We start from the raw sequence: 144179 nt of genomic DNA, 5'->3' as shown, positions 1-144179 counted from the left end.
ATAAAAGAACCAGGAAATAATAAAAAATAATGTTAGGCAGCAAATTCTTTTATCATGGAGTTGCAGGTTGAAGTAAGAAGATTCAATAGAGCTGAATGTGGAACTATTTTGAGATCTCATTGAAACAGCCAATAGGCCTGAGAATTTGTTTTGGAAGTTGTGCCCTGTTGTCCAGGTTTTTGCAGAGCATTGACATATCTGGAATTCTATAGCTCAGGCAATGTATGTGGTCATCTTTGAAAACATTTTTGAAGCAACGGTCCAGGATATGTCTGTTCAAAGCTTTAAGTGAACTTTATTTTCTTATTTTAATAACGTTAATTGTGATTGTAAGGGCTTCATTTCCGGTTCAGAAAATACACCCAATTGATAGGGTTTGAAGTTTCCCAACACAAACAAAATATTTGGAATGTATTTGAAGGTTGATTAACAAAACTAGCAAAATGCTATTTGTAATTTCAGTGCACAAACAAGAGATAATCTGCAGATACTGGAAATCTGAGCAACACACAAAATGCCGGAGGAACTCGGCAGGCCTGAAACATTGACTGTACTTTGATTGTGATGCTGTAATTTCAGTTTAGCTATTTAGCAGAAATGATTTTTTTTATATATCTAAGATATACTTTATTTATAATAATATCAAGAAATGCATCTCATTCATAATGTTTCCCTATATTTATTAGAAACATAGAAACATAGAAAATAGGTGCAGGAGTAGGCCTTTCGGCCCTTCGAGCCTGCACCGCCAAACATTACGATCATGGCTGATCATCCAACTCAGAACCCTATACCTGCCTTCTCTCCATACCCCCGATCCCTTTAGCCACAAGGGCCTTATCTAACTCCCTCTTAAATATAGCCAATGAACTGGCCTCAACTGTTTCCTGTGGCAGAAAATTCCACAGATTCACCACTGTCTGTGTGAAGAAGTTTTTCCTCATCTTGGTCCTAAAAGGCTTCCCCTTTATCCTCAGACTGTGACCCCTCATTCTGGACTTCCCCAACATCGGGAACAATCTTTCTGCATCTAGCCTGTCCCATCCCTTTAGAATTTTATATGTTTCAATCAGATCCCCCCTCAATCTTCTAAATTCCAAAGAGTATAAGCCTAGTTGATCCAGTCTTTCATCATATGAATGTCCTGCCATCCCAGGAATCAATCTGGTGAACCTTCTTTGTACCCCCTCTATGGCAAGAATGTCTTTCCTCAGATTAGGGGACCAAAACTGCACACAATACTCTAAGTGTGGTCTCACCAAGGCCTTGTACAACTGCAGTAGAACCTCCCTGCTCCTGTACTCGAATCCTCTTGCTATGAATGCCAGCATACCATTCGCCTTTTTCACCGCCTGCTGTACCTGCATGCCCACTTACAATGACACCCAGGTCTCGTTGCACCTCCCCTTTTCCTAATTAGCCACCATTCAGATAATAATCTGTTTTCCTGTTCTTGCCACCAAAGTGGATAACCTCACATTTATCCACATTAAATTGCATCTGCTATGAATTTGCCCACTCACCTAACCTATCCAAGTCACCCTGCATCCTCTTAGCATCCTCCTCACAGCTAACACTGCCACCCAGCTTCGTGTCATCCGCAAACTTGGAGATGCTTCATTTAATTCCCTCGTCTAAGTCATTAATATATATTGTAAACAACTGGGGTCCCAGCACTGAGCCTTGCGGTACCCCACTAGTCACTGCCTGCCATTCTGAAAAGGTTCCGTTTATTCCCACTCTTTGCTTCCTGTCTGCCAACCAATTCTCTATCCACATCAATACCTTACCCCCAATACCGTGTGCTTTAAATTTGCACATTAATCTCCTGTGTGGGACCTTGTCAAAAGCCTTTTGAAAATCCAAATATACCACATTCACTGGTTCTCCCCTATCCACTCTACTAGTTACATCCTCAAAAAATTCTATGAAATTCATCAGACATGATTTTCCTTTCACAAATCCATGCTGACTTTGTCCGATGATTTCACCACTTTCCAAATGTGCTGTTATCACATCTTTGATAACTGACTCTAGCATTTTCCCCACCACCGATGTCAGGCTCACCGGTCTATAATTCCCCAGTTTCTCTCTCCCTCCTTTTTTTAAAAAGTGGGGTTACATTAGCCACCCTCCAATCCTCAGGAACTAATCCAGAATCTAAAGAGTTTTGAAAAATTATCACTAATGCATCCACTATTTCTTGGGCAACTTCCTTAAGCACTTTGGGATGCAGACCACCTGGCCCTGAGGATTTATCTGCCTTCAATCCCTTCAATTTACCTAACACCACTTTCCTACTAATGTGTATTTCCCTCAGTTCCTCCATCTCACTCGACCTTCGGTTCCCTACTATTTCCAGAAGATTATTTATGTCCTCCTTAGTGAAGACAGAACCAAAGTAGTTATTCAATTGGTCTGCCATGTCCTTGTTCCCCATGATCAATTCACCTGTTTCTGTCTGTAGGGGACCTACATTTGTCTTAACCAATCTTTTTCTTTTCACATGTAGCATTATATCCAAATTCTCTAAGTGGCTCAACATTACTAAAACCAAAGTGTGTCTTTCACTGAGTAGTTGATCTTCTGGAATTAACTGATATTTGTCTCGGATTGTGTACCTGGGAACATCCGTAACTCTCAGACACCACTGTTACAAGACTGCTTGAACAAATATCAACAAGTCCCATCGCTTCGTTTCCTACTTTGTGGGAAACAGAATCCACAAAGGGGTGGATGATCTGATCCTGTTCAGGAAACATATGACTCTAACTGCCATTCAGTAGAGGACTTGGTGTTTGTTTCTGCTTGGAAAGTTGTCCCACAGGGCTTGCAGAATGTCCCTGATGGACTCGTAGTCAGAATTAGAATTGGGTTTATTATGTCATGAAATGTGTTGTTTTGTGGCAGCAGTATGGTGCAAGACATAAAAAAATTACCATAAGTTGCAATAAGAAGTAAATAAATAGCACAAAAGAGGAATAGTGCAGTAGTGTTCACAGGTTCATGAACCATTCGGAAATCTGATCGTGGAGGAGAAAAAGCTGCTTCTAAAATGCTGTATGTGCATTTTCAGGCTCCTGCATCACCTCTGTGATGTAGTAATGAGAAGACATTAAAGTGTTCCTCTGCAAAAAAAATATTTACATAGGTGGGAAATGCAATACAGTCTGTACATATGTTTCTTTACATTAATTTTTCCATCAAACTGTTGTAAGTATTTAAAAATCAGGCAAAACAGGGCTTGATGGTGATATTTTAAGGAGTATGAGAAGGGGTTTAAAATAGTGTCTGGAAGCTACATTGGTGAAGGAGTTTGCACATAAAAGTATTGGGCCCCAGACATATGCAGACTAGGCAGATTATAATGTTAATTAACATCATCATTTTGATGCTCAAAATGCCAGCAAAGTCCCTCCCTTAGATACTCAAAAACATGAAAGGCTTTTGGTTTGTTTATTTTTGAGATTTCTGTGGATCTACATGAGTTTCTTGAGATATTTCAAGTTACAAAGGTTCAGAGGGGAAAGCGTGCCAGATAATGTAAAGACCTGTTGTTCTTTGATTTTTTTTTGGACGAATCAACTGCTGCTAGACATGAGTGCCTTAATAAGCATTTGCTACTGCCTCCTTTGAGACTCCTGTTTCTACAGGAGAACAAGAAGACGGGCATTTGGACAATTAATTTCACCATCAAGCTGCTGATGCCGGAGAATACTGAGGAACGAAAGAGATTATGCAGGTTGAAAGTCGTGAAGATTTTCTTTGCCTCTCCGGTTCACAGGTGGGAAGCAGCCAAGAGGAACATCAAGGGGTTCTCCATCATTAAAAGTATTCAGAAAGCAAGACCGAGTCAGAAGGATTGGACCCACACCTCGCCGACAATCAACACTGGTGCTTAGCCCACTGCTCTACTCCGTCTACACCCATGGCTGTGTGGCTAGGCACAGCTCAAATGCCATCTACAAATTTGCTGATGATTCAACCATTGTTGGCAGAATCTCAGATGGAGATGAGAGAGTGTACAACAGCGAGATGAGTGGCCTTGCAGCAATAGCCTTGCGCTCAACGTCAGTAAGAACCAAAGAGCTGATTGTGGCCTTCGGAATGGGTAGGGTGAGAGAACACACACCAGTCCTCGTAGAGGGATCAGACGTGGAAAGAATAAGCAATTTCAAGTTTCCGGGTGTCCATATCGCTGAGGACTTAACCTGGACCTAACATATTTATGCAGCTGTAAGAAAGGCAAGACAACGGCTATATTTCATTAGGAGTTTGACGAGATTTGGTATGTCACCAAAACCACTCGCAAATTTCTACCGATGTACTGTGGGGAGTATTATATCTGGCTGTGTCACTGTCTGGTATGGTCTGGGAGGGGCTACTGCTCAGGATCGAAGTAAGCTGCAGAGAGTTGCAAATTAGCCAGCTCCATGCGCACTAGCATCTGTAGTAACCAGGACACCGTCAAGGAGCGGTGTCTCAGAAAGGCAGCGTCCATCATTAAGGACCCCCGCCATCCAGGATGAGCCCTCATCTCATTGCTACCACCAGGAAAGGGGTACAGAAGCTTTAAGGCACACACTCAGTAATTCAGGTACGGGTTCTTTCCCTCTGCCATCTGATTTCTAAATGGACATTGAACCTATGAACACTTCCTAACTACTTTCGTTTTATTTCCTATTTTTAGCACTACTTAATTTAAACATTACATATATTTCCTGAAATTCCCTGTTTTTTTCTCTATTATTATGTATAGCATTGTACTGCTGCCGCAAAGTTAACAAATATCACGACATATGCCAGTGATATTAAACCTGATTCTGATTCTGACAACACAATTTTCTGGAATTTTCTCTCCGCTATCATGGAGTTGCTGGATGACAATAAGCAGGAGACTCTGGATCGGCCACTGTTGCATGTGGACTATGAGATCCTGTCCAAAGCCATTGCCAGCTCTTCAAGCCTGCTCTGGGACAGGAGATCCACTCAGGCTGAACTTGTGCTGTTACCGACAGCAAAATCTCTTATAGACTTGCACTTCCTGGGATACCATTGCCTACATACAGGACACAGGAATGTATTCCTGCATAGTCAGCATGGACCATGAGAATGCCTTTGAATGGAGATCACATACATACATGGAACATTTAATAGTGTAGGCTCTTCAGCCCACAATGTTGTGCTGACCTTTCAAACTACTCCAAGAGCACTCTAACCCTTCCTCCCCCATAGTCCTCAATTTTTCTTTCTAAGAGTCTCTTAAATGTCCCTAATGTATCTGTTCCATGCATCTACCACTCTCTGTGTAAACATCTACTTCTGACATACTCTTATACTTCCCTTCAATCACCATAAAGTTATGCCCCCTTGTATTAGCCATTTCCACTCTGGAAATAAGTCTCGGGCTATCCTCTCTATCACTGCCTCTTTATCATCTTGTGCACCTCTCTTAAAGCTACCTCTCATCCTCCTTTGCTCCAAACAGAATGACCATAGCTTGTTCAACCTCTATTCATAAGATGTTCTCTGTAAACCAGGCAACATCTTGGTAAATCTCTTTCACATCCTTCCTATAATGAGATGACCAGAACTGAACACAATACTCCAGGTGGGGTGTAATCAGAATTTTGTAAAGCTGCAACATTACCACATAGCTCTTGACCTCAATCCCCCAAACACTCCATACACTCCATACACCTTCCAAACTAAAGAGGTGGATGAAGAGGAACACAGGAGAGATCTGCAGAATGAGATTGGGTACAGTAGCACCCCGGCTTCAATCAACCTAGCTATAGAGCCTCAATGCAGCCTTAAATGGGCTGATGAGTTAAACCAATTCTTCAGTAGGTCTGACAATTGCCCTCCTGTTCACCCGCCCCCCCCAGAACACCAGCCCAGGTGCTGAGGCACCTAGTACTTCCTCAGTACTAACACTTCCCCTCCTCCAGTTCAACACAGGCTACCACTGTCTACATCCCGTCCATTTGGTCTGCCTAAAACTTGTTGATCCAGCACAGCAAGATGTCTGTGAGGGGATTCTGCAGACTTGCACAGTCCCGGCTGCAGGAATACATGCTGAGTGATGGGCTGAAACTCGGGCGGGGGGGGGGGGGTGTCTTCAACGCTGAGGCTGTGGGAAAGGACCACAGTCTTGTAGTATGTGCCGAACCATTTAAACTGCCTCCTCCAATCAACATAGCCCTCAATACCCCTACCATCCATGTACCTATCCAAACTGCTCTTAAACGCTGAAATCGAGTTTGCTTGTACCACTTGTGCAGGCAGCTCATTCCACACTCTCATGACCCTCTGAGTGAAGAAGGTTCCCCTTAAACTTTTCACCTTTCACCCTTAACTGGTAACCTCCAATTGTAGTCCCACGTAACCTCAGAAGAAGAAGCCTGCTTGCACTTACCCTATCTATACCCCTCATAATTTTGAATACCTCTATCAAATCTCCTCTCAATCCTCTATGTTCCAAGGAATAAAGTCCTAACCTATTCAATCATTGTAACTCAGGTCCTCCAGATCCTTGTAAATTTTCTCAGTACTCTTTCAACCTTGTTTACATCTTTCCTGCAAAACTGCCCAGAATACTCCAAATTAGGCCTCGCCAATGTCTTATACAACTTCAACATAACATCCCATCTCTTGTACTCAATGCATTGATCTATGAAGGCCAATATGCCAAAAGCTTCCTTTATGAACCTATCTACCTGTGACATCACTTCCAACAAATTATAGACCTGTATTCCCAGATCTGTTTGTTCTACCACACTTCTCAGACCCCGGCCGTTCACTGTGTAAGCATACCCTGGTTGGTCCTACTGAAATGCAACACCTCATATTTGTCTGCATTAAATTCCATCTGCCATTTTTCAGTCCGTTCTTCCAGCATGTCCAGATCCCACTGCACCCCATGATGGCCTTCCTCTCTGTCCACTACACCCACAATCTTGGTGTCATCTGCAAATTTGCTGATCCAGTTTACCACATTATTATCCAGTTGTTGATATAGATGAAGACAAAGGACCCGGCACCAATCCCTGCGGCACACCACTAGTCACAGGCCTCCAGTCATTGGCCTCTCCCACAAAGCCAATGTCTAGTCCAATTTACTACCTCATCCTGAATGCCGAGCGACTGAACCTTCTTGACCGACCTCCCACATGGGCCCTTGGCAAATGCCTTACTAAAGTCCATGTAGAAGACATCCACTGCCTTGTCTTCATTAACTTTCCTGGTAACTTCCTCGAAAAACTTCATAAGATTGGTTAGACATGACCTACCATATATGAAGTCATGCTGACTATCCTTAATCAGTCTATGTCTGTCCAAATACTTAGATATGTGGTCTGTCAGAATACCTTCCAATAACTTCCCCTACCGATGTCAGGTTCACCAGACAATAATTTACTGGCTTATATTTAGAGCCTTTCTTGGACAGTGGAACAATATTGGCTATCCTCCAATCCTGTAGTAGCTGTCGCTAAAGATGATTTAAATATCTCTGCTGGGGTCCTGGCAATTTCTGCAATTGCCTCCTGCAGGGTCTAAGGGAACACCTTGCCAGGCCCTGAGGGTTTATTGAACCTATTTTGGCTCTAGACAGCAATCACCTCCTCCTCTGTAATCTGTACAGGGTTTAAGAAGTTGATGCCGCTTTGCATCACTTGTATAGACTCTGTGTCCATCTGCTGAGTAAATAGAAATGCAAAGAAATTATTTAAGATCTCCCCCATCTCTTTTGGCATCACACATGGATTACCATTCTGATCTTCCAGAGGACCAATTTTGTCCCTTGCTATCTTTTTACTCTTAACATACCTGTAGAATCTGGTGGTGGTGGTGGTGGTATTATTATTATTATTATTATTATTATTATTATTATTTTCTGACAGGCACATACAAGCTTTAACTTTCAAAATTTCACTTTTGTAGGTCTCTCACTTACCAAGTACACTTTTGCCTGAAACCAGCTTGTCCCAATTCGAAGAAGGAAGTCTGAGAATCCGAGCAGGAGTGCGGAGGAAGCCATTTTTGAATTTCTCGGTTTTTTTTTTCCATTGGCGTTGAGAGAGGTGGGACTGCGCAGGCATGTGACGTCGGGCAGTGAAGCGCGGAAGATTTAAAAGGAACAGAGCCTCATACAGCGGGCAGCGGAGTGAGCCGGGAGCAGAGTGAAAGCTTAAGGGCTTCGGCTCAACGGGCTTAGGTGGAAACAGGTGAGGCGAGGAAGTTTTGGTATTCATATTTTGTTGTTATTTGAGGAGAGGGGCAGTATGAGTGTGAGGGCAGTTTGTTGTTCTCAGTGCTAGATGTGGGAGGCCCTGGAGTCTCCAAGCCTCCTGGACGTCCACATCTGCGCCAGGTGCGCCAAGATGCAGCTCCAAAGGGACCGCGTTACGGAACTGGAGCTGCAGCTCGATGACCTTCGTCTGGTCAGGGAGAGTGAGGAATTACAGGCAGGTGGTCACACCAGGGCCACGGAGGCAGACAAGTGGGTCACGGTTAAGAGGGGGAAGGGGAAGAGTCAGATAATAGAGAGTACACCGGTGGCTGTGCCCCTTGACAATAGGTACTCCTGTTTGAGTACTGTTGGGGGGGACAGCTTACCTGGGGGAAGCGACAGTGGCCGTGCCTCCGGCACAGAGTCCGGCCCTGTAGCTCAGAAGGGTAGGGAAAGGAAGAGGAGGGCAGTTGTAATAGGGGACTCGATAGTAAGGGGGTCAGATAGGCGATTCTGTGGACGCAGTCCAGAGACCTGGATGATAGTTTGCCTCCCTGGTGCCAGGGTCCGGGATATTTCTGATCGTGTCCATGATATCCTGAAGTGGGAGGGTGAGGAGCCAGAGGTCGTGGTACATATAGGTACCAATGACATATGTAGGAAAAGGGAAGAGGTCCTGAAAGGAGAATATAGGGAGTTAGGAAGGGAGTTGAGAAAAAGGACCACAAAGGTAGTAATCTCGGGATTACTGCCTGTGCCACGCGACAGTGAGAGTAGGAATGCAGTGAGGTGGAGGATAAATGCGTGGCTGAGGGATTGGAGCAGGGGGCAGGGATTCAAATTTTTGGATCATTGGGACCTCTTTTGGCGCAGGTGTGACCTGTACAAAAAGTACAGGTTACACTTGAACCCTAGGGGGACCAATATCCTGGCGGTGAGATTTGCGAGGGCTACTGAGGTGACTTTAAACTAGAATGGTTGGGGGTGGGAATCAAATGAAAGAAACTAGGAGAGAGGAGGTTAGTTCACAACAGGGGGATTGGAACCAGTGCAGAGAAACAGAGGGGTGTAAAATGAGGATAGAAGCAAAAAGTAGTAAGGTGAAAAGTAAAAGTGGCAGGCCGGCAAATCCAGGGCAAGCATCAAAAAGGGCCACTTTTCAACATAATTGTATAAGGGCTAAGAGTGTTGTAAAAGAGCGCCTGAAGGCTTTGTGTGTCAATGCGAGGAGCATTCGTAACAAGGTGGATGAATTAAAAGTGCAGATTGTTATTAATGAATATGATATAGTTGGGATCACAGAGACATGGCTCCAGGGTGACCAAGGATGGGAGCTCAACATTCAGGGATATTCAATATTCAGGAGGGATAGACATGAAAGAAAAGGAGGTGGGGTAGCATTGCTGTTAAAGAGGAGATTAACGCAATAGAAAGGAAGGACATTAGCCAGGACGATGTGGAATCGATATGGGTAGAGCTGCATAACACTAAGGGGCAGAAAACGCTGGTGGGAGTTGTGTACAGGCCACCTAACAGTAGTAGTGAGTTTGGGGATGGCACTAAACAGGAAATTAGAAATGCGTGCAATAAAGGAACAGCAGTTATAATGGGTGACTTCAATCTACATATAGATTGGTGAATCAAATTGGTAAGGGTGCTGAGGAAGAGGATATCTTGGAATGTATGCGGGATGGTTTTTTGAACCAACATGTCGAGGAACCAACTAGAGAGCAGGCTATTCTAGACTGGGTATTGAGCAATGAGGAAGGGTTAATTAGCAATCTTGTCGTGAGAGGCCCCTTGGGTAAGAGTGACCATAATATGGTGGAATTCTTCATTAAGATGGAGAGTGACATAGTTAATTCAAAAACAAAGGTTCTGAACTTAAAGAACGGTAACTTTGAAGGTATGAGACGTGAATTAGCTAAGATAGACTGGCAAATGACACTTAAAGGATTGACGGTGGATATGCAATGGCAAGCATTTAAAGGTTGCATGGATGAACTACAACAATTGTTCATCCCAGTTTGGCAAAAGAATAAACCAGGGAAGGTGGTGCACCCGTGGCTGACAAGGGAAATTAGGGATAGTATGAATTCCAAAGAAGAAGCATACAAATTAGCCAGAATAAATGGCTCACCTGAGGACTGAGAGAAATTCAGAGTCCAGCAGAGGAGGACAAAGGGCTTAATTAGGAAGGGGAAAAAAGATTATGAGAGAAAACTGGCAGGGAACATAAAAACTGACTGTAAAAGTTTTTATAGATATGTGAAAAGAAAAAGATTGGTTAAGACAAATGTAGGTCCCCTACAGACAGAAACAGGTGAATTGATTATGGGGAACAAGGACATGGCAGACCAATTGAATAACTACTTTGACTCTGTCTTCACGAAGGAGGACATAAATAATCTTCCGGAAATAGTAGAGGACAGAGGGTCCAGTGAGATGGAGGAACTGAGGGAAATACATGTTAGTAGGGAAGTGGTGTTAGGTAAATTGAAGGGATTAAAGGCAGATAAATCCTCAGGGCCAGATGGTCTGCATCCCAGAGTGCTTAAGGAAGTAGCCCAAGAAAAAGTGGATGCATTAGTGATAATTTTTCAAAACTCTTTAGATTCTGGACTTGTTCCTGAGGATTGGAGGGTGGCTAATGTAACCCCACTGTTTAAAAAAGGAGGGAGAGAGAAACCGGGGAATTATAGACCGGTTAGCCTAACATCGGTGGTGGGGAAAATGCTAGAGTCAGTTATCAAAGACAGCACATTTGGAAAGCAATGAAATCATCGGACAAAGTCAGCATGGATTTGTGAAAGGAAAATCATGTCTGACGAATCTCATAGAATTTTTTGAGGATGTAACTAGTAGAGTGGATAGGGGAGAACCAGTGGATGTGGTATATTTGGATTTTCAAAAGGCTTTTGACAAGGTCCCACACAGGAGATTAGCGTGCAAACTTAAAGCACACGATATTGGGGGTATGGTATTGATGTGGATAGAGAATTGGTTGGCAGACAGGAAACAAAGAGTGGGAATAAATGGGACCTTTTCAGAATGGCAGGCAGTGACTAGTGGGGTACTGCAAGGCTCAGTGCTGGGACCCCAGTTGTTTACAATATATATTAATGACAGACGAGAGAATTAAATGCAGCATCTCCAAGTCTGCGGATGACACGAAGCTGGGTGGCAGTGTTAGCTGTGAAGAGGATGCTAAGTGGATGCAGGGTGACTTGGATAGATTAGGTGAGTGGGCAAATTCATGGCAGATGCAATTTAATGTGGATAAATGTGAGGTTATCCACTTTGGTGGCAAAAACAGGAAAACAGATTATTATCTGAATAGTGACCGATTAGGAAAAGGGGAGGTGCAACGAGACCTGGGTGTCATTATACACCAGTCATTGAAAGTGGGCATGCAGGTACAGCAGGCGGTGAAAAAGGCGAATGGTATGCTGGCATTCATAGCAAGGGGATTCGAGTACAGGAGCAGGGAGGTACTACTGCAGTTGTACAAGGCCTTGGTGAGACCACACCTGGAATATTGTGTGCAGTTTTGTTCCCCTAATCTGAGGAAAGACATCCTTGCCATAGAGGGAGTACAAAGAAGGTTCACCAGATTGATTCCTGGGATGGCAGGACTTTCATATGATGAAAGACTGGATCAACTAGGCTTACACTCGTTGGAATTTAGAAGATTGAGGGGGGATCTTATTGAAACGCATAAAATCCTAAAGAGATTGGACAGGCTAGATGCAGGAAGATTGTTCCCGATGTTGGGGAAGTCCAGAACGAGGGGTCACATATTGAGCATAAAGGGAAAGCCTTTTAGGACCGAAAAACTTCTTCACACAGAGCGTGGTGAATCTGTGGAATTCTCTGCCACAGGAAACAGTTGAGGCCAGTTCATTGGCTATATTTAAGAGGGAGTTAGATATGGCCCTTGTGGCTAAAGGGATCAGGGGGTATGGAGGGACGGCTGGTACAGGCTTCTGAGTTGGATGATCAGCCATGATCATACTGAATGGCGGTGCAAGCTCAAAGGGCCGAATGGCCTACTCCTGCACCTATTTTCTATGTTTCTATGTTTCAATCTGCACTTGCCATATCACTTCTGATGCAATCAAAATTGGCCTTCCTCCAATTTAGAACCCCAGCCTACAGATCAGACCTATCTTTTTGCACGCCTATTTTGAAACTAATGACATTGTGATCACTGGGTGCAAAGTGTTTTCCTACACAAACTTCTGTCACCTGCCCTGTCTCATTCCTTAATAGCAGGTCAAGCATCGCAAACATTCTTGTTGGGACTTCTACGTACTGATTAAGGAAACTTTCCTGAACACATTTGACAAACTCTATCCCATCTAGTCTTTTTACAGTAAGGGAATATCAGTTAATATGTGGAAAGTTAAAATCACCTTCTGGAACAACTTTAGGTTTCTTACACCAGTCTGCAATCTTTCTGCAAAATTGTTCCTCTAAATCCCTAGCACTGCTGGGTGGTCTGTAATATAGCCCCATTAACGTGGTCATACCTTTCTTATTTCTCAGTTCCACCCATAACGCCTCACTAGACGAGTTCCTCAGTCTGTCCTGACGGAACACTGTCGTGCCATTTTTGCTGACTAGTAATGCCACCCCTCCTCCTTTAATTCCTGATCTGTTGTGTCTAAAATAACAACACCGGAACATTGAGCTGCCAGTCCTGCCCCTCCTGCAACCAGGTCTCACTAATGGCTACCATATCATAGTTCCAAGTGTTGATTCATGCCCTGAGCTCATCTGCCTTTCCTACGATACTTCTGGTATTGAAATATATGCTGCTCAGGACCATGCTCAACCTTTTGTTTCCTGACTTTGTCTGCGGTCTTAACAACATGTCTCCACAACCTCTGCACTAACTGTCCTGGCACTCTGATTCCCATTCCCCATCAAGTCTAGTTTAAACTCCAGCACTGACAAACCTTCCCACTAACAAATCAATCCCCCTCCAGTTCAGGTACAAACTTCCTCTTCTGTACAGGTCCCACCTTCCCCAGAAAAGAGCCCAGTGATCTAAAAATCTTATGCTCCCCCCACACCAACTCCTTAGCCAAGTGTTAAACTGTATAATCTTTCTATTTCTGGCCTCACTAGCAACTGGCACAGGTAGCAATCCTGAGATCACAACCCTGGAGGCCCTGCCCTTTAACTTAGCACCTAACTCCCTGAACTCCCTTTGCGGAACCTCATGACTCTTCCTATTGAAGTCATGGATCACGACCTCTGGCTCTTCACCCTCCCACTTAAGAATGCTGAGGACTTGATCCGAGATGTCTCACCCCAGAACCCAGGAGACACCATAGCATCTGGGAATCTTGTTCTTGTCCACAGAACCGCCTTTCATTTGTCCTAATTAACAAATCCCCTATCACCAGAGCTCACTTCTTCTTCCCCCTTTCCTTCTGAGTCTGAGTCAGAGCTAGAATTAGTGCCAGAGATCTGACCACTGTCATTTTCCACTGCTAGGTCACTACCCCCAACAATTTTCAAATTAATATACCTGTTGTTGAGGGGCATGGCCACAGGGGTACTCTACACTGGCTGTTTAACTCATTTCTCCTTCCTGACTGTCACCCAGTTTCCTGTGTCCTGTACCTTGGGTGTAGTTATCTCTTTATATGTCCTGTCTATCACCCCCTTAGTCTTCCGAGCGATCTGGAGTTTCAGCTCCAACTCCTTAACATGGTGAGCTAGAAGCTGCAGCTGGATGCATTTCTTGTAGATGAATTCATCAGGGACATGGGAGATCTCCCTGCTTTCCCACGTCCCACAAGAGGAACATTCAACTATCCTGCCCAGCATCCCTACTGTTCTAACCGAGCAAATATCAAGAAGAACAATAAAACTGTGGGCAGCAGGGAGCCCTGTCTATACAGTCGTCCCTCGGTATCTGCTGGGGATTGGTTCCAGGACACCTCGCAGATGCTCAAGTCCCTTATGTAAAATGCATTTGCATATAACCTACGCATATCCTCCCGGATACTTTAAATTATCTCTAGATTACTTATTTCTAATACAATGTAAATGCTATGTAAGTAGTTGTTATACTGTATTTTTTAGGAAATAATGACAAAAGAAGTCCGTATGTGTTCAGTACAGACACAACCATTGTAGCTCTTCTGGAAACGCTGATGCTGCTGATTCTCCCGTGACCTTTAAGTTCTTGAAGCTGTAGCGCTTTACATAGCCAGCCAGTCATCCCTTACTAGCCTTAAACTCCTTCCTCTCACTCACAACACAAGTAGCAAACGAACGAACAAACGAGACGCCAGATGAACAATGCTCAAACAACAAGTGCTGGAGAGAGACTGAGGATCTGTGAAATGGCGGGAGGCTACAGCAGGGTATGCCTACACATCACTTCATTCGCATGGATTCAGCGTAGTGCTCGGCGCATGGCAAATTTAAGTTTTGGTTTTTGGAACTTACTGGAATTTTTTTTGAATATTTTCGATCCTCGGTTGGTTGAATCCGCGGATGCGGAACCCGCGGATACGGAGGGCCAACTGTAGTTTTATTGCCTTCTCTGACTGAAGCCTCTCCTCGATGAGGCCTTGAAGGGCTAAAGCCTCAAAATCCTCTGTCCGCTCCAACAATGGCCAGTCTTGCCAATCAATCCCGAACGCTGATTGGGCACTGCTCAAAGCTCCAAACTGCTGCGAGTGGCTATCTTTTCTAATCAATCGGTGAACTTCGTCTTCTCAGGCTTCCGATCTTGCTGATTGGGCACCGCTCAAAGTGAAAAATTCATCATCAAAGAGAAAATTCAACTCAATTATCCTTCTGACCCTGAGGCAACTTTTACATCAGGACCACATTGGTGATGTAATTTCTCGTGCACTATGACTTTGGAGCATTGTGGATTAAATTTGACCTTTTTACCTCAGACACTCTGATGCAATACCGTTTTAAAACTGGGATCCAAATCCAAATCAAATACTTACCTACTTCCTCGGGAACTCTGAAAGCCATTGATCTTCGGTCCTTTCCACTGATCCCACAAATTTGCATATGATCTTATGGCTTCCAGTGCTTCAGTCTTCCTCTGATTCTTGGCTTCTGTTTTCTCTCCTCTGCCAAACCAGTCATATACAAGGCAAAAAAAAGTCATTGTTTCTCTCCTGACCCTCGGACCCCTTCCCATCTCTCAACCCCACTCAAAGATGCAATTTTGGTCATTTTCACAAGAAATTTACAGATGAGAAAAATCAATCAATACCCAAACCTAGTTACAGAAACCAGATTTTTCTGCACGATGTCCATGTTTTCCATGTACATCCTTTGTGCCTTTCCACCTTAGCTGGTAGCAGTGACAGACGGAACTTAAGCCAGACAAGTGTGAGGTAATGCAGTTTGGGAGATTGAATTTGGGCAGAATGTACAGAATAAATGGTAGGAACCTTAAGAGCATTGATGTATGGAATGACTTTAAGGTTACTTCCTGAAAATGGTGACACAGGCGGATAAAGCAGCAGAAAAGACATTTGGTATTTTTGCTTTCATGCCAAGGCATTGAATACAAGAGCTGGCATGTTAGATTGTATATAACATTGGTTAGACAGCACTTAGAGTATTGTGTATATTCCTGCACATATTGCTACAAGAAGGTAGAAATAGGGTGTGTGAAGAAGATATTCAACTGGTTGTTGCCTGGAATGGAGGGATGTAGCTATAACAAGAGATGGGATGGGCTGGTTTTATTCTTACTGGAATGTGGGATTCTGAGGGGGTAACCTTAGAAAGGTTTATAAAAAATGATGAATGACGTGGAGAGGACAGAAGATCAGAATCTTTTCCCAGGCCGGGGGAAGACTAGAGGGCATAGATTTAAGGTGAGGGGAGAAAATTTTAAAGGAGGTTTGAAGGGCAGGTTTCTCGCACAGAGACTGGTGACAATCTGAAATGAGCTGCCAGAGGATGTGGTAAAGACAGATATTGTTACAAAGTTTAAAAGATGTTTGGGCAGGTATTCGTAAAGGAAAGTAGGCATATGTCACCAAAGTGGGAAAATGGGGTTAGTGTAAATTGGCATCATGGTCACTATAGATGAGGTAAGGGCCTGTTTCTGTGCTGTACGTTGGTTCCACAACCCTATCATAAAAGCCTGCTTCTGCCCATGTTAAAGAGTTACACTGTTGGCTCAGCTCCCAATCACGCACAAAGCACCCCTCCCCAACAATGTCCCTTCTCACCCATGTGCCATGCTGGCTTCTAGGGACCTCAGCTGGGCCTCCCTTAACTTAGCCATAGGCCTAGGGCCTTGAGGCACCTTATTAATTAAATGGGAGAAGTAGGAGAGGGAAATTTCAGTTTGCAAACTAAAGTTATGTATCTGAAGTTAAATCAATTTGTCTAGTTAAAATTGGATTTCAATATTGTATTTGAAACTTTCTTGGATCAGATTAAGTTTGATTTTAAAGCAGACATCCCACCTCTCCTGGAAGTTCCGGGAGTCTCCCGCATATGAATAGTGGCTCCCTGATGCCCGCAAATTATATACAATATCACAGAAATCAATTTTTTTGAGAGTGAGTGAGTGAGAGAGCGCGAGAGAGAGCAAGCAAGCAAGAGCGCGCGAGCGAGAGAGAAAGCAAAAGAGAAAGTGCGAGAGCGACCATGAGAGAGAGAGAGAGAGCGAGCGAGAGCGCGCCGTGGCAGAGTGTTCCAAAAAAAGAAAATATAAAACGTATGTCACCCCAGACTCCACTAAAGTGTACCCCTGCCTAATAGGGGTCAAAAATAATGACAGTATTGCTCGCTGCACTGTTTGCAACAGTGACTTTTCTATTGCCCATGGTGGGTTAAAATGTAAAAGACATGTTGAGGTGAGTTTAACATGTGTCATTCCTTCATTAGCATAGCTAACATTATTTAAACTAGCTGGCTAGCTGCTAAGGAGCTACTCTATTACTCCCGGAAGTCTCCTGCAATTGATGGTGCTACCTCCCTGAAATGAGTTTTTGCAGGGTGGGATGTCTGTTAAAGACAGAGGAGATGCAGAGTGCTGGAAAATGCACTGACAAATGTTACTTCAGAAATGAAATCTTGTCATCAGCATCCTCATCCTCTTTGACTGACCTCTAAACATTTATATAACAATCTATTTGCTTTGCGTCATTTTATGAGTATTGAGGAGACTTAGAGTTTAGATTATTAACCATCAGTTTAGTTATCTTTCTGCGTTTCAATCATAATCCCCCTCTACGTTACATTTTCGAGAGGCTGTCAGTCTGCTTTTACTTGGTGCTTAACATTTTCATAATAAGATTCTCACAGATTTAAAACCTTTTGTTCTCTCAACAAGGATAAGTATTTCAGTTCTGAACGTTAGACCAAACTGTGCTTCCCTGATGTTACTACGCATGTGAACCCATCGACATTAATGGTCTTCTCCAATCTGTGAAGATATATTTTATAGCGAGGATTAACTGATAAGCACATAGCAATATGCTGGTAGATTGCTACTCAGCATGGGCACCAGAGAACTTCAGGAGATAATTGATGTTTAGTCTATTTAGAGACTCCTTTGATGCTGGATTTGAAGGAATGAATGTTTAAAGACTGTTCAGCTATCCAATGTAAACATGCCAACCCAACTGAAATCCTGAAATGACATTAAGGGTAGATCTCATGTGAAAAGGTTCATTGTTGCTCAATGTTAGGGGTGGAGTTTTACAGGTTGCCTTGAGAAGTCTGAAGATCATTATACCGTATTTGCACTTAGACATGTCAAGAGACAAAATGTTTGACAAGCTTCATTTATGATATTACCACAAATGTGGAAAAGGAAAGAAAAAGAGTGTAATCTATAGCCAGCCTGATCTTTATGTGCTATTTTGAATTCATTGGTGAAACCCATGCCCCTAAGGCTTCTCTTCAGTCGTTTGGCTGATAATCTAAACACGAGATTCTGCAGATGCTGGAAATGCAGAGTAACACACAAAGAAAATGCTGGAGTAGACCAGACTGCATCCATGGAAAGGAATGAACAGTCGACAGATAAGCAGGACTCATGATGAGGGGTCTCGGCCTGAAATGTCGACTGTTTATTCCTTTTCATAGATGCCACCTGAGCGGCTGAGCTCCTGCATTTTGTATGTAAAATTCTGGATGGTAATCTAGTCTGTATTACTGTGCGCCACGCAGTAAGAGAATGCTAGGCACCACTAGAGAAGAGTAGTGGTCTCACTGGGGCCCAGCTACATACAAATTGGTTGTAATATTACAACAGCAACAGCGCCGTTTAAGGACTTAAATGCTAATGTAATGCTTTAGAATATTCTGAAGTCACTAAATGCTATTTCTTAATGTTATCCTGGGAATGTGCAAGGGTGCTTTGGCGTTGTGAAGATCATCACAACTTCTTATAGGGACTGTTTTTGAAGCATCGAATGAGCTGCTTCCACTCATATTCCTTATGTTTCCTACATCCATAGAATCTAAAGGACGTTACAGGATTGAACAAAATTCCTGCTTGTTACTGGGTCATATTCCCTTTGAACAATGTTTCTCAGAATGGTACAGCTCAATAAACCAATGCTGCCAGCCATGATAATTCTAGATTAGAGAGATCTGGAAAATTAAACTCTGTGACTTCCTGTAAGTTGTTTTCAGTTAATTATTATCAAAACAAAGTTAATACATAAATAATAAGTCCACCCTCTGCTTTTCCCTATCCCAGTTTGACCCATGAATCAGCAAAAGATTGGACTACTGGTTCAATTTAGGCTTTGTCATCAGGTTTACTAATATGTGCCGAATTACCAATGCTTAAGGCATCATGGGCCATTGAAAGGTTATTAACTGGAGTTTAATTAAGGAACATATTTCCGAAGGCTTCAACATTATTATTATTTAATTGGAATAAATACTTTTAAGGGGTGGGTGTAGCAGGAGTGTAAATCCTGTCAACTGCATCGTATTATGAGAATTCTATAAAATTCTATTTTATTCTAGGATTTTCTTAAAATCCCCATTGGCTTGTGGAATCCGCTGGCTCACGACCCTTCAAAATCAAGAAGGAGCATTGAGGATGGAGTCAGAACTTTATCAGAGCACTCATCAGAGCATCTGAGCTGAGGATCTGAAAGCCCTGTGCAAACAGCAGAAGGAACTGAATTTGGCAAATGAAATTTTCTATTAAACTAATTGTCAAAATTTTTAGATAATAAAAGGAATCAGGGATATTAGATTATGAGGACATGCAGTCCTCTTTTATTGTCATTTAGTAATGCATGCATTAAGAAATGATACAATTTGTTCCTCCAGAATGATATCACAGAAACACAAGACAAACCAAGACTAAAAAAACTGACAAAAACCACATAATTATAACACATAGTTACAACAGTGCAAAGCAATACTGTAATTTGATGAAGAACAGACCATGGGCACGGTAAAAGAAAGTCTCAAAGTCTCTCGGAAGTCCCATCATCTCAAGCAGACAGTTGAAGGGAGAAACTCTCCCTGCCATGAGCTTCCAGTGCCGCAAACTTGCCGATGCAGCATCCTGGAAGCACCCGACCACAGTCCGACTCTCAGTCCGTCCGAAAACTTCGAGCCTCCGACCAACCCTCCGACACCGAGCACCATCTCTGTCGAGCGTTTCGACCCCAGCCCCGGCAACAGGCAATAGGCAAAGCTAAGGATTTGGGGCCTTCCCCTCCGGAGATTCTCGATCGCACTGTAGCAGCGGCAGCGAAGCGGGCATTTCAGAAGTTTCTCCAGATGTTCCTCCGTGCTTCTCACGTCTGTCTCCGTCAAATCAGAATTGTGCATGGCCCCTATTTAACAAATACGAAATCAATTCGGAGTGGTCGTGCCACCATCTTCTCCTCCCCTCCATGGGATTGATCCAGGAAAAGAGTGCTGAACTAAAAGATTGCTTTCACTTCCTTCGGAGTTTGCGAACATTCAGACTGATAACTAAAACTTCGACAAACTTCTCTAAATGTGTGGTGGAGAGTACATTGACTGACTGCATCATAGACTGGTATGGAAACACCAATGCCTTTGAAAGGAAAATCCTACAAAAATTAATGGATGTAGCCCAGTCCATCATTTGAAATACTGTCACAGGAAGGCAGCATCGATTGCCGTGGACCCCTGCCACCCAGGATGTGCTCTCTTCTCGCAGCTGCCATCAGGAGGAAGGTACAGGAGCCTCAGATCTCTCACCACCGGGTTCAGGAACAGTAATTACCCCTCAACCATCAGACTCTTGAACCAAAGGGGATAGCTTCACTCAACTTCACTTGCCCCTTCAGTGAGATGTTACCACAACCAACAGACCCACTTTCAAGGGTTCTTCATCTCATGTTCTCGATATTTATTGCTTATGTTGCTATTATTATTATTAGTTTTATTTTGTATTTGCACAGTTTGTTGTCTTTTGCACAATGGTTGAACACCTAAGTTGATGCAATCTTTCATTGATTCTGTTATGGTTATTATTCTATAGATTTATTGCATGTGCCCGCAAGAAAATGAAACTCTGGGTTGTATATGGTGACATATATGTACTTTGATAGTAATTTTTCTTCGAACTTTGATTGTCATGATCTTATTGAAGGGGAGGGGAAAGCGGTATATCCTGGATGGTCTACACTTCCTCCTTTTTTATATTTAATTGTACCCACTCCCTTTGTCAAGCAGCTCATGTAATAACTTGTGAATCACTCATCATTCACCTCAGAACCCAAAGGAAGGGAGTAGAAGAAACAAGTCATCCTCCGCTCCAGGGAAGTAGCTAAGCAGAGGAAGAAACCTACATGTGCTTTTTACATTTTGATCTTGGGTTTACCTGAGTAATGAGAGATTATTAGAATTTCCACCTCCCCCACCCCTCCCTTTAAACACAAAACAGGCCCCTAATGCCTTAATTAATTGTAGTTAACAGCTCAGCCCTAAAGCCTGGGGTTTTGTCACAGATAGTGCTTAAACCTTCCTCTTCACGTTTTCTTTATCACCTCCTCTTTTGAAAGCTTTTCTCTTCTTACTAGGGCTCCTGTTTATTCAACTGTGCTAAATTTCACACTGAATCCCCAGGGATACCAGTGCACAACAAGAATTATTCATGACCTCCTTTCTCTAAGATGTTATAAAATTCCAGTTCTGCAGCTCACAAAATCCAAACTAGTCAAAGGTTTGCTAGCAGAGAGAAAGGGCTCAGAGAGGCTTGCAGTTGAAAAGTAAGAATTTGTTCAGATTTTCCCTTGTTGAAAGGTGAGGATTTGTTCAGAATTTGGTAAGATTTGCTTGCAGTTATGGAAGTGGCTCTGTTGTCTGTTCAGAACATCTGCTACTATCCAGTGCAGGACCTCACACTCACCGAAATCAAACCAATCTGTGGAAATGAAGCCAGGTAAATTGCATTGATGTTCTCTTGAGAAGAAGGTCTTTGGGAGAAATGTTGGACCCACATTTCATTTTTATTTTCTAATTCTTCTTAAATATCCCCTATGAATGCAATTCAATTATAAAGCAGATTGCATGATCAGAACGTTTATATAATTGACTATATTACACTAGTTTACTTCGCTGGTTATATCATTCAACTGTTTTAATTTTGTTAAGTTTATCGATACTTTTATTTCGAACATTGTTCTTCAGCTGATGGAAGCCATATATTTAAAATGCTTATTTGCTGTTTTCAAATCTAACTTTGTCTGTCTTGTTGAAGTAATTGATTCCTTGTTGAGGTATGCTTCACATTTCCAACTCAAAGTGTAAGCCTAAACGAAAATCAGTTGCAGATTATTTGACCATGGTGGGAATCGCAACTCTGCCTGAATCTGTCTTTACTCAACATCTAGTTGTGGTTGTTGGATAATGATCAATAGTTCAAATCCTGGCAGGTATTACTTCCCAGGAAAAGTTACATTGGCCATATGATTTATCCTGCGGATGAACATTTGATCATATGGGAAATTTCTGGTCTGTGAAATCTGAACCAGATCAGGTGAAGAATTTGAAACTTTGTTCAAAGGATGTTATTACAAAGTTTATTTGTAGCATCACAAATTCTTAAAATCACAGTTTAAAGTAAATTGACAGCAGGTTTTAATTTTGTGCAATGGTGTAAAATCGCAGCCCACTTTACTGACTTTTTCCTTCCATTCACATGAACTGACCAGAAGAAATACAAGAAGGCAGAAAAGGCACCCATCTTATCTACCGCAGAAAATTTAAATATAAATCTGAATCTAACATTAATGTAAGAACAAAATATTACAGCTACGGGGAACTTGAAATAAAAGTAGAAAATGTTGATTAGATCTGTAACATCTGCAAGAAAAGAACAAAGTTGATATTACAATTAGAGATAATGTAAACTTTATTTGGGAATTTGGCATTGTCTGTTCAGCAGTCCGTATGGAGTTTGTACCTTCTCCCCATGACTGTGTGGGTTTATTCTGGGTGTTCCTCTTTCCTTCCACAGTCCAAAGATGTACCAGTTGGTAGGTTAATTGGTCATTATGAATTGTCCCATGATTAGGCTAGGACTAAGTTGGGGGTCGCTGGCCAGAAGGTCCTCTTACACACTGTACCTCAATAAATGAATATTACTGAGCTTGGCTACTAATGTGATGTGATGTGGTAACAGACTAAGTGAGTGATAGAGGTCTTTTTGAGAAAAACTATATTATTAGTTCAAGTATTCACTGATTTCTGTGTTTTTGAGAATGTGGCTTTTCCCCTACTGTCCCTTTATAATTCTCACTGTGAAATGCCACTCAAAACATATAGAGCATTTCTGTGCTATGAAGGCGAGATTTCCTCACTCTGTTGCTTTGATCCGATGATAGTGTAGACAGTGAGCTAAACCATCTGGTTTTACTCTTCCATTTGCTTTTAACACCAGTCCTGCCTTTAACTTTCTTACAGTTACTCACTTCCCTGGAGACCCTGGATAATGACATCCAGAGACTTGGAGAGGCAGAGGTGTAGAAGGCAAAGCCCAGTAAGTGACCATTTAGTTCACTGAGTGGGAATAATATTTATTTTGTATCAAAGCATGAAAGGTGCATGTCTTTGCACAGTGTGCATTGGAATTTAGTATCCATTGCCTGTAGGTTCCTTCCTAGCCTTCAACAGGCAATTGAACGGGGCAGAGAAAATAATTGTTGGGCCATTGAGGATGAGCCGGTGGGTGGCAATGAGGCTGAACTGGTACTGAGCCAGCATGGACATAATGGGCCAAATGGGCTCATTCTGTGCTATATATCAAAGAATAGTGCATTATGCCTTAAGAACTGTGGAGACTACACCTGTCTTCCAAGCAGAGGAGGGAGCTGTAACTGTGCAGACAGGTCCTAGCAGGAATGGAAATTGTAACTTTTAGGAAAGGTCCTGCAGGAATAGGAATTGTGACGACAAACGGAACATGGCAGTGGTGGCAGAGGAAAATCTGTCAGCTGAGTTTGGCGGGAAGAGGAATTGGAAAACTACTGGCATGTCCTGACAAAATTGTAAATTGTACTACTAAGCACACCTTTCCCTCTTCCCCCTCCCCCACCAACCCCACAGCTCTCCACTTTCCACAGGGGTCACTCCCTATGTGACTCCCTTGTCCACTTGTCTCTCCCCACTGGTCTCTCTCCTGACACTGATCCTTGCAAGCTGGACGAGGGCTACACCTGCCGCTACACCTCCTCCCTCATCAGGGCTCCATACAGTTCTTCCATGTGAGGTGAAACTTGGCTGTGAGTCTGTTGGGGTCATCTATTGTATCCTGTGTTCCTGGTGTAGCCTCTTTTATGTCGGAGACACTTGAAGTAGATTGTGGGACTGCTTCATATAGTACATTCAATCCATCTATCACAAAAGGTGAAATTTTCTGGTAGCCACTCATTTCAATTTGACTTCCCAAATCCCATTCCGACAAATTGGTCTCTGGTCTCCCTTACTGCAACGATGGGGCCACACTCAGCTTGGAGGATCAACTCCTCATATTCTGTCTGAATAGCCTCCAGCCCGATGGCATGACATTGATTTCTCTAATTTCTGGTAATTCCCTCCCCCACTCCCTACTGTCTTTTTCCATTTCCCATTCTGGTTCCCTTCTTACCCATTCTCTTCTCCTCACCCTGCCCAACACCTCCCACTGGTGCTCTCCTTCTTCCTTTTCTCCCATGGTCCACTGGCTTCTCCTATCAGATTCCTCCTTCTTCAGCCCTTTACCTTTTCCACCTATCACTTCCTAGCTTCTTACATCACCTCTCCCCCCCCACCCATCTTACCCCTCTCTTGGTTTCACCTATTACTTGCCAGCATATATTCCTTCCCCTTCCCTCACCACCTTATTCTTGCTTCTTTCCCCTTCCGTTCCAGTCCTGATGAAGGGTCTTGGCCCAAAATGTCAACTGTCTATTTCTCTTCATTGATGCTGCCTGTCCTGCTGAGTTCCTCCAGCGTTTTGTGTGTTTTACTCTGGATTTCTTGCATTTTCAGAATCTCTTGTGTTTATGATTTGCTACATTTACCTCAGTTTTGGTATTTTGATCTTTCAACATATTACTGAGAATTCCTAACCTTTGTAACATTACACCAACTACAAAAGTTCTCTAACTCTACAGACTGAGGTTGGCAAGATTTGGAATAGTAATTCTAGAGGTGAATCCTGAAGGGAATGGTAATTAGATGTCTGCAGGTGTCCTATCAGGATTGGGAATTGGATACATGGGTCGTGGCAGTTGTGATAATAGTAATTTTATGGACAGGTATGGGAAGAAATGGTCATTGTAACTCTACAAATGGATCCTGGTGAAGTGATTCTCTAGACAAGGTACTGGTTGAACTGTGGACACTTAACTTCATTAGCGTCAAAGAATTTGGGACTTGTCCACATAGTAGATTTCCAAGTTTGCTGGTCAAGGTCTCCTGGTGATTTTTACACATGGAGAATAATGTCAGACCATGTACTTGCTGTAACTCCCCAGTAGTTGCCCTGGGGAAACTACCTGTATTAATATACACCAAATATGTTGTAAACAAAGGAGATTAGTATAAAGTAACTTTCATTTTTTGGACTGAGTTACTTCCATTTTTTTTGTGTTTTAGTTTTTAATAATGCTCACATTTTTTTAAATTGAGGTGTTTGTTTTTGAATGTGTTCTGAATTTAAGAATATTGAAAATCTTTCAAAGTCTTCAGCTGGCAAAGCTGGAGGTATGGCTCAGTAAGCTGTGAAATGTACCTAATAGCAGTCTGAAGTGCCAGTTTGAGTTTCACAGTTAACATAGAAACATAGAAAACCTACAGCACAATACAGGCCCTTCGGCCCTCAAAGCTGTGCCGAACATGTCCTTACCTGAGAAATTACCTAGGGTTACCTGCAGCACTCTATTTTTCTGAGCTCCATGTACCTGTCCAGGAGTCTCTTAAAAGACCCTATTGTATCCACCTCCACCACCGTCGCCGGCAGCCCATTCCACGCACTCACCACTCTCTGCGTTTTTAAAAAAAACTTACCCCTGACATCTCCTCTGTACCTACTTCCAAGCATCTTAAAACTGTGCTCTCTCATGCTAGCCATTTCAGCCCTGGGAAAAAGCCTCTGACTATGCAGACAATCAATGCCTCTCATCATCTTGTACACCTCTGTCAAGTCACCTCTCATCCTTCGTCACTCCAAGGAAAAATGGCCGAGTTCACTCAACCTATTCTCATAGGGCACGCTCCCCAATCCAGGCAACATCCTTGTAAATCTCCTCTGCACCCTTAGAGTTCTTTCAGTGTTATCCAGTTTTTGTGCTTTCCTTTCACAAGTTTTAGTTTTCCAAAGTATCCTGCTTCAAGCCGGTCATTGTGAACTGTCCTTTGCTTTGACTAGGTTTAAATTGGTGGGTTGCTGGGAGATGCGGCTCATTGGGTTGGAAAGACCTGTTCCACACTGTATCTTAAAATAAAATAAAATTACACACATTGCCTTGGAAGGATTGCCAAGTTACTATGCAAGTGTCCTCCCATTATACCATGTGTAATTCTCCTGTACTGAGCAGTATTCTGTGTGTGACATTCCCAGTGCACTGAATTAAGGTTTGTTGTGCTGTTTCTCTTCTTTTGGATTCAGATTTATCTCCAGTTTTGATTGTGAATTGTGAGCAGATGTTTTTAGCACAACTCATACCGCTTGGCATTTTAGCACGGGCAGCGCTGTGCGTGCCTTATATTCCGGAAGACTGGCTGAGTAGGCAGATGGTGTTGTCAGCTGTCGTGTATTGTTGATTTCAAACCAGGTTTGATAAATTGACACAGGGTGACTTGTCAGTCATGCATTGGAAATCTGCGTTTTAGCAATGTAAGAACTCCCCCTTAATTTGTGCTCTTTAAGAGGATCTTTAATGATGTAGACTAGTTGGGAATTGAGAATTTCCTCTAAGGAAATGAGGACCACATGCCACAGACTGAACTGCAAATGTAGACTTTGGCCCACTCTACTCTGCAGTAAAAAGTATAACAGCCCTCATGTGTTCTGCCCTTGCTTTCTCTAGGCTGCAGGTGGAGTTATTATCACCAACTTCTAGTACGTATTGTATCAGAGACTCTGCTCAAGGTTCATCATCTTTTATCTCATTCCTAAGTCCAGTCAGGCATCTAAGAATCCTGCTATCATCTGGGAAGAAGCAAGCATCTTAATTGACATAGCATCCATTAGTCTGATGATTCACTTCCTCAGAGCCCCAGAGACCCAGGTTCAGTCCTGACCTTGGATGCTCTCTGTGTGGAGTTTGGTCATTCTCCCTGTGACCTTGTGCGTTTATCCCGGGCTCTGATTTCCTCCCACATCCCTACGAATTTGTAGGTTTATCGGTCATTGTAAATTGTCTTAAGTGTGTGGATAAGTGGTAGAATCTGGGAGGAGCAGAAGAGAAAGTGAGGAGGAAAGCAATACTGGATTAATGGATGATTAGTGTAGAATGGATGGTTGATGTGTGATGACTCTAGGGAGCTGATGGACATGGTTTCCATGTTGTGTCTCTCATGTCGATAGTTCTGTTTCTGCTGTAACAGAACTTAAGCCCTTGATCATCAATTAGGTGACTTTAGCTATAATTGTTGAAATGAACTTTTTATGCCAGTAAGAATGGACGAGGCTCCATTAATCCTTCTCAGATCCGGAGCTGGATTCCCATGTACTCTGATATTTTGTTTTGCAGAGACTTTCGGGCCGGCCTGAGAATTCACCAAACATTTCATTGTGAAAGCCCATCTGTAGGCTGTTCTGTTGGAGGCCCCACGTGAATAGTCCTTATGCTTTGATAAAGCCGAGGTAGACAATTGTGAGAACTTGCCAGAGTGACTAAACATGAGGTGGTGAGTGTAGATATTCAAATTGATGCCCACAAAATAAGGCTGTCATTAAAAAAAATGGAACTGAAAATTAAGCAATTTCTATTGTGCCAGTCTTATGAATATGGAAATCTGGTGCTTATCAACTTCTCTACTCAGATACTTCAGAACGTTGCACTGATCATGAATACAAATATTGAAATCTATCGATAGACATTTTCCATTCTACACACTGCCAGTAAATTGTATCAAAACGTTTTTATTTAGTGAAGATGTTTATTCCTTCAGTCCTGATCCTTGCTGAAGTGTTTCAAACTATGTCTACTAGAGACCATAAAGTGCTGGGATTAACACTGGAGAACAGATGGCTAAAGGGGCAGCTTGCCAGAGTCCGTTCACACTCTGAAGACCAGCCAGATTTCTGAAGTGAGGCCAACAAACCTCTCAAGATGTGTCTAACGTGGCAGCTGCACTGCCTTTTCAACTTTTTCCTGTGTCTGCCCCAAAGTTTGTAGCAGGCCTTCCGTAAACATACATTGGAAACTCCATCCTGCATATTCGCACCTTAGACAATTGTATGTATGCAGTGCACACTGATATTGTAATTTAATTGCAATGCCTTACACCAAGAGATTCTTTCTGTGGCTACTGATGGTCACACTGTTCTTCAATACAAAATGAACAAAGCAGAACCACACTAGGTTCTCTAAGGATGGATTTCCATTAGATTAGTCTAAAGATATTTATGTTAGGACTCAAACAGATAAGTGTTTTTAGATACACTCAGTCTCTCCTTTCCTTTCTATATGTATTTTGAAAATTTTAAAGAATCCCTTTCCTTCCGTACTGTGCATTAACATAAATTGTTGGTGTAATTTGCATCCTTAATTAAATTAAATACAAAGGATTCCGGTTAACTGGGACACTTTGGGACCAGTACATTTTGGCCCAATTAATTGGCTGCACTAATCAGCTGAAGTTTCATAGAAATAGTTGAAAAGTTATAAAAAAAAAGACAAATTGAATCACGGATTATGTATTTAAATGACATACAGACAAAATTAAAACACTACCAATAGTACGATAGTACTATAAACCTGTGTGCTGGTTCCTAAGTTTTCTGCAGAGGTACTGATCCAGTGTACGCTGTTGTGTTCTGATGATTGTAAGTGAACAAAAATGGTTCAGACACCTAATGTAGATAACGCACTGCCTTCATATAATCCTTTCATTACTGCATTCTCCAAATCTTCACTTTCATTGTAACATTCAAGATCATTGTCGATACCTTCAATTCTTTGTAGTTCCTAACTTGTTGAAGTAGTGAAATGGTTTCATTTATACCCCTGATCATTTTTGGCATCTCCCAAGTCTGGATGCTTGAAACCTCAGTGAGCAAAACAATCTGAATTGTCTATTGCATATTTCTCGCCGATAATAAGTGACAAAAATCATTGCTTTTTCAACACAAAACACGCAGCTGATGCTATTTAAAAGCTGCTCGCTTTAAGCACAGTGTAGCATTTAACAATCACACAAGTGCACGTGATTGATGCTAATTAGAACCTATTTGGCAACAGTCTCCTGCCCAGTCAAACGGCATAGTGTCCCAAGTAAATGAAGGGAATTCCATCAATTTTCTCGATTAATATTTGTTCTTTCAGAGTTGTCTCAAATAAGCAACTGCCCCGATCAACCAACGGCCCAACTAACAGGAATTCACTGTACCCAACTTACCTTTAACAGCCTCATGGTGTAATTTTCAGTGGATGAACCTAGATGAGCGTGGATTGATTTGTAAAATATTCTTCTGCTTTGTTAACATGGAGTGATATTTTGCACTCAAATTCCCCAAAGGGTTATTTATGAAGAGATTCTATTGTTGTAACAATTAATGTCAAGACTAATAAAGTAACATGATGTCTTTGTTTTAAATTTTTGTCTTGTTTTTAGGTTCTATTATCTCCCTCTCTGCCTGTGACCTATTCCTGTCCTATCGTATCTAGGCCTCTCATGCATCCTCAGCTTTCAGCCTTCAATGACCAAGCCTTTTCAGAATCTCTCCGCCTCTCCATCTTTCTTTTTTTGCCCTTTGAACCTTCTTAAAGTTTAACTTGTTCTCTAAACTTGTAATGTGACTCAGAGCTGCTATAAAAATATAGAAAATGTCTGAAGTACTCACCAGATCTGAAATGTTGAGGAGCTAACATTTTAGCGACTGTGAATTGTTTCCCTATTTCTCTCTCCATAGATGCTACGTTACTGGCTGAGTGTTTCCAGTTTTTCATTTTTATTTTCAGTATTTTGTTTTTGGGATAATGCTAAATTTTGTTTGATAATGCCCATGTAAGCAGTGTAATGTTTTATTATGTTAAACGGACTATTAACATACATTGATTGAGTAATTGGCTTTGTTCTTTTGTACTTTTATTGACTTGCCATTTTATTTTTATTTTTCTGCAATGAAATAAGGTAAAATGTTAAACAGGCTTTTAAAATTGATTTCGTGACATTTCTGAATATTTTTTCAATAGCCTCAATTAACACAAGCCAATGATGTGTTTATAGGAGAGACATTTTCTTCCTTATTTACTCATCCAGTCAGGTAAGACCAATCTCAGCGCTGCAAGCTTACTACCTGCTTTCAGTATTCCCTTGGATTTAGCAATGCCACTCAGCCTAATATGTGGTTCAGTCATCTGGCATTTGTGTCTGTAAACATTCAGCATGCAATAAGACTGCAACGTCATCCAAAACCGTAGTTACAATAATCCTTTATGATCTGAGCTGCACAGTGTGTTAGCTTCTTGCGCTCCCATAGTACCTTCTCCATTTAATTTCCACAAACTGTCAGAAACACTTGGTGAAATGAAGGCCACACGCAAATCCTTTAGACATTTTATTTTACAGATAGCAAATGAACACAAAGTAATAGAAAGTAGAAAATCTACTTGGGGAGGGGGACAAAAGTCGATGTATCTTTATAAAGAGGTTAATTGGTCATTATAAATTGTCCTGTGATTACGCTAGGTTTAAATAGGTGGATTACTGGGCAGTGCAGCTCATTGGCGTGCAAGGGCCTGTTCTGTGTTGTATATCTAAAGAAAGAAAGAAAGGAAGAAAACGGTTTGACAAATGTACAAACGTTTGTATGTTTAGTTTTCTGAAGGTCGCATAGGGATGCAATAATTAGTGCTGCAGACTCACAGCTCCAGTAGCTTGGTTTTAATACAGTATAGTTTGCATGTTCTCCCTGTGACTGTGTGGGTCTCCTCCAAGTGCTCTGGTTTCCTCCCACGTGTCAATGATGTGTGGGTTGGTTAAGACCATAAAATACAGGCGCAGAATTAGGACATTTGCTCCATCGAATCTGCTGTACCATTTCATCATGGCTGATTCATTTCCCCCAATCTCCTGCCTTCTGCCCATATCTTTTCAACACAATATAAGATCATAAGACCATTAACTAGTTAATGTAAATTACCCTTAGTGAGGTGGTAGAATTGTGGAGGAGCTCATAGGAAGAATAAAACAATAGGATTAGTGTAAATGTTGTTACAGGCTTGATAAGCCAAAGAGCTGTATGCTCTTTGTAGTTATCAAGGAAATAATAGAGGTATTTTTCATATATTTAGATATGTCGTATTACTGGATATGTAAATAATAACCATGTGCTTCATGTTAAAGTAGTATAGTTAAGAGGTATTTTTATGTAGCATAACAGTAAGTAAAAATTGTTATAAAATGCATATTTAGGTGTTATTGGCAAGTATTGCAATAGTTCACAGTAAAGGAGTGCAGGAATAAGAAGTTGAGGATGGTGAGTGAATGGATTAAAATGCCAGAGGAAGTGGTTGAGATGGGTAACATTTCAAGGCTAAAAAAAAATTGGACAGGTATATGGATAGAAAAGGTGTAGAGAAAGACAGGCAACTGAGACTAGCTCAGAAAGGCACCTTTGTTAGCATGGATGAGTTAGGACAAAGGGTCTGTTTCAGTGCTGTGTAACTGCGACTCTAAAAAAAGTTCTGGGAATAGTAATTCTGTTATTTCTGTTCCTTTCTTTCTTTCTTTCTTTTTAAATCTTTTTATTGAGTAAGTATACAAAAAAGGTAAGCCATATAAACATTAATACAATGTTAAAGTATAATAAAATTCCAAAAGATAACAATACCAAAAAGAAAATACTACAAACAATGTAATTTAAGCATAAGAAACCAAGATAACATAATAGTATACTAGATTTTATATATATCAATGGAAAAAAAAAGAAAAAAAAAAAAAACCCCAAAAAAAAAACCCACCGTGCAACTAACTAAAAGCAAAGCAAAGCAATGGGCTAACTTGAAACCAAACAGAGTTAAACTTAAAATCACGTCCTCAATCCCGACCTCCATTAAAACAGTGAAGAAAAAACAAGAAGGGTAAATATTACATTAAATGAAAATATCGAATAAAAGGTCCCCAAATCTGTTCAAATTTAAATGAAGAATCATAAAGGTTACTTCTAATTTTCTCCAGATTCAAACATAAAATCGTCTGAGAAAACCAAAAAAAGGTAGTTGGAGCATTAAGCTCTTTCCAATGTTGTAAAATACATCTTTTCGCCATTAAAGTAAGAAATGCAATCATTCTACGGGCTGAAGGGGAAAGATTACTAGAAATTTTAGGTAGTCCAAAGATAGCAGTAATAGGGTGAGGAGAGATATCTATATTTAATACCTTAGAAATAATATTGAAAATATCTCTCCAAAAAGTTTCCAAAGTAGGGCAAGACCAAAACATATGAGTTAAAGAGGCTATCTGCCCCGAACATCTATCACAGAAAGGATTAATATGCGAGTAAAAACGCGCTAACTTATCTTTGGACATATGTGCTCTATGAACCACTTTAAATTGAATTAGGGAATGTTTAGCACAAATAGAGGAAGTATTAACTAATTGTAAAATCTGCCCCCAATCATCCACAGAAATGGTAAGCCCCAATTCCTGTTCCCAATCTACCCTAATCTTATCAAATGGAGCTTTCCTAAGTTTCATAATAATATTATAAATCATAGCCGATGCACCTTTCTGACATGGATTAAGGTTAATTATCGAATCTAAAATATATATAGGAGGAAGCATTGGAAAGGAAGTAAGTATAGTACTTAGGAAATTTCTAACTTGTAAATATCTAAAAAAATGTATTCTTGATAAGTTATATTTATTAGATAATTGTTCAAAAGACATAAGGGAACCATCTAAAAATAAATCCAAAAACCGTAAAATACCCTTAGTCTTCCAAGTTTGAAAAGCGCGATCCGTAAAAGAGGGAGGAAAAAATATGTTACCTAAAATAGGAATCGCTAACCCGAATTGATTAAGATCAAAAAATTTTCTGAATTGAAACCAAATGCGCAAAGCATATTTAACTATCGGGTTAGAGACCTGCTTAAGACGTTTCGAATCAAAAGGAAGAGAGGAACCTAAAATAGAACCAAGTGTATAACCCTGAACAGATTGTAATTCCAATGCTACCCATTTAGGAATAAATAGTATGTCCCGGTCAAGTAACCAAAATTTCATATGTCGAATATTAATAGCCCAATAATAAAATCTAAAGTTAGGTAATGCTAAACCTCCATCTCTCTTAGCTTTCTGTAAATGTATTTTACCCAGTCTCGGATTCTTGTTCTGCCAAATAAATGAAGAAATTTTAGAGTCAACTTTATCAAAAAAAGATTTAGGAACGAAAATTGGTAATGCCTGAAACACATATAAAAATTTTGGCAAAAAAAACATCTTAACTGCATTAATACGACCAATCAAAGTTAAATATAAGGGAAACCATTTAGATGAAAGTTGAGTAATATGGTCTATTAATGGTAAAAAGTTAGTCTTAAATAAATCTTTATGTTTACAAGTAATTTTAATCCCAAGATATGAAAAGTAATTATTAATCAATTTAAATGGAAATTTATAATATAAGGGAAGATGTTTATTAATCGGAAAAAGTTCACTCTTACTAAGATTTAATTTATAACCTGAGAAAAGACCAAATTGTGCTAATAACTCTAAAACAGCAGGAATGGATCTCTCAGGATTAGAAATATATAAAAGTAAATCATCAGCATAGAGTGATAATTTATGGGACTTTAATCCCCGAGTTATCCCAGTAATATTTAAAGATTCTCGAATAGCAATTGCAAGAGGTTCTAATGCAATATCAAATAATAGGGGACTAAGAGGACAGCCTTGTCGAGTACCACGAAAGAGAGGAAAAAAAGGTGAGTTTAAGGAGTTAGTACGAACCGAGGCTACAGGGGAGTAATATAACAGTTTAATCCAGGATATAAATTTCAAGCTAAAATTAAACATTTCAAGCACCTTAAATAAATAAGGCCATTCTACTCTATCAAAAGCTTTCTCGGCATCTAAAGAAATAACACACTCAGGAACATTTTGTGAGGGAGTATAAACGATATTTAACAATGTACGAATATTATAAAAAGAGTAACGACCTTTAATAAAACCCGTTTGGTCTTCCGAAATAATAGAAGGAAGTACTTTTTCTAGTCTATTTGCTAATAACTTAGAAAAAACTTTAGAATCAACATTTAATAAAGATATTGGTCTATAAGATGCACATTGAGCAGGGTCTTTATCCTTCTTTAGTATTAAAGAAATTGATGCTCTATTAAAAGATTCCGGAAGTTTACCAAGTTTCAAAGAAGCCTCAAAAACCTTATAGAGCCAAGGAATCAATAAAGAAGCAAAACATTTATAAAATTCAACGGTAAACCCATCAGGGCCAGGAGCTTTCCCCAGATTCATAGAAAAAATAACATTCTTAATCTCATCCATTGTAATGGAAGTATCTAATAAAGAAGACATATCCTGTGAAATCAGAGGGAAGTCTAACTTATCTAAAAAATCATTCATATATTTAGAATCTCGAGGAGACTCTGATTGGTATAAAGAAGAATAAAAATCACAAAAGGTTTGATTAATCCCCACATGATCCAATATCAATCGATCATTTTGGTTATAAATCTGATTGATTTGAGATTTAACATAATTAGATTTCAATTGATTAGCCAGCAGCTTGCCAATTTTATCACTGTGAACATAAAAATCACTTCTTGTTTTCTTTAATTGGTTTACAATCGAGGACGAGAGTAGTAAACTGTGTTCCATTTGAAGTTCAGTTCTTTGTTTGTATAGCTCCTCAGAAGGAGCCATAACATATTTCTTATCAATTTCTTTAATCTTGTCCACAATTACCATCTCCTCCTGCTTCTGTTTCTTCCTCAAAGCAACGGAATACGAAATAATCTGACCCCGAATATAGGCTTTAAAAGTGTCCCAAAGAGTGTTAACCGAAATATCTTCTGTATGGTTAATTGTAAAAAAAAGCTCAATCTGTTCATTCATAAAATTAACAAAGTCCGAGTCCTGAAGCAACAGCGAATTAAAACGCCATTGTCTATTGTTTGGTATATTGGCCATAATTTTAATAGAAAGCTTAAGTGGAGCATGATCCGAAATGGTTATAGAATCATAATCACATTTAATCACTGAAGGAATGAGACGAGAATCAATGAAAAAATAATCAATTCTTGAATAGGAATGATGAACATGTGAAAAGAAGGAAAAATCTTTTTCCTGAGGATGCAGAAAACGCCAAATGTCCGTCGACCCAGAATCAGAAAGGAAAAAATTAATCAAATTTGCAGATTTATTAGGTAAAGTCCGTAAAGGAGCCGAACGGTCCAAAGCTGGAGATAAACAGGTATTAAGATCTCCGCCCCAAATCAATGAAAACTCGTTCAATTTCTGTTCCTTTCAATTTATAAATTGAAACAATGATAGAAAGCATGAAATTGTTAACTGAATTTCCAATGTTATTTATATGACATTATATAATTTTAAGAATGAAACAAATTATTTGGATTTCCTTGGTATTTTTGTATACAATGACTGAAAAATATTTTCCACACCTATGCCATTTTGCAATATACAGGCCAACCTTCACTAATCCAGCACCATTGGGACCTGAGGAGTGCCGGATTAGTGAAAATTCTGAATTACAGAAGGATCACATTAAACATAATCAGTGCCGGGTTATCGAAGGAACTGGATTACAGGTAGTCGGATTAGTGAAGGTCGACCTGTACTTGTAAACAGAGGAAAACCTCTTCCTTTTAATCAATTAAAAAGTTCTGCTCTTATTATCAACAATTTAATTGATTATAACGTAGGAACAAAGGACTTGCATTTTTATGCCATCTTTGGAGCAGGGATAAACTTGTTATTTTCTTAATTTTGCTGCAGGTTGATGTGGCCCAAGAACAAATGTTTTGACTATTTGTACAGTGCAGGGCAGGAACTTTTGACAGCATTCCCTGTTCAAGCTACGATCAGCTTCTATACTGAATCAGACAGCGAGGATGAAGATGAGGAATTTAATGAGGAAAATGAATTAGAAGAAGATCCAGTCACTGGGAAAGAGCACTGAGAAAAATCAGATAAAAAATATAAATTGAAACAGATGATAGACTGAGATATGTTGATATAATATATTAAATTACAAGACACTCTGTGTTTAATTGTAGAATGTTGTCTTTAATTTATCAATTTCTCAGTAAAGTGACCGAAATGCTTTTGTTTTGTCTGTACATACTGCAGAGATCTCTTTATTGTTAAAATATATTTTTACAGTTTTTGTATTAAAGAGTTATTTGTGCATTTGTGTAACAAAAGAACAAAATGATCAACGATGCTAAAGTATATTGCTCTGGCTAATATATGAAAGTGTAAAGAAATATGAGCTGAGGCTGGAGAAAGGAAAACAAGAAAAAAAGTGACTGATTTTGGATGAGGGAAAAAGTAGTTAAGAAATCCATTGTTAAGTACTGGATGAATAGAAGTGCTCTTTTGATTAGGCACCAAAAGCACGTGTGATAGATCCAGTGTAGGAGATGGCCACCGCCAATTGTTGGCTAAGTTTCAAGGTGGACATCAGTGAATAGGTTCTTGGTTCTGATTGTCTTTCTATCTTCTTTGGTTATGTTTGTGCCCCTGGCATGGAAGCATGCAGTGTGCAAAGAGATAGTTGAGTTCTTCTGTGATCTGTGGACGGTCAAGTGGCTGGGATTCTTTCAGTGGAACACATGTTGAGATTTGATTACTACTTTATTATATCATTTGTAATTTGAAGTTAATAGTGTTGCAAACTGGAACACTTTTGTCCATATATATTAACAGAATCAATATCTTAACTGTAGTCTATATAATATTCAATTAATTGCCAATTTACTTTATACTTTATTGTCGCCAAACAATTGATACTGGAACGTACAATCATCACAGCGATATTTGATTCTGTGCTTCCTGCTCCCTGGAGTACAAATCGATAGTAAATATTAAAAATTTAAATTATACATCATAAATAGAAAATAGAAAATGGAAAGTAAGGTAGTGCAAAAAAATACGAGAGGCAGGGCCAGATATTTGGTGGGTACGTCCCAGATCCGGGTCTGCCCGGATTTTGGGAACCTTGACACAAAATTTTATCCTTTGCTTTTCTATACTTTTATAAAAAGTGACATCTCTTCTCTTACTGGTGAATCTTCCATTGAATTCACCTTGTTGTTAAAATTAATATCTAAATGTGTTGAGAGCAGCTAAACATTTGTCGAAGGTGTATTATGAAATGTGTTGCCATTCTGCATGCCACAGTTCACTTGGAGATGCTGGATTGCATAGCTGGAGAGAGATTCCTAAAGAAGCAAGCAGGGGTAGTTAGGATATTCTGTGCACCACAGTTCACTTGGAGACATTGTATTGTGCATAATTAGGCACTTGGCAAGGGCCAATAAAAAGAAGTTTAGGTTTAAATGGAGTAGCCATTGTGGGAGGAGGCCAGTGCTAGAGTGGGGAGTTCAGACTTTGGTTCACAGAGGCTTCAGCGAGGAGAGGGAAAGTCGAATCCACTCAACAGCAGGTATACTGCTTTAGATATTGCTGTGGGGTGGGGTGGGGGGGGGGTTTGGAATGGACCTTGCAGAGGCAAGCCACAGCTGTCAGGTCTCTGGCATCGATCCTGGCTCTGTAGCTCAGAATGGGAGGGGGCAGGGAAAAGAGGCAAGCTGTAGTGATTGGGGATTCCTTGGTTAAGGGAATAGACAGGAGGTTCTGTGGATAAGAGCGAGATTCCTGGATAGTATGTTGCCTCCCGAGTGCCAGGGCCATCTTGGATCGAGTCTATAATACTCAAGTGGGAGAGCGAGCTGTTAGAGGTTGTGTTCCATGATGACATGGGTAGGAAGGTGGATGAGGTGCTAAGTTAAAGGGCAAGGCCTCCAGGGTTGTGATCTCAGGATTGTTACCCTTGCCACGTGCTAGCGAGGTCAGAGAAAAGAAAGATCACTCAGTTTAACACTTGGTTAAGTAGATGGTGTAGGAGGGAGGGTTTAAAATTTCTGGATCATTGGGCTCTCTTCTAGGGAAAGTGGAACCTGTTCAGATGGGATGGTATGCATCTGAACTGGTTGGGGATTAATATCCTTGTGGGAAACGCTTTAAATCTAGTGATCATAATGTCACAAGTTTCAAGGTAATCATGGAAAAGGTTCAGACTGGTCCTTGGGTTGAGATTCTTAATTGGAGAAAGGCTACTTTTGGTGGTATCAGAAAGGATCTGACAAGTGTGGATTGGGATAGGTTGTTTTCTGCCAAAGGTGTTCCTGGTAAGTGGGAGGCCTTCAAAAGTGGAAGTGTTTGTATGTTCCTGTCAGAATAAAAGGCAAGGATAACAGGTTTAGAGAGACACTGAAGCCCTGGTTTAAAAAAAGAAGTTTGCATAGTAGGTAGAGGCAGGATGGAAAATTGAGGTATTTGAAGAATCTAAGAAATGCAAAAGACCACCTAAGGAGGAAATCAGGAGGGCTACAAGAAGCAAGGGGTTGCTTTAGCAGACTAGGTGAAGGAGAATCCCAAGGGCTTCCACAAAGATATTAACAGCAAAAAAGTAGCAAAAGACAAAATTTGTCCTTTGGAAGATGAGAGTGGTCATCATTGCATGGAGCTGAAAGTGATGTTGGAGATCTTAAATGGTGTTTTTGCATCTGGGATGACAGACACTGAGTCTATAGAAGAGGCAAAGCAGCAGTGAGGTCATGGACCATGTACAGTTTCAGGGGTAGAGGTGTTTGCTGTCTTGAAGCAAATTATGGTGGATAAATGTTGCAAGGGGGTGCTGGTAGCGAACCTAAATGCAAGACACAATCACTGAAGTACTAGGAACTGGGCAATGAGCTTATCAAGAAAGCAAGGGAAGTTGGGAAGCAAGGATTGATCAGAGGGTAATCCAGGAGAGAGCAAAGCAGAAGCAGGAAGAAGCATAGCTGGACACAGACACAAGCACTGGACAAGTCTGGGACTCAGGGCCTGTGCTAGGACTTGGACTTGGAACACTGGACCCGGATGTGAAATTTGGAACTAGGAGCCTCGGAACTCGGAACCTTGGTCTTGACTGGGACCCAGAGCCTGGATCGGACTTGACACTCGACTAGGACTTGGATCGGACTTGACACTCGACTTTGACTGGACTCAGCTCTTGACTCAGACTAGACACAGGACACAAAACACTGAGCCGGGGGTCCTCCTTAGATACAGGACGTTGAGCCGGGACTCCTCTTAGACATGGAACACAGAGCCAGGACCCCTCCTTGGGTACAGGACATAGGGCCGGGACTCTTTCTATACACAGAGCACTGAACACGAAGAGACAGTTCTCCACTCAAGGTAGTGGCAACAGGCTGGACCTAACCAGCAAAGGCGAGGATACAAACAGACAGTTCCAAACAATGACAGACTGTACCTTATCTTGCCACGACAAGGGTCCGGTCTCACTCCAGCGGGTTACTTGATGGGGATTCTGACGAGGTTCCAGACAAGGTACCTCATGGGGTTCCGACGGAATTTTGACGGTACTGACAGGGAACTGCTGAGGTGACTACCGAGGGTTACTGACACCGAGCTCCCGATGACGAACCAGCAAAGAGCCGCTGTAACCCGGAGACTTTTATGTAGCCAGCCCCAAACGAGAATCAGGCGCCTCGATCAGGGAGCCCAACGGAACACAGGAAAAATGGAATAACCGGAGTACGGAATCCATGGATCGGACCGTGAACCGGAATGCGGATTTCACGGACTGGACCGTGACAATAAATTCCCGCAGCCTGACAAGGCGTTGTCTCGGATCCTGTGGGAGGCAAGTGCAGGTATTTCAGGGGCCCTAGCGGAGATATTCAAAAACATTCTTAGTGTTGGGTGAGGTGCTGAAGGATTGGAGGATAGGTTGTTCTGTTATTTAGGAAAGGGTCTAAAAATAATCCGAGAAATTATAGGCTGGTAAGCCTAACATCAATAATGGACTAGATATATAAGTGTCTGGGACAGACAGGGACTGATTAGGTTGTGTCTAATCAGTCTTAGACCATAAGGTATAGGAGCAGAGTTAGGTCATGTGTCCCACCGAGTCTGCTCCACCATTCAGTCATGACTGATCCTTTTTTCCCCTTCTCAGTCCCACTCCCCGACCTTCTCCCTGTAACCCTCGATGCCATGTCTGATCAAGAATCTATCACTCTCTGCCGTAAATACACCCAGCAACAAGACCTCCACAGCTGCCTGTGGTAACAAGCTCCATAAACTTGGCTAAAGAAAAATTTCCACATCTCTGTTTTAAATGGACGCCCCTCTATCCTGCAGCTGTGCCCTCTTGTCCTAGACTCCCCCACCATGGGACATATCCTTTCCACATCTACTCTGCATATCCTTTCCACATCTATGCCTTTCAACATTCAAAAGGTTTCAATGAGATCCCCCTCTTCCTTCTAAATTCCAGTGAGTACAGGTCCAGAGCCATCAAACATTCCTCGTATGATAACTCTTTCATTCCTGTAATCATCCTTGAAAACCTCCTCTGAACCTCTCCAATGCCAGCACATCTTTTCTAAGATGAGGAGTCCAAAGCTGTTCACAATACTCAAGGTGAGACCTCATCAGTGCCTTATAAAGCCTCAGCATCACATCCCTGTATTCTAGATCTCTTGAAATGAATGCTAACATTGCATTTGCCTTCCTCACCACCCCGACTGAACCTGCAAGTAAACCTTTAGGGTGTTCTGCTCAAGGACTCCCAAGTCCATTTGCATCTCAGACTTTTGGATTTTCATACCATTTAGAAAATAGTCTGCACATTTATTTTTATTACCAAAGTGCATGATGATGCATTTTCCTACATGGTATTTCATTTACCACTTTCTTGCCCATTCTCCTAATCTGTCTAAGTCCTTCTGCAGCCCACCTGTTTCTCAACACTACCTGCCCCTCCACCAATCTTCGTACCATCTGCAAACCTGGCAACAAAGCCATCTACTGTACTTCATTATCTAAATCATTGATATACAGCATAAGAAGAAGCGGTCCCAACACCAACCCCTGTGGAACACCACCAGTCACTCACTGCCTCCTACCAATTAGCTAATGCTCTAACCATGCCAGTAACTTTCCTGTAAAACCATGGGTTCTTAACTTGGTAAGCAGCCTCACGTATGGCACTTTGTCAAGGGCCTTCTTAAAGTCCAAATATACAACATCCACTGCATCCCCTTTATCCATCCTACTTGTAATCTCCTCAAAGAATTCCAACAGGTTCATCAGGCCATGCTGACTTTGCCCTATCTTGCCCTGTGTCACCAAGTACTCCAGAACCTCATTCTTAACAATTGACTCCAACATTTTCCCAACCACTGAGGTCAGGCTAACTGGTCTATAATTTCCTTTCTGCTACCTTCCTCCATTCTTAAAGAGGGGAGTGACATTAGCAATTTTCCAGCCCTCTGGCATCATGCCAGAGTCCAATGATTTTGAAAAATCATTACTAATGCCTCCACAATCTCTACTGCTATCTCTTTCAGAACCTGAGGGTGCAGTTCACCTGGACCGGGTGACTTATGTACCAGCTTTTTGATCTCTTTTACCATTGTAATAGTAACTGCACTCACTTCTCTTCCCTCACACCCTTCAACATCTGCACACTGCTAGTGTCTTACAGAGTTTTTCAGGGAGGTTACCAGGAACGCTGTTGAACACACGGTAGTGTATGTTGTCTACGTGGACTTTAGTAAGGCCTTTTACAAAGTCCTGCAATGGATGATGGTCAAAAAGTTTCAGTTGCTTGGCATTCAAGATGAGGTAGTAAGTTGGATTTGGCATTGGATTCATGGAAGAAACCAAAGAGTGGTAGTAGATGGTTGCCTCCCTGACGAGAGGCCTGTGCCTAGTTGCGTGCCTCAGAGAGTGGTTATGTGTCCATTGTTGTTTGTCATCTATATCAATGATCTATGTGATAATGGATGTTGGAGTCGATTGTTAAGGATGTGGTTTTGGGGTACTGGGAGGCATATGATAAAATAGGCCATAGTCAGCAGGGCTTCTTTGAAGGAAAATCTTGCCTGGCGAATATGTTGGAATTCTTTGAAGAAATAACATGCAAGATAGACAAAGGAGAATCGTTTGATGTTGTGTAGTGGATTTTCAGAAGCCCTTTGTCAAGGTGTCACATTTGAGGCTGCTTAACAAGATAAGAGCCTTATCTTACAGGAAAGATACTAGTATGGATAAAGCAGTGGCTGATTGGCAGGAGGTATAGTGTGGGAATAGAGACATTTTCTGGTTGGTTGCTAGTGAGTAGTGGTGTTCCAGAGGGGTCTGTGCTGGGACAGCTTTTTTTTACATTATATGTCAATGACTTGCATAACAGAATTGATGGCTTTGTACAAAGTATGCGGACGATTCAAAGGTAGGTGAAGGGGCAGGTAGTTTTGAGGAAATAGAGGGGCCACAGAAGGACTTAGATTAGGAGCATGGGCAGCTGGAATACAGTGTCAGGAAGTGTATGGTCATGCACATGTGTAGAAGAAATGAAAGGGTTGATTATTTTCTAAATGCAGAGAAAATTCAAAAATCTGAGGTGCAAAAGAACTTGAGAGTCCTTGTGCAGGATTCCCTAAAGGTTTTTTTGCAGTTTGAGTCTGTGGTGAGGAAGGCAAGTGTGATGTTAGTGTTCATTTAAAAAGGACTAGAACATAAAAACAAGGATGTAATGTTAAGGCTTGATAAAGCACTGGTGAGGCCTCACTTGGAGTATTGTGAGTTGTTTAGGGCCCCTTATCAAAGCAGGATGTGTGACATTGGAGAAGGTTTAAAGGAGGTTCACTAAAATGATTCTGGGATTGAAAGGCTTGTCATATGAAGAGTGTTTGATGAATGAAGTGTGATCTCATTGAAACCTATCAAACGTTGGAAGGCCTCTATAGAGTGGATTATTTGCAGAAAGGAAGAAGTATGTGTGTGAGGCCAGTTTTCTGTGCTCGGCATCAGATGTGGGAGGTCCTGGAGTCTCCCAGCCTCCCGGACGGCCATACCTGCACCAGGTATGTTGAGCTGCATCTCCTAAGGGACCGAGTTAGGGAACTGGAGATGCAGCTTGATGACCTTCGCCTGGTCAGGGAGAGCGATGAGGTGATAGAAAGGAGTTATAGGCAGGTGGTCACACAGGTGCTGCAGGAGACAGACAAGTGGGTCACAGTCAGGAGAGGGAAGGGGAAAAGTCAGGTATCAGAGAGTACACCTGTGGCTGTACCCTTTGACAATAAGTAGCCAGTTTGAGTACTGTGGAGGGGGAGGGAACAACCTACCTGGGGGAAGTGACAGTGGCCGTGCCTCTGGCACAGAGTCTGGTCCTGTGGCTCAGAAGGATGGGGAAAGGAAGAGGAAGGCAGTAGTGATAGGGGACTATATAGTTAGGGGGCCAGACAGGCGATTCTGTGGATACAGGAAAGAAACTCAGATGGTAGTTTGCCTCCCAGGTGCCAGGGTCTGGGATGTTTCAGATCATGTCCAAGATATCCTGCAGTGGGAGGGAGAATAGCCAGAGGTCGTGGTACATATTAGATTAGATTATGAGGACACTCAGTCCTCGTTTATTGTCATTTAGAAATGCATGCATTAAAAAATGATACAATGTTCCTCCAGAAAGATATCACAGAAACACAGGACAAACCAAGACTAAAACTGACAAAACCATATAATTATAACATATAGTTACAGTAGTGCAAAGCAATACCATAATTTGATAAAAAGCAGTCCATGGGCACGGTAAAAAAAAGTCTCAAGTCCCGATAGCCCCATCATCTCACGCAGACGCAGAAGGGAGAAACTCCCCCTGCCATAAACCTCCAGGCACCGACAACTGCCGATGCAGCACCCTGGAAGCACCTGACCACAGCTGATTCTGAGTCCGTCCGAAAACTTCGAGCCTCCGACCAGCCCTCCGACACCAAGCACCGAGCACCATCTCTGCCGAGCGCTTTGACCCCGGCCCCAGCCACCAAGCAACAAGCAAAGCCGAGGACTCGGGGCCTTCACCTCCGGAGATTCTGGTTCACACAGTAGCAGCGGCAACGAAAGAAGCATTTCAGAAGTTTCACCAGATGTTCCCCCGTGCTCTCACGTCTGTCTCCATCAAATCAGGATTGCGCATGGCACCCTACTTGACAGATAACAGATATCATTCACCGGAGTGGCCGCCGCAAGCTGTGTCGCGCCGCCATCTTCTCTTCCCGTATTGGTACCAATGACATTGGTAGGAAAAGGGAAAAGGTCCTGAAAACAGACTACAGGGAGTTAGAAAGGAAGTTGAGAAGCAGGACCGCGAAGGTAGTAATCTCAGGATTACTGCCTGTGCCACGCGACAGTGAGAATAGGAATAGAATGAGGTGGAGGATAAATGCGTGGCTGAGGGATTGGAGCAGGGGGCAGGGATTCAGATTTCTGGATCATTGGGACCTCTTTTGGGGCAGGTGTGACAATTGCAAAAAAGATGGGTTGCACTTGAATCCCAGGGGGACCAATATCCTAGCGGGGAGGTTTGCTAAGGCTACTGGCGAGAGTTTAAACTAGAATTGTTGAGGGGTGGGAACCGAACTGAAGAGACTGGGGAAGAGGAGGTTGGCTCACAAATAGAGAAAGCTTGTAGACAGTGTGAGAGGGGGAAAAGGCAGGTGATAGAGAAGGGACGCGCTCAGACCGAAGGTTTGAGATGTGTCTATTTTAATGCAAGGAGTGTTGTGAACAAAGCGGATGAGCTTAGAGCGTGGATCAGTACTTGGAGCTATGATGTGGTGGCCATTACAGAGACTTGGATGGCTCAGGGACAGGAATGGTTACTTCAAGTGCCAGGTTTTAGATGTTTCGGAAAGGACAGGGAGGGAGGCAAAAGAGGTGGGGGCATGGCACTGTTGATCAGAGATGGTGTCACGGCTGCAGAAAAGGAATGTCATGGAGGGAATTCTACAGAGTCTCTGTGGGTGGAGGTTAGGAACAGGAAGGGGTCAATAACTTTACTGGGTGTTTTTTTATAGGCCAACTAATAGTAACAGGGATATCGAGGAGCAGATAGGGAAACAGATCCTGGAAAGGTGTAATAATAACAGAGTTGTCGTGATGGGAGATTTTAATTTCCCAAATATCGATTGGCATCTCCCTAGAGCAAGGGGTTTAGAAGGGGTGGAGTTTGTTAGGTGTGTTCAGGAAGGTTTCTTGACACAACATGTAGATAAGCCTACAAGAGGAGAGGCTGTACTTGATTTGGTGTTGGGAAATGAACCTGGTCAGGTGTCAGATCTCTCAGTGGGAGAGCATTTTGGAGATAGTTATCATAATTCTATCTTCTTTACAATTGCATTGGAGAGAAATAGGAACAGACAAGTTAGAAAAGGGTTTGATTGAAGTAAGGGGAATTATGAGGCTATCAGACAGGAAACTGGAAGCTTAAATTGGAAACAGATGTTCTCAGGGAAAAGTATGGAAGAAATGTGGCAAATGTTCAGGGGATATTTGTGTGGGGTTCTGCATAGGTACGTTCCAATGAGACAGGGAAGTTATGGTAGGGTACAGGAACCGTGGTGTACAAAGGCTGTAATAAATCTAGTCAAGAAGAAAAGAAAAGTTTACAAAAGGTTCAGAGAGCTAGGAAATGTTAGAGATCCAGAAGATTATAAGGCTAATAGGAAGGAGCTTAAGAAGGAAATTAGGAGAGCCAGAAGGGGCCATGAGAAGGCCTTGGTGGGCAGGATTAAGGAAAACCCCAAGGCATTCTACAAGAATGTGAAGAGCAAGAGGATAAGTCATGAAAGAATAGGACCTATCAAGTGTGACAGTGGGAAAGTATGTATGGAACTGGAGGAAATAGCAGAGGTACTTAATGAATACTTTACTTCAGTATTCACTATGGAAAAGGACCTTGGTGATTGTAGTGATGACTTGAAGCAGACTGAAAAGCTTGAGCATGTAGGTATTAAGAAGGAGGATGTGCTGGAGCTTTTGGAAAGCATCAAGTTGGATAAATTGCCCAGGCCAGATGAGATGTACCCTAGGCTACTGTGGGAGGCGAGGGAGGAGATTGCTAAGCCTCTGGCGATGATCCTTGCATCATCAATGGGGACGGGAGAGGTTCTGGAGGATTGGAGGGTTGCGGATGTTGTTCCTTTATTCAAGAAAGGGAGTAGAGATAGCCCAGGAAATTATAGACCAGTGAGACTTACTTCAGTGGTTGGTAAGTAGATGGAGAAGATCCCGAGAGGCAGGATTTATGAACATTTGAAGAGGTATAATATAACTAGGAATAGTCAGCATGGCTTTGTCAAGGGCAGGTCGTGCCTTACGAGGCTGATTGAATTTTTTGAGGATGTGACTAAACACATTGATGAAGGAAGAGCAGTAGATGTTGTGTATATGGATTTCAGCAAGGCATTTGATAAGGTACCCCATGCAAGGTTTATTGAGAAAGTAAGGAGGCATGGGATCCAAGGAGTTATTGCTTTGTGGATCCAGAACTGGCTTGCCCACAGAAGGCAAAGAGTGGTTATAGACGGGTCATATTCTGCATGGAGGTCGGTCACCAGTGGTGTGCCTCAGGGATCTGTTCTGGGACCCTTACTCTTCGCAATTTTTATAAATGATCTGGATGAGGAAGTGGAAGGATGGGTTAGTAAGTTTGCTGATGACACAAAGGTTGGAGGAGTTGTGGATAGTGTGGAGGTCTGTCAGAGGTTACAGCGAGGATGCAAAACTGGGCTGAGAAGTGGCAGGTGGAGTTCAACCCAGATAAGTGTGAAGTGGTTCATTTTGGTGGGTCAAATATGATGGCAGAATATAGTATTAGTGGTAAGACTCTTGACAGTGTGGAGGATCAGAGGGGTACGAGTCCATAGGACGCTCAAAGCAACTGTGCAGGTTGACTCTGTGGTTAAGAAAGCATACGGTGCATTGGCCTTCATCAATCACGGGATTGAGTTTAGGAGCTGAGAGGTAATGTTGCAGCTATATAGGACCCTGGTCAGACCCCACTTGGAGTACTGTGCTCAGTTCTAGTCGCCTCACTACAGGAAGGATGTGGAAGCCATAGAAGGGGTGCAGAGGAGATTTACAAGGATGTTGCCTGGATTGAGGAGCATGCCTTATGAGAATAGGTTGAGTGAACTCGGCCTTTTCTCCTTGGCGTGACGGAGGATGAGAGGTGACCTGATAGAGGTGTATAAGATGATGAGAGGCATTGATCATATGGATAGTCAGAGGCTTTTTCCCAAGGCTGAAATGGTTGCCACAAGAGGACACAAGTTTAAGGTGCTGGGGGGTAGATACAGGGGAGATGTCAGGGGTACATTTTTTACTCAGAGTGTTGAGTGGGTGGAATGGGCTGCCGGCAACGGTGGAGGAGGCAGATACGATAGGGTCTTTTAAAAGACTTTTGGATAGGTACATGGAGCTTAGAAAAATAGAGGACTATAGATAAGGTTAGTAATTTCTAAGGTAGGGACATGTTCGGTAAAACTTTGTGGGCCGAAGGGCCTGTATTGTTCTGTACGTTTTCTATGTTTCTACGTTTCTATGGATGTGGAGAGGATGTTTTCTATGCTGGGCAAGTCTAGGACCAGAAAACACAGCCTCAGAATAGAAGGGTATCCTTTTGGAATGGTGACGAGAAATTTCTTTAGATAGGAAGTGGTGAATCTACAGAACTTTTTTGCCAGAGGCTGCTGTAGAGGCCAAGTCATTGGGTATATTTCAGGTAGAGGTTGATAGATTCTTGATTAGTCAGGGTATGAAGAGATACGGGGAGAAGGTAGGAGACCGGGGCTGAGAGGAAAATTGGATCAGCCATGATGAAATGGCAGAGCAGACTTGATGGGCCAAATGGCCTAATTCTTTTCCTATATCTTATGGTTTTATTATGTGGTAAAACTAGATCAACAAATTTGCAGATGACCCCAAGATTAGGGATGTAGTAGATAGTGAAGAAGACTATCAAAGCTTGCAGTGGGATCTGAAACAGCTGGAAAAATGTGTTGAAGAATGCCAGGTGGAGGTTAATGGAGACAAGTGTGAAGTGTTGCATCTTGGGAGTACAAACCAGGGTAAGACTTACACTGTTAGCAATAGGGCACTGAGAAGTGTGGTCAGACAGAAGCTTCAGGCAATACAGACCCATAATTCTTTGAAAGTGGTGTCATAAGTAGACAGGGTCGTAAAGAAAGATTTTGTCATATAGGCCTTCATAAATCAAAGTACAGAAGCTGGGATGATATGTCAAAGTTGTATAAGAGATTGGTGAGGCCTTACTTGGAGTATTGTGTACAGGTTTTGGTCGCCTACCTACAGTTAAAATGTCAATGAGATTGAAAAAGTGCAGAGAAAATTTACAAGGATGTTGCCAGGACTTAAGGACCTCAGTTATAGGGGAAGGTTGAATAGGTTAGGGCATTATTCCTCAGAGCATAGAAGGATGAATGGAGATTTGATAGAGGCATACAAAATTATGAGGGGTTTAGACAGGGTAAATGCAAGCAGGCTTTTTCTACTGATGTTGAGTGAGACTAGAAGTAAATGTTGTGGTTTAAGGGAAACATGTGGAGGAACTTCACTCATAGGCTGGTTAGAGTATGGAATGAGAGGGTGGATGCAGGTTTGATTTCAACATTTTGGGCAAGTACAAGGGTGGGAGGGTTATGTAGGGCTATGATCTAGTGCAGGTTGTTGGGACTAGGCAGATTAATATTTCAGCATGGACAAGATAGGCCGAAGGGCCTGTTTCTGTGCTGTAGTGTCTAGGACTAGGTTTCACCTTCACCAGAACTTCATAATGTTCTGTATTTCTGCAGGGCAGGAGTGGATTAACTCTGACACAGCTGTCGGCTCTCTATTAGAGTGTTTTCAAGCCATCAGCACAGTCCAGTTTGATGAATAAAGAAACCTTCTCTAGTTCTCTCTCTTCATTCTATTCTGAGGACATTATATTGATAATTGTATCTTCAACCAGAGCGCAGTGTCATCCAGCATTCACCTACCTTTCATGCCCTGACTAATCAAGAACCTATCAATATCTGACCCAGTGACGTGGTCTCCACAGCCTTCTGTAGCAATGAATTCCACAGATTCACTACACTCTGTCAAAGAAAGTCTTCTTCATCTCTGTTCTAAAAGGACACCGCTCTGTTCTGAGGTTGTGTCATCCTAGACTCTTCCACTATAGGAAACATCCTCTTCACGTCCACTCTCAGCATTCAACATTCAATAGGTTTCAATGACATCCTCCCTCGTTCTTCTGAAGACAACCATCGGTCCTCATATGGTAATACTTTCATTCCTAGATCATTTACGTGAACCTCCTTTGAGCCCTCTCCAGTGTCAACACGTCCTATCTTAGATAAGGAGTTCAAAACTTGTTCACAATACTCTAAGTGAGGCCTTACCTGTGTCTTTTAAAGCCTCAGCATTACATCCTTATTTTTATAGTCTAGCCCTCTTAAGGTGAATGCTAACATTGCCTTTGTCTTCCTCACCACAGACTCAACCTGCAAATTAAACTTTAGAGAAATCCTGCACGAGCACTCCCATGTCCCTTTGCACCTCAGATTTTTGAATGTTCTCTCTGTTTAGAAAATAGTTCACACTTTTATTCCTTCTATGACTATACACTTCCTGACACTTACACTTCCATCTGCATCTTTGCCCACTCTCCTAATCTGTCTAAGTCCTTCTGCAGCCTCCTTGCCTCCTCAACACAACTTGCCCCTTAACCTATCTTTGTATCATCCAATGTAAATAATCAGTCCCAACACAGAGCCGTGCAGAACACCACTAGTTACCAGCAACCAATCAGAAAAGGCTCCCTTTATTCCCAATCTTTGCCTCCTGGCAATTAGCCAACAGTCTATACATTCTAGTATTTTTCCTGCAATACCAAGAGGCTTTATTTTGCTTAGCAGCCTCATGAGCAGCACCGTGTCAAAACCCTTCCAAAAATCCAAGTATATAACATCAACCAATTCTCCTTTGCCTATCATGCTTGTTATTTTCTCAACGAATTGCAACAGATTTGTCAGGCAAAGTTTTTAGTTAAGGAAACCTTACAGAATTTGGCCTATTTTATCATGTGGCTCCAAGTACCCTGAGACCTCACCCTTAACAATCGACTCCGACATCTTTCCAAACATTGAAGTCAGGCTAACTGGTCTCTTAATTTCTTTCTTCTGCCTCTGTCCCTTCTTGAAGAGTGGAGTGACGTTTGCACTTTTTCAGTCCTCTGGAACCATTCCAGTATCAACTGATTCTTGAAAGATCATTACTAATGCTTCCAAGATCTCTTCAGCTACTTCTTTCAGAACTCTTGGTGTATTCCATCAGATCCAGGTGACTTATCTACCTTCAGACCTTTCAGCTTCCCAAGCACCTTCTCGCTAGTAATAGCAACTGCACTCACTTCTGCTCCCTGACACTCTCGAACCTCTAGCATACTGCTAGTGTCCTCCACAGTGAAGACTGATGCAAAATACTTCTTAGTTCATCTGTCAGTTCCTTGCCCCCACCCCCCCATTACAACCTCTCCTGTGTTATTTTCAAGTGGTCCAATATCTACTCACTCCCTCTTGTTTTCTTTATGTATCTTGATATAGTGGTCTCTTCTTTCTAAGAAAAATCCATTAATAAAAAAAGATTGAATACAAAGTAAACATTTGAGATCATAAGGCATTGGAAAAAGGATTTATTTATATAATTTTTTAAAAGCTGTACATTGAGTTGATTAATTAAAAAAAAAGTAATAATACAAAAGACGGTTTCCTTTCTTAGCTCTCCTTCCTGACGTTTTCTCCACACGTACAAGTAGCCGCAGAGGCAGGCAAAGGCTGTTAGAACTAAATGCAAATAAGGCATATTCCTTCTAATTAATGTTAAATTTTGACCAATGCAAGCACCAGCAAGTGACAGATCTCTTTTTATCCAAGTCGCATTTCAGACAGAAATGACCAGGTAGAGGTGGGTCAGTTTTGTAATGATGGTTTGAGTTCTGAAAGTTACTTATTAGTAATGAAGATAAATTAAGCATTAAAAATAAACTTTTCTTAAAAAAAGTGAATCTATTTTTCAGGTTGTACTTTAGAAAATTTTCAAATGGCCCATTCAAAAAGATGATTAAAACTACATGACCATTACTCCTAGAAGAAAACTGAAGACGTTTTTATTGGGAGAAATTAAATGTTTCAGAAAGGAATCACAGACAATCACAATCTTGGAAGAAAATGGCTATATGGCAAAGATGGCATGTGCTTATGTCAACTGCAGATATGAGCCCTTTCATTGGCTAGGAGGAGCCTTTGACAGTACCAGTATTAAACCAGTATCCACAGAAAATGGCCTGCCAGGATTATCACCATCACTCCATCTAAGTTGTGTGATGTGGTGGCCAACCAGGTAAACCAATTCACGGGAATTCCAAATATACTATGAGTTCTGAAAGGGGATGATTGGCAAATCTAATTGAAGTTAAAGGGCAGAAAACAAAGTGAGGAGGATAAGATGTGATTCACATGCAACAGAACTACAATGACATTTTAATCAGTAGTATTCACTGCTGAGGAAACCAAGGTTTAGTTGTATATAGTTGCATGAGTTGGTAGCTTTTCCATCCTAAATGCGTTTCATGCATGAGGTTTGAGATATTTGGGGTAGACATCTATCGCCCATTTTAGGATATTTCAGCTGGAACTGCAGTGGGATTGTTGAGGAAGGGTGAGAATTCAGTGGATTCTGCCCCTGTGAGGACAGGACCTCCATCCAGCTCCAGAAATGTTACTGCTGAAAGAGCAGACAGGGTTAGTGCCTGTCAACTCCTCCACACCAAGGCCTTCTGGTACCTGAGCATTGTAGAAGGGAGGTGAACCAGACTCTCAAAAGCTGAGTGTAACATATTTAGATTTTCTCACAAAAAGCCAGAGAGAAACAGTCGGTAGGGCACTGGGGATTAGGTATTCTCCTCATTAGGCCACACACTGTGGAAAGTCAACCACATTATTAGTGGCTCGACACATATGTAGTTGCTGTGGGAACTCATTCTTCACATTGTGATTTTGGTGCTTATACCAGATCATTCAAACTGTGGTTAGGTCAATGCTAGAGTGGATCCATCTCAACGCTTAAGCTGAGACCATCTTCTCACTGAAATTTGGCTCGTTGATTTAAATTGAAATTTGCTGAATAAGAAATATTTGTTAAATTATTAATGCTGACAAAAAGATATTAAATATTATTTTGAGGATCATTGAGTGAAATATCTCATATGTGGTAATTTCACAGCGTAAGAAAACATGTTCAAAGTTTGTTGAGCACAAATAATTACAATAGAAAAGGAAAAGAAATTGTTACGTTAATTGTTTCCTCATGTTCCTGGTCTTACAAGAAGAATAACACATTTTTGGCATTGCAATTTCCACATCTAAAGCCAATATTGCACACAATGTAAATTCATTGATATTCTATCTGTGGTGGAATCTCAGCCACACAGCTTTGGAAAATTCCTCACCAGCAAGTGATTTTTTTTTGTTTTGTAAGCAGCTCAAGTCAGAAAGGAGAGGTTTTATTCTGTCTGATTTCACATTTTCGGATTGAAAATGTTGCATAGCACTCAGGATATTTCAAACATGAATCATCTGGTAGATCATAGGTATCCTGAAAGTTATTGTGTGCTTAATTTTTATGTGTTTTACTTGAGGCTTTTACTGAAACACAATCACAGGCTTTTAGAAAAATTCCATCACATGGATACGTGTATAATAAAGATCCCAAGCACATATTAGCATTTTCATGTCATAATGTCCCAAGTGCAATTTCTAATCTTCCATCCTGTGACATCTCAAATCACATTTTAACATTGTCCCAGCGCCTTCTTAAGAACCTCTTAATCTTTCAAAATGTAACATCTCAAAGCTCCTTCTATTCTATTTTACATCCTACTGTGTACATAAAAACACTTTTAAACTTCAGCTTTATAGCATCTCAAAAAATATCTTTCAAACTTCAGTCCTACAGATTTTGAAAGACAGTCTGTAAACTCTGTGCTCGACGTTCAAACACCTTCAACCTCCCATCTCACAACGTACTAAAGAACAATTCAGTTTTATTTTTATTTTATAATTCTCAAAGCATAGGACCCTTCTAATATTCAGCCAAGATCAATCTGTTTAGTTTTATGATATGCCAAAAACTTATTTCAGTCTATCCTAACCTTTCAGTTTCAGAATATTTCAAAGCCACCTTCTGACCCTTGATATATCTTTGAGCTTGATTTTGCAATGTTCCAAATATAATTTCTATTTTTCCAAGGATAGCATCAAACTTTATTTGCTTTAACACTCCAGATTGCATCATTTGAAATATAATTCCATTTTATCCTGAAGAGGTCGTGACTATACTGTCAATTATGTTTAAGGAACATTTTTATCTGTTCTGCAAAAATCCAAAGACATCACTTAGGTCCACACATTACAAGATTCCAGAAGCTACTTTCTAATCTGTTTAATGCATAATCCCTTCTAAACTCCAAAGGTACATTATATCTTTAATTTTATATCTCCTAAAAACAACTCTGCCACATGATGTGCTTCCTTGAGATTGCTCTGCACCTTGTATTCGAAAGATAACATTCAATATTCTGTTACCAATTCAAGATCCAAAGGGAAAATTCTAATCTGTGGTACCATATTCAGCAGAAAGATGCCTTGAAATTTCTTTTCTCACTATACTCACAAATGCACTTTACTAATGTTGTTGCATCCCAAAGACACATCCTACCTTTCAAACTTAAGGATACTTTAATTCCCGAACACCAAGATCAATACTCTTTTTTTATGACCAGGTAAAAAGAAGTAGAAGCTCTCTTTTCTAAATACTGTAAGCTCAGTAATGAATTTAGGAGCTTGTTGCAATAAATTATTAAGTACATTTTCAAGTGTTGAAATTACAGTTAGTGTTCTTTTTCATATTTCATCCTTTGGAAATGAGATCTCACAACTAGAATGTATTCTTTTTGATACATTTAGAGTTTTATGAATATACTTTTAAACTGATGAATGAAATCTTTAACCTTTTATTGAAAGCCTTCTACAACTTTTCTCATCAAACCTGCTCTCAATTTAGATTCTGCCCTAGTCATTTAGACCATTAGACCATAAGACATAGGAACAGAGTTAGACAACCGGCCTGGTCAAATCTGTTCCTATGTCATTCCATCATGGCTGATTTATTATCCCTCTCAACCCCATTCTCCTGCCTTCTCCCTGTAATCTTTGATGTCCCAGCTAAGCAAGAACCCCATCAACTTCTGCTTTAATTATATCTATTAACTACCCCATTTGATGGTTTCCAGAACAGAAAATCCACTCAGGTACTTCTGCCAAAATCTTTACCTATGTTTATTCCCAGGTCAGATCTGAAATCTTATATATTGGACTAGATGCTTCACAAATGAATAGTAATTCTGTGAACATCAGGAAATACTAACTTCAACTTCAAACTGCATAATGAAAATTATTACACCTTTGTGTTCATACATCAAATTGTGAATCATAAATTCTAGATAAAATTGTCTAACTTATTCAATATCAACAACATATCCTGTTGCCTCACACATTTCCCCAAAATATTCCCTGTTCAACAATTCCTACTTGTACTGTTGAAATATTATCTCATTAGCAACTTCAACTATAAGGTCATGTTTATATTAGGACTGTAAGTGGCTTTTAGGTGACTCAAGAAATAAAAGACAATTATCTTTCTTTGCTTTGGTTGTCTCAGAGTTGGATGTTCTGGAATACTGGACTCAAATAGATTAGGTATTAATTGGATAATTGAGATACCATTAAATCCAAGTCCTCTGTATCTCCTTCAGAGCTTGCAGAACCAAAATGGTGAGACCCGGTACTGGGGCTATGCTTTAACATTTGAGGTTCTGTGAAGGTGAGCCAGTTCCAGCAAGGGATTCATTCAGATGCCTTCCATCATTTCTGTTTTTTCCTTAAGTGATTGGCAGATTCACCTGAAAGAAAAAATGGAAAAAAGGAAGGGAAGAGTAACAAATCTCTCTTGAAAATTTTGCTCTTATTGCCTCTTCTTTTGGATCTCCTTGGGAACTATATTGGAATAGTTTTGAATATCTCCAAAAATCATATTGAAGATGAAAAATATCACTCACATGATCTCGTCTCTCAAATATTTTTCAAAACCAAGTACAGGGCAACTTTGATATAATGCGCCGGATTCCTTTGCAGTTTACAAAACCTGAACAGTCAAATGGGCTGTAAAGTAGCAAATAACACTCACACTTCATAAGTGCAATGATCAACCCAAAGGGAAGATTCAAAGTACCTTTTTTCCCTCTGCTTATAATGGAGAAACCTAATGAGGCAATCTCTGAGCTTCTGGATGGCTTTGGACAGCTTAACTGGCAGAAGTTCAAGGAGGCCACCTCAAACGAAGAAGACTCAGACCTTGAGGAATATTCTCATCTGCGTTTGGTGACATCACTCAGTGTGTAGACGATGTTAGTGCTTCAAGAGCAGTCACCTCATGGCCCGACCAGAAGCCCTGGCTGAACACTGAATTGCGCTCCCTCCCTAATCCCGGGATGCTGCCTTCAGGTTTGGTGACACAACAGCTCTCAGAAGAGCCAGGAGAAACCGCATCTTGGACATGACTGCCTACACTCCAAATATTCAGGAACACCTGTCCGATAATGATCCCTGGCATATGTGGCTTGGTATCAAGGGCACAACTGACTGTGAAAGGAAGAACGGTGGCGAGCGTACCACTAATCCCTCTTCTCCCCGATGCGCTAAACAACTTCTATGCACGCTTCGAGGCATGCAACAGTGGTGGGTGCATGGAATGCACTGCCAGCAATGCTGGTAGAGGCGGAATCAATAGGGTCTTCCAAGCAACTCTTAGATAGGTACATGGAGGGCTATGCAGTAGGGAAACTCTAGGCAGCTTCTGGAGTAGTTACATGGTCAGCACAACATTGTGGGCCGAAGAGCATGTAATGTGCTGTCGATTTCTATGTTGTATGTTCTATAACGCTGGCCATGAAAGCCGCTCCCCTCCCAGGTGAGCAGTCACTGTCTGTAACAGCTGCAGACGTGAGGACTCTGCAGAGAGTCAATCCCCGAGGGGCAGCTGGGCGAGACAACGTCCCAGGCCGAGTACTCAGGATGTGTGCACATCAGCTCACTGGCGTCTTCATGGATATCTTCACACATTCAGGCTGCTGTCCCAGCATGCTTCAAAGCAGCCACCATCATTCCCTGTACCAAAGAACTCTACACCTTCAGAGCTAAACAACTACTGCCCAGTGACACTGATGCCAATCACCGTAAAGTGCTCTGAATGACACATATCACAAACTCCTTTCCTGCCACACTGGACACTCAGCAACATGCTTATCGACAGAACCGCTCTACAACAAGTGCCTTAGCACCTGACACACCTACTAAACAAGGTTACTGACGTCAGAATGCTGTTTCTGGCTTTCAGTTTGGCATTGGTATTTGGTGTTTGAGCCCCAGCTGTTCATCATCATCAACAATCTGGCAGCGGAGGTGAAGAGCCATAGTTGCAAGTTTGTGGATGGTACTAAATCAAGTGGGACTGTAATTACAGGAGGAAAAACCTTCAAGAAGCTATGGATAGGCTAAGTGAGTGGGTGAGAAATGGCAGGTGGAGCACAATTTGAAAAATATGAGCAACGTTCACAAAATACTGGAGGAAGTCGTCGGGTGGGACGGCCCTTGTGGAGTGGAATAAACAGTCATCATTTTGGGCGAAGACCCCTCATCATGACGGGCAGGGCAGGAAAGGAAGAAGAATCCAGAATAAGAAGGTGGGAGGAGGGGGAAGAGTACAAAACTGGCAGGTGACAGGTGAACCTGGGTGAGTGGGAAGGTGGGGGGGGTGGGTGAGGGAGGGGGAATGATGTAGCTGGGAAGTGATAGGTGCAAGAGGTAAAGGGCTGAAGAAAAAGAACAATCTAACAGGAGAGGACAGCAGACCATGGGAGAAAGGGAATGAGGAGGGGAACCGGAGGGAAGTGGTGGGCAAGTAAGGAGGGGGGAAGGGGAAACAGAACGAGGAATAGAAAAAGAGAGGTGGGGGGACAAATACTGGAAATGAGAGAAATTGATGTTCATGCTGTCAGGTTGAAGGCTACCCAGATGGAATGTTGCTCCTTTAACTTGAGCTTGGCCTCATCATGGTAGAGGAGGCCATAAACTGGCATCAACATGGGAATGGGAAGTGGAATTAAAATGGATAGTAATAGCTAGGTCCAGCCTTTTTCAGTGGACAGAGTACAGATGCTCAACAAAGCAGTCCCCCAATCTGTGTTGGGTTTAACCAATACAGAGGAGGTTGTATCAGAATACGGGAAACAATAGGTGAGTCCAGAAGGGTCATCACCTCACCTGGAAGGACAGTTTGGGGCTCTGAATGGTGGTGAGGAAGGAAGCGTACAGGAACAATGAGGTTTATGGCAGTGTATAGGAGATCTCTAAAGTCCGTGAGGTTGGTGATGGTGTGTGGGACAATGCCCTGGTTCTCCTTAGCAAGGAGTCCCTTCAAGGGGTAAGTCTGAGGAGACGTCTGACAGCTGCCATCTGGCACAGCAAGGTAGAAGTCAGTCTGGCAGATGACAACAGCACTATCCTTGTCAGCAGGTTTGATGGTGTAGTTGGCATTGGTGCAAGGAGAGGAGGGCAGTGCACTTTGTCTGTCCTTTTGTAGCCTCGCTACTTCCTCAAAACTACCTGCTCCTCCAGCTATCTTCATATCACCTGCAAACTTTACAAGCCATCAATTCCATCATTCAAATCGTTGACATATAATGTAAAAAAAATTGGTCCCAACACAGACTCCTGTGGAAAAACACTAGTCACTGGCAGACAGCCAGAAAAGGCTCCCACACTTTGTTTCCACACTTTGCCTCCTGCCAATAAGCCACTGATTTATCCATGCCAGAATCTTTCCTGTAATACCATGGGCTCGTAGCTTGTTAAGCAGCTTCATGTATGGCACCTTGTCAAAGGCTTCTGAAAATCCAAGTCAACTGATTCTTCTTTGTCTATCCTGCTTGTTATTTCTTCAAAGAATTCCAATGGCTTTGTCAGCCAAGATTTTCCTTTGAGGAAACCATGCTGACTATGGCCTGTTTTATCATGTGCCTCCAAGTACCCTGAAATCTCATCCCTAATAATGAACTCCAACATCTTCCCACCCTCTGAAGTCAGACTATCTTGTCTCCTTAGATAACCATCGTAAGCCGTTATGGCTCTCCTATAGCTTTGTACATGTCCCTCCTTTGTTAAATATATTTACGCAGAGGAGAGGAACTTACCTTTGGGGGAAGGAAATGAGTTTCTAAGCTTTTCCATTACATCTTCCAAATGCAACACCATATCTTGGGAAATACATTGACTGTCTGTTCCACCTATGAAAAAATAAACAGCACAGAGATGAAAACTGATTAGTTTCCTGGCAGGTGATGATAAATTTATCATCACAATAATTCTGGGCAATAGGAACTAGAATGATGAACAGATCTAGGACTTGAAAGAAGATCTGAGGTTTCTCCTGAAGGTCATTCACGCAGACTCACAGAAAATGCTTATCTTGTTTAGTTGATGGTGCTGGGATGAAAAGGCCACACAAAAAGTATCCGTGTTGCCATCAGCCTCTCTGATATTTCCCCAGGCATTAGTGTCCCACAGATTGGCTTACCTCTTCTAGTTCAGGGTGGGAGCTGATCAACAATGCTGCCCTTTTGGAGCTGGCAAAGAACAACAGACAGCACACAAAGCGCTGACGGAACTCGTCAGGTATCTCAACATCAATGAAGGGAAGGGACAGTTGATATTTTGAACTAAGGCTCCTGAAGCTCTCCACCCAAAATGTCAATTATTTATTTCACTCCATAGACACTGCCTGATATGCTGAGTTTCTCTGGCACTTTGCATGTTGCTCCAGATTCCAACATCTACCGTCCCTTGCATATCCAAGTACAACATGCATTTCAAAATAGCTGTGCAACAAGTTTCCTCCATTCTCTGTTGATAGCTACCACCAGGCTTATCTTAATTTGTTATGAATTAATTATGGAAATAAGGAGATTCAGATAAATCTTCATTCCAGAATGTAACACAATTTCTCCTCAAATCCAACCGATATCTTTAAAATGAAGATTCAATTGGTTAGATAAAGAGCTGTTTTCTCTGATAGGAGAAATCCACATGAAAGTGAAATGACCTTTCATATATTTTAAGATGTGAAATAAAGAACTTTTGTTCACTACAAATGGTGCAAATCTCTTCAGCAAAGTTTGTAGATGTTAGTTAAAATGCCATTTTGATACTGCTAGATTTATTTAAATTAAGGCATCAAAGGGTCTGGAGAAAGGTTGGGTGAATGGACCTGAGATTTACCATAGGTCTGCTACAGATCTAATTGAATAACAGACAAGACTCGAGGCTATGAATTCCTCTCTTTCTCCTTCTAGAACAAAGTACTTACTTATAATCAAATAGTTGCCTTACTATTTTTCTAATCTATTCTTGATTATCATGTAATAGAACAGATTTATAGGATTAGACATTATTGTTGGTGACTGTAGTGCCTGCAAGCTCTTTCGTATTGCTGCTTACACAAGGAAATAATAGAGGTCAAGACGTTAACATAACATTCGTTATTGAAGGCAGTAACTCTGAAGTAAACAGCAATGTCTGATACAAGAATGCATCAAAGTCACAGCATATGCTTCACTTCGTGTTTATTGGTGGACTTACACATACACATAACAGTGATGCTATGTAATCACTTAATATGATCAAGTTACATTTGTTATTCTGTTGTTTAGAATAGAACTAACCTATTATTTCTGAATTTTAAACAAGGATAGTGCATACAAGAAACCTAAAGAGAATAAAACAACAGACGCAAAAATAATTTCTTTCGTCCTGTAAGCAATACTGTTATATGGCAGTACAGTATTTTTCACACAATACTCTCACCTGTTCTCTCCGAATTTGGGCTGCTTCCATCACTTTTTTCTTGCTGGTTGGTATCAGGATTTTGGGAAACTGAGGAAGCAGAAGAGGTCGGTGATCCATTTTTCTCAGTTTCTTGTTGTGGCTACCAATGGATAAGAGACATACTGTCATCAAAAGATTCATTCCAATCATTCTGTAATTTGACTGTGTCAAGCAATTACTTGAATGTTGGCCAAAAGAGACAGAGGAAAGGATGGTTCATAACTCAGAGTATGAAACTAAAAAATTCTTTACCACTTACTGACATTCTACAACATAAACCTTAACAGAAAATTTGGACATGGTACACAAACAACTGAGTGAATATTATTATACAAACACTCAACATAATCATATGAAATAATTTCATCTGCCATTCATTGAAGGCATTAATTCACTTGTATATGCAAGTTGGCATACAGCTGGCAGCTTTTAGAGACAAGGGGATCAAGGGTATGCTTTTTGAAGAGAAACATAGAAACATAGAAACATAGAAAATAGGTGCAGGAGTAGGCCATTCGGCCCTTCGAGCCTGCACCGCCATTTATTATGATCATGGCTGATCCCCAACTCAGAACCCCGCCCCAGCCTTCCCTCCATACCCCCTGACTCCCATAACCACAAGGGCCATATCTAACTCCCTCTTAAATATAGCCAATGAACTGGCCTCAACTGTTTCCTGTGGCAGAGAATTCCACAGATTCACCACTCTCTGTGTGAAGAAGTTTTTCCTAATCTCGGTCCTAAAAGGCTTCCCCTCTATCCTCAAACTGTGGCCCCTCGTTCTGAACTTCCCCAACATCGGGAACAATCTTCCTGCATCTAGCCTGTCCAATCCCTTTAGGATCTTATACGTTTCAATCAGATCCCCCCTCAATCTTCTAAACTCCAATGAGTACAAGCCCAGTTCATCCAGTCTTTCTTCATATGAAGGTCCTGCCATCCCAGGAATCAATCTGGTGAACCTTCTTTGTACTCCCTCTATGGCAAGGATGTCTTTCCTCAGATTAGGGGACCAAAACTGCACACAATACTCCAGGTGTGGTCTCACCAAGGCCTTGTACAACTGCAGTAGTACCTCCCTGCTCCTGTACTCGAATCCTCTCGCTATAAATGCCAGCATACCATTCGCCTTTTTCACCGCCTGCTGTACCTGCATGCCCACTTTCAATGACTGGTGTATAATGACACCCAAGTCTCGTTGCACCTCCCCTTTTCCTAATCGGCCACCATTTAGATAATAATCTGTTTTCCTATTTTTGCCACCAAAGTGGATAACTTCACATTTATCCACATTAAATTGCATCTGCCATGAATTTGCCCACTCACCCAACCTATCCAAGTCACCCTGCATCCTCTTAGCATCCTCCTCATAGCTAACACTGCCACCCAGCTTCGTGTCATCCGCAGACTTGGAGATGCTGCATTTAATTCCCTCATCCAAGTCATTAATATATATTGTAAACAACTGGGGTCCCAGCACTGAGCCTTGCGGTACCCCACTAGTCACCGCCTGCCATTCTGAAAAGGTCCCGTTTATTCCCACTCTTTGCTTCCTGTCTGCTAACCAATTCTCCACCCACACCAATACCTTACCCCCAATACTGTGTGCTTTAAGTTTGCACACTAATCTCCTGTGTGGGACCTTGTCAAAAGCCTTTTGAAAATCCAAGAATACCACATCCACCGGTTCTCCCCTATCCACTCTACTAGTTACATCCTCAAAAAATTCTATGAGATTCGTCAGACATGATTTTCCTTTCACAAATCCATGCTGACTTTGTCCGATCATTTCACCGCTTTCCAAATGTGCTGTTATCACATCCTTGATAACTGACTCCAGCAGTTTCCCCACCACCGACGTTAGGCTAACCGGCCGATAATTCCCCGGTTTCTCTCTCCCTCCTTTTTTAAAAAGTGGAGTTACATTAGCCACCCTCCAATCCTCAGGAACTAGTCCAGAATCTAACGAGTTTTGAAAAATTATCACTAATGCATCCACTATTTCTTGGGCTACTTCCTTAAGCACTCTAGGATGCAGACCATCTGGCCCTGGGGATTTATCTGCCTTCAATTCCTTCAATTTACCTAACACCACTTCCCTACTAACATGTATTTCGCTCAGTTCCTCCATCTCACTGGACCCTCTGTCCCCTACTATTTCTGGAAGATTATTTATGTCCTCCTTAGTGAAGACAGAACCAAAGTAATTATTAAATTGGTCTGCCATGTCCTTGCTCCCCATAATCAATTCACCTGTTTCTGTCTGCAGGGGACCTACATTTGTCTTTACCAGTCTTTTCCTTTTTACATATCTATAAAAGCTTTTACTGTCCGTTTTTATGTTCCCTGCCAGTTTTCTCTCATAATTTTTTTCCCCTTCCTAATTAAGCCCTTTGTCCTCCTCTGCTGAACTCTGAATTTCTCCCAGTCCTCAGGTGAGCCACTTTCTCTGGCTAATTTGTATGCTTCTTCTTTGGAATTGATACTATCCCTAATTTCTCTTGTCAGCCACGGGTGCACTACCTTCCTTGATTTATTCTTTTGCCAAACTGGGATGAACAATTGTTGTAGTTCATCCATGCAACCTTTAAATGCTTGCCATTGCATATCCACCGTCAATCCTTTAAGTGTCATTTGCCAGTCTATCTTAGCTAATTCACGTCTCATACCTTCAAAGTTACCCCTCTTTAAGTTCAGAACCTTTGTTTCTGAATTAACTATGTCACTCTCCATCTTAATGAAGAATTCCACCATATTATGGTCACTCTTACCCAAGGGGCCTCTCACGACAAGATCGCTAATTAACCCTTCCTCATTGCTCAGAACCCAGTCCAGAATAGCCTGCTCTCTAGTTGGTTCCTCGACATGTTGGTTCAAAAAACCACCGCGCATACATTCCAAGAAATCCTCTTCCTCAGCACCTTTACCAATTTGGCTCACCCAATCTACATGTAGGTTGAAGTCACCCATTATAACTGCTGTTCCTTTATTGCACACATTTCTAATTTCCTGTTTAATACCATCTCCGACCTCACTACTACTGTTAGGTGACCTGTACACAACTCCCACCAGCGTCTTCTGCCCCTTAGTGTTACGCAGCTCTACCCATATCGATTCCACATCTTCCCGGCTTATGTCTTTCCTTTCTATTGCGTTAATCTCTTCTTTAACCAGCAATGCCACCCCACCTCCCCTTCCTTCATGTCTATCCCTCCTGAATATTGAATATCCCTGAACGTTGAACTCCCATCCCTGGTCACCCTGGAGCCATGTCTCTGTGATCCCAACTATATCATAATCATTAATAACAATCTGCACTTTCAATTCATCCACCTTATTACGAATGCTCCTTGCATTGACACACAAAGCCTTCAGGCGCTCTTTTACAACTCTCTTAGCCCTTATACAATTATGTTGAAAAGTGGCCCTTTTTAATGCTTGCCCTGGATTTGTCGGCCTGCCACTTTTACTTTTCTCCTTAGTACTTTTTGCTTCTACCCTCACTTTACACCCCTCTGTCTCTCTGCACTGGTTCCCATCCCCCTGTTGTGAACTAACCTCCTCACGCCTAGCCTCTTTAATTTGATTCCCACCCCCCAACCATTCTAGTTTAAAGTCACCTCAGTAGCCCCCGCTAATCTCCCTGCCAGGATATTGGTCCCCCTAGGGTTCAAGTGTAACCTGTACTTTTTGTACAGGTCACACCTGCGCCAAAAGAGGTCCCAATGATCCAAAAACTTGAATCCCTGCCCCCTGCTCCAATCCCTCAGCCACGCATTTATCCTCCACCTCATCGCATTCCTACTCTCACTGTCGCGTGGCACAGGCAGTAATCCCGAGATTACTACCTTTGCGGTCCTTTTTCTCAACTCCCTTCCTAGCTCCCTATATTCTATGAATATATGAGGGAGGTTGTTTGTACAAAATAAATAGAAGCAGGCAGGCCACTCAAGTCTGTCTAACATTTAATATGGTCATGGATGACCTTCACTGGCCATAGCTTCTGTGCCATTTCTCTATAACTCTTCGCTGTCAAACTTTGAAATATTTATCTCTCTGAAGTTTAAATATATATAATGCCGGCCTCCTCCACTCTCATGGGCAGGAAATTCCAGAGATACACCACACTCTGAGAGAAGAAATTTCTACATGCCTCATGCTCAAATGACTGGATCTTTATTTTGTAACTGTGGCCCTTTGTTTATCTCTCTCCCACTATGAAAAATATCTCAGCATCGACCTTGCCAGCATCCCTTAGGATCCAATATACTGTATTTGAATAAGGTCACTACTCATTCTTTCAAAGCCCAAGAAATAAGGCTTTAAATTGCCTGGCATATCTAGATACCATAACCCTTTTAGTCTACAAGTTAGCCTGGTGAATCTTGGACTGCCTCCAAAACTAATATGCACTTTGTTTATTAAGATACGGAGATCAATAGTGTGGGCAGTATCCCAGTTGTAGCCTGCACATCTGATACAACTGTAACCAAACCTTCTTATTCATAACCAGCCCCTTCATAAACAACGTCCAAAATGTCAGATCACGTGGAAACCAGGGTAAACAGCACTCAAGTAAGAAGGGTGTTAAGGAGGTGTTAAAAAAAGAACCCAGGACAGGAGGCCTTGCAAAGGCAGGACAGAAATACTAGTTCAGGATTGGGTGCTTAGGAAAAGGGGTGAGATGTTAGGGGTGTTCTTGGGAGTGGAATTGGTGGGGGAGGAAAGAAGCAGAGTCAATGGAACTGATGGGCAAAACCTTACTGATAAAGATTCACACATGTTCTTGCATACAGGAGTTGAGGGTGGAATGTTTTCACTTTGCTCCTGCTCACTGAAGCAACCCTTCGTTTTACATTATTCTTTAATTACGTTGAATATTCTCAGAGCCGGTATGAAAATGGGGCAACTGTTAGTGTATCCCAAAGCAGGAAAGGAAACTGCTTGTAACAAAGATGCAAAGCCAGTCTTTGGCAGATGTCCCTTAACCTCTAAGTTTCATGTCAAACAAAGTAGGCAACCACCAGAGGGCAGCAAACTACACACCCTAACAGAAGCTTTGGTACACAAGGAACATTCTGACACTGAGAGTGTTTTACCTTCAAGGGATATTGATGTGATTTGAAATGTTATTGGACAGAGCAAGGAGGCTGTAAAATACAAAATCCCCAGCCATGAGAAGAAGTTGAGCTTGATTAATCATAAGAGAATTGACAGGGAACATGAAGTTATTTAAATTTATTGGAGCAAAATTAAAGAATAAAAATGCAAATCCGGCTCTTGATTCATGCCAATTGGAATACTTTCTGAAAATCTGTATCTTACTTTCAAGATGCTTTTTGTGTATTGGAGTGAATTCAGTACACAGGAATGAACACAATTTTCAGATTTAGTAATAAGTTTAAAGAGTCATTTAAAAAAAAAGAGGTTTTTTCCTGTTGGAGAAAAGGGGATTACATTGTTGTGGCCTTAAGTGCTGAAGGACACTGATTAAGGTGCCGCTATTGGTACAATAGACCAAAAAAATTCAAATAAGTCAGGGGAAATGGAGCAGATTTTGTTGGAATGGGCAGTGTTCGAGTGGAGCTTTTGAGGATTTAGCTTCTTGGGTCTTCATTAGGGAGAGACTTGAGTGAGGGAAGGCAAAAAGCAGTTGGTGTATGTATATTTAAGTTCATTTGTTGTTTCCTTCTCTATAATTGCACAGTTAGAGCAGTAGGGATGCCAGGCAGGATAGTGGAAAGCTCCCTTTTTGGGACGTGGGAAGGCAGGTAGACCTCCAGTGTCCTTGACAACTTCACCTGTGAGAAGTGCATCCAGCTGCAGCTTCTAACACTCTCCATTAAGGAGCTGGAACTGGATGAATTCTGGATCATTCGTGAGGCTGAGGGTGTGATAGACAGGACATATAGCAAGGTAGTTACACCCAAGGTGCAGGACATAGGAAACTGGGTGACAGGGGTGACAGTCAGGAGGGTGAAAGTGGTTAAACAGCTCATTCAGAATACCCCTGTGGTCATCCCACTTTGGTATACCAGGTATACAACTTTGGATATTGTTGGTGGACTGACCTGGCAGAGGAAAGTCACAGATGGCACTGAGTCTGGCTCTGTGTCACTCAGATGGGAAGTGATTTGGGGAGGCGGGGGAAGAAAAGAGGCGAGCTGTGGTGATTGGGGATTTGTTAGTTTGGAAAACAGAAAGGAGGTTCTGAGGCCGAGAATGAGGTTCCCAGATGATATGTTGCCTCCTGGGTGCCAGGGTCCGACACATCTCGAATAGGGTCCTCACTATTCTTAAGTGGGAGAATGAGCAGTTAAAGGGTGTGGGCCATATACGTACCAATGACGTAGGCAGGAGGAGGGATGTGGTTCTGCAAAGAGAGTTCAGGGGGTTAGTCTTGCGAGACCATGGATCTGTGCCTGGAAAGTCTTCACCCTTCAGGGTGCAGGCCTGGGCAAGATTGTATGGAAGACCAGCAGTTGCCCATGCTGCAAGTCTCCCCTCTCCATGACACCACTGTTGTCCAAGGGAAGGGCATTAGGACCCATACAGCTTGGCACCAGTGTCGTCGCAGAGCAGTGTGTGATTAAGTGCCTTGCTCAAGGACAGAACACGTTCCCTCGGCTGGGGCTCGAACTCATGACCTTCAGGTCACTAGTCCAATGCATTAACCACTTGGCCACGTGGGAGTTAGGTGCTACGTTAAAGGACAGGACCTCCAGGTTTGTGATCTCAGGATTGCTCCCCATGCCACATGCTAATGAGGCTAGAAATAGGAAGATTATACAATTTAACACATGGCATAGGAGTTGGTGTAGTAGGGAGGGCGTCAGATTTTTGGATCATTGGGCTCTCTTCCAGCGTGATGGTTTACCAGTACTGCACGGGGGTATTTAAACTGGAGGAATGGAAACCAGGGTGCCAGAACAAATAGTAGAGTGGTTATGGTGACAGATGTTGTTAAGACCTCAGACAAAGTCGGGAAGCAATAGGTCGAGCACGGTGGGGCTAATGTTCTGAGTTGAATATATTTTAATGCAAGTAGTATTGCAGGAAAGACAGATGAGCTCAGGGCATGGATCAACATATGGAATTATGATATTGTAGCCATAAGTGAGTCTTGGTTGCAGGAGGACAGATCTGGCAGCTCAATATTCCGGGGTTCTGTTGTTTTTGACGTGATAGAGCAGGAGGGATTAAAGGAGGAGGGGTGACATTACTTGTCAGGAAAATGCCCATGGCAGTGCTCAGTCAGGAAAGACTGGAGAACTTGTCTAGTGAGACTTTATGAGTGGAACTGAGGAATAAAAAAGGTATGATCATGTTAATGGGGCTATATTATATACCACTCAATAGTCTGCGGGATCTAGAGGAACAAATTTGTAGAGAGATCACAGACTGTTGCAAGGAACATAAGGTTCTGATAGTAGATGATATTAACAGGGACTCCCAAACTGTAAAAAGGATTATGAAGGATAGAGTTTGTCAAAAGCATTCTGGAAAGGTTCCTTAACCTGTACATAATTGTCCCAATGAGAGAGTGTGCAATACTTGATCTCCTATTAGGAACCGAGACAGGACAGGTGACAGAAGTTTGTGTAGAGGAACAGTTTGCTTCTCATGATCATAATACCACTAATTATGGAAAAAGATAGGACTAGTCCTTGGGTTGAGTTTCTAAATTGCAGAAAGGCCAATTTTGGTGATATCGGAAACGATCTGGTAAGTGTGGACAGGGATAGACTGTTTTCTGGCAAAGATGTGGGAAGCCTATAAAAGTGAAATTTTGTGAGTACGAAGCTAATCTGTGTCTGTCAGAATAAAAGGCAAGGATAACAGGTTCAGGTGTCCTTGGCTTTCAAGAGATCTTGAGGCCCTGGCTAAGAAAAAAGGGAGGGGCAGAGCAAATAGAGGGAGGTACTTGAGGAGTATAAGAAATGCAAGAGAATACTTAAGAAATAAATCAGGAGGGCTAAGAGAAGGCATGGGGTTGCATTTGTAGACAAAATGAAAGAAAATCCTAAGGGCTTCTACAGATATGTTAAGACCAAAAGGATCACAATTGGTCCTCTGGAAGGTCAGAATAGTAACCTATGCATGCAGCCAAAACAAATGGTGGAGATCGTAAATGGATTTTTTACATTTGCATTTATTTGGGAGATGGACACTGAGTCTATGGAACCGAGGCAAAACAGCAGCACGTTCCTGGACCCTATACTGATTACAGAGGAGGAGGTGTTTGCTGTCTTGATGCAACTCAGGGTGGACAAATTCCCAGAGCCGGACAAGGAGTTCTCTTGAACCCTGTGGGAGACAAATGTAGAAAATGCTGGGGCCCTAGCTGAGATGTTTAAATCATCCTTAGCAGCAGGTGACGTACCGGAGGATTGAGGATACTAATGTTGTTCCGCTGTTTGAGAAAACCTCTAAGAATAAACTATGAATTTATAGGTTGGTGAGTAGTGGGAAAGTTATTGGAAGGTATGTTAAAGGACTGGATATATGAGTATTTGGATTGACAGGGGCTGATTAGGGACAATCAGCATGGTTTTGTGCATGGTTGTTATGTCTAATCAATCTTACAGATTCTTTTTGAGGATGTTACCAGGAAAGTTGATGAAGGCAAGGCAGTGAATGTTATCTACATGGACTTCAGCAAGGCATTTGACAATAGACAATAGGTGCAGAAGTAGACCATTTGACCCTTCGAATGATCCCACGTGGGAGGTTGGTCAAGAAGGTTCAGTCGTTTGGCATTGAAGATGAGGTAGTAAGTTGGGTAAGACATTAGCTTTGTGGGAGAAGCCAGAGAGTGATAGTAGATGGTTGCCTCACTGACTGGAGGACTATGACTAGTAAAGTGCCGTAGGGATTGGTGCTGGGTCTTTTGTTGTTTGTCATCTATATCAACAATTAGGATGATAATGTGGTAAACTAGATCAGCAAATTTTCAATGACACCAAGACTGGGGGTGTAGTGGACAGTGAGGAAGACTATCAGAGCTTGCAGTGGGATCTGGACCAGCTGGAAAAATGGGCTGAAAAATGGCAGATGGAATTTAATGCAGACAAGTGTGAGGTGTTGTACTTTGGGAGGGCCAACCAGAGCGGGTCTTACACAGTGAATGGTCAGGCACTAAGAAGGGTGGTAGAACATAGGGATCAGGGAATACAAGTCCAAAAATCATTGAAAGTGGTGTCACAGGTAGATAGGGTCGTAAAGAAAGCTTTTGGCACATTGGCTTTCATAGATTAAAGTATTAAGTACAGGAGTAGGGATGTTATTTTGAAGTTGTATAAGATGATGGCGAGGCCTAATTTGGAGTATTGTGTGCAGTTTTGGTCACCTACTTACAGGAAAGATATAAATAAGATTGAAAGAGTTTAGAGAAAATTTTCAAGGATGTTGCCTGGACTAGAGGACCTGAGTTATACGGAAAGATTGAATAGGTTTGAACTTTATTTCCCAGAATGTAGAAGCTTGGGAGATTTTATGGAGGTGTACAAAATTATATGGAGTATAGATGGGGTAATTCCAAACAAACTTTTTCCACTGAGGTTGGGTGAGACTACAACAAGAGATCATCGGTTAAGGGGTAAAGCTGAAATGCTTAAGGGAATCATGAGGGGAAACTTCTTCACTCATAGGATGGTGAGAGTTTGGAACGTGCTGCTTGTGCAAGTGGTGGATGCGATTTCGATTTCAATGTATAAGAGAAGATTGGATTGGTGTGAGGATCCCAGGGGAATGGAGGGCAATGTCCAGGTGTCGGTCGATGGAACTAGGCAGCTTACATGGTTCGGCATGGACTAGATGGGCCAAAGGGCTGTAGTTTTCTATGACTCTCCATATATAAATTAACTTGCAAATCCTTGAACATCAGCAAAGATTGTAAGCTTCCTCTAAATACTCTACTGCAATATCCAATCTCACCTTTGCATTTCAACACACTTCTGTTCAGCCTTCTATTTTCAGATTATAGTTGAAAAGGTATGTTACTGTTAGATATGAGGATGATCCAAACTTGTACTAATATGATGAAAGAATGTTATAATTTAGTTCTAATGCTTTAGAACAGTGGATCCTGACCTATTTGAATAAAAGCCCAATTGTGCACATTTGATAGAATACGCACTTTCATGTAAATCCCTGATTATGTCAAAGGATATCTAACCCTGACGAATCCATTTCTAAAATTATTTAATGAATTTGGAGGTTTTTTTCGGGATATAAAATAAATTTTAGTAAAAGTGAATTGTTTCCTTTAAATGATTCTGTCTCTATATATGATAATACTCCTTTTAAAGTTTCAGACTCTTTTAGATATTTAGGTATTATAATTACTAAAAAATATAAGGATCTTTATAAAGCTAATTTTGTTCCCTTAGTAGACTCTATGAAGTATTTATTTAGTAGATGGAGTCCACTTACATTTTCACTTGTTGGTCGTATTCATATAGTTAAAATGATGATTCTACCGAAATTTTTATATTTATTTCAGAATATTCCTGTTTTTTTGACTAGGAAGTTTTTTGATCGGATTGATTCTATTATTTTATCTTTTATTTGGAATAATAAAAGACCAAGAATTAGTAAGTGTCATTTACAAAAATTGAAAAAGGATGGAGGTCTTGCTTTGCCTGATTTTAGAATGTATTATTGGGCTGTTAATGTGCGATATATGTCTTTTTGGTTGTACTGGGTTGATAAGAGTGATCGGCCAATTTGGGTAGACCTGGAACTGAAAGTTGTAAAGCAGTTTTATTTAACCTCGTTATTGGGAGTTCCTTTACCTATGCAATTAGGTAAAGTTGTTAATTTAAACCTATATCTTGTGATTAAGTATTCTTTACAAATTTGGCTCCAGTTCCGCAATTTTTTTAATCTTAAAAAATTCAAACTTTGTAGTTTAATTTACTGAAATTACTTTTTTAAGCCTTCCTTGAGTGATCCAATTTTTTTACTTTGGAAAAATAAAGGTATTAATTCTTTTTTGGATTTATTTAAAGAAGATAGATTGATGTCTTTTGAACAATTAATTGATAAATATTCTCTTTCATACTCACACTTTCTGCAATACCTTCAAGTTAGATATTTTTTACAAAAATATTTATGAAATTTTCCTTACATATTGGAGGCTGACTTATTAGATACTATTATGATTATGTCAAAGGATCATCCTTTTAAGGAGTTGGGGTTGTCCTGAGTTTCCAAGAAATCTGGCTAGAATGCCAGGTACTTTTTCATTTATTTTTGCTTCTTTTGTGAATTTACCAACTGAACGTTCTCAATATTGTTAAAGTCTCCTTAACCCTTGCCCTGCCAAAAGATTGTGCATTCCAGGATTGGAAGCCCCATGTTTATGTAATACCTATTGAAATTTACATTTATTGATGGAACTCTGATGCATTGTATATGGCGCTGTGTTTAGGATTATCCTTCCATGATTCCAGATTTTAATGGACAGATAGAATAGCTGATAAGCTGCGGTGGGCAATAAAAGTGAGCCAAAATTAGCAGAAGACATGACCGCTCTCGCATCATGTATGTTGGAGATTGTAGCAAGATCAGGTGGGTCATTTATTTGGTTTAACCTCACATTTTGATGAAAAGTTATTAAGAACCCGTACAGACGAATGCAGCAATGCTGAAAAGGTCAGGAAAAAAAGATGAGGTAAAGGAAGAGTTAATGCTTAGAAAAAAGTAAGAGTCACAGGAGATCTGATATTCTGTGGTTTTGAAATGCTCTTGAGGAATAAGGAATATGCTAAAAGTATTGAATTCAACATAACCTGAATTCAGTGATTAAAAAAAGAGAACAGCATTGTTTGATGTAACAAAAGAAGACAGTTCAAGACAGCAATGAGAGTAATGTGAATTAAATATCATATACGCACACACGAGTCTACATGTGCATGTTTGTACGTATAGTTCTTTGTGTGTTCGAAATGCCTACTTGCCAGTAACACAACAACATTTATCTTGTGAATATTTTCTAAGAACACGAGGAATTATTTTTGTCTGAATGTCAAATGCAGATGTTTTTGTAGGAAATTTGTTTAGGGAATATTGTAAGGAATTTCATGTTCAGTTAAAATTACACAATAGTATAGATGTCCTTATTTAATAAGTGTAAGATAACAAGAATATTGAAATACTATCAGACATCGACCTCTGAGGAAGTAATCAGTGATTTTCTGATTACAGAAAACATTCCAAAATATCCACTGAAAAATTGTCACAGCATGGCAGGCTGATAATCTCATTTAGCATTAAGTATGACACTAAACAAACACGATTTTGTTTTATTTGCTATTCCTTGGTGGCTCAAGGCCTTGTAACTTCAGGTACCTTGTAACATAGAAATCCAATTTTAAGACTATTTACAATTTCTTCTTGATCTTACATCTAACTAAGAATGATTTAGCTGAGCCTCGGTAGAGTTAAGGGGCTAAAAATGACAAGATTTCCCAGTGTATTACACTACTCCAGATTTCTTTGTTTATACTCTACTTCAACAAACTGGATTTTGATTCAATGACCTTATTCTGAGGGGCCGTCATTGACAAATGAATCTTCATCTTCTCTGCGACCACAAGTCAGTGCACCTAACCTGGGGTCGGTTGACATGGTTCAGAGTAGAACAATGTTGCTTTACCTCACACTGACCCTATTCATTCTTCTGAAATCGGAATTATGGCTGGATTTTGATAATAATAAATGTTGTCCTGATATAAGAGATATGGGCCATATGGGGAGACAGTCTGTATAATTACAGTAGGGTGGATTGGAAGGGGGGGGGAAGTAGGCAAACACATGTATTTTATGAATTACACGGTTAAAATTTCAAGTGGAACCCTTTTAAATGTCACTCTAATGAAGATGTACCTTGTGCCTATTAGTCTAATTGTCACTGCATTGATCTTCCAGAACTAATTTGTTTTTTGAACGTTTATAGCAGAAGGCAGCCTTGGAACGTAATACTCAATAGCTTTGTGCTTTAAATAATGCATAGTCAAGGGAGAGAAGACGTATAATTTGAGAGCAGCACATTGAATCCAGAAATCCAGGATTCATATAGACACTTACAAAGATTCACACACACTACATTACATTTGTGAACTCATGGATTGCACAGAAGCTTCAACAGCAAGGAGAACTAAAAACCGGAGTTATCTCCTATACATAGATGGTATATAGCGCAGAAAGGCTCTGATGGAGTAAAACACAATGAGAGAGTCATAAGGGGCTTATGCTTACAATCTGAAAATATAAATTATTTATATGATTAATGAAGCAGTGTAGACTCTGGCACTCAATATATTGATCAGCAAAGTCACCAGTGATGCATGGGGCTGTTTTCCAATACTTGTTTGCCTAATGTTGATATTCTAATTAGTTACCTCAGTGAGGATTGATGGTGTGCAAACTAGATGGCCGGCTACTGCATTATAAACTAAGGTTGTTGCGGTATTGATTTTCCTCCACTCTATGTCATTAATATATCTATTAAACAGTGGGTAAATTTTATGATTCAGAGTCCCTGGTGAAAAGTTAAATCATGCTGATCACTGGTCTTGAAATTCTGATTAATGTTGCTGTCTTGTGAAACTTTGTGCTGAACTATTAATTACAAAGTCTCTCAATGGAGTTATGAAGTATGCTGAATACAAGTTACCGTATCTCCCTATTTGAATTCCTTTTTCATTCAAAAGTAATTTTTGGTTAGAAGTGGGTTTTAATTCTGTCATGGATTTTGTGGTTCTCCAGAGTAATTTCTTGATCCTACTCCAGGTCGCTCCAGCAGGACCTGATGAAGAGTCAGGCAAGGTGGGATTGATGTAAGATGCGGGAGTCAGTGTGACCCATGCCAGTATCACCACTGATCACTCTCATCTAACTTACAACCCAGAGAAGAAAAACCAAAGGTTATTTTCAGACTTCTGCAAATGTCATTCACTTACATTCACACAATCAAAGCCATCAAAATCGATTAGATTAAAAATTCGTCAAACTATTTCCTGCTCATTGTTGGGGAAGTAGTAGATTTATACTTTCTATGTCATTTTAACAGAGAGTTTTGCAGAACTCCAGGATTGGCTCCGCTCCTGTCAGTGCTCAGCTAATCAATATTCTGTGTTTTAGTGCTAAATTTAATTTTAAAATTAATTTTGAACGCTTCTGAGACAACTTCACAGATCTTCACTTTTGCTGCAGAGCTTTAATGAGAGAAGCTTTTAGAGGCTGCTCAGGCGTGCTGAGAATGCATTCAAATGCCTCTGCGGAGACACTGTGAGCTGATTCTTCATTGCAATACTGTGTGGTGCTGCACCTCAGCAGGTGCTGCGTATCAGGAGACGTGCTAAGAACAGGCCTTCATTACCCTGTCAAGTGGATGTTGAAGATTCCAGACTCTATTTTGGTGAAGAGCAGGGGTTATCCTGTTTTCTTAATTGGCATCTTGAAGGGCCAATTCATTTTGCTGCAATTACTAGGTGCATTCTATCTCTGAACTGGTCGCTGCTTTGTCCCAGTTACAAGAATGACAACACTTCAAAAGTAGTTGACTTTATAATAGTCTAATTCATTCTGAGAAAGACACTTAAGCCTTAGAAACCTCTTTGCTTCATTTCAAAGCAAACAGAGTTTTACAGTTAAAAATATGTCTAAACTTGGGGAAAAATGCAACCATTTCTGGGTGCCTCAGCACCTCTTCAGCTTCTGACGTTAGCATGATTTTCAGTGGCTTTCTCCCCAATGTAGAAGTTCTACTAATAGAAGAACCAGGGGAGCAACAAGAAAAGTACAGCAAAATTTTCAACCTTATTTGTCTGAAAAAGATCCTTATTTTGTCACAGAATATTCCAGTATCCCCTGAAAGCATATTATCTAAGAGGTCAATGGCCGAACTGCATTTTTTGTTATTCTGACCTCTGGAGACGAATGCAGCCTCATACATATATGCCTGAAGGGCTTTGTGTGTAGATTTCATTCTCATTTTTCTAGCCTTAGGATCATTGCAAGCTGCAGATCTCTGACACACTTCACAGGTTGCTGCTGCTCACTACATTAGAGAGGTCACTGAACCTTCATTCTCAAGCAGAGAAGACTTGGTCTCGTTTCATTTCACCCCACAGAAGCAAGCATTGCAGGGATGGGTACTTGTTCATGTGAAATTACTTTTTACAGGGATCTCCCTGTAAATGCTCTGCTGGAAGTATCTGCCTATAACATTTGGAGGTTTCTACTAATCCTTTGCAAAAGAACATGCCCCTGGAAGGCATTGTTTTTCACCAGTCCATCCAGGTCCATCTGACTTGCTGGGAGCAGTCATCCATCACCCCATCACAGCACCATCCATTCATTTAATGGCAATGGTCCAATATAGCTGGAAGAATGTCAGTTGTTTTATAACTTTCTAAGATCTGTCTGCAGAGAGCACAGCAAGGAGTCTAAGTTTTGCATTCGATCTATAGGGCTCCTGATATATAGCGAGAACTAATAATATTTCTCAAAATTCAATATTTATGGCACTTCCGCAAAGAGCATTAGGGTGACCCAAATTTTATTTTTAAGTCGTCGAAAGGTAACAAAATAATTCCCCTATTAAAATTGTTTTATAATCACAATCAAATATGTTGGCAGAATATAGCATTAATGGTAAGACTCTTGGCAGAGTGGAGGATCAGAGGGATCTTCGGGTCCGAGTCCATAGGACACTCAAAGCTGCTATGCAGGTTGACTCCGTGGTTAAGAAGGCATACAGTGCTTTGGGCTTCATCAATCGTGGGATTGAGTTTAAGAGCTGAGAGGTAATGTTGCAGCTATATAGACCCCACTTGGAGTACAGTGCTCAGTTCTGGTCGCCTCACTCCAGGAAGGACGTGGAAACCATAGAAAGGGTGCAGAGGAGATTTACAAGGATGTTGCCTTGATTGGGGAGCATACCTTATGAGAACAGGTTGAGTGAACTCGGCCTTTTCTCCTTGGAGTGATGGAGGATGAGAGGTGACCTGATAGAGATGTACAAGATAATGAGAGGCATTGATCATGTGGATAGTCAGAGGCTTTTCCCCAGAGCTGAAATGGCTGACATGAGAGGTCATAGTTGTAAGGTGCTTTTTTGTAGTAGGTACAGAGGAGATGTCGTGGTAAGTTTTTTAAGCAGAGAGTGGTGAGTGCATGGAATGGGCTGCCGGTGACGGTGGTGGAGGCGGAAACGATAGGGTCTTTTAAGAGACTCCTGGATGGCTAGATGGAGCTTAGAAGAATAGAGGGCTATGGATAAAGCCTGGGTAGTTCTAAGGTAGGGACATGTTCGGTACAGCTTTGTGGGCCGAAGGGCCTGAATTTTACTGTAGGTTTTCTATGTTTCTATGTTCCTAAATCTATCTTTTTTTTTTATAGATCTTCAATTCTAGGGAAACAAGGATAAGATCAAATACCTTATTATTACTTTTGGTTAGTGATAAAAAAAGATGCTCTTTGATAGAGTTTGCAATTTGGATTTTATATATGCACGGTTGGTCAAAATGATTTGTATCATTTTGACCTTTAGTGTCCAAAGTGCCAAGCTGCTCTTCGTTGAAGAGAAAACAAGACTGCAAAGATGCAAACAGAATATTCATTATCAGTCTGCAAAAAAGTGAAAGATGCTACAGTATCTATGAGTTACTTATTATATCCCATCCCAATAAAATAATTGCCCATTTGTGGGAAGGATCTTACTGTACAGTTGCACTGGTAAGTTTTGCACTTGCGATTTCCTACCTGTCTGGCTTCTCTTACCTGTAGTAACAGCTCCCGGAGTCTCCCGAGTTGAGATTCCAGTTGTTTATTGTGATCTTCCAAGATCTGCATCCTGGTCTCCAGTCGGGATTTATGCTGTCGGAGCAACCGTGCTTCAGCAAGAAGCTCGGTGTCCTGAGAGCTCAGAGGGGAGCTGGGTGACCTGTCCTGTACAGAGGAGGACAACGCTGCTTCTTCGTGCTTCCATTTCAGTCGCCTATATTCTTCCTGCAAAATTCTTGGGAGAATTTTTATTGAATTAACTCAATCTTTACATTGGATGCGATTCTTCTTTAATATTTGATGTAGGTAGTGACTGTTACAACACACAGGGGTCTGACCTTCCCTCTCTCCTTAAATGCAGTAGTTGTTGCGGGGCTGGGTTTGAAAATTCCACACAGTATTCTTTCTTACACTGATGGAACCACTTCATGGGGCAGGATATTGCCACATACATAACTTGTGTGTACCTATGGTTCTAAGTGGATGAAATATTGCACTCCAGAATTTAAGATGAATCTATACCAGGAACCTACTATGAGGACGCTTTCTCATTGTGTCAGCAACAACGACTGCCAGTTTAGATAATGGCTCCTTATTCTGTTCCATTACATACTGACAACTCTGCTGTATGAGATAAATCTCCTCATTCACTGTGCCATCAAGCTACGAGTGAGGTTGCTTATTTTTAATAGAGAATACTCATTTATGGTTATCTTTGTGGTATGGAACTGACTGTACTTGGAAAATAGTTGACTCAGCTGTAGCTGAAAAGAAACATTATCCTTTTATCTGATCGGTTTCTCTCGGACTGAGATCAACGACCCAAAGGTAAATCTACTCCATTTCCCAGCCCTTTTGTGGAGTTTTCTTTAATAGCATAGCTTGCATTTTAGGCTACATTTACAAGTCTACGGGATAGTTCATATTTTTGAATACATTGTATAAAAAAACAAGAAGCACACATATCAGAGGTTAAAAGAAGAAAAGAGGAAATCGTCTTCAGTCAGGCGACATCTATGAAGAGTGAAGCAGATAGATGACCTTCTGAAATAATGTTTCAGGGTGATGACCTTATTGATTTGAATGATTAAGTTCCTCTTTCCACAGATGTAGCCTAACCTGCTATTTCCAGAATTGTTTGATTTTATTTTATGACTGAACTGGACAAGGCTTCCCCATGCTGTATTTGACCATCTAGGTCTACACATCATCATCAACAGGAAGGCAGCAATTAGTCGTACCTATTCTCGTTTTCAAGGTGTCCAATAATGGCCTCAAGTTCTGTCTTCTCTTCCGTGTCCAGAGCACCCAAGAGCTGGTTTGGACTGTGAGCTGGATTTTGAGGAGAATCTTGATCTGTCTCAGGGCTGAAATACTGAACCACCAACTGCTCATCATCTCTGTCGTTACATAAAGAGCATTCCATAAATCTTTCAATCACAGCTGCCTTTATCCCTATAGGGAACTATTTGCATGTCACGTTTATTTCTATTTAAAGCAATCAAAAATAATGCCCTAATAAATCAATTCAGGATTAGTTTGGATACATCTATTTACATAGGTATAATGGCATTTGAATTTTCTTCACAATGTACATCATGTTGCTTTTCTCTGAAGGCTGTGTAACAATGTGTGACAGAGACAACAAACAAGTATTGATTTGTCCTGAATTTGACCCTATGTTTTATGTCAGGACAGAAAGACTCAGAGGAATTGTACTAGAATACAAAGGAACAAGGCAGATATTTTTCATTACTGGATGCACAGTAACTGGCAGGTATCTCTGCATTTGACCTTTGCTGGTGTTAGATTCACAAGAGAGGACATCATGTGAAAAGGTCACAAACTAATAGGTGAAGCTTTGCTACAAGTATTCTTTGTGCACATATTGAACAAATGGTGAATGACGGGGAGGAGATGCTCCTCAGCTTACAAATGCCCAACATATGGACAAGTAAAGGAGACCCTATTCTTACGAACAAGTAAACGAGACTGGTAGAATCGATGGGGTTGGAGTTGCTGGTCGCTGTGGTACTGCAGGCATCTTCTGAATGGGAATGGGCTGCAAGAATTGAGTATTGGTCAAGCTGAACAGAGCTGGGTGTACTGAGCAGATTCATTTGCTCAGTCACAGAGTCAGTGAGGCAGGCTGCCAGCCCCCACTCAAGTGCCTGCTTCCCCTCTGGTCATAGCTGCTTCTATGATCCTCTTCCACCCAGTTTTTGTTAATTTTCAATTTACAAACATTTCGGGTTCCAATAATTCTCAAGAAAGGAATTCTGTCTGTATTAGCTGCTGTGTTACTAATGTAGAAATGGAAAACGGAATTGAACATTAGCAGGCCTTACTGCACTGCTGTAACCCAAACATTCGGCTGCAGTTAGTCAAGTTGCAATTTTATTCCTCTGTGGGGTTTCATGCACCTAGATAGCCAAGTAACTGTAGTTATATCATAAATCAGTCGATCAGAAAAACGTCTCAGTGTGCAGCAGAACATGTACCGGCAGCCCTGCATTTATTGTTCACATGATATTTTTCTCAGGTGGCTGTGCACGTGGAAACTGGAATATATTGTTATCATTTGACACTTGCACTTTTATTATCCAATAAAGTCTCAAATCTGCAGTTGGAGTTTTTGAACTCACAGATAGGTTTTATGAGTATTTCACTCTGTACAAGGAGTAATATTTTGTATGTTCTGTTCCGCCTCACCCAACCTTATTCAAGAAGATGATCTTGTTGTTTTAACATTGAATTTTGTGGGACCTCCCTGTATACAAATTGACTGCTGTTCTTTCAACAATGCAGGAATACCATTTCCAAAAGAATTTTAATTGTAGATATATTGGAGCATTCTGGAGCTATGTAAAGAGCTATATAAATATAAGGCTTTTTCATTTTTTTCAGCCTAGACTCTGCCTTGTGCAGCTGGATCCTGGACTTCCTGTCAGATCGCTTGCAGTTTGTAAGAGTGGGCTCCCTCACCTCCCACCCTCTGACTCTCAATACAGGAGCCCCTCAGGGCTGCATACTGAGTCCCCTCCTTTACTCCCTGTATACCCATGACTGTATCGCCACCCACAGTTCCAATCTGCTAATTATATTTGCCGATGCACTACATTGATTGGCCTAATCTCAAACAATAACGAGGTGGCCTATAGGGAAGAAGTCATCTCTCTGACACGGTGGTGTCAAGAAAACAACCTCTTCCTCAATGTCGCAAAAACGAGGGAACTGGTTGTGGACTACAGGAGGAATGAAGACGGGTTAATCCCTATTGACATCAATGGATCTGGGGTTGATAGGGTAAACAGCTTCAAGTTCCTCAGCATCCACATCACTGAGGACATCACACAGTCTGTACACACCAGCTGTGTGGTGAAAAAGGCACAACAGCGCCTCTTTCACCTCAGACGGTTGAGGAAGTTTGGTATGAGCCCCCAAATTCTAAGAACTTTCTACAGGGGCACAATTGGGAGCATCCTGACTGGCTGCATTACTGTCTGATATGGGAACTGTACCTCCCTTAATCGCAGGACTCTGCAGAGAGTGGTGCAGACAGCCCAGCGCATCTGTAGTTGTGAACTTCCCATGATTCAGGACAGTTACAAGGACAGGTGTATAAAAAGGGCCTGTAGGATCATTGGAGACCCAGGCCATCCCAACCACAATCTATTCCAGCTGCTACCATCCGGGAAGAGGTACCGCAGCATAAAAGCCAGGTCCAACAGGCTCCGGGACAGCTTCTTCCACCAATGAACTCATGCTGACTTGAGTGTTCTATTTATTATAAGTTATTATAAATTACTATGATTGCACATTGCACATTTAGATGGAGACGTAATGTAAAGATTTTTACTCCTCATGTATGTGAAGGATATAAGAAATAAAGTCAATTCAATTCATTTGAATTGTTATTAATGTTATGTTTGATTTTTATTGCAATAGCAAGAATGATTTCAAGAAGTTATATGAAATAGATAATTGCAATTTTCTTTTACTGGAGCAGTTATTTTATTGGTTGCATTCTGTGTACAAGATTTAAAAATCATATTAAAATACTTACACACTTTCATCAGGCGAGAGGCTGCCACTGAAGAAAGAACAGTTTTTACTTTCCATTTCTGCAAGCCTACAAAGAAGCAAAGAAAACATTATTTTAACGAATGACTTGTGCATTAGAAGCACATATCGACAGCTTCAAAAATCCCAGAAAGGTGCACTTAATTGATTCAGATCTTTCAATTGCATTTCTGGATTGATATACTGCTGACAAAACAGGACACACTAAAGGCACTTTAAATCCCTTCTTAAAATAAAAAGATTGCATAAAATGTGGGGTCGATAGTGAGTTGTCAGTGTTTACCTCTGGTCTACAATAAGGGACACATAAAGCTCTTCATGGCATAAATGATATCACAAGAATATCAGTAGAATAAGCAACAATCACAAAACAGCTGAACAAAGTCTTTGACATCTGTAAAACTTAGTTGGCTGTCAAAATATCAAAATTAATGGATGTCAGAATGATTTAGGTAAACCTTAATGCCCAGTGCATTATACCTGATGTTTGCAATAACACATTTTTCAGGATTGAATTGCATCAACTTGGAAATTTAATGAGACATTTCTCTTCACAGATTATGATTAAATGGATATGTCATTATCCACGTTGAAGTGCACACAACAGGTGTTACATTTATTTGAAGAACTGATGAAGTTTGCTAATTCAGAGTGTATTTGTCATTGGTGTCTGTCACAAGTGTGACTCTCAAAATTGCCAGTTTAAAATGATGCTCTTTCCTATGTACGGTACATGTACAATTTAATGGGGCTTCTGAGAAAGTATCAATTAAACCCTAGGAGTCTGACTCACTAATGCTTCCCTTAATCAAAATACTTCATTGGAGAAATGATGGACCTCTCACTTTCTCCAGACGTGTCCCTCAGTTAATTCCACTACCAACCCCTTTCTTTGACAGCAGATTTACAACTCCTGATCTAATGACCCATCTTGGTTCCAAGCTGATTGCTCTTCTCACTCCCTACAGCCAGTCCGATGACTCCTATGGACCTCCAGCCTTGATGACCTTGCATACCTTGATCGGATGACTCACTGCCACCCATTCCACTTTGCACACCCAACCACTTGGGCTTACCTGCAACTTTCTTTTGCATGATCTACAGTGATACACTGTGCAATAGAAAGTACACAAAGTAGGCTATTCAAAAGCACCCAAGTCCTAGGGACCTGGCACCATTGACTGAAATGCAGCAAGACACACAGTAATAGGTTAATGCAATATATCTCTATAAGTGCTGATGATATTTTCAAGGAAATATCCTAAACAAATTATGCCAAGTATTGTCAGCAGAAGAGTTATACAAAATGTTGATTTTCCACTAAAGAAGGATTCTGTCATTGCTCCTATTAATCTACCTGCTGGCATAATGTTCAATCCTGGAGTGTGTATCTGCATGCGGCAACACTGGAGATGTGGCAGGCCTGAAACATAGAAGAACACATATCTATCTAAGTGACACAAGTATTCTCATGCACATGCACGAATGCACGTGAACTCACACACAACCACACACATGAACATCAACCTTTTGAAAGTGATGTTTTAGAAGCATCAGCTGCTCCATAACATTCTTTAGATGCAAAGCTACACAATATCTCGCACTGTATTTGATTTGATGTGTGGGCACGTGGTCAAGTGGTTAAGGCATTGGACTAGCGACTTGAAGGTCGTGAGTTCGAGACCCAGCTGAGGCAACATGTTGTGTCCTTGAGCAAGACACTTAATCACACATTGCTCTGCGACGACACTGGTGCCAAGCTGTATGGGTCCTAATGCCCTTCCCTTGGACAACAGTGGTGTCATTGAGAGGGGAGACTTGCAGCATGGGCAACTGCTGGTCTTCCATACATCCTTGCCCAGGCCTGCACCTTGGAGAGTGAAGACTTTCCAGGTGCAGATCCATAGTCTCGCAAGACTAACAGATGCTACCTAAGGCAAACATATTTTATTCGATAACATAGAGGATTTAGCATTGTGAGTCCTTTGATAGCTAAACTGGTTATTGTGTCCTCAGAAAGTGCACCCCTGTGTAGGTCTCTTTACTTTTCAAACCAACATTGTTAACATTAATTTAGGCTGAGTTTTATGCAAATTGTTAAGTTGCTTTTCTCTCCTCAAGGTGAAGTTGATAACACCTATCTTTAGATAATGGAGCAGTTTGGTAGCATAGTGGCTAGCAGAATGCCTTACAGCACCAGCAACCTGGCTTCAATTCCGCTTCTTTTAGGAGTTTATACATTCTCCTAATAAGCCGGCTGGTGGTGCAGTGGCATCCGCACCAGACTTCAAGGTGAGTGGTCCCAGGTTCAAATCCGGCCGGCTCCCTTGCACGCTTTCCATCCGTGCCGGGTTGAGCATCGAGCTAGCAACTCGGCTTTGTGAAAACCAGACAAATGCAAAAGAAACAGCAAGGTTTCCACCTGACGCACCACAAGGCGCGGAGAGGAATGACAATATTCTCCCAGTGGGTTTACTTGAGATGTTCCGGTTTCCTCCCACATTCCAAAGACTAATGGGTTAAAATTTGTAAGTTGTGGGCATGCTATGTTGGTGTCAGGAACATGGTGGCACTTGCCTTGGTTGTTGACGCAAAACGACACATTTCACTGTAAGCTCTGATGATTTGAGGCAGGTTTGACAAACAAAGAATACGTCTACATTACTGAGTCTTGTCATACAGATTAGGCTGAAGGTTTTCTACAGTCCTTTAGCATTTCTATATTCTTCTCTTCCACAAGCATCCTCACATACCTCTTCAAATGTTGTCACCAATAGAAATCAGAAAGAATGGACTGCTGATAACTTTCAAGACCCGACACCTGTGAACCCCCAAATTAGCACCCATTTGGGAAGTGGGCTATCCTGGGATCTTTTATAAAGGTTAACAGTAAAGTCACTGCTATTTTTCACCGTTTCAAGTGCACACAAATGTAGAAGGTCTGAAATCCATTCATCAGGCTGCTAGGCATTTGCTGTTCACTTTCCAGTGCCGGTCTCCCCATGGAGTTCTGTGATGGATTGTAAAGCCACCAGTAACTACAGTAGATAATCAGCCCACACAACCTACACCTGATTTAATTTGATGCAAACCCAATTACTCCATTCATTTCAATGGAAAGATAAGTTACTTTCCGTTTACATTTTTACTTGAGTTAATTTTGTTTGTCTTTAGATACTTTCTAGTGTCTTTTTAATGTTTTAATCATTTTAATGGTTCCTTAAGGTTGTTATAGCCAGGAGGTGGTAATGGAGATAAGCTCCCACTACCTATTAAATGCTCCCAATGGCGTGCATCTCAAATAGTCTCTGACAACCAAGTCCAGCTGCTGGCCTTCACGTGTGGCTTAGCTATTAAGCCTGGCAGAACTGTTTCTACGGATGGAGAAGGGGCAAAAGCGGGTTACTGGCACCTTAAAACCAGTCACCAGTGGCTTCAGGCAGACAGGGTTTCTCAGCCGTGGTCAGAAGCTCATCTAGAAGAAGGAAAACTGATCTCAAACCTCTGCTGCCTCGTGGCTATACTCATTCATTGGAAAGGCCTCAGGAGTAAACCTGAGGGAAAAGTCGGGAGCTAGAGTCCTTAAGGCAGTCCTACATTGAGTTCAATGTTGACTGGCATCTCCTGTGACACTGCTGGTACCAAACTGTATCAGTTTCTGCTGTTCCTTTGAGTTCATCAGATGCATGGGGAGGGGGGAGCTTGCTACATGGGCAACAACTTTCTCTTCTTATCGTACTGCCCAGGCTTGCATATCAAGAGAGCTAGGATGCAATGTCCATGGTCAACTCTGACCAAGGAAGGCTTCAATCATTTAATGTTTTTATCATAAGATGTTTTGGTAGTTTATGTACCCTTGATACTTATGAATGATTGCGAATGTCAGACACACTCCTATTGTTCAAACTCTTAGAAACACACAAAAAAGTCTGGAGGAACTCTGCAGGTCAGGCAGCATCTATGGAAAAAAGTACGGTCGATGTTTCAGGCTGAGACCCTTCGGCAGGACTGGAAAAAAGCTGAGGAGTAGATGTAAAAGGTAGGAGGAGGGGAGAGAGAAACACAAGGTGATTGGTGAAGCCTGAAAGGGAGGGATGAGGTAAAGAGCTGGAAAGTTGGTTGATGAAAGAGATACAGGGCAGGAGAAGGTGAAGTCTAATAGGAGAGGACAGAATGCCATGGAAAAAAGACAAGGGGGGAGGACAACTAGAGGGAGCTGATGGGTGAGCAAGGAGATAAGGTGAAGAGGGAAAAGAGTGGCCACTGGGAGAACCTCCCTCTGGTGCTCCTCCCCCCTTCTCTTGCTAGTTCAAGCTCTTTGCTCCTTTCTGCAGTCTGGGGGTTGGCTCTCAAATTAGTTCAGTGGGATTGACAATTGACGAGACAGCCTTGTCAGTCAGGTCAGTAGTGGTTTCTTTTGTGAAGTCTAAGCCAGGGAACACTGACCAATAACTGGTGTAGCAGGGAGAAAATTGGTAATTATGGGCAGAATTTTAGACCATTTTATCAAAACTCAACATTCCTTAGTGTAAGCCTTTATGAGCCAGTCTGGGTATTGCTAATATGCATGGAATTGTACTCAAATATTTGTTGGCATTTTTAAGGAAGAGGGAATTGAGAAATTAAATATAATTGACTTGTAAAGGTAGAAAGACGTAATTGTACACAATATTTCAAAGAAAATAATTCTTCAATAGAACAAGAAATGAATAATCCAAAAGCGTTAATTCAAGGTTCAGGAAAAAAATTACAGTTTGACTTACGTGTCAATGTTGTCCCCTTCCATCAATGATTGGACAGGTAGGTAACCTCTCTGCGGGTGTTTGCTGAAGTACTGTTTGGTTCGGAACTTGTTTTTCAACGTTTTTGCAAAGTCTCGCACGTTCTCTCCTGATGTTGTCTTGGAGAAAAAAAGACGGATTTAGGTACCAGCTGGCGTAATGCACCCTTCTTTTAATGGGATTGAATCTATGAGTGCTATTTTTTAATTCTATTTGGGAATGTTGAAAATTTTCTTGAAATTATCTCAGTTCAATTCACCTGAACTCATATATATTGAACAAAATTGTTGTCAGTTTAAAGTTGACAAGAACACGGAGAATTGTTGCATGGGCTGGCACTCTGGATGTCTATAGGATTGAACCTTTTATAACGGATTGTCAGGTTTCATCTGTGACATTAGCAAGCAGTGCTGGGGCACCTTCACATCTGGACATTCAGGAATAGAGGAGGGAGAACCCACGGCATTTCCTTAAGCCAAAATTATTATTTAATCAGGGTTTTGGACCAAAATGTCTAGATAACCTCCTGGACAAACAGTGAAGAGAGATCAAGGGAAAAAGAGAAAGTACATATTAAAAAAAATAGATCATAATGAAGACGCACAATAACCTAAAATTTCTAAGATGGCTTCGAGTTGAGGATGGATTTGAGTCAAGAGTTCTCCATCACCAAGACTTTTATGAATATTAATATCAGTCTTGTCATTATTCAAAAGCTGCTTAAAATTAGGAGCAAGTGCAACAGAAGAACTTAGGAAACAAAAACTTGAGATTTGATCATGATGCAGCACTAAGGACGGTGATAACACCTGGATATTGATGGTAGTGCAGTTAGAAACAGGATTCTTTGTGAGTGTGTGTATAAGGGAAGGCATATAATGTTACTTACAGGAGCACAGTACTCCATGATGGGATAGTGCAGTTTGTGACCCTTGCTTGCCCTTCCTGTCAAGAAACATGTTTGACAGATGTCAACGTTAAACTGCTTCAGACTGCGGTACCTGAAGCAGGAAAGATAAGAAGTCAAAGCCAATTAGGAACAGGAATTAAACAAGAAGTACGAAACAAATGAAAATTGATTCTGAATTAGCCCATAAGACATAGGAGAAGAATTAGACCATTCAGCTCATCGAGTCTGCTCCGTCATTCAATCATAGCTGATTTATTTTTCTCTCAACCCCATTCTCCTGCCTCTTTCACAACCCTGGTGTAGCAATTCAATCCAAGTGTCTTATCTACCTTTGGACCTTCAACATAGAACAAATGGTTTCATTGATAAGGTAGGATGAATGAGACGGGAGAAGGCTATCATATAGCTTAAACACTGATGTGGAACATTTGGCTCCAGTGACCTATTTCTGTGCTAGCTATTCTTTGTAAATGAATGCATGTAAGGTTAAGAAAAGGTACAAAAGTAGAGCAAATAATAAGGAACAAAAAGAAACATAAGATCGATAGCTGCAGGGAGTGGAACAACAAGAACTGGTGTTCCATTAGCATTATCTCTAGTTGGAAGCCAGCTTTATTGGTACCAAACCAATACACGCATACAAACCTCTGTACAAAATTTGGTTTGCTTAAATTGTTACAATTGACACTGATGTGTGAAAGGTTGGTGTGGTATTGGGTGGGTAGCCCTTTAAGGATTTTTCTGCAAATTTTTCAATGTGACATTTTCTAGAAACTCACGTTCTGGAGAGGAAACCCTGTATGAAATGCTGTTTTGCCCATTGTAAGTTTGTCTTAAATTAGTTGCCTTTTCAAATTTAAGTGGTAGTCTATCCTCTGTTATCTTATTGAATGAGAGAAGATAATAAAACCATATGAATAACCCTAAACCTTAAGCTATTGTGTGGACAAATCAATTATAACACTGTTACGTATACCTCTGCTCATTAATTTACCCCAGACTGAAAGTGTTAGCCATTGCTAAGGAACAGTGGCATAAATCAGAGCACCATAAATTTCTCTTCACCATATTTAAAGGGTTTATTGCATCAGGGTAAAGGAAAGGAGAATTTAGCATACTTCTGTTTAATTGCATAGACTACTGAAAAGAAAAGTTAACTAAAAAGATAATTAGTTGTATTTAATTACCTGAAGCCTTTGATTGGGCATTGTTTGCAGACGTGACATTTGGCTTGGTGTTTTGCAGCTTCAGCAGTTACTAAACGATGCAGGACTGGCAGCCAGACCATTGACTGGGGTTCCAATCGCATCCATTCCAAGAAATGTGTGACCTCAATTACTGGTTCCTCATTAACCTAGAGGCAAAAGTAAAGGACATGCTACAGAAATTGTATCTGGCACAGTCATTGAGTCCAGATTGTGAAGATATTCTTCAAACCAGATTTTGTGATGGATATTGGCTCGACAAGGGTTAAAATAAAGGTAAGCGTAATATTAACTTTCAGTGTTTTCAGGAGCATTTTTTTCAGTGTGCTGAGAGATGGTCACAACAGCAATTGCTGAAATTTCTGAATTCAATATATTATACAATACAGAAATGTAGCAATGAAAATTCTCTGGCGACTTGGAAAATATGGAGAGGAGGAGAAAATGTGTTCAAGAATTCTTTGGTTTAATATATTTTGCGTCAATACAGAGGACATAATGAGGCAGGTCTAGATATAGGGGGGAGAGAGCTGGGTTCATATCAGAACCAGTAAAGTAGGAAAGAACATTATCTATAAAGTGATCACTTCAGAGTGGAATCAGAATACGAACGAAAGACTATGTGCCTCTTAGTAATGCAGCCTAACCAAATTAACCCTTGGGATGATTCTCGTCATCTCATCTCCAGCCTCAAAGCCTAGGGATCAAATCAGCTGCCTTGGTCCCTGAGTTGTCTTATCTCCAATTGAATCAGCCTGATGTGGTAATATATTATTCTAGAGGGCACCATTTAGTTAAGGCATGCAATGACTTCATGATATATCTATCAATAAGAAAACAATTATATGATTTATCTCTATATGATAGCTTAAGAAAAAGATACCTACAAGAAATCTGTAATAGCTTCATAAATTGTATGTATATGTGCCTGTGACCCCAACAAAAGATGATTGACTTCACATGTAGCTGACTTACGATTATTAATGATGGGCTACATTTGCTCATGCAAGAACAAGAAGGGCAAATGCATGGCTGATGTGGATCTGAATTTTACTTTTACGTTCCTCAAGAGTGCCATGGTAAGATTTCAGCCCACCCTCTGCATTCCTATGTGACTCCCACCTAGTTTGTTTGCTCGGTGGGTTTTAACAACCAGTGCCCTGGCAGTATCGCGCAGGCAGGATGCAACCAGCTCATACCATCTGAGGAAAATTAGAAATAAATTAACCACTCTCCATCCAGGTCTGAGAAGACAGAGAAACAAGTGGGAGAGTTCTTAAGATTAAAGACAGATTTAAAGTGTGAAGTCTCATGAGTGAAGAGGTGCCTATTATGGGATCCCATTACCCATATCAAGGGGATTATAACTATATCCGTTTTGGTGGGGCCTGGGGAATTGGTGATATGGAGGGATTAAAGTAAAAACATTCCCATTATTGGCATTATTAACAGTAGAATATCTTCATTCCTTGTAGAGGAGAGGAGGCTTCAGATTTATGGACCAGTTTTAGAAATGTCAGCTTTTGGAATGGATGACCAACATGAAAGACAAAGAGTGCAGGGCAAGCAAGCGGGAGTTGAATGGGCTTACTGCATTGAGGAGCTTAGAATGCCTGTAGAGGTTTTCAAAGAGATTAGACAGCACAGGGTAGTGAAAAGGAACAAGAGCTGTTGCAGGAACAAAATGTATGGATATGCATGAAAGATAACGAAGTCAAAGCAGGATCTAGAAGTACTGATTAGATTGGAATACTCCTTAAAAGAAGACATAACATCTTCCTTTTGGATGCACTGCAAATATAAACAAAACATCTTTATTATTTAAGTATGTATATGTCACCATATATTACCCTGAGATTCATTTTCTTGCAGGCATTCACAGTTGAACAAAGAAATACCAAAGAACCAATGAAAAACTACGCACAGAGACTGACAAGCAAGCAATGTGCAAAAGAAGACAAACTGTGCAATACAAAAACAGATAATTAATTAATTAATCAATCAATTAAATAATTAAATAATAAACATAAAAAGGTGGAAGAACTCAGCTTCTGTGAAAAGGAACAAAGAGTTAACGCTTCAGGCCAAGGCTCCTCCATTAGTCCTGATGAAGAGTCTTGGCCCCAGATACTGGCTCCCCACTCCTCTCCATAGATGCCGCCCGACCAACTGATATCCACCACATGTCAGCAACTTTGAAGTCAGTTAGCTTTTGTCCAGAGGATTTGCCAGGTAAGGACTCCATGCATAACTGTTTTCATGTGTGTCAACAGCTGAGACCCAAATTTTCCCATTAGCTACTGTTAGTATGAAGTGATAGACTTCAATAATGTCTGTGAGACTTGCTTTCTAAACTGTTTGTGCTTCTGTCTTCACGCATGATAGAGGTGATAATTATCCTCCTTTTCAAGGATGGACCTACAGTGGCTCAAACCAGGCTGCTGTTGCAATGAGCTGACGTTATGAGAGTAGAGAGCTCTAAAGTGGTTTTGCAGGATTGAGGTGCGATTAGCTGGCTGTGTATCACAGTGAAAAGTTGACATTGTTCATTTTTTCAGTAAAAAGAACTACACTTCAATAACCCAGGAATAAGTCTTCCAAACTACAAACTGAAATCAAATATACCAGTGATCTAAGGAAGAGATATCTTGTATAATAGCCATTTTCATTGCAATGTCCAATATTTATAGTCATAGTCATAGTCATACTTTATTGATCCCGAGGGAAATTGATTTTCGTTACAGTTGCACCATAAATAATTAATTAGTAATAAAACCATAAATAATTAAATAATAATGTGTAAGTTATGCCAGGAAATAAGTCCAGGACCAGCCTATTGGCTCAGGGTGTCTGACCCTCCAAGGGAGGAGTTGTAAAGTTTGATGGCCACAGGCAGGAATGACTTCCTATGACGTTCTGTGCTGCATCTCGGTGGAATGAGTCTCTGGCTGAATGTACTCCTGTGCCCACCCAGTACATTATGTAGTGGATGGGAGACATTGTCCAAGATGGCATGCAACTTGGACAGCATCCTCTTTTCAGACACCACCATCAGAGAGTCCAGTTCCATCCCCACAACATCACTGGCCTTACGAATGAGTTTGTTGATTCCGTTGGTGTCTGCTACCCTCAGCCTGCTGCCCCAGCACACAACAGCAAACATAATAGCCCTGGCCACCACAGACTCATAGAACATCCTCAGCATCATCCGACAGATGTTAAAGGACCTCAGTCTCCTCAGGAAATAGAGACGGCTCTGACCCTTCTTGTAGACAGCCTCAGTGTTCTTTGACCAGTCCAGTTTATTGTCAATTCGTATCCCCAGGTAATTGTAATCCTCTACCATGTCCACACTGACCCCCTGGATGGAAATGGGGTCACCAGTACCTTAGCTCTCCTCAGGTCTACCACCAGCTCCTTAGTCTTTTTCACATTAAGCTGCAGATAATCCTGCTCACACCATGTGACAAAGTTTCCTACCGTAGCCCTGTACTCAGCCTCATCTCCCTTGCTGATGCATCCAACTATGGCAGATAGTTTCACTTTTTATCATTAAAAAGTGAAGATAAGTTTATTTTCATTCTGAATCTAGGAAGCACATCTGTTCCATTTTGGTTCCATTCCACAGAAGGAAAAGTTTTCTTGTTTAATTCCCAGAATACTCAGTTTGGTGTGAAACTGATTGAATCATTAATTTGCCTGACAATTAAAATTAAGGTAAAAGAGTAATAAGACATTAGGGACTGGGTTGCAATTAACATTAACAAATCTCAGACAAGTCTTGTGAGGTCCAAGTATTCCCACAAAATTATTCCGCCCCACATTTCTCAGATCATCCCATTTCCTCCCAGCCCGCCCTTCCTCCTTACTGCTGTCTACCTCCTCAATGGAAAAATGCTCACAGCAGACTTACAAACCGGAAGCAGCTCCTGACACTGGGCTCCACGTTGCTCCCTCCAAATGAAGCCACCTCGCCCAGCTGGCGGGGGATCTGAATGGCTTCATGCAGGAGAAGGCTGAGGTGTCGCTGATCACACAGATTGGTTGAGTTGCTCACTTGCTTGTACAAGTCTATGGAGGGAAATAATATTTAATCAATTATATTAATGAAGAAATTAACTTTAGAAATTTAAAACCGCATTGGTTTTCTTCAGGAGAGGGGTGGACAGAAGAAAAATATGAACATAAATTAAAGTAGTGCTTCTAAGGAACACAATGTGCTCTGAAACATTGAATAGTTATTGAAGTATTTCAGAAGGACAGTTATTACCATAAATGGAAGATGGAACACTCTCAAATTAAACTAAATGGTTTATCTGCTCTTAAGCCTCTCCTAGATCTATATTCTAACCAGTCTTCGAGAAAGACCCATGTTCAGTTCTGGGGAAGCAGCTGTTCTGCGACAACGTTCTTTCCTTCTTGGCCACTACAGTGTCAGAATCTAAAAATTAGCTAGGGAGCTCCTTATGTGAGCTGCTTGCATTACACCAAAAAATGCAATATGGGTGAGCAATTACTTTTTAAAATTACCTTCTTGTGACTATTTTGTAACAGAACTTTTTTTCTGCACGATTTACTTGGGGCAAATATTTGTATATTAAATTTAAACTTAATTTTGGAATTATGGAATTGAATTATTTTATTTCAGCATAAACAGTAAGGAAAGACTTGCCCTTATTCAACATCCTGTCACGACTTTCAGTACTGTTTGCAGTGAGGCTACTGGCTATGCAGGTTAAGGGCGATAGCCATTCTCCACACAGAATGATCCTGTGATTAGCAGAAAGATTAGTGTTCTTTGCGTAGTTTGTTGCTCTTTGTGTGAAAATTTAACATATATCAGAATAGCTAAAAAGTCCTGAGTCTGGTAAAACATACAAAGGAAGATTTATTTTCAGTATAACTTCACTTGGTGCATTTGGATGCAAATAGGAGGATAACTAGTGAACTTACACTGAAAATAATGCATTGTATAAGGAGCATTTTGAGATCTTTTGGGAAAATGTGGTAAAGATGTTAATAAACCCAAGCCTTCCCTTCCATCTTTGTGTCTGATATTTACACTGATATTTCTCTTCCACCTCTGCATTGCACAGGGTTATAATTCCAGTTTTGAAGGACAATGCTCGAATCTTGCCATTGCGACCACTAGAGGAGCGAGAGAACAAAATTAATGAAAGAAGTAGAACAATATACATCAAAAATAGTTGAAGGAAATGAAAACTTGTTTGCATTTTTCAAAATTGATCATGTCTTTCAAAGTTTTCAAAACCGGAATGCCAAGCAACCAAATTCTCACAAGAATTTACACAGCTTTTCTCCCTCGGCCTGATTTATGACTCCGTAGGGTGTGAGCTAGCTGATTCAAGAGCCCTTTGGCATGAGCTGTGATAATAGATGGTGCTGATGTTTCTGACTGTTATAAACATCACCCTAGGTCTACACTATCATCATCCCACTTTCACATAATGCTGGATGGCAACTGGAGTGGGAGCCTTGACAAGTTTCTGCTAATTAGCCCACTGGATCTCAATCTCAATTCAAGGCACCTAGAGGAAAATCTGCAGTCAAATCTGGGAACTTCCTGATATTTATGGTTCATTATGGAATTGAATTATTAAGGTTCTACGAAGTGTCAGATGAGATGTAATGTAATTCAGTTCTTTTATTGCAGGAAACCAACCCCAGGGATGGTTCAAATATGTATTATGCAAATGCCTGTTCCTTATTTAAAATTCAGGAATAAAGATAACCTGCTTTACAGTTCATGTGTGACATTTAAATTTGTTCTTCTGTAATTGAGACTTCTTTTGCCTGGTGCACAAACTTGAACTGGTGATGATAAATCCCAGCAAACAGATTCTGCACAGCTGACTGCAATTCCTGCGATTTACTGTGGGTGAGTGGAAGATTTAGCATAGGAAGCCAAGCTCACTCCTAGCATCTTATCCAATGAGCAACAGCCTACATGAGGGAATTAATATTAGCATAACTTAATGACCAAAGGATATATTCATTAGTACAAAATCATTGGTGCTTTCCTTTGTTAATGACACTCAATTAGGAATTCAAGTGCACAATCTTGGCTTTTTTTTTCAATGATGTAACTGATAGAGGAGAGGAGAGGGCTGTGATCCTGTCAGGAGTGTGACAATGAACAGTTCCAGCACATGGAAAGTTCTACGATTGCATCACGGTATATAGAATGCTGGCACTCCCCGTGCAACGGTCAAACCTGTTCCATGTATGGACATCACTGTGCAATGGTTTTTCCTGTGCAGGACTGGACTGGAATGCCTATCAAGTATGTCCCTTCCTTGTATCCTTCTGGCTGTCTCAGCATTGCACAAAATTTATTTCCACCACAGATATTGCAGGTGTCCTTGGCTCTCCTACCTTCTCAATCCACAGGACATTGGAGGCTTTGATAGTTCCTCTCCATCTCTTCCCATCCCCCAAGGTGATAATGCAGGCCCAGAGGCATACCACTACTCTCATACTGTACTTCCAACAATCACATCGAAAATAAAGGCTCTGATTCTACCCTTCATGCACACTCCTACATGTGCAAGGGTCAAACTGATGACTTACAAGTTTCTTGCAGTGCACAAAAGGCACTGGAGAATGTTCATCCTGGCAGAGGGTCCTAGAACCAAGGGTGATAGTTTCGGATAAGGTGTTAGCTATTCAGAGCCAACATGAAGAGATATTCCTTCATGCAGAGGTTTGGAATTCTCTGTAATGGAGGGTTAAAGAGCTTCTATCAGTGAGATCACTGAGCAGGACCTGAGGGACCAAATGACCAATCCCTGTTCCTATTCCTTATGTTTGGATGTTATCCCACCCCTTCCTGCCATGGTGGTTGCACGGGCCTCAATGCCTCCCCACCATTTACTGGTATCAGCACAGGCACAATCAGGCCTACGGCATCTGACCATCCTGACTACTTGAACTTCGTCTTGGAACCAGGCACCAGTCACACGCTTTCAACCAGAAAGGCATGCAGCCAAAGTTCGCTGTGCCCAACTATCGCATATTTTTGGTGCACTTTAATTTTTTTTGGTTTCTGCTTCTAAACTACTTCTGTTACCTTCCTTCTACAGGCCAAGATTAGAAATTAGTGCAGGGAAGTCCTTCTCATTTCAGGTCAACATTTAATTCCAGTCAGGCACAGTATGAATCGTTTATAAAGTAATACTGCTACTGTACCTTCTTATCAAATTCTCCCCAGGTGAGACACAAGGCATGTTTGCAACAAAGTTATTTCTGGATTCCTTCTCCACAAACTAGAAGTACTGACATAGTCAAATAAGAAGTAATTTTCAAAGGGAAGAGGGACACTTCCGTGGCTGACAAGTGAAGTCAGAGCCAAAGTAAAAGCAAAAGGGAGGGCATACAAGGAAGCCAAAGCTAGTGGAAATCTAGAGGACTGGGAAGCTTTAAAAAACTTGCAGAAGGAAACTAAGAAGGTCATAAGGAAGGAAAAGATGAATTATGAAAGGAAGCTGGCGACTAATATCAAAGAAGATACTAAAAGCATTTTTAAGTATATAAAGAGTAAAAGAGAGTCGAGGGTAGATATAGGACCAATAGAAAATGACGCTGGAGATATTGTAATGAAAGATGTAGAAATGACAGAGGAACTGAATGCGTATTTTGCATCAGTCTTCACAGTGGAAGACATCTGCAGTATACCGGACATTCAAGAGAGTCAGGGAAGTGAAGAATGTGCAGCGAAAATTATGACTGAGAAGGTGCTCAGGAAGCTTAATGGTCTGAGGGTGGATAAATCTCCTGGATCTGATGGAATGCACCCTCGGGTTCTGAAGAAAGTAGCTGGAGAGATTGCGGAGGCATTAACAATGATCTTTCAAGAATCGATACATTGTACCAGATGACTGGAAAATTGCAAATGTTACTCAGCTATTTAAGAAGGGTGGGAGGAAGTAGAAAGGAAACTATAGATCTGTTATCCTGACATTAGTGGTTGGGAAGTTGTTGGAATTGATTGTTAGGGATGAGATTACAGAGTACCTGGAGACAGATAGCAAGATAGGCCAAAGCCAGCATGGTTTCCTAAAAGGATAATCCTTTTTTGGAGGAAATCACAAGCAAGGTAGACACAGGAGATGTAGTAGATGTGGTACGCCTGGATTGTCAGAAGGCCTTTGACAAGATGCCGCATATGAGGCTACTTAGCAAGATAAGAGCCGATGGAATTACAGGGAAGTTACTAGCATGGGTGGAGCATTGGCTGATCGGCAGAAAACAGAGAGTGGAAACCTGTTTCTGTGCTGTAGTTTCTATGGTTTCTATGTGGGACTAGGCAGAAAATGGTTCGGCACAGCCACGGGGGCCAAAAGGCCTGTTTCTGTGCTGTAGTTTCTATGGTTTCTATTCTGGCTGGCTGCTGGTTACCAGTGGTTTCTATGGTTTCTATTCTGGCTGGCTGCTGGTTACCAGTGGAGTACCAGAGGGGTTAATGTTTGGACCGCTGCTTTTTACGATGTATGCCAATGATTTGGAATATGGGATTAATGGATTTGTGGCTATATTTGCTGATGATACAAAGATAGGTTGAAGAGCGAGTAGTGTTGAGGAAACAGAGAGCCTGCAGAGAGGCTTAGATGGTTTAGGGGAATGGGCAAAGAAGTAGCAAATGAAATACAATGTTGGAAAGTGTATGGTTATACACATTGGTGGAAGAAATAAATGGGCGGACTGTTATTTAGATGGGGAGAGAATTCAAAATGCAGAGGTGCCAAGGCACTCGGGAGTTCTTGTGCAGATACCCTAAAGGTTAACCTCTAGGTTGAGTCGGTGGTAAAGAAAGTGACTGCAATGTTGTCATTCATTTCTAGAGGTATAGAATATAAGAGCAGGGATGTGATTTTGAGGCTCTATAAGGCATTCGTGAGACCAGACGGAGTATTGTGTGCAGTTTTGGGCTCCTTACTTTAGGATACACTGAAGTTGGAGATGGTTCAGAGAAGATTCATGAGAATGATTCCAGAAATGAAAAGGTCTGGCAGCTCTTGGGCTGTAGTCCCTGGAGTTCAGGAGAATGATGGGGGATCTCATAGAAACATTTCGAATGTTAAAAGGGCTGAACAGATTAGATATGGCAAAGTTATTTCCCATGGTAGGGGAGTCTAGGACAAGAGGGCACGATTTCAGGAATGAAGGACTTCCATTTAGAACAGAGATGTGGAGAAATTACTTTAGTCAGAGGGTGGTAAATCTGTGGAATTTGTGGCCATGAGTGGCTGTGGAGGCCAAGTCATTGGATGTATTTAAGGCAGAGATAGATAGATTCTTGATTAGCCAGCGCATCAAAGGGTATGGAGAAAAGGCAGGGGAGTGGGGATGACTGGAGGAATTGGATCAGCCCATGATTGAATGGCAGAGCAGACTTAATGGGCTGATTGGCCTACTTCTGCTCCTATATCTTATGGTATTGTGGTCTTATATCATTTTTATCCTTGAACAGCATCTTTTACTCTATGCTAGTCTAGTATTCTACAGAGTAAAAATGCCACCCTGTACCTCCTTGCCAACTTAATGTTAAATTACAAACAGATTTCTGAGTAGAATTGAACTGAGACACTCAAAATTCATTTTGTGTTATTCTTATTGTAACCAAAGGTACTCCCAACACATCAGTTAGGCTGGCATCCACATCAGCAAGCCAGTGCTGGCTCTGGCTTGTCAGCTAAGTCAAAATGGTTCTAAACTCCTGCTTCCCCAAACCAATCCTAGTTTCAATCACTGGTGTGGGGCTGAGCTACAACACCATTTTCCGCCCTGGTTTCCAGGTTGCCTTGGCAAGATTTTCACAGTGTACGAAGGTACAGTCGGAGGTTTCAGCACCATAATAGCAACCCCATTGGGATGAGTGGGAGAGAAAGGATGTTGGTAGAAGTTTAAAAGAAAATATTTAAGTTGTTTTTGATGGTTTGGTTGTTCTTAAGTGAGCTTTTACTATGTTAATTGCTACAAATTTTATTTTTTTTTTAACATTTTCAACACATTGCAAGGTTGCTGGCCAACTGAACGTAAAGGACTTAGAGGGTTTATGAGTTACTGTATATGGCTGTGCATTCACCTGTGCTAAATCAGCACCTGTTCTGTAGCCTGACCAGAGAAAAATGGACCTGGGAGCCATACTAAGACCAAGGGGTAGATAGGCAGTGATTTTGGAGCAACAAAAGATCTTAATCATTTTGTGCAATATAATGTGCTATCATCTGTGTTCAATATTGCTAAGAAGTAAATGGTATGAAAAGGGGTGAAATAAAACCTACTTGTCATAAACATTGAGAAGCCAGTTAAGACACATGTCCACAGAGAGAGGCACGTTTACAATGATTCCACGCTCCTGTTCGAGGTGATCGTACATTGTGGTGAGGCACTGGATGATTTCCAGAACATCGATTGTCTGGTCACTCTGTTGTAGTTTGTATTGACTGAAGATATCCGAGGCACTGTTTATGCTTAACAGATCCACTAACAGAGAATAATGTAAAGGGAGGAAATAAACAACACAAACTTTCCAACAACAATGCAACGTTATTATTTTCAGTAAAATATGCCTATTGAGATGTGATTTGTCCATTTAGAGGGAATTAATTAGAGATATTTAATTATACAATTTTAACAATTCAGTCTTTTACAGTTTGGGTTCTTTGCCCTGCTCCTTTGATCGATAAACTAGAGAGAGCATGGCTCATGAAAGTAAGGCACTGCTATATAGTGTATCTGAAGGTCAGTTCCACCTCATATCTCAGTACTCCATAGAAAAGTTTTCACTTGATGCAACCAAGTAATATCAGTACAACACCCTACATCTGATCTCCAACAACTTCAGTGGATGAACAGGCTCTGATGTAAAATGGACTGGTGTGTGGCTATCACCGATTTTACTGTTTCACATCGACAGCAAACAATGAATGCTTCTGGTTTATTAAGTTTTCAGATGCTCTTAATGGGCACTGAGTAAGCTTCGGTGTTAGATAGTACAGGAGACCAGTGCTCAAAGTGAGTGTTTGATCAGAGCATCTCTATATTTAAGGCTTAACTTTAAAGTACAAGCGATACTAATATTCAGGAAAAAGTTTTAAATTAGAGGGGTAAAGACAATTCATACATTGAAAGAGTACAGAAAAAATTTACAAGGATGTTGCTGAGATTTGAGGACCTGAGTTATGGGGAAAGATTGAATAGATTTGGACTTTATTCCCTGCAGCGTAGGAGAATGAGGGATTTGATAGAGATCTATAAAATTATGAAGGGTATGAAGAGTGCAAGCGCAACCAGGCTTTTTCCACTGAGGTTGAGTGAGACTAGACCTAGAGGTCATAGGTATGTGATCGTTTGAGGCACAGGTTTGAGGTAAAAGGTGAAATGTTTAAGGGGAACATGAAGGGGAACTTCTTCACTCAGAAGGTGGTGAGAGTGTGGGATGACCTACCAGTAGAAGTAGTAGATGTGGATTTGATTTCAACATTTAAGAGAAGTTTGGATGAGGACATTGATCGGATGGGAATGGAGGGCCGTGGTCCTGTCAGGAAATATCGAGAAGGCTTGATCCAAACGTAGAGCAGTAGGGACGACTTAGTGGTGAGCAATAACTTTAAGAATAGACTGAAAAATAACAGGTCATGAAGGGTCACAAAAAAGAGAGAACAGATACTAAACACAACGAGCAACCAGGAGCAACTTGTCAAAGAGCAACCAATCCTGCTGAAGGGTTTCAGCCCAAAATGTCAGCTGCATTATATTCCTAGGTGCTGCCTGGCCTACTGAGTTCCTCCAGCATTTTGTGTGCATTGCTCAGATTTCCAGCATCCTGCATATTTTCTCTTGTTAGCAACTGGTTGAGGCTGGCTAGTTCGAAGCATGAACAAGGACTGTGGATGAGTACTGGGATTAAATGGGCTGCAGGTGATGAGTTAGTGAGCAGAAGAAGGAGATTCCTATCAGCTGGGTGGAGACGAGGAGTTGTCAGTATGTGCAGGTCTGACGGGACTCTCCCCACCCTGCAGCTGGCCCCAGCCAATCTGGTGGGAATTCCTCGATAAGTGATGGATCCAAGATGTAACCGGCCCCCTCCTCCGGGTCATATCTTTCCCAGTCAACCAGATACTGCATACGATGATGATGATGTGAAAGCTGTGTACCTTCCACCATCCTAGGTTCTGGAGGTGCAGGCTGAGGTGGGTTGAGTGGTCCACAGACAATGGGCTTGAGCAGCGATATGTGAAAGGTAGAGTGACCTTGAGGGACTTTGGCAGCTGGAGATGATAAGTGACTCGGTTGACATAACGGGTAATCTTTAAGTGACCAATGAACTGGGAGAGAGCTTGTGAGAGTCGGTGCGCAGTGGCAGATCTTGGGTGGACAGCCACACCAGGTCCACAGGCCGGAGTGGTTCTAGCTGGGCTCCAATGGTGGTTGGCCTGGTGGCAGTAGGAGCGGGCGACCCTCTGTGCTTTCCTCCAAGCATTGTGGCAGCAGTGAACCAGAAATGAAGGCATCTAATAGGATGGACACCTCCCAATCTCTATCCTATTAGCTGGGCGGAGACTGGGAGGTGCCTGTATCTGCAGGCCTGACAGGTCTACGTGTAGGTTGATGGGACTAGGCAGAATAATAGTTTGGCATGAACTAGATGGGCTGAAGGTCTCGTTTCTGTGTTTTAGTGCTCTGTGACACTTTTGGAGGTGGGGTTAGAAATGTCATGACAATGCTTGCTTTGAATCAATATAATTTTATCAATATGGTTTCAATCAACTGAAGATATGGAAAGTGACTCCCTGATCACTCTGTGGCAACAGGAAGTCAATGCAGTTCCTGGGGACAAAGAAAGCTGAGGCTTTGAAATGGCCCAGATATACTTACAGCGAAGTGCCTTCTGCACACGTCTCAGCTTCATGGCGGTTCGATAAGCTGAGAATTTGATGTTATTCAGAGCAGCTATAAGGAAATCAGAAAATAGCAAGATAGCTATTTATCAGCATATCTTTGAAAGGGAAATTAATTTATATTTTTCAAAGATTAATCTATTACTACTTTCTGCAAATTATCAGACTTGTCCAGCTTCCTTTAGCGAATGAGCAAAACTTTTTCCAGCTTAATATACAAAAGTCTGTTTGCCTTCAGATCTTCAGTATCCTTGGTTTCTGTTATAAAATATTTTCTGGGCAATTCTAGCCCTGTCCCAGGAAAATGTCAGGGACCATTGCCAGGTTCTGTCTGATACTTACACCCAAGATAAGCTTCCACCTACTCACAATCATCATCACTAAGACAGAGGACTTCCATCTCTTTAACGTTGCCTATCTCTACTCTTGCCTCTGAAACCTGAAATCTTCAACTATGCTGCTGCTACCATAGATTGGAGCATTCCAATGCACAAACTTTCAACGCTAATTCAATGTCCAAAAAACTCAGCAGCTAAAGCAATCTTTAGCCTGCACACCAACTTACATTGTCTTATTCACCCACCACCTCTGTTTTTGCTACTAGGTAAACAAAAGCTTTGTTTTTTAATCCTCATACGTATTTCCAATTCCTTCTTCTCTGTAACCTCTTCTGGTCCTACAACTTGTCAAGATAGCTGGACTCTTGCAATTTTGGTTCTTTGATCATCAGAGCATTAAATCATACTATTGATAGATGCCACCTCTCCTTCATTAATACACTTCTTGAAGTTTACACTATAATAAAAGTTTCAATCATTGGCCACAGACGGCCAGTTTATTTGACCCATGGGCACCAATGATGGGAATAGCTGATTTAACAACTTTCCACCCACTGGCAAATTAGTTCCTCCCCATGCTCTGCGAGGAGGAATCTTCTGGTCAGTGTCCCTGTGGGCAATTTCCCTTTTCATTAGTCTGGGCTCCACTGAGATTCCTTGGTGAACTGGGATCACCAGACAGTGAACGAGCTCTGACAGAGGGATACCAGGGAGTGAATGGAATCACTGGCACAGTCTGGAAGTCTTGTTTGGGATGTAGGAGTACTCTGTGCAGGGAGGTGTTAAGGAGACCTGGAGAAGTGGGGAGTCTTTGGGGGTGGTGTCGTACTGAGGATGAAATACATGCTGAGCATTGGGAGGATAGTGATGCATTTTATAAGAAAAGGCTAAAGAAGGCTGGGTAATTCTTATGAAATATTTTTTGAATATAATATTTCCCTTGGGTAGCGGACTAGAAACTTTCTATGCCTATCTACTCCCAAAAGGGATGTATTTAAATTGCATCTCTAAGGCTTTCTCTGCTGATCACCTGGGAGGAACAAACATGAGAGGCAAAGGGTTAAACAGAGGCTCATTTGAGAGTTCAGATGGCCAGCCAATAAATGGCAAGCAGAACACAATGCTGTTGCAAACTATCGGTGAGCCAACAGTGATCAGATCACATCCAATTAGATGACTGACCTTCATAATTCCTAATTTGGTTTGGGGTCAAATTCTGTTTGACAGCACTGCTATAAAGGGCTCTGGTATGTTTTACTCAAGCTTTTACTAAGAAAAATCAGCTCTTGCAGTTATAACCACACATTATTGTGCCAACTGATTAAGTATTATCGAATCATTGAGTTCCGTTGCATGGAAATAGGTCCTGCAGCCCTCAACCAATACTGGATTTACAGAATGTTAATAAACTGCAGTGGAACATCGGTAGAAAAATTGAGGATTGTAGGGAAAGCCTCACCCAGTGACTGGTACGATTTGATCCCAGCCCTCCTAGTCTATCTGAGCTAATCCAATTTGCATTTGACCCATATACCCCGAAACCTTTCCTATCCATGTTCCTGTCTAAATGGCTTTCAAAAATTGTAATTGTACCCACTTTTCCAGCTTCCTCTGGCAACTCATTTCATGTACCCACCCGCCTCTGTGTGAAAACCTTGCCTCTCAGGCTCCTTTTGAATCTTTTCCCTAAGTGAGATTATATTCCCGCTGAGGAAATAATGAGACAAGGAATTGCATTTTGAAACTCATACTGCACCAATAGACACAATAATCAATGTATCTGCAAAAATCAGTTGATTTCTGTTTATCGTATTGATTCTCAGCCAATGCTGAATGAAGTTAAAACCTTACCCAGTGACTGGTACAATTCGGTCATTTTTGGGTGATCCCAGCATGTGGTTTGTCCCTGGTGACTGAAAGGATAGAGCACGCACATTAAAGCTTGCAGCTTTTCAAAACCTGTACAGATCTCAGAATCAGAACCGCATTGAAACGGAGAATGAAACGATACCTGTGAGAATCCCTGTGACCCTGTGATCTCTGTATTGGAGGCCAATGCTAGAACATCTCTCAAGAGGGTGAACCCTCACAGGGGGTCAGGCCCCGGCACTGTACCTGGTAGGGCACTGGAAAAACTGTGCCAACCAACTGGCAGGAGCGTTCAAGGACATCTTCAACCTCGCACTGCTGCAGTCAGAGTTTCCCAGCTGCTTCGGAAGGGCAACAATAATACCAGTGCCCAAGAAGATCAGGATGAGCTGCCTTCATGACTATCGCCCAGTTGCACTCATCTTCTGTGATGAAGTGCTTTGAGGGGTTGCTCATGGCCAGAATCAACTTCTGCCTAAGCAAGGACCTGGACCCACTGCAATTAGCCTATCAGATCAATAAGTGTACAGTAGATGCAATTGCACTGGCTCTCCACTGAGGCTCGGAATGCCTGAACAAAATGAATACCTATATCAGGCTTCTGTTATTGATTACCGCTCACCCTCAGTACTAATCAAAAAGCTCCAAAACCTGGGCCTCTGTACCTCGCTCTCAACTGGTCTCTTGACTTCCTTATTAGGAGACCACAGTCAGTGCGGATCAGACATAACTTCTCCTCGCTGAAATCAATACAGATGCAGCTCAGGGATGTGTGCTTTGCCCCTTGCTCTATGCACTCTACACCCATGACCGTACGGTTAGGCACAGCTCAAACACTATCTATAAAGTTGCCGATGACACAACTATTGTCGGCAGAATTTCAGATGGTGACGAGGAGGCGTACAGGAGTGAGATAGATCAGCTGGTTGAGTGGTATCACAACAACGGCCTTGCATTCATCATCAGTAAGACCGAGAAATTGATTGTGGACTTCAGAAGGGGGAAGTCGAGGGAACACGCACCAGTCCTCAATGAAGGATCAGCGGTGGAAAAGGTGAATAGTTTCAAATTCCTGCGGTGTCAACATCTCTGAAAATCCGTCCTGGGTCCAACATATTGATGCAATTACAAAGAAAGCATGACAATGGCTATATTTCATTAGGAGCTTGAGGAGAATTGGTTTATCAGCAAAGACAGTCACAAATTTCTACAGATGTACCGTGGAGAGCATTCTAACTGGTTACATCACCATCTGGCATGGAGGGGCCGCTGCACAGCATCAGAAAAAGCTGTAGAACATTGCAACCTCAGCCAGCTCCATCATGGGCACCAGCCTCCCCAGTATCAAGGGCATCTTCAAATGGTGATGCCTCAAAAAGGTGGCATCCAAGATTAAGGACCTTTTTCACTGAAGACATGCCTTCTTCTCATTGCTACCATCATAAGGATGTACAGGAGCATGAAGGCACAAACCCTGCGTGTTAGAAACAGTTTCTTCCCCACCTCACACCACCAATAGCATTCTGAATGGATAATGAACAGATATATACCACCTCAATATTTTTCACTCTTTTATTGCATTACTTATATGTATTTTTTTCTTATTGCAATTTAGTGTTTTTTTTATTATGTATTGCACTGTACTGTGGCAGTAAAACAGAAGATTTTACAGTATATGCCAGTGATGTTAAATCTGATTCTGATTCTCAGAAATAGAAACTAAAGTCAAATTATTATTGTGACTTTTTTTCATTAGTGATATGAACAGAAAATATAGAGCTTTGGTTGGCAGAATAGAAACTATTGCCCACAAGAATCCAAAAGTTGGGTAATTCAACTTTATGTATATAAATGCAGATCATATCCAGATAAAGTTCAAAGTAAATTTATTATCTAAGAACATATATGTCACCATATACATCCCCGAGATTCATTTTTTTGTGGACTTGCTCAATACATCCATAATAGAATTATAAACAATACAGAATCAATGAAATACACCAGGAACCTGGGCATTCAACTAGTGTGCAAAAGACAACAAATTATGCAAATACAGAAAGAAAGAAATAATAATAAATATCGAGAACATGAGATGAAGAGTCCTTGAAAGTGAGTCTATAGGTTGTGGGAGCATTTCAATGATGGGGCAAGTGGAGTTGAGTGAAGTTATCCCATTTGATTCAAGAGCTTGATGGCTGAGGGGTAATAACAGTTCCTGAACCTGGTGGTGTGAAACCTGAGGCTCCTGTACCTCCTTTCTGATGGCAAGCGTGCATGTTCTGGGTTGTGGGGGTCCTTGATGATGGTTGCTGCTTTCCTGCAACAGCAATTCATGTTGATGTGCTCAGTGGAGGGAGGGCTTTACCCATGATGAACTGGGCTGTATCCACTACGTTAAGGTTTTCTGTTCAAGAGCATTGCCATTTCTCTACTAGGTTATGATGTAGTCAGTCAATATACTCTCCACTATATAACTGTAGAAGTTTGTAAAAGTTTTAGATGTCATGCCATATCTTCGCAAAGTTTCTCATAATTACACTTTTGTGCTGGGCTAAGGACAGGTCCTCCAAAATGTTAGCACTGAGGAATTTCGAGTTGCTGACCCTCTCTGCCTCTGATCCTCCCTGAGGACTAGCTCATGGACCTTTGGCTTCCTTTTCCTGTAGTCAATAATCAGCTTCTTGGTCTTGCTGACATTGAGTAAGAGACTGTTGTTATGGCACCACTCAGCCAGGTTTTCAGTCTCCCTCCTATATTCTGATTTATCATCATTCATGAATATGGCACTGGAGCTTTCCGTAGCCACACAATAATTGGTGTAAAGTGAGTAGAGCAGGGGACTAAGCACAACAGCCTTGTGGTGCAGTTGTGCTGATGGAGATCATGGAGGAGATGTTGTCGCCAATCCAAACTGCCTGGGGTCTGTAAGTGAGGAAATTGACGATTCGATTGCACTAGGAGGCTTTGAGGCTGAGGTCTTGAAGCTTATTGATGAGTTTTGAGGGGATGAAGGTATTGAATTCTGAGCTGTAATTGATAAAGAGCATCCTGATATATGCATCTTTATTGCCCAAATGTTTCAGGGTTGAGTGAAAAGCCAATGAAATGGCATCTGCTGTGGACATGTTGCTCAGGTAGACAAATTGGAGCAGATCCCATTCATTTCACAGGCAAGAGTTGATATATTTCACCACAAACCTCTCAAAACAGTTAATCACTGTGGATGTAAGTGCAACTGGATGATCATCATTGAGGCAGCTTATCACGTTCTTCTTAGGCACCTGTATAATTGAAGCTTTCTTGAAACAGGTGGGTGCCTCAGACTGCCAAAGCAAGAGGTTAAAGATCTCAGTGAACATTCCATTCAGCTGATCAGGGCAGGTCTTCATTACCTGACCAGGTATCCTGACTGGGCTGGGGTCACCCTCCTGAAGGCAGCTGGCACATTGGCACCAGAACAAATATATTCTGTGGAGTTGTTGATCATTAACCTAGAGGAATGCTTCTATTTGGGAAAAAGTATCCCCAATTCTATTCCTTTATTTTTCTCTCAGAGTCCCAGTGATGTGTAATTATTGAGTCTTAGTTCAGGAATACTGGCCAGACAGAGATGCCTCATACTGAGAGCTTTTTTTTTGGTTTGTCAGTAGTTTAGTATTTTGCATGGATCAGAGTTAAAATCACACAAATCTTCCCATAGCAATGAGAAGCACATCATACCTGAATGACATATCAGCCTACTCAAACCAAAGGTGCCATGGCCAAATCTTGTGCTACTGGCACCACTGTAGCATTATCAATTAATTTGGCAGTGGACGTGTACAAGAAATTTCAAACATTTGATGAAGTGTATCAGCTACGGGATACACACATCGCTTGGTAATTGAAAGAAAGGTGTAACACATAACTGGTCCAAAGTCATCCCTTTTTACACAATCACTAAATTGTAAAAATACTTACTGATTCATTTCCACATCAGGCAATACAATAAGCCACAATGAGTTTGGAGTGGGTTGGGATGGTGAGTTGGTGTGGCAGTAGCAAGGAGAAACTAATTCAACATTTCATCCTATTTAGACTAAAAGCTACTTGTAATCAGAAGACCACATTTTATGACTTAATCAGAAATGGAATAATAAAACATGTCCTGATGCCACCATCCTATGCTAGATATTGATCGCAATACAAGTAATAACATTTGTCCACGGCAAACTCCTTTTGTAAGCTCAGTTCTGCAGCAAAAGCTGCTGGTTAAAGTGTTCTGGGAAGCATCAAAAGTTGACCAAAGAAACTCATGAATAAAATTACAATATATGTACACATCCTTTTAACATTGATCCACAATTTTTCCCCAATCCTCCTTTGCATACAAATTTCTTTTTCAACTGGAATAAGATAACTTCCTGTGAAAACCCTGCACTACCACAGCAACAAACAACCTTTCATTCTTCTCAAGCTTGAATTTTTAATGAGATTCTAAATTTGAGATTAATTTTCTTTTCTGCACTGATATCTTTTTTGGAATATGCCATCTTGTGGGAAAAGAAAATTAAAAGAGAAATTGAGACGGTTTAATAAAGCATGATCTTTAAAGTAGCATCAATCAAAGTAATTTCAACTTTGTCAGGAACTTGAAGTTGGAAGAATGGTTATGATCCTCTTTTGTATGAAATAGTTAAATAATCCTTGAGAATTCTGGACAGATTCATCCACAGTGGAAAATTTAATATAAAAGATGTTGATGTGCATTCTATGGCCTTCCAATGTTTCCTATTTTTATTTCTGTTTTCACTAATTTTCTTTTCATCATCTCTCTGTGGAAGATCTCCAGCAGAGAGTGAAGTTAATTCTTCATGATGGTCCACATGGCACAGTGCAGGAGTAAACCTCCTCTATACAGTAATCATTCACTGTATAGAGGAGTTATGGCAGAGGCTTAAAGGTTTATCTAAAGGTTGTGAATTAATAAATTGAGGACAAGAGCAAATCAAAAAGGTGTTAACAGGATCCCTCCCATGTGTGATTTTTAACATTCAATTTTTTCAATTTGCAGTTTTACAAACATACTTGCAATATTAGCATTAATGACACTTAGCTATGGATTGGTACACACTATATCAATTATATACTCCTTTACGGATAACTCACCAATAACATGAAAAGTTTCAATATATTCCAACTATGCTGTAATACTATCTTTTCTGTTTTGGAGATCCTTTCATTACCTGAATAGTCAAACTGCGCATAGTCAAGGGAGAAAGACAGTCTCTCTGCACTAGTGGAACACCTGACATTATTCCAGGATGAAGAGTTGCATACTTTTTATTTATTACTTCAAGGTGTGTGAATGTAATCGAAGATGCAGCAATGGGTTGGACTTTCTGGCAGGAATTTGGAAGACGCAGGATCAGTTCATCCCACAGAAGAAAAAGCATTCAAAAGGGAGGATGAGGCAACCATGTTTGACAAGGGGAGTCAATGACAGCATCAAAGCAAATGAGAGGGCATAAAATATAGTAAAAATTAGTGGGCAGCTGGAGGAATGGGAAACTTTTAAAAATCAACAGAAGGCAGCTAAATCATAAAGGTCAGAGATTTTCCAGATGTGGGAAATCTTGCACAACACATGTAAAATGCTAGAGGAGCTCAGCAAGTCAGATAGTATACATAGATGAGAATAAACAGTCGACGTTCCAGACCAAGACCCTTCATCATGTCAGACTAGAATGGAAGGTGGCAGAGGTCAGAATAAGTGTTGGCTTCCAGGTGAGGCAACACTTCACCTGCAGGTCTATTGGGGCCATCAATTGTATCCAGTGCTCCTGGTGTGGCCTTCATTGGTGATACCCAACATAGATTGGAGGATTACTTTGTCAGGCACCTTCACTCTGCCTGCTGCTAAAAGCAGAATCTCCCAGCAGCCACCCATTTCAATTCCACTTCCTATTCCTTTCCAGATGTGTGTGTCCATGGCCTCTCCTACTGCTACCATGAAGCCAAACTCAAATTAGAGGAGCAACACTTCATTTTCCATCTGGGAAGCCTCCAGCCTTAAGGCATGGACATTGATTTCTCTAACTTCTGGTATTGGTCTCTGTCCCCCTTCTCTCTTTTTGCATTCCCCTTTCTGGTTTCCCTGTCACCCCTTCTTCTCACCTGTCCACCACCTCCCACCTGTTCCCCTCCTCTTTCCTTTTCTTCCATGGTCCACTGTCTTCTCCTATTAGATTCCTTCTTCTTCAGCCCTTTACCTCTTCCACCTATCCCCTCCCAGCTTCTAACTTCATCCTCCCCTCACTCACTCACCCACTTTGAACCTCATCAATCTGCCAGCTTGGTACTTCCCCTCCCATTACCTTCCTATTTTGGCTTCTTCCCCTTGTCCTGTCCTGTCCTGATGAAGGGTCTTGACCAGAAACATTGATTGCTTATTCCACTCCATAAACGCTACTCGACTTGCTGAGTTCCTCCAGCATTTTGTGTTTGTTGTAGAAGGCAACTGAAAAAAGCAATGGAGAGAGAAGAGCTGAAATATGAAGGTAAGCTAGACAATAATATAAAAGAAGATTCCAAAAGTTATTTCAGATACACAAAGAGTAAAAGTGAGGAAAGAGCAGAGATTGGACCACTGGCAAATGATGCTGAAGAGGTAGTAATAGGGAAACAAAGAAATAGTGGATGAACTGAATAAGTATTTTACGTCAGTCTTAACTGTGGAAGACACTAGTAACATTGCCAAAAATTTGAGAGAGTCACGGGCAGAAGTGAGTGTAGTCGCGATAACAAAGGAGAAGATGCTTGGTAAGCTGAAAGGTCAGAAGGTAGATAAGTCATCTGAATCAGATGGATGATAGTCCACAGTTCTGAAGGAGGTAGCTGATGAGAATGAGGAGGCATTACTATTGATCTTTAAAGAATGATTCTGCAAGACTGGAAAATTGCAAATGTCACTCCACTCTTCAAGAAGGGAGGGAGGCAGAAGAAAGAAAGTTATAGGCTAGTTAGCCCGAGCTTAGTTGTTGGGAAGACATTGGAGTCAATTGTTAAGAATGAGGTTTCAGGGCACTTGGAGGCAATGGTCAGCATGACTTCCTTGAGGAAAAATCTTCCCAGGCAAATCTATAGGAATTCTTTCAGAAAGTAACAGGCAGGATAGATGAGGGAAAGCCAGTGGATGTTGACTGCCATCAGAAGAACTTCGCACATGAGGCTGCTAACCAAAATAAGAGGCTATGGTATTACAGGAAAGATAGTATTACTAGCATGGATAGGAGATTGGCTGACTGGCAGAAGTCAGAGTGGGAATAAAGGTGGCCTTTTATGGTTAGCTGCTGGTAACTTGTGGTGTTCACCTTCCAGTCAACCTGATGGCATGAACGTCAATTTCTCCTTCTGGAACCCTAATGGCATCAACATTTGGTATTTCTGGTATTTTTTTCCCTCCCAATTCCCTCTTCTTCTATTTCTCACTCTACCCTCTTAACTCTTCTCCTTACCTGGCTATCACCTCCCCCCGGGTTCCTTCCTTTCCCCCTTTCTCCCATGGCCTACACTCCTCTCCAATTAGATTGCTTCTTATCCAGTTCCTTACCTTTCCCACCCACCTGGCTTCACATATCACTTTCTAACTAGTCCTCCTTCACCTCCCCACCTTTTTATTCTGGCGTCTTCCTCCTTCCTTTGCAGTCCTGAGGAAGGGTCTCGGGCCAAAATGTCAACTGCTTATTCATTTCCATAGACACAGCTTGACCCGCTGAATTCCTCCAGAATTTTGTATGTGTTGCTCTAGACCTCCAGCATCTGCAGAATCTCTTGTGTTTGTGTTCCGTAGGGGTCAGTGTTGGGTCCACGGCTTTTCATGCTATATATTAATGACCTGGTGACAGGTTTGCTAGCTTTGTGACCATGTTTGTGAATGATACAGATAAAGGTGGAGGGGCAGGTAGCTTTGGGGAAGCAGGGAATCTGCCGAAGGACTTGGGCAGATTAGGAGAATTGGCAAAGAAGTGGTAGATGGAATATAGTGTAGGGAAGTCTATGGACATGCACTTTGGTAGAAGGAATAATGGTGTTGTCTATTTTCTAAACAGGGAGCGAATTAGGAATTAGGAGGTCAAAGGGACTTGGGAATCTTAGTGCTGGATTCCCTAAGGATTAACTTGCAGGTTGAATCAGTAGTTAGGTAGGCAAATACAATGTTAGCATTCATTTCAAGAGGACTAGAATATCAAAGCAAGGATTTATAAGGCATTGGTCAGACCACGTTTGTAGTATTGTGAGTAGTTTTGGGCTCCGTTATCTAAAGAAGGATGTGCTGGCATTGGAGATGTCCAGAGGAGATTTACGAGAATGATCCCGGGAATGAAAGGATTAACATATGGGGAAGAGCTTGATGGTTTTGGGCCTGAGCTTACTGGAGTTTAGAAGAATGAGGGGAAATCTTATAGAAACCTACTGAATATTGAAAGGCCTAAATAGAGTGGACATGGAGAGGATGTTTTCAATAGTGGGAGAGTCTAGGACCAGAGAGCACAGACTCAGAATAGAAGGACACCCCTTTAGAATGGAGATGAGGAGGAATTTCTTAAGCCAGAGTCATTGGGCATATTTAAAGTGGAGGTTGATAGGTTCTTGATTAGTAAGGGCGTCAAAAGTTAAGGGTAGAATGTAGGAGAAAGGGATTAAGATGGAAAATAAATTAGCCATGATTGAATGGCAGAGTAGATTCGATGGGCTGAATGGCCTATTTTGCTCCTATGTCTTATGGCATTATAGTCTTATGTTGGCAATTTGGAATGGCTACAAATTTCCCAGAAATGAAGTGATAGTCAAGAATAAACCACATTGGTGAATCTGCAGTCACAAGTGAGCTAGACAATGTAAAGATGGCGCATTTCCTTTCTTGGATCAATGGATCAGATATCTTTTCATGGTAATCCAATAGCTTCATGGTTACTACTGAGTCTACCTCAAAAAAAAATCCAGATTTAAGTTTCCAAGCTACCACAGTGAGATTCAAATTAATGTCCAGTTCTGGGTGCTGGTCCAGGAATTTAATTCCTGAACATTGACTTCTCAAACTTCCGCTAATACCCCACCTCCCCCTCGTACCCCATCCGTTATTTATTTATATACACACATTCTTTCTCTCTCTCTCTCCTTTTTCTCCCTCTGTCCCTCTGACTATACCCCTTGCCCATCCTCTGGGTTTTCCCCCCTACCCCTTTTCTTTCTCCCTGGGCCTCCTGTCCCATGATCCTCTCATATCCCTTTTGCCAATCACCTGCCCAGCTCTTGGCTCCATCGCCCCCCTGCCTCCTGTCTTCTCCTATCATTTTGGATCTCTCCCTCCCCCTCCCACTTTCAAATCTCTTACTAGCTCTTCTTTCAGTTAGTCCTGATGAAGGGTCTCGGCCCGAAACGTCGACTGTACCCCTTCCTAGAGATGCTGCCTGGCCTGCTGCGTTCACCAACAACTTTGATGTGTGTTGGTTGCTTTAATTACCATATTACTTCTGCTATCAGGATGGTCTTTCCTCTACAACCAAAAGCAATCCATGACCCCACTCCTATTTGCCTCACCTGTCATCTCTCTTTTCTTTATGAAGTCCTTGAGACTACTGCCATCTTCAAGAAAATACCCAAATGCTGAATAATTCATAAAGATTGCCAATAGACACTTGTTTTTATAAACTAATAGAACATCTGAGGGTTTAGGGCATTGAACTAGGACCTAGTCATTGAACAATTCATGGTTTTAGACTTCCTCTTGTATCTAATGCATTTATGTGGCTGATTCAGTTTTGATTACAATCATGTTAGCTTCTAAATTCCAGATTTACTAATTAACTGAATTTAAATTCTACAGCTGGCAAGAAGGGATTTAAGTCTCTGGATCATTAGTCCAAATCTCTGAATCACTGGTGAGAAACTGAAACTATGTCATATGCCATTCTTTTTATCCACATGAGTGTATTCTCCGATTCACTCTGCAGTTTTAAATTGACTCACTTGGTTTGGTGTCAATCACAACTACGACCCACTTTTCACACGTTGTTGAAAGAAATTTCGAAACGCCATATCTTGTCATCTCTTGAAAGAATTCTGTTGAGGTTATCATTTCTGAAATCTGTGTCGACAGGTGCAAAATAATTTCTCTTCACCTAGATAATTAGTAATTACTTTTTAATTAAAGGTTGCAGATGCTGAGCCAGCTGTCATGCATTTCTGTGACTTCTTCTTTGGCTTCTTCTTCATCCTATTTGAGTATGGATGGATATTGACTGATACTTAGTGTACTCTGTTCACTGACCTCCTTGCAATGGCCAGAGTCATATAACTCTTCCTAATCTCCTTTAACACGTCGGGTAAATATCACTTATGCCAATAACATACTTGTGCTAGAAATTCATCTCAGTCACTTGTTCTGATTTCCACTGCATTGTATTCAAAATCCTTTGGAGAAGTTGAGCCTTATTTACTTCTGCTAAAACTTATTGTAACTATTATATTCCAAAATAGTTTCCAAAATTTGGTTCCTCTATTAACATTATGTTATCTTCTTGTAGGTATAATCAAAATGACTGAAGACTAATTTCTACTATATAAATCCACAAACAGCTACGTCTTTGGACATAAGTGTTATCCCTATCCTCCTATCTTTAAGTCTTTCTTTGCTTTCATTCTCTTGCATTGCTGCACTTCTTCCGGTTTTATTGGTGAGGGGCTCTGCCAGGTCTGTAGTTAAGTGGGGACAATGGTGGGTGAGGGGGTGTGAAGACTGTGTTCAGAGTACGTTATATGGGTGGACCGGTGAAGTTCAGGTCAGCAATTGAGATTGTGAAAGGGAGGTTGTCCAGATGCATTGAGGGTGCTTGGGGATTGAGGGTTTGGTATCAGGAGCCAGTCAGGTGTTTCAGTAGGTGGTGTAGTTGGAAATGGTGGAATAGAATTGGCAAAGTGGGGAGGTGGGGGGAGTCTTCATTTGGAAATGGAGGTGAGAACTGGTTGGAGGGCAGGGGTGTTGATGCAATGCCTAATAATTTAAATGTACTTTTCTCTTTTCTGTTGTTTTGCTAGATCAATTCACAGCAGGAAGTTCACAATCAAGTTTCATGATTGGCATGATTCACTCTCAAATGTTCTATGTTCAACATGCTTACATAACTCATAACTCATTTGCATTGATGTTTATAATGAAGCTTGGGGAACCGTTGGTTTCATTCTTTGTAATAGTTACCTCCTTCAATAGGTGATTACTTTGCATTCAACTCTAATGGGCTAATCAGCACAATTGTTTTCAAGAAGGACTAATGCACTTGTCTAGTGAAAAACCTCTTTCAATATGATTCTGCCTTGTTTAAACCACATACAACATCAAAAGACAAGATTTCTCAAATTCTAACTGCATGTACTGTCTAGAAAACAATGAAACATAATCACCATCAGCAGATGCACCTCCTGGCTGTGTGTTTAGCCAGCCGCTCTAGTCAGAGGCCAGTTTATCAGGTGCACCTGTATAGCTACTCATTAATGCAAATATCCAATCAACCAAACACAGGGCAACAGCTCAATGCACAAAAGCATGCAGACATGGTCAAGAGGTTTGGTTGGTGTTCAGCCCAAACATCAGAATGGGCAAAGAAATGTGAATAGACAATAGACAATAGGTGCAGGTGTAGGCCATTCAGCCCTGCGAGCCAGCACCGCCATTCACTGTGATCATAGCTGATCATCCACAATCAGTACCCTTTTCCTACCCTCTCCCCATATCCCTTGACTCCGCTATCTTTAAGAGCTCTATCTAACTCTTTCTTGAAAGAACCCAGAGAATTGGCCTCCACTGCCTTCTGAGGCAGAGCATTCCACAGAACCACAACCCTCTGTGTGAAGAAGTTTTTCCTCAACTCTGTTCTAAATGGTCTACCCCTTATTCTTAAACTGTGGCCTCTGGTTCTGGATTCCCCAAACATCGAGAACATGTTTCCTGCCTCTAGCGTGTCCAATCCCTTAATAATCTTATATGTTTCAATCAGATCCCCTCTCAGCCTTCTAAATTCCAGTGTATACAAGCCCAGTCGCTCCAACATCTTTCAACATATGACAGTCCCGCCATCCCGGGAATTAACCTCGTGAACCTACACTGCACTCCCTCAATAGCTAGAATGTCCTTCCTCAAACTTGGAGACCAAAACTGTACACAATACTCCAGGTGTGGGCTCACCAGGACCCTGTACAACTGCAGAAGGACCTCTTTGCTCCTATACTCAACTCCCCTTGTTATGAAGGCCAACATGCCATGAACTAAGTTACTTTGACCTTGGACGATTGTTGGTGTCGGATGGGGTGGTTTGAGTACCTCAGAAACTGCCAACCTCCTGGGATTTTCATGCACAACAGTCTCTAGAGTTTATAGAAAATGATGCAAAAAAAAACAAAGAAAACATGCAGTGAGTAGTAGTTCTGTGGGCAAAAATACCTTGCTAATGAAAGAGGTCAGAGGAGAATAGCCAGACTGGTTCAAGTTGACAGGAAAGTGACAATAACTCAAATAACCATGTGTTACAACAGTGTGTGCAGAAGAGCATCTCTTAAAGCACAAGATGTTGACCCTTGAAGTGTATGACTGCAGCAGCAGAAGACCATGAACATACTCTTAGTGGCTACCGAGTGTACTTCTGATTATGTAGCTATAGTGCTGTATATAAGTTTGCTGATGACACCACTGTTTTTGGCTGTATCAAAGATGGTGTTGAATTGACATATAGGGAGGAGATTGAAAATCTTGTCAAATGGTGCCTCGACAACATCCTCTCACCCAACTTCAGCCAAATCAAAGAGCTGATTATCAACTACAGGAGGAAGAAGCCAGAGGTCCATGAGCCAGACTTCATTAGAAAAGGAGGGGAGGAGAAGATGACGGCGCGACACAGCGCGCATGGCCGCTCCGAAATGATATCGTATTTGTTAAGTAGGTACCGTGCACAATCCTGATTTGATGGAGATAGACGTGAGAAGCACGGAGGAACATCTGGAGAAACTTCTGAAATGCCCACTTTGCTGCCGCTGCTACTATGCGATCGAGAATCTCTGGAGGGGAAGGCCCCAAATCCTCGGCTTTGCCTATTGCCTGTTGCCGGGGCTGGGGTCAAAGCGCTTGGCAGAGATGGTGCTCGGTGTCGGAGGGCTGGTCGGAGGCTCGAAGTTTTTGGACGGACTCAAGAGTCAGCCATGGTCGGGTGCTACCAGAATGCTGCATCGGCAAGTTTGCAGCGCTGGAAGCTCATGGCAGGGAGAGTTTTTCTTCCTTGTACTGTCTGCGTGAGATGATGGGTCTTTCGAGAGACTTTGAGACTTTTTTTTACCGTCCCCATGATCTGTTCTTTATCAAATTACAGTATTGCTTTGCACTGTTGTAACTATATGCTATAATTATGTGGTTTTTGTCAGTTTTTCAGTCTTGGTTTGTTTTGTGTTTCTGTGACATCATTCTGGAGGAACATTGTATCATTTCTTAATGCATGCATTACTAAATGACAATAAAAGAGGACTGTGTGTCCTTATAATCTAATTAGGGGGATGGAGAGGGTTCCTACCTTTAAATTCCTTGGTGTTAATCATATTAGAGGATCTGTCCTGGGGCCAGAACATACTGTAAGCGTCATCTCAAAGGAGGGACAACAGCACCTCTACTTTCTTAGAAGTTTGTGTAGATTTAACATGTCACCAAAACCTTTGACAAACTTCTATACATGCACAGTGCAGAGCATCCTAACTGGTTGCATCTCAGAGTGATTTGGAAACACAAATGCTCAGGATTGGAAAAGGCTTCAGGAAGTGGTGCACAGAGCCCAGACCATAACTGCCAACGCCCTCCCCACCACTGAGTACATTGGCTGCATATGAAGTGTTGCCAGAAGAAAGCAGCATCTATCATCAAAGGCTGCCATCTTCCAGGCCATGCCCTTTTCTCTCTATTACCACTGGACAGAATGTACAACAGCCTTAGGTCCAACACCACCAGGCTTAGGAACAGTTATTAGCCTACAATCACCAGATTCTTGGACAGATGTAAATAACTTTGTTCACAACTACTCTGAACTGATTCAATGACCTACAACCTCATTTTCAAAGACTCTTTACCACTCATGTTCTTTGAATTATTTTTTATTTGCAGAGTTTGTCTTTATTGATCATTATGTGTCAGCATAGGTTTGCTTGCCTACAGTTTTTCATAAAATTCTGTTGTATTTTTCCTATAAAATCTTGCAAGAGAATGAATCTCAAGTTAGTATATGGAAACGTACTGTATACATACCTTAATAATAAATTTACTTTGAACTTTAACTCTTATCAAAGCCTATCTGAATGTGCAAACTGTTCTTCAAAATATTAGACATTTTAAAAAGAAAATGTTTTTTCTGTTACCCCATTCATATCAACCCACCAATATAACAGAGTACAATCGAAAGAGCTCAAGGAAAATGCCGAAAAGGATGTCATTGTCAAATATATTTATCACTTGGATGGGAGAAGAGTGTGTTGCCAAGAATACACTTACTTGATGTAGTATGGTACTTTGTTTGGTGAGATGGCCCTCTCCCATGGAATCTGGACAGAAGCTGAAATCAAGAATCACGCAGAGATTGGGATAAAAAATATGAAAAATGCTCACAAATAATTTAAATAACCTGAACTCTACACACACATTATATATGGTTGTCTCTTTCATTTAGACATCTCAATCACAGCACAAAGCAGATGACAAATTACTTTGAATAAATACGTATGTTAGGAAAACATTTTCTGAGCAAACCTCAGAAGTAATTTTGCCTTTGATGAAAAGCATCAGATTATCTTTCAAGAATAAAATGATATTCACTGATTATTTTGTCATAGAAGAATAATTCACCCAAAGTTTGGAAGGAAGGGAGGGAATGAACAGTTCTACGGGAAGCTTGATACAGGAAGTAGATGTGGATTAACAAGTATCAAGGAAGATATTATATTCATGTTTTTATGTCATGATAGGTATGATATTTTAAAGATGTTTATGCTTTTTATCTTTAGGATAGAGACATCAGAAGGAAGATAAAGATGATAGACAATGGGCAATAAGCTATTCAGAACAATATACCGTAATTGTTGAGTGAATTGAAAGGAATGTAATCGATACCAGATGAATTGATCTATATACGAGCATGGCTCTCAATAGTTAAAAGCGTAAATGTGAAGAAATTTAAAAAGAAGGCAATGCAGGCTGTACATCATTTTAAAAAGCACTTCATTAAGTCAATTAAGTATATGGTCTATTTAATTGTAGAAAAGTTATTAAAAACAAAACTTCCCTGGATATTCCTTAAGAGAGTAATCCCATGGCATTTCCCAAATACATCTGATTGAACCTACTGGATAAAAAGTGTTGGGACCCTGGACCAAAGTCACGGTGGGCATCTTGAAGCTGCTTAAGCCGTTCTTCTATGGATGTCTGAGGAGTGAAGAGCAATAGCTATCAGAGCCTGAGACCTGGATCTTACATAAAAAGTCACAGGATAGCATCAACAAGACCTTATAACTCCCTTCTGAATGTTCAGCTTCATAAATCTTTTTCTAAAGGAGAAACGAAGGCAGGCAATACCACGCCACACCCAACCACCCCAATGTTCCCTCTGCATTCTCTTTGCTATGAAGCATTTATGTGCTGGATATGGAAGCACCGTAGACTAAACTGTAATTCAAAGCATGAATGCATCTATTGATTACGTTTAGTGGTTTGATTTTAAGAGACCATAGGATATAGGAGCAGAATTAGGCCATTTGGCCCATCAAGTTTGTTCTGCCATTTCATCATGTTTGATCCAATTTGCCTTTGAGCCCCAATCTCCTGCCTTCTCCCCATATCCTTTCATGCCCTGACCAATCAAGAACCTATCAAATTCTGCCTTAAAGACTTGGCCTCCACAGCTGCCTGTGGCAAAGAATTCCACAGATTCACACACTCTGTGGCTAAAGAAATTCCTTCTCATCTCCATTCTAAACGGACACCCCTCTTTTCTGTGTTCTCTGGACTTAGACTCTCCCACCATAGGAAACATCCTTTCCACATCGACTCTATCGAGGCCTTTCACCATTATGTATTGGAAAAACGTGTTAATTACTAAATACAGAGCAGAGGAACTTACATTCGCTTTGTTTAAATGTATATAAAATCAAAGCTGAAAACCTGGCACATTAAAGTCTATGGGTAGCTTTGTCTTTTCATGTACAGTTTACTTCACCTATAGTAGGTAAGTGGAAAATGTTAAAATCAAATATGGAGAAAACAATGAACAAGGTAATATTCTTGACCCGTGAAAGATTTCTGCCTTACACATTTTATTTACAGTGATTTAGTTTTGAAATAGATCTCGAACAACCAATGCTTGGCTCAGGAAGTTTGAATTCTCTGGAATGGAAAATTTGTTTGATCCTGAAAATTCCAGCTGATTCCTGTTAAAAGAATCCACAACATACACAATGCACATCAGCTGCCTCTTTAACCACTTATACCCAACTTAGAGATTTTCTTCACCTAATATGCACATACACATCCACTCTATGGTTCTTTGGGCATTGATCAACAGCTGAAACTGAGGCCAATCTTCTTCTCTGGCACTGAGGTTCATGGAAGAACCTCCAACTGCCACAATCTTGAGATTGACTATGTGACCTGTATGCATAAGCTGCACATTGACTTAACCAGCTACATCATTCGAGGAGGTTCTAGCAAGAACACATGGCTAAATTCTTAGCTGATTTGAAAATAAAGTGCAGTGGTTTACTAGTGTGGGAACTATTACATAGGATCAACTGTATGAAAAAGGGCAACTTATTCACTTTAAATGGTAAGACCAGAGTAATTGAGCTGAGTTTTGACAGTGAACTGTGAAATTTGAATAATATTTGGAAGTATAGCTTGATTATGTTTTGTAGTTGTAGTGATCCTTTACAGATCTTCAAGGAATGATTGGTGGTTGAGTGGTGTTTATATCAGGGTAATAGACCAAAGTATTCTAATCCTGTTTCATGTAAAGGAGAAAGAGCAGGTGGAATGAGACTAATTGTCTTTATTTCGTAAACTTTCCACAGGTCAGAGTACTCAGCTATGGATTCAATCTGATCTATTAATAACTTGATAGAAGCCTTTGTTTAACTATTCCATTATTTCCCAAGGTAAATGATTCAAAATTCCTGACAATTTAATTATCTCCTCTTCACCATTTAAACCTGGCTAACTGCTTTCTACGAGAGTTCCAGGATGCATATTGTTCTGAGCTAGGATATTTCACTTGGGAATATTGAAAACAATGTATTAAGACCACAGCAATGCTGTCATAAGAGCTACTTAGGAGAACGGAATTTGCAGCTGAGACACTATTTCATTTGTTTTTTCTGCTTATTTTCTTCACAGTTCAGCAATAGAAGTTTACATGCTCCTGGCTCCAGACATTGTTCTGCACTCTTGTTGGCCAATGGTATCTCATACCTGCAAGATCTTCCACCTTGATGTCAGTTCCTCCAGACGCTGGGCATTTTCTGTGGAAAGGTGCACGTCTGAGATTGCAAGCTGATGAGCCAGATCGTTGGCTATTTTCATGCCGTCTTTCATGCCTCCAAGTTCATCTTTGAATACCTGGTGAATCATGAAAGGCAAAATCAAAACTTACTAACTTGGAAGTACATCAGCGATGAAAGTATTTATTAGTAACACAACACCAGGCAATTACCTGGAGGTGGGCAAGGTATATGATCCTTTGCAATAAAAACAAACTCATTGTTTAATAATTAAAGCCCATGTTGGTTAGAAAGTAGAATGGAAGCAGCAGAAATTGCAGCTATTTCAGCCATTGAAAAACAGAGTGATTTTCTTAAAAAATGTACTGTGGAGGATAGTTATATTTAGATTATGTGCCTAACATAATTCAAATCACTTCAAGATAAACATGGATCACCAGGAGTTTCTAGGAGAATTTATTCCAACTAGCTCTGCTTGTTACTGCTGTTTTGTGTTTGTGAATGAAATTAGGAATTCTCAAACCAGGGAGAAGGGCACCACGGTAGTGTAGCAGTTAGAGCAACGTTACTACAGCTTGGCGTGTCACAGCCTGAAGTTCAGTTCCGATGTCGTCTGTATGTCCTCCCCATGGACTGCGTGGGTTTCCTCTGGGAGCTTCAGTTTCCTTCCACAGTCCAAGGGCGTACCAGTTGGTAGGGTAATTAGTCTTTGTAATTTGTTTTGTGATTAGGCCAGGGTTAAATCGGGGGTTGTTGGACGGTGTGACTCAAAGGACCAGAAGGGACTACTTCTCACTGTATCTCAATAAATAAAGAAAGAAAACTTAATAGGATGAGTACTGCTGATGGAATATCAATCACCTGTACTATTATCCAACACCTAAAATTTGTGAATCAAGAAGTTAGCTAGGATCTTTCTAAATAGTTATGAGATTGCACGCAATCTCTGCCACCTCATTTCTTGTACACCCATTTGAACTGTTCAAACAAGTTATAAAGGGCTTTCCTGCCTCTATCCAAAAATAATTTTCTTTAATTATCTTTAAGATGGTGCCGGTAACTGGCAACTTTGCGCGTGCTCTCCCGAGCAAACTGCCTTCTCCACTATCCTATACCCGAGAAACCCTTCTAAACCTCCAAATTAGCAAGATAAAGATCAACAACACCTTGGTGAAGCTACTGACCCAGCTGGAGACCACCGCGCCAGAACTGTTTCTTAAACTCCGGACCGCACCTGGACCTGACCAGCGAGGCCCACCACATTCCCGGAGACCCGCGGTCTGCTACTGGGCCGGAGCGCTTGGAGACACGGCCCATTCCGACCAGCACCTCTCCGGAGCAGAAGTGACAGTAGAGACCTTGAGATGCCCCAGATGCTTCCCCGGAGCAACCACCGTAAAGCCCCGTTGGTGGCCATCCACAGCTGCCGGAAGTGAGGCCTCCGCCGCCGACCTTGGAAATCGAGCCCGAGGCTCGGCTGGAGTGGAGGCCTCTGCAACCATGACTCGGTTTACAGACTTGTTTCAGCAAGGAGCCCGGCCATCTGGGATTAAGTGTCGGCTTTGGGGCCCGACCCAATCGACAGCCCGGGCCCCCGGCAGCTGGAAGTGGCAGCGGAGCCTCCCCCATTACTCGTCCCGACCTGGAGTGCACGACAACGCGACTGGCCGATCGATCCCCGCGGGATGCGTCCACCAACATCAAAGAGCTGACAACAACACACTGCATCAATGGAAACCTGGAAAAATGCACTACGTACCGAGGAAGCGTGGGAAAAGAGCTGCGCTGCTGGTCAGATTGAAGCTGAGGGGTTTCAGGGTTCCTATGCCCACCACCCTACTAGATAATGTGCAAGTATAGAGAACAAGGTGGATAATCTTAAAGGGAGACTCTCCTACTGCAGGGAGATGCAGAACTGCTGTGTATTCTGTTTCACCGAGACCTGGCTCTCCCCTGCCACCCCCGACTGTGCCATTTGACCGGAGGGATTTTCGATCCATCGGATGGACCGCACGGCGTCTTTGGGCAAGACGAGAGGAGGTGGTGTCTGCCTACTGATCAACACTGGGTGGTGCTCGGACACAGTGGAACTGACAAGCTCCTGCAGCCCGGATCTGGAACACCTGTCGGTGAAGTGTCGTCCCTACTATCTGCCACGGGAATTCACCTCGGTCATACTGACAGCGGTCTACATTCCCCCCTAGGCGGACGTGGAGTGTACTCTGAACATACTGTATGCCAACATCAGTGAACTTGAGACCTGGTACCCGGAGGCTCTGCTCATTACAGCCAGGACTTTAACCAGGCCAACCTCAGAAAGACGCTGCCAAAGTTATACCAACATGTCTCCTGCCCCACTAGAGGCCCGAATATACTTGACCACTGCTACAAGCAGTCAAGGATACCTACCGTTCCGTCCCACGACCTCACTTCGGAAAATCGGACCATCAGGCCGTACTCCTCCTCCTGGCTTACAAACAGAAACTGAAGCGGGAGGTCACGGTGTCAAAAGTAGTGTCACGTTGGATGGAGGAAACAGATGAGGTCCTCTGTGACTGCTTTGAATCGGTGGACTGGTTAATATTCAAGGACTCGGCAGCTAACCTCGATGAGTTTGCCTCAGCTGTCACGGACTTTATTTGGAAATGCACGGAGGACTGTGTGTCTCGCAAGACGATCCGGGTATTCCCTAACCGACAACCTTGGATGAATTATGAGGTCAAGTCCCTTTTAAAGGCTAGAGCTGCGGCTTTTAGGTCCGGGGATACCAGTCGCTACACGGAATCCAGGCGTGAACTCCGGAAAGCCATTAAGGGCACCAAGAGGCAATATCGAGCCAAGTTGGAAGCCCAGGCTAACCAAAGGGATGTCAGTAGACTATGGCAGGGTCTAAATGAGATCACTGGGTGCAAAGAAAAGGCTGGGAATATCAATAACTGTGGCGCTTCTCTTCCTGACGAACTTAATGTATTCTACGCAAGATTTGAACAGAAGAGGAGCATCCCGCTCCCTCCGGATGAACCGGACCTGGTGACATCGAGATTCATCGTCACCGAGGAGGACGTTAGAAGGGCCTTCCTGAAGATAAATCCAAGGAAGGCAACGGGCCCAGATGGCATCCCAGGACAGGTTCTCCGGGCCTGTGCAAGCGAGCTAGCTGGAGTGTTTGCTGACATCTTCAACTGCTCCTTGCTTCAGTCTAAGATCCTCTCATGTTTTAAGAAGGCAACGATAATCCCAGTGTCGAAGAAGAGCAAAGTGGCATGCCTGAATGACTATCGACCTGTGGCTCTGACATCAATTGCTATGAAGTGCTTCGAGAGATTGGTTATGGCACACATCAACCAGAGCCTACCGGTCAACCTCGACGCTTTGCAATTCGCCTTCCGGAGCAACAGGTCAACGGCAGATGCCATCTCTCTGGCTCTACATTCCTCCTTACAACACCTGGAGAATAAAGACGCATACGTAAGGCTCCTTTTCATTGACTACATCTCTGCCTTTAATACCATCATTCCAAATAAACTGATTCTTAAGCTCCGGAACCTGGGCCTTAGCACACAGATCTGCAGCTGGATCTTCAACTTCCTCACAGACAGGACCCAGGCTGTAAAAATAGGGGACAAGCTCTCCTCTACAATCACTCTGAGCACCGGTGCCCCACAAGACCATGTACTCAGCCCCCTGCTGTACTCACTGTACACCCATGATTGTGTAGCCAAGTTTCCATCAAACTCAATATATAAGTTTGCTGATGACACAACAATTGTAGGCCGTATCGCGGGTAAGGATGAGTTTGAGTACAGAGAGGAAATTAAGAACCTGGTGGCATGGTGTGAAGACAATAACCTATCCCTCAACGTCAGCAAGACGAAGGAATTGGTTGTTGACTTCAGAAGGAGTAGCGGACTGCATGACCCAATTTACATTGGTGGTGCGCAAATGGAACAGGTCAAAAGCTTTAAGTTCCTCAGGGTCAATATCACAAATGACCTGACTTGGTCCAACCAAGCAGAGTCCACTGCCAAGAAGGCCCACCAGTGCTTTTACTTCCTGAGAAAACTAAAGAAATTTGGCCTGTCCCCTAAAACACTCACTAATTTTTATAGATGCGCCGTAGAAAGCATTCTTCTAGGGTGCATTACAACCTGGTATTGAAGTTGTCCTGTCCAAGACCAGAAGAAGCTGCAGACGATCGTGAACCCGGCGCAGCACATCACACAAACCAATCTTCTGTCCGTGGACTCACTTTACACCGCATGCTGTCGGAGCAGTGCTGCCAGGATAATCAAGGACACGACCCACCCAGCCAACACACTTTTCGTCCCTCTTCCCTCCGGGAGAAGGTTCAGGAGCTTGAAGACTCATACGGCCAGATTTGGGAACAGCTTCTTTCCAACTGTGATAAGACTGTTGAATGGATCCTGACCCGAATCTGGGCCGTACCGTCCAAATATCAGGACCTGCCTCTCGGTTCTTTTTCACTACCTTACTTCCCATTTTTCTATTTTCTATTTATGATTTATAATTTAAATTTTTAATATTTACTTATTTTTAACTATTTTTAATATTTTTCATATTTAATATTTGTAATCTGTGTGTAGCGCAGAATCAGATATCGCTGTGATGATTGTATGTTCTAGTATCAATTGTTTGGGGACAATAAAGTATAAAGTAAAGTAAAGTAAAGTAAAGTAATTCACCAGCACTCAGAGGCTAGGTTTCCGGTTCTTTCACAGCTTTGAATGTGTCTCCAAAACTCATTATTATTTCACGACTGCTAGCATTAAAAAAGTCTGTATTTATTATGAATTATGTCTTTCCACCATTCTCTTCAATAACAAACTTTGCAATATGCATAATGCAATAAATTGAAGCTGAGTTAATTGGGCAGATGCTACATTGAAGACGACAAGCCAAGTTTATATATTTATCATTACTGCATAATTTAACATCACTCAATTATTCAGTGATTTTTATATATTTGATTGACATGTTCTGCTAAGAATATCTCAACGATTCTGAAATGTGGCCCAACACCAAATGGTAGTAGAAAATCTGAAAAGGACATGCAGGGCCAATGCCCTGTGAGAGTGAAACTTAACCTTCCTGTTTTAGTATTCAATTCTCCTTGCAATAAGCAATGGTATTCTACTACCATTTTTTACTCCCAAAATGGTGTATTTCACATTTTCCCACATTATGTTCCATTTGTCAGTTTCTGTCCACTCAGTTAACCTATGTCTATCCCTTTGTATACCCTTTTGTCCTTTCACCACCAACGTATCCTTGGTTTGTCTCTGCATTCATCTCTTCCTGAGTCCTGATGAAGGATCTTGCCCCAAAACATCAATGCTAATCCCCATTCATAGATGCTGCCTAACTTCAACATCTTTCGTATGTGTTATTTATCCTTTCCTTCAAGTCACTTGTAAAAATTATAACAAATTGAGGTGCCAATTCTATTTCCCAGGGCTCATCAATTCTAACTATTTGCCACCCAGAAACTGATTTCTCACTAGTCAGATTTTCCCGAATGCCACAAGTTTTTATTTTGCACAATAAACAGCTCATGTTAGTACTTCAAATAACTCTTTAAAAAAAAAGATTCAGCATGATTCCCCTTTCACAAAACTATCTCAAATTTACTTGATTACCCTGAATTTTTCTAAGTACCCTCTATGTCTTTACTAATAATTTCTATTTTTTTCCCTATTTTGGACATTAAGCTAACTTTAGTTTTCTGCTTTCTGTCTTGCTTCTGTACCGAATAAAGGATTTATGTTGGCTGTTTGCCATTCTTCACCCATTCTTGTGAATTTCAGAGAATTGAAATTGATGCATTGACTATCTCACTATCTACTTTTTTTAAGAACCTAAAGATAAAGTCCATTAGGACTAAGCAACTTATCAGTTCATAACTTAACAATTTGCTCAAAAACATTAAAACATTCCCTGGTGATTTTCCCGACTTTCTCCTTCTTTTCTGATTCCAGTTTCACAATTATTTTGGGCACATTAGCTGCACTATCTTGAGAAGGGTTTTCAATCTGGGGTCCCCTGGTTAATGGTAGGTGTCCAAGGCATAAAAAAGGTGGAGAATCCTTGATCTAGAGTAAAGGTCAATGCAAGATACCTGCTTAATACTTTTTAAAAAATTCTATTATTAATTCCCGAGCTCATTTCCCACAGAACCAAGTCTGTGTAACATCAATAGAATCTTTATCTGTTTTTCCATTTCCGACACACTAATTTTTCCTTCCTTATTGATCTTTAAGACATCCTTTGCTGTATTTTATTTTTTATTTGCTATTCAATCTTCTGTCATGCTTTGATACAATCTAACTCTTATAGAATGGTGAGGCATCCTCTTCGAATTTCTCTTTCTTGATGGAATGCATCTTAAAAGAGAAACAAATAATTTAGGAAAGAGGTGAACATCAATACAATGGAGTTTCTGTCTCAACTGACCTTCTCACAGATGATAAGAAAGATTGACAGTGGAATTATACTGAATTTATTTGCCAGTGAATCAATGATACATTCTGAATCAGAGGTTGAAACTCCATGACATGGAAAATACAAATGCAACCTGTTGATGTTTTCAAAGAACATATGTTCTTGTTGCCTTTCAGGTTTCAGTGCCTGAAAGTCACATCTGGCCTTTTTTTCCCATTATAACGTTGTCTGACCTGTTGGATATTTTCAGTGATATCTGTTTTTATTTATTTTTGGCTTTTCTTTTCAATCCATTGGAAGGCTAAATTTGGCCTGGTCTTAGAGGTTACAAGATCGTAGCCCACTATATGTTACCTTAAGGTAATGAAACTTTAATGTAAGGTTGCTCCCAATCAGTGAATCACGCTCAAAAGACCGATATTCGATTTCCTAAATGCAAAGCATAAAGCGATGCAGTGTGCATATAAACTTCTCTCACCATACTCTAATGCAATCCGGTGTGTCCTGTTAGCAGTACAAGGAAGCAAATTTATAATCATCATGGGCAAGAACATTTCTCGATGTTACACCAATGTTTACATGCCAAATGCAGTTATAACTGTACCTTAGTTGCATCAATATGCTCCTGCAATGAATCAATGAAGAGATCTCCCACAGGCTCCCAGGAATCTCTAACAGCTTCAGCCTGATCCAAGGCAAGACTAATCTCTTCCATGGCACTTTGGAGCTCCAAAAGTCTCTCCATTGTTCTTTCGATGTGCCTGTGCCGGTCAATGCAACGAGCACTCAGTTTTTCCCACATTTCACTTGACACATTAGCCTGCTTCCAAATGTATCGACTCAAGTTCTGGATTCTTTGCTTTGGTGACATATCTGAAATTAGGTGTTTAGATATGTTAGATGGAATCATATACATGCTGGCTTAATGAAGATAACTGGATAAGAAGAGACTAAATCACCACTGGTATCCATCAGTATAGAAATATTTTGTAGGATTATGGGGTAGAAGTTGCCAGACTAGGAAGTATGGACAGGAATATAGCATAGGGGTGTCTGGTGTTTTTGTGAATTTCAACTTTAAGTTGTCAAATTATTGAAGCAAAAAAACAGAAGGTGACAACAATTTTTTAAGGAAAATACTATTGAACTTCATTTTACGTTAGATTTTAGTAAATAATTAAAATAAAAGCCAAGTAAAAGTGAGAAAGAAGAGAACAATTGAAGTTTGAAGATGCAGTATTTATAATGTTAAAATTAGACAATTCAGTTCTACAGGGTTACTATCATAATATTAGAATACACATCAAACTTAATTATTTTTTCCTTCTTCATCCATTTCTTTCATTAACAAATAGTAAATTAAACAATCCAAGTACACTCTTGGCATGAAGTACTGGCAGGCCCAGGGTCAAACTGACTACCTCAACTTTATAATTTCTTTTACTAATTGTATGAACAACAAACAGTGCAGAGGAGTATGACAGAGCAGCAAACTCTGAAAACAGTGAAATCTCATGGAGGGCATGGATCATAATTCAAATGAAAATGAATCTTCAGAACATGAGTAGTATGCACAAACTGATTCCAGATCTTTGAACTTACAACAAAGGGCTCCTTAGAGGAGACTTCTTTTTTTGTCTCTTTGTTGTGTTGTTTTATCTTTGCAATAAGACCACCCTATTCTCCTTGGCATTTGGAAGATATATGTTAAAATGATTCAAATGGTCTAAGAGATTTTAGAAAATGACACATGATAAACAAGTGGCAGAGTTGAAGGGCAGTACATAGATTTGCACTGGTGCCTGAAAGCAGTAGTTCTTCTGTTTTTCTCTTTATCTACACCACAATTTAGCCAGCCAGTGGTGTAGTGGCATCCACGAGGTGAGTGGTCCCAGGTTCCAATCAGGCTGGCTCCTTGCGCGCTTACCATCCATTCTGGGTTGAACATCGAGCTAGCAATTCAACTTGGCCTCGTAAAAAAAGATAAAAATTCTAAAGAAAAGGCAAGGTTGCAGCTCGATGTGCTACAAGGTGTGGAAAAGAACAGCAACAACAATACAATAATGGCAGAGAGAAAGCTACAAGCAAGCACAGTAATATGATGACCTTTATCGGGTGTTGGTTCCTCTGTCTCCTCAAGAGGATGCTGGGATAGAAATGCTTGAGCCGACTCCAAAGTTGCCAGTATGAATGGTCCCTTTGTCTTTACATCTTCCATGAAAGCCTTTATTGAAGCAACGTGGAAATAAAATTAAGAGCAAGTATCAAACATTTAGCATCTCAGTTATCAGGTTAGTAAATTGCTTGAGTAAAATATTGTTGCTTTTTTGAATTTTGATTGTGGAAGTATAATAGAAATTGTAAGAATCTGGACGACAATATTTAGGTGCCTATTGAAGTAGTTATCTGTTCAGGGGGCTTAACCTGAAACCAATTCATAAACAGGCATCTAAATGGAAGTTTGTGGAAAGGAAGGAATGGAGCCTGGTGACTTAATAAAAGTAAAACAATTGTGCCCGTTTGCAATCCGTTGACTGGATAGCTGCCACAGGGATCCCTGAGGTCACCGGCTACAGGTTCCAGGGCATAATTGAAACGTCAGCGTTGCTAGCCTGCATACTGGCAGCCTTTAACAGTCAATGTGGGGGAGAGAAGAGAACTAATGCAGTGGTTTTCAAGTTCTGAAGTGTTTTTCTGGTGGAAGACCTATCCTTTATGTTTAGTTGGAGCATCTGCCATATAATGCACTGCCTGCTTTAATCTAACACTGATGCCTTTTCCTTGTTACACTTCATGGTCATGATAAAATCTTTCATGTGCAGGCATTTCTCTCTTGCTGATTGAAGGTGGATTAAAATTTCCAAGCCTATGACCCATGTTGTTCACTTAATTTAAAGCATTTAAAATATTTAAGAATAAGCTGAGAACCAAAGGAGTTAAAAGTGGTGGTAGTTTGTTTTAATTTTGAAAACTTCTCATAATTATTGCCGCACTGGCAAAGGCCAATTATTTATGCTCTCGTAGGTGTGATCTGTGCTCCGGTGATCCCTGTGGCAGTGGCCTGGGTAGTAACTAGGAGCTTGACCATGTCACTCACTGTTGGAGAACCATTACCCACTGCATTTCCTCTACCTGGAGTTCCCCTTTCCCCAGCAATGGTTCCTCACATTGAGTTAATCCTGTCCCGATTCCCTCCTCTCCACTCAGTTTCCACCCTCACCCTCCTCCATTCTATGACCCTTTCACATTTTTTCCCTCGATTTCCATGACAATCTGCATTGCTGAAAGGAGTGAATAGTCGTGACTCACTTCACGGTGAATGAGACGTCAGCTGTTAGCTGGAGCACCTGCCATGTCTGAGCTCCTAGCTCTAAAATGGGATAAAGCTACAATCATAATTTCTTAAAGTTAGAATTTCCTGATTTAACAATTTTGTTTAGTGGCAGGTGGATCATACCATTTAATTGTTCAATTTAATATCAGAGAATGTATACAGTATACAACCTGAGATCCTTACTCTTTGTAAACATTCATGAAACAGAGAAAGAAAACCAAAGAAAAAATGACAAAAGAAAGATCAGAACTCCAAAGCCTCCCCTCCCCTCCCAAACACCAGCAGCAGCAAAGCATCAGCCCTTCCCTTCCCCCTCCCCAAAAAGCATCAGGCGCCCCACCAACCACCATGCAAGCCCCCAGAGACCATGATCCAGAGTCCATCAAAAACGACTGTCCATCTCAACACTGACTCCCTCTCTCTCACTAACGAGGGAGAGAGAGGTATCGCTCCTGGCACAGCGAGAAGAGAGGCCAACAGCTCGCTGTTTCGATGTTACAGTCTGCAACATCGCTTATTCGAGTTCCCCCAACACGAGAACCAACAGACTCTCTCTCACTGTTAAAAGAAAGAGAGAGAGAACGAGAGAGAGAAAGCGGGAGAGAGAGAGAGAGAGAGAGAGAGAGAAAGAGCGAGAAAGAGCTTGCGCGAGAGAGAAAGAGAGAGAGAGAGACAGAGTGCAGGGGCCTCTGATAGCTGTGCCTGCTATCTTGATGGTTCGATCTCCCATGACTCTTCAGTCAGTGGCATCGGTGTGGAATTGGGTTGTCCTCAGGGTCCGATTTAGCATACTAAAATCAGGTGAAGTCCAATTTTTAGGCTTGAGTTGGAAGCCTGACAGTTTCCAAATGTCAAGGGCATATAAAACACGTAGGAAACGAAGATAAATTCACAGACTAGGACTAGTTTATTAGGAAATAATATTTAATGTCTCACAGAATCTAACAGCATGTCATTGCTCACCAGTTTAAACTGTGATATTGCGAGCTTTGATGTTTGATTTCTAGACGATATGGTTTTGGCCTATAGTTACAGCAATGAAACTGGCAATAAACTTCCCTATGGGAAATGAATGCCACTCTTCTCCCGTCTGACTGCGATCACTTGATTAAATCAAGGAATTTCTTGCCTATGCTGCTCATTTATGGGAAATGCACCAGCCACCTGAATTTCAAGTAGGCCACCATGCAGTAATATATATCCTTTCTTACAGTGTCAGATGCAAATGCACCCTTTTGCTGTTTGATTATTAAGGTATGATGAGAACAACAGTACCCTCACAAAAACAGTTTGGCATACACCAATTTTTAATAGGGTATCCCCCTTTAAGAGAGATTTGTATTCCATTTGTAACTTGAAATCAGCAAAATGAAATATAACCAGTATGAGCAATCACTGTTAATGAGATATTTTGCAAGAGCAGAAATGTATACCTGCCGCTGATTGTTTCCTTCAACTCACCGAGTGGAATTCATTGTAGCGCTGCACTGCGCCAATGTCCCCAGTGAAGGGCAGCTGCTCGGACAGCTCCTCGTCTTTCACAGTCAACCAGTCAATGATCTCCTGCAAGGACAGCTGCAGCTTGCCACTGTGATCTGAGAGCGCTTCCAGCCGAGCCCTTCAGACAGAAAGGTGGGGTTGAAGCAGAAGTGTTAGTTCAGTGAAGGTAAGGAGGGTGTCAGGACATCACTGTTCACATTGCATGCACTATCATTGGAACATGGGGTCACGTATCTGATCTTTAATCTGAGGGCATATTCTGAGAAACATTGATGCAGGTTCAGAGCTGCTACCCCCAACCCCTGGCTGACTGCTCTGGGGCATGTCATCTCTTTACAGCACAGACATTGTGCCGTCTTCCATTCGGAACCCGTTTGCATCCATGGAATAGCTTAGGCATTTGAGAGATCCCAAACCCTGGCTCACTGGCTTCCAAAGGCCTTGACATTCATAAACATTCAAAATCACTTGGAGCCTGTTAAAAAAATTAAAATGTTAAAGAAATTAAATTATTAAAAGATTGAACATAATGAAAACACTTGAATTTAATAAGTCAAATCAAAAATTCTCTTTGCAGCCCATTTTTTCCCATTCATTTTATCTCAAGCTAATTCTAACCTGCCACAGGGTCAACAGACTGATGAGCAATCTCAAAAAGTCACCATTACTCAATGAGGAATCCACCAGCACAGCAGAGATATCCTGGTGCTTGGCTGAGTGCAGGTGACTCTTCAACCTCCCTTTGGAAATAGATCAACAGAAGGCTTCACTGCTGAAAGGTTCAGGTTAAATATCTGCAGATCTACACATGTTTTGTCTGCAATGGATGAGCTGGCCACAAAGACAAAAAATAATAAAATAGTTCCAATTATACATCAGGCTGACCTGCACTGCAAATATCAGTATCAGCCTCCCCACTCACCCACTCACCCACTCACCCACTCTCCCACTCTCTTCACCCACTCACCCACTCTCTTCACCACAGCTCTCTCTCTCAACAGTATTCTGGGATTCACTACATTTGTAGGTTGTGGGCAGCCTTTCAATTCCTTTACTGAAAGCCATTATTCAATTCTAAATTGGTCTGCAGGTTATTCAGCTACATAGTACTTATGACCAACTGTGATGAAGTTTAATTCCTTGTCTGTACTTCAATTTCTAACTTTGATTTTTTATATTATTCTTCACTGTTTATAATTGATTTATAATGTTGATTTTCGGCACCAACGCATCACATCAAATTTCTAACACATGTGGTGAATAAAGTTTATCCTTGATCCTTGATGTGATGCAGTTCTCTCTTGGGGTCCCCACATATTATTCACAGGTATTAGCTTCAAAGGGTGTGCATCAACTCATTTTAATCTCAAATGGGAAGTATAGCAGTCAATTATGCCATCATCTGGGGGCCTTCTGGAATGATCTGACATAGTATCTGGAGGGAATTTCCGTTCTATCTGACACCTGGTAAAAAGTGTGGGTGGACAGTGAAAAACTTTGCAACAACGATCAAATTCTTCTGTTTTTGCAGAGGTAGGTCATGTTTACTTGTTGCCTGAATTAAACATTTCCCTTTTGCTTTAGGAAGACAGGGATATTTTCAGAGTTTGCTCGTTCTCATTAAAATTCCAAAGGCCCTGAGCTAAATTAGGGCAGAATTAGATTTATTATCACTGGAATATGATGTAAAGTTTGTTGTTTTGCTGCAGCGGTACATTGCAAAGACATGAAAATCCATAATTTATAAACAAAACAAATAGCACAGAGAAAGGAATAATTGGGTAGTGTTCATGGGCTATTCAGAAATCCGATGGTGGATCTGATGTCATTAAATCATTGGTTTTCAGGCTTTTGTATCTCTCCCTGATGGTAGTAATGAGAAGGAGGCACGTCTAAAATGGCGAGGGCTCTTTATAATGGGACGCTGCCATCTTGAGGCAATACCTTTGACAGATGTCCTGAACGGGGTGGAGGGTTGTGCCTGTGATGGAACTGGCTGAGTCTACAGCTCTCTGCAGCCTTTTGTGATCTGTGCATTGGAGGCTCCATATACCAGGCTGTGATGCAACCAGTCAGAATGCTTTCCACTGTACATTTACAAAATGGAGGAGGAGAAGATGGCGGCGCGACGCAGCGCGCGCGGCCTCCCCGGTGAATGATATCTGTAATCTGTCAAGTAGGGGACCGTGCACAATTCCAATTTGATGGAGACAGACGTGAGAGTACGGAGGAACATCTAGAAAACTTCTGAAATGCCCGCTTTGCTGCCACTGCTACTGTGTGGTAACCGGAATCTCCGGAGCAGAAGGCCCTGAATCCTCAGCTTTGCTTGTTTCGGCAGCTGGGGCGAGGTCGAAGGCACTCGGCAGAGGATGGCGCTCGGGAGGCTGTATCGGAGGGGCTGGTCGGAGGCTAGAAGTTTTCGGATGGACGGACTCGGTGTCGGCTGTGGTCGGCTGCTTCCAAGGCATCGACAGTTGACGGTGCCTGGAGGTTTATGGCAGGGAGTTTCTCCCTTTTGCCGCCTGCTATCGGGGACTCGGGAGTCGATCGACTCGGGGATTTTGAGACTTTTTTTACCATGGTTTGTTCTTTATCAAATTATGGTATTGCTTTGCACTGCTGTAACTATATGTTATAATTATGTGGTTCCGTCAGTGTTAGTCTTTGGTCTGTCCTGTTTTCTGTGATATCACTCTGGAGGAACATTGTATCATTTAGTAACGCATGTATGCATTTCTAAATGACAATAAAAGAGGACTGGGTGTTCTCATAACCTAATAATCTAATCCTTGGTGACGTCCCAGACTCCTCAGACCCCTAATGAAGTAAAGGCACAGGTGTGCCTTCTTCATGTCTGCATCAATGTGTTAGGCCAGGATAGATCTGCGATGCTAATGTGCGGGAACTTGAAATTGTTCACCTGTTCCACTGCTGACCCCTCAGTGAGGGCTGGTATGTGTTTTTTCTAACTTCCTGTTACTGAAGTCCACAATCAATTCCTTGATCTTGCTAACCTTGAGAGCGAGGATGTTATTGTGATACTACTCAGGCAGCAGAGCTTCCTTGCTTCTGTAAGCCTAGCAGCCATCTGAGCTTAGTGGTGTCATTGTCAAGTTTATAGATGGCATTTGAGCTGTGCCTAGCCACACAGCCGTGAGTAGAGCAGTGGGCTAAGCGTGGTCCTTGAGATGTGCCTGTGTCGACAGTCAGCAAGGAGGAGATGTTATTACTGATCTGTATTGACTGTAGAAAATTGTAAACTGTAAATTGTGACAAATATGTAAACCTCACTCAGAACAGCGAGAATGATTCAGTCTCTTCTGTATATATTTTATTTAAAGAAAATATTTTGTAAATCCTATTTTATTGCTTAGCTGCTGAGCTCAACTGTACCTCTACTTTTTGGTTTCCTGGCGGTCGAAGGCAATGATTAAATTGATCTATATTTATGCTTTAAAAGACTTCAACTTCACCAAGGACTATCACAATTGCCTGGAGTTCGTTCATTAAAAAATTCCAGCTAAGGTTTTATTCTTACTCAACAAATCTCTGAGAAATAGATTTCAATTTCCTTGCATGAAATTTGTGCCTGCCAAGATAAAGAATGTTGTTGAGGGAGAAGTGAAACTTCTATTTTTTATCATCTGGAATTCACATCAAGCAAACTCAGTTCCGTTGCAGCGCAGGCAGAGGCAAAGAAATCTCCTCATGGAACTGATTGAATTGAACTCTCAGAACAATATCCTCCAAGACGTGTAATAGTCTATGGCAGTGTTAATCTACATTAATTCTAAAGTATGGGAAAAAGCTGTTGTGTATTTTATAACATCACTGAGTGATTAAAAGTGATAGTGGATAGATTTATAAAACACAAAGGAGACCATTTGGCCCATCAGTTTCATAAGGGCTTTCAAGGGAGACATTCCATTTGTCCCATTCATCTTTTCCTATTTTCTTGTACCCCTGTAACTAATCCTCTCTCACACACACCCAGCAATTTTCTGCATTTTGTCATTAATCTACACTAAAGGCTAATTTACAGTAACCAATTAACTCACCAGCTCAACTTTCGGACGCGGGAGGGAACTGGTGCGTCTGGAAGAAGCCACCATGGTCACTGAGAGAAGACGCTATTTTATTTCCAGACAAGCAGCACCAGAGTTGAGGATTGAGTCTGAGTCCCAGGAGCTGTGAGGCAGTGAAACTATTTACTGTACCCTCGCAGTTGCCCTTAGCTACACTGCCTCATGATCTGCTGAACAGCGGGAACTTCTGGGGGAAAAGGGTGAACTTGATAAAGGGAGAGAGAAGAAAAAGGTAGAGTTTGATAGAGTTTGAGGACAGGAAGAGAATGTGTGTGTGTGTTTATGTGTTGTGTGTGAGAGAGAGAGAGAGTGAGAAAGGAGGGATAGAGAGAACAGGCAGAAAGAAAGAGAGGGAAAGACAGTCAGAGACAGACAAGCAGGCAGGCAGAGAGGAAGGGAGGAAAGATCACCCTACCTAGTCTGCAGAGGTGCAGGACATCCTTGAAGAAATTGAGCGAGAGGCTGCAGTGAGGTTGTGAGGCCTACAGTCAGTCTCAGCAAAAAGCAGAGAGGGTCATGGCACAAGAGATTTTGAAGTGGATAGCAAATGAGATAACCACCTCAGGGAACCCAGCAACAGAGTTGGAATTGATATCAAGATGCAGAAAGCGATGGTGAGCAGAGTCAGTCACCGAGTGGTAAACAGGGCTAGGTGAGTATTGCTACTACTTTTACATTTTAACATTCTAAGAGGAACCAATCCTGAGATTTTGAGGAGGAAGAAGAGGGAAAGAGGGAGAGAAGGAGAGAGGAAGAGAGAGAAAATCAATGCCACTTCCAGTGTCCATCTACCTTCATATCTTCTGCAAATTTAGCTGCAAGGCCATCAATTCCATCCTCTAAATCATTTTCATATCATCTGCAAAGAAGTGGTCCCAATACCCAGCCCCTGTGGAAAACCTTCAGTCACCGGCAGCCAATCTGAAAAGTCCCTCTTTATTCCTATACTTTGCCTCTAGCCAATCAGTCAGTTTTCTATTCAAGCTAGTATTGTTTCTGTACTACCGTGGGTGCTTATCTTGTTAGGCAGCCTCATGTTTGACACCTTGTCAAAGGCCTTCTGAAAGTCCAAGCAAAGAACATCCACTCACTCTCCTCTGTCTCTTCTTACTATTATTTTCGCAAAGAATTCCCACACATTTGTCAGGAAAGATTTCCCTTTAAGGAAACCATGCTGACTTTGTCCTGTGCCTCCAAGTACCCCAAAACCTCATCCTTAATACTGGATTCCAACTTCTCCCCTACCACTGAAGTCATTTCCTTATATTGTCTTTTCCTCTGCCTCCCTTCTTCTTAAAGAATGGAGTGACATTTGCAATTTTCCTGCCCTCTGGAACCATTCCAGATTCTAGTGATTATTGAAGGATCATTACCAATGCCTCCACAATCTCTTCAGTTACCTCTTTCATAACGCTGGGGTATAGTCTATTTGGTTCTGGTACCTTATATACTTTCAGACTTTCAGTTTCCCAAGCACCTTCTCCTTCATCATAGAAATTACACCCACTTCTGCCCTGATATTCTCAAATTTCTGGCATACAGCTTGTGCTTTTACCTCCACAAGCCTTCTAGGGCCTGCTGCAGTGAAGCATTCCTGCAGCATGATGCAGCCACCACCATGCTTCATGGTAGGGATGGTGTGTTTGTGATGATGTATGGTGTTTAGCTTACGCCAAAAATAGCATTTAGTCTGATGGCCAAAAAGATCAATTTTGGTTTCATTAGATCATAGAACCTTCTTCTGGCAAACTCTAGCTGACATTTCATGTGAGTATTTTCAACAATGGCTTTCTCTTTGCCATTCTCCCATAAAGCTGTGACTGGTGAAGTACAGTTGTTATATGCACAGTCTCTCCCATCTCAGCCACTGAAGCTTGTAACTCCTTCAGAGTTGTCATAGGTCTCTTGGTGGCCTCCCTCACTGGTTCTCTTCTTGCATGGTCACTCGTTTTTGAGGATGGCCTGCTCTTGGCAGATTTATAGCTGTGCTACATTCTTTCCATTTCTTGATGATTGACTCTACTGTACTCTAAGGGATATTCAGTGACTTGGAAATTTTCTTGTACCCATCTCCTGACTTGTGCTTTTCAATAACCTTTTTGCGGAGTTGCTTGGAGTGTTCTTTTGTCTTCATGGTGTAGTTTTCGTCAGGATACTGACTCACCAGCAGCTGGTCCTTCCAGATACAAGTGCATTTTTACTACAATCAATTGAAACACCTTGACTGCACACAGGTCTCCAAAAACAGATCTCCATTTAACGAATTATGTGGCTTTTAAAACCAATTGTCTGCACCAGTGATGATCTGGTGTGTCATATTAAAGGGGGTAAATACTAAAGCAATCAAATATTTTGTGTTTTATATTTGTAATTATTTAGATTACCTTGAAGAGATCTGTTTTCACTTTGACACAAAAGAGTCTTTTTCTGTTGATCAGTGTCAAAAAAAAACCCCAAATTAAATCCACTGTGATTCAGTGTTGTAAAACAATAAAACATGAATAGGCACTGTATAGGCACACTAAGCTACTCGAGATTCATCTCCTTACAGGCAGCCACAAAACTAAGAAACCCAACAGAACTCATTGGAAATAGAAGACTGCCAAACACGCAAAGTATAGAAAAAAAAACCTAATTGTTTAAACAATAAAAGTAAATAAAAAACATTCAGAACTGAAGTTAATGAAAGTGAGTCCACAGCCACAAAGGCATTCCAGGAGCCCATTAGTTGCAGACCAATAGTTCAGGACGGAGACAAATAAGTCTTGCATGTAGCGAGCAGAACACTGGCCTGTCCCTTGCCTCTGGCCCCAACACCCTGACCTTTTCAATCTGTCCCAACCCAAAGCTTAAATCGGCAAAACAGCGGGCCCTTCTTTCCAATTCGGCCCGGCACTTAATTCACTTAAACATTGGCGCGTTCCTCCCTCTCAGGCCCAGGCCCCACTGCCATGCCTTGGTTCCAAGCCCACTCCAGCAGCCAAACATTGGCTGGTTTCCCATTCTTGGGCAGGGGCCGCACTGCCTCAATTTGGCTCAGTCATGCCACGCTGCACCTTTGAGACTTCAGTTCACACCGCAAATATGGCAGGATGTTCAGGCGATTCAAAAGGTCATCTCCAAAAGAGAAATAACGGGCTATTGATCGCAGTGATCCTTTTTGAGAATAACAGTGAGTAATAAAGTAGGTAATAGTTATGTTTGTTGCTAGCAAGTCGTCGCTGTGCCTCACCAACGCCATCTTAAACTGGAACATAGCTTCCCAGGGGAAGGCATCACTAGTCAAATTTGTCAAACTACGGACCGCTCTGCTGTACAGGAGGGGACAAATTCCAGGTTAAATCTTCAGCATTGAGAGAGTGCTACACTATTGAAGGTGCTATCTTTAGACTGATAGCCAATCTCTTTTCTGGGATGGATACAAAAGTTTCAAAGTAATTTTTGACAAATATTGAAGAGTTTATTTGGGCATCATTGGTAGAATTCATCAATTAAACTAAGTCTGTAAAGTAAATGATCATCACTTTTCTGTTTATGTAGTCTTGCTCTGTAGTCAGTTATGTAGCTGATTTGGTTGGAGTTATATGAAGTTTCAAGCATAAAAAAATGAGATTGTATAGGAAAACTGCTTGTGAAACTCCGATCAACAGAATGTTTCAGGAACTAAATGAAGCATCTTCATCTGTCTGTCTCAAACATGTGATCTTCATGACCTTGGACCAGAGCAGCTTGTGCTTAGGAACACTATGATCCTTATATTCCCCACCTGAGTCATAAAATATATCAAGAAATATGTATCAATAGTCTCATTCCCATTCTGACATGTCTATCCATGGCCTCCTCTACTGTAAAGATGAACATGCCCTTACACTTCCTCCCTTACCACCATTCAGGGCCCCAAGCAGTCCTTCCAGGTGAGGCAACACTTCACCTGTGAGTCGACTGGGGTGATATACTGCGTCTGGTGCTCCCGATGTGGCCTTTTATATATTGGTGAGACCCGACGCAGACTGGGAGACCGCTTTGCTGAACATCTATGCTCTGTCCGCCAGAGAAAGCAGGATCTCCCAGTGGCCACACATTTTAATTCCACATCCCATTCCCATTCTGACATGTCTATCCACGGCCTCCTCTACTGTAAAGATGATGCCACACTCAGGTTGGAGGAACAACACCTTATATTCTGTCTGGGTAGCCTCCAACCTGATAGCATGAACATCGACTTCTCTAACTTATGCTAAGGCCCCACCTCCTCCTCGTACCCCATCTGTTACTTATTTTTATGCACACATTCTTTCTGTCACTCTCCTTTTTCTCCCTCTGTCCCTCTGAATATACCTCTTGCCCATCCTCTGGTCCCCCCCCCCCGTCTTTCTTCCCAGATCTCCTGTCCCATGATCCTCTCGTATCCCCTTTTGCCTATCACCTGTCCAGCTCTTGGCTCTATCCCTCCCCCTCCTGTCTTCTCCTATCATTTTGCATCTCCCCCTCCCCCTCCAACTTTCAAATCCCTTACTCACTCTTCCTTCAGTTAGTCCTGACGAAGGGTCTCGACCTGAAACGTCGACTGCACCTCTTCCTACAGATGCTGCCTGGCCTGCTGCATTCACCAGCAACTTTGATGTGTGTTGCTTGAATTTTCAGCATCTGCAGAATTCCTGTTGTATCAATAGTCTGGCAGGATCAACTTCACCACAGCTATTTTAACAGTTCTGGTGGGAGAACACCTATCAATTTCTTCAAGGACAAATAGGGATGACCAATTAATGTTGGTCTTAACAGCAACTTCCACTTTCCATAAACAATTTTTAAAAAAAGACTTTGATCACATTGACCAAGGTTGGGATGCTAATTTATCTCTGGCAGCTCAGTCCCTCTGTGAAAACCCTGAGCAAGCTGTCCCTCATCAGCCATGGACCTAAAAATATTAACGATTTTTAATTAGAATGCATTCACCTGATATTTTGAGATTTCTTCTTGATCTCGTTCCAGCAGAGGTTCATCTCCCCGAAGTGCTGTTAAAATGCCTGTGAGTCAATTCTTTTGTTCTCTTTGTTTGGTTTTCACATTTGTTCCAAGCATCTTGAATTAACAATTGTAACTATAAAGATAATTATAATAGTGTATTAAAATATATGTTTGAATGTTTCAAACAAATGATTTGCACTGAGTCATTATTAGTTTTACTATTTGTTTTTTTTATGTTGATTTTGTTAGTGTACCAAAAATATATATACTCACAATATTGCTATAATAACACAAAAATTAACAACTATGTATGTTGTTAATCTGAAATAAAAATAGAAAATGGAGTAAGTATTAGTTTCCTTCCATATAAGCTGCTTGACCTACTGGGTATTTTCAGCCTTTTCAGTTTCAATTACACTCATGATAATGCACAACACTTAGGAAATAGCTGTTAACTAGTGTAATGCCCTGGTTCACATTTTCACTCTAATGCGGTAGGTATTTCATTTAGCAGCTCTGTAAGAGCAGTCTGTTCTGCTTTCAGCCTGTTTGGGATATTGTTGAAGATAAGGGATGATGTGGAATGTGAGTCATCCAATTAGCGAGAGATTTTCTTGGTGAGGGACAATAAGATTGGTCTTGAGTTTTTTGTTCGGTGGAAGATGAAGAGAGAAGACGCTGGGGAGAATCGGTCGTAGCATACGAATTGGTAGGAGACCCATTTGTTCAAGATGGATTGTGAGCAACATTTGGAAGGTGGTGTGGTTGTTCACGCTGACCGAGGGCCCAGTGAGTGACAGAGAAGTTCAAGATGAGCTTCAACTTGTGCACACTTGACTGTTTAGTTAGAATGGGTCCTTTTCTTTTTTGTTATTCTTTACTAAACCTTTAATTAGTTAAGACTCATAAATCTGATTCCTTTAATTGTATGATGTGTGCTGTCTATTATTTCATGGCACTAACTTGTAACAGAGTACACAGCGTCCATACAAATCGGGGTTTGGGGTGGGATGAGCCGTCTCAGTCTCAGGAGTTTGGTGGGACTTGAGAGTCCTAGACTTACACAGCCAAGGAAACCAGGGTGTTTTACTAGTATTTACAGAGAAAACTTGTGTTCCCCCAACATTAAACATCAAATGATAAGATGCTTCCCTCTTTATTTACCTAGGGAATTCTCACCCATGATCTTCACCAGAGTGTACATACCACCTGTGGCCAGCTATAATCAAGTACTTGAGATACTGCATGATGCCATCTCCAAACAAGGAACATGCATTTCAAATTATATTCAGGGACTTCAACCAGGTTTGTCTGAAGAAATCACTGCTCAGTTACCATCAGCATATAACCTGTAGCACAGGAAGCCCCAGCACACTAAAGCACTGTTGTACTATGATAAGAAACGCCTACCATTCCATGCCCAGACCACTATTTGAGAAATCTGTCCCTTCTCCTACCTGCATACAGGCCAGACTAAAAAGCAAACCTCCAGAGATTAGAACAACAAGGAAGTGATTGCGGGAGGGAGAGGAGCAGCTATAGGATGGATTTGAGTCGGTGAACTGGGCCGTATTCAACAACTCCTCTGTGGACCTGAAACACCACGGTTACCACGGACTTTATAAAAGCAGAGATAGATGAGTGTGTCCCTACAAAAACATTCAGAGTCTTCCCTAACTAGAAGCTCTGGATGAACCATGAGTTCCGTAATCTGCTGAGGGCCAGATCAGAGGCATTCAAGTCTGGTGACCAAGGAAGTTACAAGAGGTCCAGGTATGGTCTTTGGAAAGTCATCTCACGGTCAAAGTGGCAATTCTGGACTAAACATGAATCAATGAAGTTTAGTCAGTTTAATCAGCAGATTACAGATTACAGATTACAGATCTCATTGACTCTTCACTCAACTCTGGAATATCTGGACATCAAAGATTCATACATCAGGATGCTGTTTATCAACTACAGCTCAGCATTCAACACTATCATCTCCTGAAAACTAATCAATAAACTTCAAGATCTTGGCTTCAATAGCTCCACGTGCAATTGGAGCCTCGATCTCCTCACTTGCAGACCCAGTCAGTTTGGATTGGCGACAACACCTCCTCCACGATCTCCATCAGCACAGGTACACCACAGGGCTGTGTGCTTAGTCCCCTGATCTACTCACTTTACACTTACAGCTGTGTGGCTAAGCACAGCCCCAATGCCATATTCAAGCATATAGCCGACTCAAAGGTGGTGATGAGTCTGCATATAGGAGGGAGACTGAAAACCTGAGTGAGTGCGACCACAACAATGTCTTACTCAATGTCAGCAAGACCAGGTAGCTGATTATTAACTGCAGAGGGAGGAAACCAGAGATCCATGAGCCAGTCCTCATCGGAGGATCAGAGGTGGGCAGGGTCAGTAACTTTAAATTCCTTGGTGCTATCATTGCAGAGGGCCTGTCCTGGGCCTAGCACGCTAGTGCAATTACTAAGAAAGCACAGCAGCGCCGCTACTTCTTTAGGAGTTTTCAAAGATTCCGCATGAAAATCAAAATCAAAAAACTTTATTGTCATTCTAACCGTACATCAGCTCTGCAGGGCAGAATGAGACAGCGTTTCTCAGGAGCAGTGCAATCATAACATAACAAACGCAACACTAAATAATAAACATAACAATAAATAGTAAAACATAACAGGCACATGTCAGTTAAAATCAAGTTGTAAGTGTCCAGTGCAAGTTAAATGTGTCCAAAGCAGAGTCAGGTAAAGCAGCTATTTAGCAGTCTGACTGCCTGTGGGAGGAAGCTGTTTAGTAGCCTTGTGGTTTTAGTTTTGATGCTCCTGTAACGTTTGCCTGATGGCAGAAGAACAAACAGTTCATGGAGAGGGTGTGAGGGGTCTTTAATGATGTACCGTGTCTTCTGGAGGCATCGACTCTGAAAGAGGTCTTGGACAGAAGGTAGGGAGACCCCAATAACCTTCTCTGCTCCCCTAACCACCCTCTGTAAGGCTTTTTTGTCGACAGCACTGCAGCTGGAGTACCAGGTTGTGATGCAAAAGGTCTAAACTTTGACAAACCTCTACAGATGTGTGGTGGAGAGTATTTGGACTGGCTGCATCACTACCTGATATGGAAACACTAAAGTCCTTCAATGGAAAATAATACAAAGGTAGTGGATATGGCCCAGTCCATCAAGTGTAAAGCCCTCCCACCATTGAGCACATCCACACAGAGCATTGTTGCAGGAAAGCAGCAACCATCATCAGGGACCCCCACCACCCAGAACATGCTCTCTTTCACTA

At 41.5% G+C, this 144179-nt stretch overlaps 1 protein-coding gene across 1 annotated transcript; it reads right to left on the bottom strand.

Annotated features, from left to right (window-relative positions):
• Positions 1-50753: 50753 nt before the first annotated feature.
• On the bottom strand, positions 50754-141019 carry drp2 (dystrophin related protein 2). The gene is made up of 22 exons (XM_063061366.1): positions 140881-141019; positions 131798-131954; positions 129109-129226; positions 127607-127875; positions 120515-120661; positions 118399-118477; positions 117551-117611; positions 102973-103034; positions 100761-100835; positions 98165-98366; positions 92923-93008; positions 91774-91931; positions 87843-88009; positions 86635-86746; positions 85728-85864; positions 82322-82387; positions 80948-81013; positions 78123-78281; positions 76879-77116; positions 60067-60187; positions 58398-58490; positions 50754-55049 (listed from the first exon to the last, which is right to left on the bottom strand). Exons 1-22 carry the CDS (start codon positions 140925-140927, stop codon positions 55012-55014), a joined length of 2658 nt encoding a protein of 885 aa, XP_062917436.1. The 5' UTR covers positions 140928-141019; the 3' UTR covers positions 50754-55011.
• Positions 141020-144179: the final 3160 nt, after the last annotated feature.

The sequence above is a fragment of the Mobula hypostoma genome, chromosome 10 (assembly GCF_963921235.1).
Source record: "Mobula hypostoma chromosome 10, sMobHyp1.1, whole genome shotgun sequence".
NCBI classification, from domain to species: domain Eukaryota; kingdom Metazoa; phylum Chordata; class Chondrichthyes; order Myliobatiformes; family Myliobatidae; genus Mobula; species Mobula hypostoma.
Note: the sequence above shows the minus strand (reverse complement) of the source record. Positions and strands in the feature narration are given on the sequence as shown.

Excerpts from the sequence above, each read along its gene's own strand:
- drp2 (XM_063061366.1), bottom strand. The coding sequence starts at position 140,927 with ATGAACCTCTGCTGGAACGAGATCAAGAAGAAATCTCAAAATATCAG. Across the intron at positions 91,932-92,922 it reads GGTGGAAGAGAAATATCAGT|ACTTGTACAAGCAAGTGAGC; the intron begins GTAAATATCAGA and ends TTCCCTCCATAG. Across the intron at positions 88,010-91,773 it reads TCAGGAGCTGCTTCCGGTTT|GTTAATGAGGAACCAGTAAT; the intron begins GTAAGTCTGCTG and ends TTTTGCCTCTAG.